The following is a 144,179-nucleotide window of genomic DNA, read 5'->3' as shown; positions in this document are numbered from 1 at the left end:
GAAATGTAAGTCTTCCACAACTCTGTAATAAATCTTTCTAGATACAGATTTACGAGCCTGCAACATAGTATTAATCACTGAGTCAGAGAACCTCTATGACTAAACACTAAGCGTTCAATCTCCATACCTTCAAATTTAATGATTTGAGATCCTGATGGAAAAATGGCCTTAACGGAAGTGGCCAAGGTTGGCAACTGGACATCCGAACAAGATTCGCATACCAAAACCTGTGAGGCCATGGTGGAGCCACCAGCAGTACAAATGAACACTCCATTATGATTTTGGAAATCACTCTTGGAAGAAGAACTAGAGGCGGAAAGATATAAGCAGGTTGAAAACTCCAAGGAAGTGTCAATGCATCCACTGCTTCCGCCTGAGGATGCCTGGACCTGGACAGATACCTGGGAAGTTTCCTGTTTAGATGAGAAGCCATCAGATCTATTTCTGGAAGTCCCCACATCTGAACAATCTGAAAAAACACATCTGGGTGAAGAGACCACTCTCCCGGATGTAAAGTCTGGCGACTGAGATAATCCACTTCCCAATTGTCTATACCTGGGATATGGACCACAGAAATTAGACAGGAACTGGATTCCGCCCATGCAAGTATCCGAGATACTTCTTTCATAGCTTGAGGACTGTGAGTCTCACCTTGATGATTGACATATGCCACGGTTGTGACATTGTCTGTTTGAAAACAAATAAACGGTTATTTCTTCAGAAGAGGCCAAAGCTGAAGAGCTCTGAGAATCGCACGGAGTTCCAAAATATTGATTGGTAATCTCGCCTCTTGAGACTTCCAAACCCGCTGTGCTGTCAGAGATCCCCAGACAGCTCCCCAACCTGAAAGACTCGCATCTGTTGTGATCACAGTCCAAGCTGGACGAACAAAAGAAGCCCCTTGAACTAAACAATGGTGATCTAACCACCAAGTCAGAGATAGTCGAACATTGGGATTTAAGGATATTAATTGTGATATCTCCCTGCACCATTGGCTCAGCATACAAAGCTGAAGAGGTCTCATGTGAAAACGAGCAAAGTGGATCGCGTCCGATGCTGCAGTCATGAGACCTAAAACCTTCATACACATAGCTACTGAAGTGAATGATTGAAACTGAAGGTTTCGACAATCTGAAATCAATTTCAGACGTCTTTTGTCTGTTAGAGACAAAGTTGTGGATACTGAATCTATTTGGAATCCTAAAAAGGTTACCTTGTCTGAGGAATCAAGGAACTTTTTAGTAAATTCATCCTCCAACCATGTCTTTGAAGAAACAACACTAGTTGATTCGTGTTGAGATTTCTGCAGAATGTGAAAGACTGAGCAAGTACCAAGATATCGTCCAAATAAACGACCGCAATACCCTGTTCTCGATTACAGAGAGTAGGGCACAGAGAACCTTTGAAAAGATCCTTGGAGCTGTTGCAAGGCCAAAAGGAAGAGCAACAAATTGGTAATGCTTGTCTAGAAAAGAGAATCTCAGGAACTGAAAGTGATCTGGATGAATCGGAATATGAAGATATGCATCCTGTAAGTCTATTGTGGACATATAATGCCCTTGCTGAACAAAAGGCAGAATAGTCCTTATAGTCACCATCTTGAATGTTGGTATTCTTACATAACGATTCAAAATTTTTAGATACCAGAACTGGTCTGAAAGAATTCTCCTTCTTGGAACAATGAAAAGATTTGAATAAAACCCCAGACCCAATCCTGAAAAGGAACTGGCACAATTACCACCAGATACCTCTAGGTCTGAAACACGCGTCAGGAAAGCCTGAGCCTTTACTGGGTTCACTGGAATGCGTGGAGGAGAGAAAAAAAAATTCTTACAGGCGGTCTTACTTTGAAACCTATTCTGTACCCTTGAGAAATAATGTTCTGAATCCAATGAATTTTGGATTGAATTGATCCAAACATCCTTGTAAAATCTTAGTCTGCCCCCCTACCAGCTGTGCTGGAATGAGGGCCGCACCTTCATGCGGACATGGGGCTGATTTTGATTTTTTAAATGGCTTGGATTTATTCCAGGACTGGAGAAGCTTCCAACTGGAATACCGTTCCCTTAGGGGAAGGGTCAGTTTCTGGAACGAACGAAATGGTTAGCTGCCCTAAATTTACCATCCTGAGGCAAAAAAAGCTCCCTCCCCCCCACCCCCCCCCGTGACAGTTGAAATAATAGAATCCAACTGAGAACCAAATAATTTATTACCTTGGAAAGAGAGAGATAGCAACATTGATTTAGAAGTCATATCAGCATTCCAAGATTTAAGCCATAAAGTTCTTCTAGCTAATATAGCTAAATACATATATCTTACATCAATTCTAATGATATCAAAAATGGCATCACAAATGAAATTATTAGCATGTTGAATTAACTTAACAATGCTATACACATTATGATCTGGTACTTGTTGTGCTAAAGTTTCCAACCAAAAGGTTGAAGCAGCAGCAACATCAGCCAAAGAAATAGCAGGCCTAAGAAGATGACCTGAACATAAATAAGCCTTCCTTAGAAAAGATTCAAGTTTCCTATCTAAAGGATCATTAAAAGAAGTACTATCTGCCATAGGAATAGTAGTACATTTAGCAAGAGTAGAGATGGCCCCATCAACTTTGGGGATCTTTTCCCAAAACTCCAATCTATCAGTTGGCAAAGGATACAGTTTCTTAAACCTTGAAGAAGGAGTAAAAGAAGTACCCAGTCTATTCCATTCCCTAGAAATTACATCTAAAATAGCATCAGGAAATGGAAAAACCTCTGGAATAACTACATGAGGTTTAAAAACCGAATTTAAACGTTTATTGGTTTTACTATCAAGAGGACTAGTCTCCTCCATATCTAATGCAATCAACACCTCTTTTAATAAGGAACGAATATACTCCATTTTAAATAAATATGAGGATTTGTCAGTGTCAATATCTGAGGTAGAATCTTCTGAACCAGATAGATCCTCATCAGAGATAGATAAATCAGAATGCTGTTGATCATTTAAAAATTCATCAAATTTATGAGAAGTTTTAAAAGACCTTTTACGTTTATTAGAAAGTAGTATGACAGACAAAACCTTTTGAATGGCATTAGAAACAAATTCTCTGACATTAACAGGAATATCCTGAACATTAGATGTTGAAGGAACAACAACAACAGGTAATGGATTATTACTAATGGAAATATTGTCTGCTTTTGAAAGTTTATCATGACAACCAGCACAAACTACAGCCGGAGGAACAGTTACCACAAGTTTACAACAAATGCAGTTAGCTTTGGTAGAACCGACATCAGGCAGCAGGATCCAGTAGTAGATTCTGATACAGGGGTCAGCTTGAGACATCTTGCAATATGTAATAGAAAAAATAACATATAAAGCAAAATTATCATTTCCCTATATGACAGTTTCAGAATGGGAAAAAATGCAAACAAAATAAGCCTCTGGAAACCAGAAGTAAAATTAAATAAGGACTTAAATAATGTCAAAAATCTGGCGTCAAGTATGACGCACAACTGACAAAATATTTTTTGGCGCTAAGAACGTCTGCAACAAACACGAGCGTCATAGATGACGCACTACGTCACGCGTAAACGTGAGGAACACGCCCACCCTTGCTTGTTTAAAAGAATGCCGGTTATACAGTACTACACATCGCCTCTGACGAAGAAGTAGATGATACTTCGAAACGCGTAAGGCTCTCCAGGTGTGGCAGTACTGTTTCCTCACGTTTACCCTCAGTGTGAACCGGCGCTACTTTGTTTACCCACTCCCACGTTACATCGGTCAGCGGTGTTAGACCCGCTGGTACCTCAGCCTGGGTATTTGTATCTTTGACAATACTTCCGACCTGCTGCAGACGGTCGAGAGCTCTCCCAGCACATAGGTTCTAAACCAATATTGGATAATACCTGATACTTTTAGCTAGACTATTTGACTGCATATATAATTGTTAAAAACCATACCGGGCCTACAATTCATGCCCATGAGTTTTGGAGATACCCTCAGACCCATCATACATACTCTGACATAGTGGTATTATGGGGGTTATTGCTTGTACCTACCTTACAATAGGAAAGCTTTCTAACTAATGAAAGACAATTGAAGCATAACTTGCCTGTGTACTTCTATGATTTGATGTGCCTATACTTACCCTCATACCTGATTGAGGTACTGCATGACGAAAACTACCATACAGCCAAGAGATATCTAGACCCAAGCACAAGATCCAGGAAGTTCCAGATTAAGGACTACCATACACAAGGCTGCACTGAAGGAACAGGCAACAGCAGCGATTGACTACAGACCCACAACATTAACTACATGACCACACATTACCTCATATGATTGAGGTAATCTTCGGTAAGAGGACACCTATACTCTTTCCATTTTTGGATTTATTGTATTTGACCTAAGAACATATCTCATCCATTTTTCTATTTATTTTATTTATCAGTTGTTGTTAGACATCATGTAAAGACTATTTGGTACTTATCAGAGTACTTTGAAGTTTGCGCAGAAGCATTTACGATTTTGTTCGCTTTCACCATTATTTACCACAGTGTCAGGGGTACACTGAAAATCTATACTTCTTGCTGCACTTTCACTTATAATATTATTAACTTTGTAACATTCACCACCTTTTGGACCCACTGTTGTTGTGATTATTGACATTTATTTTTACATCACCAGTACAGAAGTGATTATATACATCTTTTTGGATACTATTTAGAGTGACATACACCCCTCTAACCCACACCCAGTATTCAGACTAATATACCTTCTTTTTGTGTTCCAACTTGAGCGCTGGTGTTTCTCCTTTACTTACCATTATATTTAGAACTTTACATATAAAGTGCCAAACCATAGCTGAGAGTGTCTTAAATAAAAGGAAAATATACTTCCCAAAAGACACTCATCTACATAAAGCAGATAGCCAAACCAGTACTGAAAAGAGAATCAGTAGAGGTAATGGTATATAAGAGTATATCGTCGATCTGAAAAGGGAGGTAGGAGATGAATCTCTACGACCGATAACAGAGAACCTATGAAATAGATCTCCGTTAGGATGACCATTGTATTCAATAGGTGATACTCCCTTCACATCCCTCTGTCATTCACTGCACTCTGAGAGGAACCGGGCTTCAGCATGCTGAGAAGCGCATATCAACGTAGAAATCTAGCACAAACTTACTTCACCACCTCCATAGGAGGCAAAGTTTTTAAAACTGAATTGTGGGTGTGGTGAGGGGTGTATTTATAGGCATTTTGAGGTTTGGGAAACTTTGCCCCTCCTGGTAGGAATGTATATCCCATACGTCACTAGCTCATGGACTCTTGCCAATTACATGAAAGAAATTTTCCTTTTTTACATAGAGATGGTCAGGTGATATTTTCTTGTCAGCTTTTTACAGTTATGCTGCATCAGTTTCAAGTGATTTAGTATATGGGTATTATGTCCTTTTAAGCACATAGTTATAGTTAGCCACAAAGCAGCAAAGCACTTCTGGGACTGGACTGAATCTATCTGGTGATCCAGTGACAAGAGATATGTTTGTAGCAACCAATCAGCTGCTCCTAAACCTACCAAGGTATGCTTTTAAACAAATACCAATAACCAAAAGTTAATTTGTGTCCTAAAAAAACAAAATGTATGCTTACCTGATAAATATATTATTTCTGATATGGGTAAAACCACAACATCATCAATTTCTGTTGGGACTATCACTCCTGGCCAGCAGGAGGAGGCAAAAAGGCACAGCAAAACTGTTAAGTGTCACTCCCCTTCCCACAAACCCCAGTCATTCGACCAAAGGGAAATGGAAAAAAGGAATAACACAAAGGTGTAGAAATGCCTGAGGTTAGTCAAATAACAATCGGCTAGATTACGAGTTTTGCGTTATGAGTGAAAAAGCAGTGTTAAGCTCATAACGCTGCTTTTTCACTACCGCTGGTATTACCCAGCAACAACCCCAGCAAAAGGCCCTTTTAAGGGCTATTGCTAGTTTAGTTTAAGCTAGGTTTTTTTTATTTGGGGGGGGGGGGCTTTTTTATTTTGATAGGGCTATTAGATTAGGTGTAATTAGTTTAAATATCCTGATAATTATTTTTTATTTTGTGTAATTTAGTGTTTTTTTGTAATTTAGGTAATTGTATTTAATTTAGGTAATGTATTTAATTGTAGTGTAAGGGTAGGTGTTATTTTACAGGTAAATTTGTACTTATTTTAGCTAGGTAGTTAGTAAATAGTTAATAACTATTACTAACTAGTCTACCTAGTTAAAATAAATACAAACTTGCCTGTAAAATAAAATTAAATCCTAAACTAGATACAATGTAACTATTAGTTATATTGTAGCTAGCTTAGGGTTTATTTTACAGGTAAGTGTTTAGTTTTAAATAGGAATTATTTCGTTATTAATAGTAGGTTTTATTTAGATTTATTTTAAATATATTTAAGTTAGGGGGTGTTAGGGTTAGACTTAGGTTTAGGGGTTAATAAATTTAGTATAGTGGCTGCAACGTTGGGGGCGGCAGAATAGGGGTTAATAAATGTAGGTAGGTGGCGGCGATGTTAGGGGCGGCAGATTAGGGGTTAATAATATTTAACTAGTGTTTGCAAGGCAGGAGTGCGGCAGTTTAGGGGTAATATGTTTATTATAGTGGCAGCGATGTCCGGAGCGGCAGATTAGGGGTTAATAAGTATAATGTAGGTATCAGCGATGTCGGGGCGGCAGATTAGGGGTTATAAGTGTAAGATTAGGGGTTGTTTAGACTCGGGGTTAATGTTAGGGTGTTAGGTGTAAACATAAATTTTGTTTTCCCATAGGAATCAATGGGACTGCATTACGGAGCTTTACGCTGCTTTTTTGCAGGTGTTAGGCTTTTTTTCAGCCGGCTCTCCCCATTGATGCCTATGGGGAAATCGTGCACGAGCACGTAAAACCAGCTCACCGCGGCTTTCAGCAGCGCTGGTATTGGAGTGCGGTATGGAGGCACAATTTTGCATCGACGCTCTACTTCTTGCCTAATGCCGGGTTTTAAAAACTTGTAATACCAGCTCTGTAGGGAAGTGAGAGGTGACAATAACATGCAAGTTAGCACCGCACCCCTCATACCGCAAAAACACAATTTATGCTTACCTGATAAATTTATTCTCTTGTGGTGTATCCAGTCCACGGATCATCCATTACTTGTGGGATATTCTCATTCCCAACAGGAAAGTTGCAAGAGGACACCCACAGCAGAGCTGTTATATAGCTCCTCCCCCTAACTGCCATATCCAGTCATTTCGACCGGAAAACACGCAGAGAAAGGAGAAACCATAGGGTGCAGTGGTGACTGTAGTTTAAATGAAAAAATTACCTGCCTTAAAATGACAGGGCGGGCCGTGGACTGGATACACCACAAGAGAAATAAATTTATCAGGTAAGCATAAATTGTGTTTTCTCTTGTAAGGTGTATCCAGTCCACGGATCATCCATTACTTGTAGGATACCAATATCAAAGCTAAAGTACACGGATGAAGGGAGGGACAAGGCAGGTACTTAAACGGAAGGTACCACTGCCTGTAAAACCTTTCTCCCAAAAATAGCCTCCGAAGAAGCAAAAGTATCAAATTTGTAGAATTTTGAAAAAGTATGAAGCGAAGACCAAGTCGCCGCCTTGCAAATCTGTTCAACAGAAGCCTCATTTTTAAAGGCCCAAGTGGAAGCCACAGCTCTAGTAGAATGAGCTGTAATCCTTTCAGGAGGCTGCTGGCCAGCAGTCTCATAGGCTAAGCGGATTATGCTTCTTAGCCAAAAAGAAAGAGAGGTTGCCGAAGCCTTTTGACCTCTCCTCTGTCCAGAGTAGACAACAAACAAAGCAGATTGTTTGACAAAAATCTTTAGTAGCTTGTAAGTAAAACTTTAAAGCACGAACCACGTCCAGATTGTGTAATAGACGTTCCTTCTTTGAAGAAGGATTAGGACACAAGGATGGAACAACAATCTCTTGATTGATATTCTTGTTAGATACCACCTTAGGTAAAAACCCAGGTTTGGTACGCAGGACTACCTTATCCGTATGGAAGATCAGATAAGGAGAATCACATTGTAAAGCAGATAACTTGGAGACTCTACGAGCCGAGGAAATAGCTACCAAAAACAGAACTTTCCAAGATAAAAGTTTGATATCTATGGAATGAAGAGGTTCAAACGGAACTCCTTGAAGAACCTTAAGAACCAAATTTAAGCTCCATGGGGGAGCAACAGGTTTAAACACAGGCTTGATTCTAACCAAAGCCTGACAAAATGCCTGAACGTCTGGAACATCTGCCAGATGCTTGTGCAAAAGAATAGACAGAGCAGAAATCTGTCCTTTTAAGGAACTAGCTGACAATCCTTTTTTCCAAACCATCTTGGAGAAAAGATAATATCCTGGGAATCCTAACCCTTGGATTCACACCAATAAAGATATGTACGCCATATTTTATGGTAAATTTTCCTGGTGACAGGCTTTCGTGCCTGTATTAAGGTATCAATGACTGACTCGGAGAAGCCACGCTTTGATAAAATCAAGCGTTCAATCTCCAGGCAGTCAGTCTCAGAGAATTAGATTTGGATGGCTGAAAGGACCCTAAAGTAGAAGGTCTGTCTCAGAGGCAGAGTCCATGGTGGAAAGGATGACATGTCCACCAGATCTGCATACCAGGTCCTGCGTGGCCACGCAGGCGCTATCAAAATCTCAGATGCTCTCTCCTGCTTGACCTTGGCAATCAGTCGAGGGAGCAGAGGAAACGGTGGAAACACATAAGCCAGGTTGAAGACCAGGGCGCTGCTAGAGCATCTATTAGCGTCGCCTTGGGATCCCTGGACCTGGATCTGTAACAAGGAAGCTTGGCGTTCTAGCGAGACGCCATGAGATCCAGTTCTGGTTTACCCCAACGATGAATCAATTGTGCAAACACCTCCGGATGGAGTTCCCACTCTCCCGGATGAAAAGTCTGACTTAAAAAATCCTTCTAACATTGCTAGGGAACTTCTTGTTCCCCCTTGATGGTTGATGTAAACCACAGTCGTGATGTTGTCCGACTGAAATCTGATGTACCTCAGAGTTGCTCTTCCAGAATATTTAATTGGAAGGAGTGTCTCCTCCTGAGTCCACGATCCCTGAGCCTTCAGGGAGTTCCAGACTGCACCCCAACCTAGAAGGCTGGCATCTGTTGTTACAATTGTCCAATCTGGCCTGCGAAAGGGTCATACCTTTGGACAGATGGACCCGAGATAGCACCCAGAGAGAGAATCCCTGGTCTCTTGATCCAGATTTGTAGAGGGGACAAATCTGTGTAATCCCCGTTCCCACCTGACTGAGCATGCATTGTTGCAGTGGTCTGAGATGTAGGCGTGCAAACGGCACTATGTCCATTGCCGCTACCATTAAGCCGATTACTTCCATGCACTGAGCCACTGAAGGGCGCGGAATGGAATGAAGAACACGGCAGGAATTTAGAAGCTTTGATAACCTGGACTCCGTCCGGTAAATTTTCATTTCTACAGAATCTATCAGAGTCCCTAGGAAGGAAACTCTTGTGAGTGGGGATAGAGAACTCTTTTCCTCGTTCACTTTCCACCCATGCAATCTCAGAAATGCCAGTACTACGGTCCATATGAGACTTGACAATTTGGGAAGTTTGACGCCTGTATCAGGATGTCGTCTAAATTAAGGGGCCACTGCTATGCCCCGCGGCCTTAGGACCGCCAGAAGCGACCCTAGAACCTTTGTAAAGTTTCTTGGGGCTGTAGCTAATCCAAAGGGAAGAGCTACAAACTGGTAATGCCTGTCTAGAAAGGCAAACCTGAGAAACCGATGATGATCTTTGTTATCGGAATGTGAAGATAAGCATCCTTTAAATCCAAAGTAGTCATATATTGACCCCTCCTGGATCATAGGTAGGATGGTACGAATAGTTTCCATCTTGAATGATGGAACTCTGAGGAATTTGTTTAAGATCTTTAGATCCAAAATTGGTCTGAAGGTTCCCTCTTTTTTGGGAACCACAAACAGATTTGAGTAAAAACCCTGTCCCTGATCCTCCTTTGGAACTGGATGGATCACTCCCATAACTAGGAGGTCTCGTACACAGTGTAAGAATGCCTCTCTCTTTATCTGGTTTGCAGATAATTGTGAAAGGTGAAATCTCCCTTTTGGGGGGGAAGCTTTGAAGTCCAGAAGATATCCCTGGGATATAATTTCCAACACCCAGGGATCCTGGACATCTCTTGCCCACGCCTGGGCGAAGAGCGAAAGTCTGCCCCCTACTAGATCCGTTACCGGATAGGGGGCCGTTCCTTCATGCTGTCTTAGAGGCAGCAGCAGGCTTTTTGGCCTGCTTACCTTTTGTCCCAGGTCTGGTTTGGTCTCCAGACCGTCTTGGACTGAGCAAAGTTCCCTCTTGTTTGCATTAGAGGAAGTTGATGCCGCACTTGCCTTGAAGTTTCGAAAGGCACGAAAATTAGACTGTTTGGCCCTTGATTTGGACCTGTCCTGAGGAAGGGCATGACCTTTTCCTCCAGTGATATCAGCAATAATCTCCTTCAAACCAGGCCCGAATAGGGTCTGCCCCTTGAAGGGAATGTTAAGCAGCTTAGATTTTGAAGTCACGTCAGCTGACCATGATTTAAGCCATAGCGCCCTGCGTGCCTGTATAGCAAAACCAGAATTCTTAGCCGTTAGTTTAGTCAAATGAACAATGGCATCAGAAAACAAAGGAATTGGCTAGCTTATGTGCTCTAAGCTTGCCAAGTATGTCATCCAATGGAGTCGCTACCTGTAAAGCCTCTTCCAGAGACTCAAAACAGAACGCTGCAGCAGCAGTGACAGGAGCAATGCATGCAAGGGGCTGTAGGATAAAACCTTATTGAATAAACATTTTCTTAAGGTAACCTAATTTTTTATCCATTGGATCTAAAAAAGCACAACTGTCCTCGACAGGGATAGTAGTACGCTTTGCTAGAGTAGAAACTGCTCCCTCCACCTTAGGAACTGTCTGCCATAAGTCCCGTGTGGTGGCGTCTATTGGAAACATTTTTCTAAAAATAGGAGGGGGAGAGAACGGCACACCTGGTCTATCCCATTCCTTATTAATAATTTCTGTAAACCTTTTAGGTATTGGAAAAACATCAGTACACACCGGCACTGCATAGTATTTATCCAGTCTACACAATTTCTCTGGCACTGCAATTGTATCACAGTCATTCAGAGCAGCTAAGAGAGCCTCCCTGAGAAACACGCGGAGGTGTTCAAGCTTAAATTTAAATGTAGAAATATCAGAATCAGGTTGCATCATCTTTCCTGAGTCAGAAACATCACCCACAGACTGAAGCTCTCCTTCCTCAGCTTCTGCATATTGTGAGGCAGTATCAGACATGGTTCTTAAAGCGTCAGTATGCTCTGCATTTCGTCTAACCCCAGAGCTATCTCGCTTACCTCTAAATTCAGGTAGTCTGGCTAATACCGCTGACAGTGTATTATCCATGACTGCCGCCATGTCTTGTAAAGTAATCGCTATGGGCGCCCTAGATGTACTTGGCGCCATTTGAGCGTGAGTCCCTTGAGCAGGAGTCAAAGGATCTGACACGTGGGGAGAGTTAGTCAGTAATAACTACCCCCTTGTCAGATTCCTCTGGTGATAAATTTTTTTAAAGACAGAATATGATCTTTATTGCTTAAAGGGAAATCAGTACATTTGGTACACATTCTAAGAGGGGGTTCCACCATGGCTTTTAAACATAATGAACAAGGAGTTTCCTCTATGTCAGACATGTTTGTAAAGACTAGCAATGAGACTAGCAAGCTTGGAAAACACTTTAAATCAAGTTAACAAGCAAATATAAAAAACGGTACTGTGCCTTTAAGAGAAACAAATTTTGTCAAAATTTGAAAAACAGTGAAAAAAAGGCAGTAAATCAAACAAAATTTTTACAGTGTATGTTATAAGTTAACAGAGCATTGCACCCACTTGCAAATGGATGATTAAGCCTTTAATTCAAAAAACGGATCAAAAAAACGATATAGACGTTTTTTAACAGACACAACAAACTGCAACAGCCTGCTGTGGCCCTACCTTCCCCAATAAATGACTTTAGAAAGCCTTTGAGCCCTTTAGAGATGTCCTATAGCATACAGGGGACTCCTGAGGGAAGCTGGATGTCACAGTTTGTAATTTTAACTGCAACAACTGTAACTTTTATACTACAACAGTGGAAAGCCTCAGGAAACTGTTTCTAGGCAAAATTTAAGCCAGCCATGTGGAAAAACTAGGCCCCAATAAAGTTTTATCACCAAAGCATATATAAAAACGATTAAACATGCCAGCAAACGTTTTATATTGCAATTTTATAAGGGTATTAACCCTGAGAGTAAGCATGATACCAGTCGCTATTAAATCACTGTATTCAGGCTTAACTTACATTAATCCGGTATCAGCAGCATTTTCTAGCATTTTCCATTTCTAGAAAAAATTGTAACTGCACATACCTCATAGCAGAGTAACCTGCACGCCATTCTCCCGCTGAAGTTACCTCTCTCCTCAGACATATGTGAGAACAGCAATGGATCTTAGTTACAACCTGCTAAGATCATAGAAAACTCAGGCAGATTCTTCTTCTATTTACTGCCTGGGATAAAATAGTACAACTCCGGTACCATTTAAAATAACAAACTTTTGATTGAAGATAAAAAACTAACTATATTTCACCACTCTCTCTTACTACCTCCATGCGTGTTGAGAGTTGCAAGAGAATGACTGGATATGGCAGTTAGGGGAGGAGCTATATAACAGCTCTGCTGTGGGTGTCCTCTTGCAACTTCCTGTTGGGAATGAGAATATCCCACAAGTAATGGATGATCCGTGGACTGGATACACCTTACAAGAGAAACTCGTAATCTAGCCGTAACTGTCTTAAAATAAAGGGTGGGGTCATGGACTCACCATATCCGGAAATAAATAAATTTATCAGGTAAGCATAAATTTTGTTTTCTTTCCTAAGATAAGGTGAGTCGACAACGTCATCAATTACTGTTGGGAACCAATACCCAAGCTAGAGGACACAGATGAATAGGGAGGGAGAACAAGACAGGCAGACCTAAACAGAAGGCACCACTGCTTGAGGAACCTTTCTCCCAAAAACGTTTCAGCCGAAGCAAAAGAATCAAATTTGAAAAAAAGTATGCAGAGAGGACCAAGTTGCAGCTTTGCAATCTGTTCCACAGAAGCTTCGTTTTTGACGGTCCAAAAAGAGGAAACAACCCTCGTGGAATGAGCTGAAATACTCTCAGAAGGCTGATGACCAGCAGTCTCATAAGCCAAACGAATAATACTTCTCAACCAGAGAGAAAGAGAAGTAGAAGTCGCTATCTGACCTATACGCTTTCCAGAGAAACAAACAAACAGGGCAGTAGACCGGCAAAAATCCTTAGTCATCTGAAGGTAGAACTTTAGAGCACGCATAACGTCCAAGTTGAGCAACAAACGTTCCTTATGAGAAGAATTAGGACATAAAGAAGGAAGGACAATATCCTGATTGATATTTCTATCTGAAACCACTTTAGTAAGAAAACCCAACTTAGTACGAAGAACCGCCTTATCAGCATAAAATATAAGATAAGACGAATCACACTGCAAAGCTGAGAGTTCTGAAACTCTCTGAGCATAAGAGATAGCAAAAAGAAGCAAAACCTTCCAAGAATAAATCTATGGAAAGCAATGGCCCCAAATGAGCCTGCTTCGAACTTAAAAAACAAGGATAGGGGGGTGGAGTTATCTTTCATACAGAGCAGTCGACATTATACAGAGCTCCTACATAAAAAACACCATAAAAACTTTTTAAACGAACTAAACATCACTATTTGGAATAGTCCTGAGACTTCTACTTTTATTCAGCTCTTCGGAAGCTAGATTACACCCAAACAGCGGTTGTTCAGCACACTTTTGTGAGTCAGATCAGACACAGGAGGTTTATCAGCCGCAACCTCTCATGGGCTCTCTCTCACAGAGCCGGCTCACACAAGCTGCACCCTGAGTCGCACCAACTAAACAACATACCTTCTCCTGCTCCGGAGGGTCGGGGATCTGCTCCGGAGCTCAGCCGTACTCATCGCACCTACGGAAGAAGAAACAGCAAGAGAAACACATTACATGGGGTACAGCAAAGATGATCTACACCGGATCAGACCGACAGTACAATAACTGTGAGTAGCGCCTGTCTACACGCTGACCAACTTCTTTATAGCCTCAAAAATAATTGCTTCTATACACCGCAATTCCAAGAGCATATAGCAGTTAAGGCAAATAGATATTACTGATACCGGGTGCTCTCCCTGTAGTGGCGCGAAACCGCCATTTTTTTTCTTTCTCCCCTTGTTCAGCTTCCCCTCTAGCACAAAGCAACACGCAGCGTTTCCAGCTGCAGTAAATAAAATTTCCATATACCCTGTTTCCCTAATTCAAGTTAGTTATCCTCAGGCTGGATGTTCAGCTATCACTTTACCCATACCTGTTAACCGGACTTGTAAGCCTTTACAGCCCTGCTTGCCACCTGGGATTCACATTTGTTATAGGCACTTTCCCACAGATATTCAGACACTGAGTTGGTAATTTAGGTGCTGAAGAGACATTTTAAGCTAAAAGACCCCCAGCTTTAAATCCAAATTCACAGCATAGACAACAGATACCATCCACTCTGCTGCAAGGAGTAAAAACAACAACTCTATCCCTTCTACCAGGTCAGGGTGAACTTCACATACTGATTTTCATACTTCAGCCTGAAATAAAGGCACTGCAGCAACACTTTACTATAGCAGCCTGCATCACTGGGGCTTGGACCTGGGCCTATACTTCCACACTGTTAACGTCAGATAAACCCATATATTAGTGAGGGCCAATAACTGTCCCAGCTCAAGCAGCCACCCAGAAGTTGAATATTGGCCTCTCACAAAACGCATAATCTAAAAATACTGGGACACACACGCTTATTTGGGTGTAGGTCTATTTGAAAGGCCTCCATTTAACTACGGACAACGCCTCAGCAGCAGGGTTGAACATTATAGACATTTAGAAGGTGGTGAGTGGAAGGTCGGCTATCTCCTTTTGTCTCAGGGGTTGGGAGGCCTCACAAAGGCCCTTCATTGCTGCTCCATAGGAACCCCTCTCCTCCCTTTCCCGCAGGCTCCTTGCTGTGCGGGTCATATCCATACTCCCTTTTCCGGACTCGCCCAGAGGTGGCACTGCCCCAGGAGAGGGGCCACGGCTATACTCTTGACTGCCTACGTAGCCCACACCTACACCATTAATTGAACCCTGATAGCCCTGATGTTTTTGTCGCTAATACCTGACGTAGTAATGGAGGGCTAGGGCACCATGATATAGAGACGCTGGCTTGATATCCCCCCAGTTTCAACTCTAACGAGGAGGCAATTGACTTTGTTATTTCTTGAAATTCTGTAGCTGATTCTGCTCACTATTGCGCAATCAGTGAAGAGAAAGCCAAAGCACCAGGATAACCCCAAAAGGACCCTGACAGACCACTTTCATAGCAAAAATCTGTCGGACCCAGACCTTTCAGGGGAAGACTCCAGGGACTCAACAGCGCTCAGCTCTGAACATACTAAATCTGACATCTCTCGCAAAGACAAAGCTACACTTTCACAAGCTACCTTTTTGGAATCCATCAAGCTGCTAACTGACAAGATGGATACCCACTATGCATCACTCAGACAAGATCTTCGCCAGTCAGTGAACTAAACCGAGATATATCCTCATTGGGAGAGAGGACGGAGATCTTGGAAAGAAAGCATGAAGATTTAGTAACTGACCACTCCAACCTCCTATCTTACTCCCAAAACCTCGCAGAGCAAATCTCAGATTTAGAGACCAAACTAGCGGATATAGAGGATAGAACTCGCCGAAACAATCTCAGGATCAGGGGTATCTCTGAAGATATCTCTTCACCTGAACTTCATAACTACCTGACCACCCTATTTAAGGATCTCCTAGGCACAACAACAGAACAAGATCTCCTGATAGACAGGGCTCACAGGGCTACCCGGCCTCGCAACTCCACTGCTGATACTCCCAGGGATGTCATTCTGCGCTTGCACTACTATACCACCAAAGAGAGATTTATGCGAGCCTCTTTTACTAACAAGCCACTCAAAGAACCCTATCAAAATCTGCAAATCTTTCCAGATTTGTCCCCTCACACACTGGCTAAAAGGAGAACTTTCCTTCAATTCACCTTGGCACTGAGACATCACAAGATCAAATATAGGTGGGGATTTCCTGTAAAGCTTTTTGTACAACATCAGGACCATTCCTATGTGATCTCATCCGTAGATCAAGGGATGAAACTTCTGAACACCTTAGGACTCCATGAGGTATCTGACCCCTCCTCTAGGAATCAAGGAAAAGCAAGCGGACTCAACATGACAGCCCCAGATTGGCGCCCGCGGAACCCTACCTCTTCACTTCAGGAGATAGAATAGTTGCCTGGGGTTTGCGGGTGTCTACTGACCTCACCACAGCCTGACCGGCTCTCCTTTCTACGTGCTCCCCTGAAAAGGAAAATATGGGGAACATTGTTGAAGAAAGAAAAGGGCAGTGAGGGGAAAAGTGATATGAAGAATAGAGTGTACAAACGGGTACTTATCTTACTCTCCTAACACTCTCTGATCCCCAGCCCTCTTAATGAAGGTTTCTTTGTTGGACATTCTCCCTACAGGTAAGCCTAGAGCTCACATACGGGTACTTATCTTACCTCCCTTTAGCTCATGGCTCTCCTTTTATTATTATTCCCCCCTCCTTTGCATGTTAGCTGATATACCATTTCTGTTTTATGTTATGACCCATCAAGTCTTGGTTCACCATGCTATTTCAGAGAAACATACCTGTTCTTCTAACCCAAAAGAGACCCTTTCATACTAAGATTGACATTAGCTAATCTAACTAAATGCTAATTTAGCTATGTTTCAGAATTTGATTTCGTTTTTATAGGACTATACTTATATATTCTAATATGTTATGTTCTAGTTAGAAAATTATTATACAATTGTTGAATTTCATTGTTTTATGCACATGTCCATTCTTCTTTTCTCCTTACTATTTCTAGAGGTAAATCCCCTTACTGCAGCCTCCACAAAACCCTTAACCCCACCATTCTTCCAATTTAATCCCTCATAGAACCCCCTTTAGACCCAGCTCACGGAACTTGTACGATCCAAAGGCTAGTTGCTCCTACCCATTTAATTCACCTTTCACCACTGGGGGGGGTGTCATGCTTAGCGCCTCCCCACCGCCCCAGATACTTACTATTTTCACTCCCCATCTCTTGTCCATACACTCCCACCATCTCTTTTTCTCCTAATCTCCTCAAACATCTTCCTTTAAGACTGCTCTCATATCTATTAAACTAACCCATTGCAGGGTATACATGCCCGTCTCCACCCCCCTCCCCCTCTACCTTGTTCATATTATCTTATACCTTGTCTTCTTACTATAGCAGATCGTTCACCCTACCCCCTACCCTTAATTTTTTTAACCAATGCGGCTCTGGACCGCTGTCCCCCCCCCCCTGAAAAACAAAAATAAAGCAAATATTTAGTTATATCTACACATATTTTGTAACTTTACCACACAAAATCTAGTTTAAGCAAACTTCCCCAAGATATTAACGACGGAAAACATTCCTGGGTCCCATTCATCCTCTCCCCCCCCCCCCCCTTTTTTTTTTCTTTTTTTTTTTTTTAATCTCTCCCTACTTCTACATCATCCCTCAACCCCACACTTTCATGGAGGGACTTCATCTACTTACACTAAATGTTCAGGGACTGAATTCCCCAACCAAACGTCTGTTATTTGCTTACTTACGCAAACACCACACGGATATTGCGTTCATACAGGAGACTCATTGGACTCCAGCACCGGGGATAACCCGTACTTCCAGACAATTTCCCACACTTATAGAAGCCACGTTTTCCTCCAAATCCAGAGGGGTAGCTATTTATATAGGTAAAAATGTCACTTATGACATGATCTATATTGAGTCTGACTCCCAGGCTAGTTTATCATTGTTGTCTGTAAATTAAATACTCATTTAGTGACTCTCCTCAATGTTTACGCTCCAAACATTAAACAGGTAAAATTCCTTAGAACACTTCTCACGTCAGTATCAGCAATAAAACAAGGGGATCTTATTTTTGGAGGAGACTGTAATCTGATTTGGGACACAAAACTCGATAGAACAGGAACCCCACTCTCCAGTAAAGACAGATCCACTCATTCTCTCTCCTTGGCCTTTTAAACATTAATGGCACAACATGAATTATGATACATGGCGAGCCCTTCACCCGCAAGACAGAGAATACACGTTCTATTCCTCACCACACAAGTCACATACACGTATTGACTACTTTTTCACTAGCACCAAATTCCTAGATAATATACACTCCATCAATATTACCCCCATCTCATGGTCAGATCATGACTCTCTACACCTACACTTAGGCCCATATTTGAAGTCCCTCTCTCCCCCTATGTGGCGCATGCAAGATTGGACTATAACAGACCCCCTTCTTAAGGCAACCCTCCAGAATAAGATTACTGACTTCCTTGACCTTAATGACGACAACCAGACGACGACACAAAATTTATGGGCCACACTGAAAGCAGTGATGAGGGGACACCTCATGCAGATTGAAGCAGAAACCCACTCAAAGAGCAAAGCCACCTTATCTTCCTTGGTTATTCAACTACGAAAACTAAGGACTGAACTATCCCATACCTATCCCTCAGCTCTAAATAACGAAATAGCCAAAATATTGAAACAAATTCAAGCCTTAGAAATCAAGAAGGTACATAATATGTTCGAAAAATTCAAAAAGATCTATTATCACCAAGGTAATAAAGCTTCCACCCTCCTAGCTTCTAAACTCAAACATCGAACGGCCCAAGCTAGAATAATGTCCATACAAAATGCAACAGGGATGAATGTTTTTGCTCCTGCAGAGATAGGGGACACCTTTAGACAATACTACCGTGCTTTATACAATATAGAAAATAGCTTAGAATCCCCTCCATATACCTTAGAGGAAATTTCTGCTTTTCTTGTCTCTCTCCCCTCACTGACCCCAGAAGACACTACCTCCCTAACAGCCCCGGTAACAACGGATGAAATCACAAAGATTATTCGGAACATGAAGATAGGAAAGGCACCTGGCCCGGATGGTTTCACAGCCAGGTTCTACAAAGCCTTCCATCCCCTCATAGCTCCCATCCTTTGCAGATTCTTCCAGGAGATAATCTCAGGAAAATCTTTTAATCCAGAATTTCTGGAAGCGGTGATAATCACAATCCTAAAACCAGGCAAACCTCCAGACCTTTGTAGTAGCTACTGCCCCATTTCATTGATTAATCTTGATACTAAGATCTATGCCAAACTCCTAGCCAATAGAACATCAAAAGTCATTTCTCCCCTTATAGGGAACGACCAGGTAGGCTTTATTCCAAATAGGGAAGGCGCGGACGCGACCAGGCGAATACTTGATGTCCTTCATGTCGCATCTCACAGAGGTGCTCCTTTCCTGGCCCTGTCACTTGATGCCGAAAAAGCATTTGACAGGGTCAGGTGGGATTATTTATGGGAACCCATGAGAACTTTTCAATTCCCCAGCACTTTTATCTCTGCGGTGAAGGCCCTCTATGAACATCCCTAGGCCACTGTGAGAGTCGGATTCCAATCCTCCAAGTTTTCCGTGGCGAACGGCACCAGACAAGGCTGCCCCCTTATAACCCCTCTTATTCGCGCTGGCCATAGAACCCCTTGCCCAATCTATTAGGCAAGACCCCCATACTAAGGGCCTCACAGTTGGCTCCCACACTCACAAAATATCCCTCTATGCAGACGACATCACCCTGTTTCTGACGTCCCCCAGGGAATCCCTTCCTGCAGTATTCGCTATCCTGAAGCAGTTTGGTAGGCTGAGCTTCTACAAGCTCAATATTTCCAAAACCGAAGCCCTCCCTATAAATATCCCTCCTAAGGACCTTAACCCGCTGCAGAAATTACACCACTTTCAGTGGAAAATAACCTCTCTTAAAATCCTAGGAGTATACCTTAGCCCAGATCCCTCTATTACAATAGCTCAGAACTATACAGACCGGCTCCCAGAATTCGGGAGGATCCTTGAGTCTTGGGAGTTCCGGGAGATTTCGTGGACGGGACGTATCTCGGCGGTTAAGATGTCCTTTCTCCCCAAGATCACATATCTTCTTAGATCTATTCCTTACAATATCCCTAGGACGCTCCTTAATAGATTTCAGAGTCTGATCACCACCTATGTATGGAAGGATAGGAGACCCAGAACCTCGGGTCGGACCCTAGAAAAACCGGTCTCACAGGGAGGCCTTGCCTTACCAAATGTAATCTCATATTACAATGCAGCCAGGCTATCGCATATTCTACGATGGAATGATCCCAAAAGACAGCTAAACTGGTTTACCCTGGAGGCGTCACTGTTACCTCCAGGTATACACCTACCAGACCTCCCTTGGATTCCTATTCACCACAGACAGGACATAGATAGACTACACCCAATATTCAAACATGCACTACAATTCTGGGATCAGATAAGACATAATACATCCATTTCTCCTCACCCATCTCCTATGCTTACTATCTCTTGCGCGCTTTTTTGTCTCCCGGATTCCCATCCCGACTTATGGCCACAACTACAAACACTCCGAGTGACAGATGTCTATGAAAACGACATATGGCTTTCCCACCCTGATATATATATGCACTAAATTTCAACTCCCCCCCAGACTTGCCTTTGAGGGATTTTGTTTGAGCACCCGCCTATGCACATGGGGATACCCTAAACGGTCACTTCGACCTTTGATAACTTGGGAAACAGCATGGCAAGAGGCTCATAACATTAAACATCTCCTTTCATTTCACTACAGCCTTCTCACTAACTCGCACTCCCTTTACAAAGTACCACAACATCATGCCTGGGAGAGAGAAATCGGGTTTACCGTAGCTATATATGTATGGCAGGTTAGGATTATGACAACTAAAAAACTTCTTCACTGCGCCACCTTATGGGAACTTTATTACAAGGTTCTAGTGCGCTGGCACCTTGTCCCAATCATGCTACATAAGATTTTCCCATCACAATCTCCTGAATGCTGGAGAAACTGCAGAGCCATTGGCACAGCCCTACACATTTGGTGGGCCTGCCCAGTGGTTCAACAGTTATGGAGGAAAGTATATACACTCCTCCAATCAATCGGACTTACTCCTCCATTTACCCCAGAAGTAAATGAAGCCCTTATAAAATACGTCATCATGGCCACAAAACTTGCTCTCGCAAGAGCTTGGAAAGAAGAGAGACCGCCCCCTCTCTCACAAATAATCTACACTGTGCACTATATTGGACAAATGGAACAGTACTCTTATAGAGTTCTGGATAGGGTTGATGCCTTCTATGAGATCTGGTCCCCATGGCTCTCGAAATTCCCAAACTGGGATACTAACCCCAAACCTCCTGCTTAAATCTCCCTCCTCTCATCCTTCCCCTCCCCCCCCCCCCCCCCAGTAAGTATTCCGTCTCTCCTCACACCATTCACCCTCGGATACAACCAATTAAACTTTACTAACAGTAGATATAACTACTAGATATGTTTTGTCTCTAAATCACCCACATAAAAGAGACCCTTATTTTGGCATCATCCTATATCTCGTCTCCCCTCATGTGAGTAGATCTATCTATTCTTCTTCTCCTCTATCCAACAACCTCACATCTGCTCTTCTTATAATTATATGTATTTTGTCTTTTTCGTTTGACGAACTTCCTATGTAACATTTGATGGTGCAGTTTTTGTTCCCTTTATATTTGTCTCAATAAAAATTTTATTTAAAAAAAAAAACAAAACAAAAACAAGAATAAAGCTCCAAGGAGGAGCAACAGACTAAAACACAGGCTTGATTCTGGCCAGAGCCTGATAAAAAGATAGAACATCTGGCACATCCGCCAGACGCTTATGGAATAAAACAGACAATGCAGAAATCTGACCTATCAGAGTACTCACTGACAATCCCTTCTTTCAGGAGAAAAGACAAAACCCTAAGAATTCTGACCCAACTCCAAGAGTAGCCCTTGGATTCACACCAATAAAGGTATTTACGCCATACCTTATGGTAAATCTTTCTAGAAACAGGCTTCCGAGCTTGAATCGTGGCCACAATTACTGACTCAGAAAAACCACACTTAGATAGAACTAAGAGTTCAATCTCCAAACAGTCAACTTTAGAGAAACAAGCTTTGGATGAAGGAATGAACCCTGTGTTAGAAGGTTCTTCCACAGAGGCAACCTCCAAGGTGGAAGAGATGACATCTTCACTAGGACCACATACCAGATCCTATGAGGCCACGCAGGAGCTATTAGAATTACCAATGCTTTCTCCTAGATACGATCAATGACTTGTGGAAGGAGAGCAAACAGAGGAAACAGGTCTGCTAGACTGAACTCCCAAGGAACCGTCCGAGTATCTATCAGGCTGGCCTGCAGATCTCTAGACCTTGAACCATACCAGGATGAGAAATCTGTCTGCTCAGGAAGTCCGCTTCCCAGTTGTGCACTCCTGGAATGTGGATGGCAGATAAACAACAATTGTGAGCCTCCACCCACTGAACAATACGAGCCAACTCCTTCATGGCTAAGAAACTCAGAGTTCTTCCCTGAAGGTTAATGTATTGTCCGACTGGAGCCTGAAACCGGGCTAAGGACAACTGAGGCTAAGCCCTCAAAGCATTGTAAATTGCTCTCAACTCTGAATGATTATGGGGAGAGCAGAGTCCTCCCGAGTCCATAGTCCTTGCGCCTTGAACGAGTCCCAGACTGCTCCCCAGCCCAGTAGGCTAGCGTCCATGGTCACAATCGCCAAGGAAGGTTTCCAGAAGCATGAGCCCTGAGACAGGTGATCCTGAGAAAAACACCACGAGAGTCTCTCAACAACTGATCCAGATCTATACTCTGAGATAGATCTGAATGATCTCCATTCCATTGTCAGAGCATGCATAATTGCAGAGCTTTCAAATGGAATCTATCCAAAGGAAAGATGTCCATGGAAATGACCATCAGACCAATTACCTCCATACATAGAGTGTAATGACCCAAATAACACTTATGATTGAATGAACAAAAGTTATAGTAAAGTCTCCTTATTTCTTGAATTTCTGTAAATAAAGTTTGAACATTTAGCATTGCTGATATATATATATATATATATATATATATATATATATATGTGTGTTCCTTACGTATTACCCCTTATATTATGACTTAACATAAGGGGATGTGAGTAAGGGTTTAATATTGATACAAAGCTTATATATTGCCATTCCTTTAAGCAACAAAGTAAACTTTAGTACTCAGTACAAGTATAACAAGATATATATAAACTAGTTAACATAGATTTATATGACATTGGATGATTCGTGTGTTAATTGCGCAGTAAATGTATATACAAGTAAGACTCTGCAGATTATAGCAAAAATATATCACAATGCAGTCTCAGCACAAACGCTGTACTCACGAGGAGAATGGAGGATGCAGTCTGAGATCGGTTGAGACCGGAAGCAGCTGAAGGTGACGTCACCCGGTGTTCTGTGAGGCTGTCAGGTCTGGAGATAGAGCATAGTAGCAGAGGTAACTGCACAGGAAGCAGGGAGAGTGTTGTCAGAAAACACTGAGCAACCAGGTAGGCAGATACTGCAGGAGATATCCAGCTGAAGTTAATCCCTTAGTATAAGGGGGAAGGAAACAGCTGAGTTCAGTAGCAGTGTAAGACAGGCTGATACAAGGGTGTGACCAGAATACCAAGCAATGTATTCTGGGAGCACCTAGACTTTATAGGATTATGGGATAAATGTCTTAAAGGCACAGTACACATTACATAGAGTTACTGATTGCTGAACAGTAGACTGCAGAGAGAGGAAAGAGGAAAGAATTTTGGATTTCCTGACCTCTATCAGAAATTTTTTCATAGATATGGAATCTATTATGGTCCCTAAAAAGACTACCCTAGTAGCTGGAACAAGTAAACTCTTTTCCAGATTTACTTCCCAGCCGGGGGAACATAGAAAAGACAACAAGATCCAATAGCAGAATCTTAGCTTGCTGAGCTACAAGCAGTTAGTTTGCTTGTTGAAAAGATGGCGCCTGAACCAAAATGTCGTCCAGGAATGGAGCTACTGCAGTTCCCCAAGACCTGGTCACAGCCAGAGAGCCACAAACTGAAAGAGTTTGTCTCAAAAGGCTAATTTCAGGACCAGGAAATTATCACTGTGGAAGGGAAGATGCAAACACTCATCTTTCAGGTCTATGGCCACCAGGGACTGATCTTCTAGGACCAAAGGAAGAATGGAACGAAAGATATCCATTCAGAAGGATGGAACTCCTAGTCAATAGATGAGACACCTAAAGGCTATAAAGGGTTGAAAAAACATAATTTATGTAAGAACTTACCTGATAAATTAAATTCCTTCATATTGGCAAGAGTCCATGAGCTAGTGACGTATGGGATATACAATCCTACCAGGAGGGGCAAAGTTTCCCAAACCTCAAAATGCCTATAAATACACCCATCACCACACCCACAATTCAGTTTAACGAATAGCCAAGTAGTGGGGTGATAGAAAAAAGGAGTAAAAAGCATCAAAAAAGGAATTGGAAATATAATTGCGCTTTATACAAAAAAACATAACCACCATAAAAAGGGTGGGTCTTATGGACTCTTGCCAATATGAAAGAAATTAATTTATCAGGTAAGTTCTTACATAAATTATGTTTTCTTTCATGTAATTGGCAAGAGTCCATGAGCTAGTGACGTATGTGATAGAAATACCCAAGATGTGGAACTCCACACAAGAGTCACTAGAGAGGGAGGGATAAAATAAAAACAGCCATTTTCCGCTGAAAAAATAAATCCACAACCAAAAGAATAAGTTTTTCTTATAATTGAAAAGAAAAAAACTTAAAACATAAGCAGAAGAATCAAACTGAAACAGCTGCCTGAAGAACTTTTCTACCAAAAACTGCTTTCGAAGAGGCAAAAACATCAAAACGGTAGAATTTAGTAAATGTATGCAAAGAAGACCAAGTTGCTGCTTTGCAAATCTGATCAACTGAAGCTTCATTCTTAAAAGCCCACAAAGTGGAGACTGATCTAGTAGAATGAGCTGTGATTCTCTGAGGCGGGGCCTGACCCGACTCCAAATAAGCCTTATGATTTAAAAGCTTTAACCAAGATTCCAAGGAAATGGCACAAGCTTTCTGACCTTTCCTAGAACCAGAAAAGACAACAAATAGACTAGAAGTCTTCCTGAAATCTTTAGTAGCTTTGACACAATATTTCAAAGCTCTTGCAACATCCAGAGAATGTAAGGATCTTTCCAAAGAATTCTTAGGATTAGGACACACAGAGGGGACAACAATTTCACTATTAATGTTGTTCGAATTCACAACTTTAGGTAAAAATTTAAATGAAGTCCGCAAAACTGCCTTATCTTGATGAAAAATCAGAAAAGGCGACTCACAAGAAAGAGCAGATAATTCAGAAACTCTTCTAGTAGAAGAGATAGCCAAAAGGAACAACACTTTCCAAGAAAGTAGTTTAATATCCAAAGAATGTATAGGCTCAAAAGGAGGAGCCTGTAAAGCTTTCAATACCAAATTAAGACTCCAAGGAGGAGAGATTGATTTAATGACAGACTTGATACGGACCAAAGCCTGTACAAAACAGTGAATAACAGGAAGCTTAGCAATCTTTCTGTGAAATAAGACAGAAAGAGCAGAGCTTTGTCCCTTCAAGGAACTTGCAGATAAACCTTTATCCAAACCATCCTGAAGAAACTGTAGAATTCTAAAAGAATGCCAGGAGAATTTATGAGAAGAACACCACGAAATATGTCTTCCAAACTCGATAATAAATCTTCCTAGAAACAGATTTACAAGCCTGTAACATAGAATCAATCACTTAGAGAAACCTCTATGACTAAGCACTAAGCGTTCAATTTACATACCTTCAAATTTAGCAATTTGAGATCCTGATGGAAAAACGGTCCTTGAGACAGAAGGTCTGGTCTTAAAGGAAGTGGCCAAGGTTGACAACTGGACATCCGGACAAGGTCCGCATACCAGAACCTGTGAGGCCATGCTGGAGCTACCAGAAACACAAACAAATGTTCCATGATGATTTTGGAAATCACTCTTGGAAGAACTAAAGGTGGAAAGATATAAGCAGGTTGGTAAAACCAATGAACTGCTAACGCATCCATCAACTCTGACTGAGGATCCCTGGACCTAGATAGGTACCTGGGAAGTTTCTTGTTTATATGAAAAGCCATCAGATCTATTTCTGGAAGACCCCACATCTGAACAATCTGAAAAAACACATCTGGATGGAGAGATCACTCCCCAAGATGTAAAGTTTGACGCCTGAGATAATGCGCTTCCCAATTGTCTATACCTGGGATATGTACCACAGAAATTAGACAAGAGCTGGATTCCACCCAAGCAAGTATCCGAGATACTTCTTTCATAGCTAGGGGACTGCGAGGGGACTGCGAGTCCCGCCCTGATTATTGACATATGTCACAGTTGTGACATTGTCTGTCTGAAAACAAATGAATGGTTCTCTCTTCAACAGAGGCCAAACCTGAAGAGCCCTGAAAATAGCACGGAGTTCCAAAATATTGATTGGTAACCTCGCCTCTTGAGATTTCCAAACCTCTTGTGCTTCCCCGGATAGCTCCCTAACCTGAAAGACTTGCATCTGTTGTGATTACAGTCCAGGTTGGATGAACCCAGTGAAGGCTCAGGCTCCTTGAATTATACGGTGGTGGTCTAACCACCAAGTCAGAGAAAGTTGAACATTGGGATTTAAGGATATTAATTGTGATATCTTTGTATAATACCTGTATCATTGCTTCAGCATACAAAGCTGGAGAGGCCCCTTGAATTATACGGTGGTGGTCTAACCACCAAGTCAGAGAAAGTTGAACATTGGGATTTAAGGATATTAATTGGGATATCTTTGTATAATACCTGTACCATTGCTTCAGCATACAAAGCTGGAGAGGTCTCATATGAAAACGAGCAAAGGGGATCGCATCCGATGCTGCAGTCATGAGACCTAAAACTTCCATGCACATAGCCACTGAAGGGAACGATTGAGACTGAAGGTTCTGACAAGCTGAAACCAATTTTAATCGTCTCTTGTCTATTACAGACAGAGTCATGGACACTGAATCTATCTGGAAACCTAAAAAGGTGACCCTTGTCTGAGGAACTTTTTGGTAAATTGATCCTCCAACCATATCTTTGAAGAAACAATACTAGTTGATTTGTGTGAGATTCGGCAAAAATGTAAAAACTGAGCTAGTACCAAGATATCGTCCAAATAAGGAAACACCGCAATACCCTGTTCTCTGAATACAGAGAGTAGGGCACCGAGAACTTTTGAAAAAATTCATGGAGCTGTCGCTAGGCCAAATTGAAGAGCAACACATTGGTAATGCTTGTCTAGAAAAGAGAATCTCAGAAACTGATAGTGGTCTGGATGAATCGGAATATGAAGATGTGCATCCTGTAAGTCTATCGTGGACATATAATGACCTTGCTGAACAAAAGGCAGAATAGTCCTCTCACAAAACGGTTCAAAGTTTTCAGATCCAGAACTGGCCTGAATGAATTTTCTTTCTTTGGGACAATGAATATATTTGAATAAAACCCCAGACCCTGTTTCTGAAACGGAAGTGGTATAATTACCCCTGAAAGTTCTAGATCTGAAACACACTTCAGTAAGGCCTGAGCCTTCACTGGGTCTTCCTCTGAATCCTATTTGATACCCTTGAGAGACAATGCTCTGAATCCATTGATTTTGGCCAGAATCTGCCCAAATGTTTTGAAATGTTTTTTAATCTGCCCCCCACCAGCTGAGCTGGAATGAGGGCCGCACCTTCATGCAGACTTAGGGGCTGGCTTTAGTTTCTTAAAAGGCTTGGATTTATTCCAGAAAAGGGGAATGTACCAATGGCACTACAAAAATATATAAAGACTTCTGCCTAATATATGGATACTCCAGTAATATCACTGTGGGTTCAAAGGTTGGTGCTGTGTATAATAATAACTATTACAAAAAAGAGAAATGGAAAGTCGAGACCCCCGATATAACTTGGTTATATAAAAGGACAATATCTCAATATTGTATATGACAATTGGGTCAGATAGTATGATTAATTAAAATATAACTTTTATTAAGATAAAATTAAAAATGAAGAAAACACAAACAACATACAAGTTAAAAATACGTAGAGGGGGCAAATCAGCAGAATAAAAGAAATGGATGCTAATAGTATAGCATCTCAATGGGCTCACTAATAGAATAACCTGTGTAATATCTCCTAAGGAGAAAGTCACTAACATAAATGGCTAGGAATCAATACTATATACCTCGAATAGTAGAAAAATAAAAATAATATTTGAGAATAATGACTACTGCTCAATATGGTATATGTACCAGATCAAATAGAACGTAAAGATATTAGGGGTTAAACCCTGTATGTAACTAGGGCTTGAATATCACAAAATATCTATACTATATTGTATTGCAGTTTTGAGTTGACACAAAGATATAGGTCACTATGAGATTAAGCATCCATACTATAACACTAAAGATCAGAGTGTAACAATAATTAATTGATCCTATTGTCAGTATTAAACAATGTGATGCCTGGTAATCATATACACATACGTGCTTAGAAGTGTTAGAACAATGGTTACCGTTTGTGTGTGTATTGTAACCAAGTATAATGGATCTATAGCACACAATGAGTTCATGTAAGTTTACATTTGTACAGACTTGCAGTGTGCTTATTGCACTAAAGTGCTGTCGGTTGGGGATAAAATGAAACAAAATAACTAATTGTAAATTGAATCAGTTGGCTGTTAGTCTCCTAGTGGTATAATTATATAAAGTTGCAACTCGCAATGTAGATAAGGAAAGAAGCCAAATGTGTTTATACTGTTATATATATCTGAGTGTATACTTTGCACGATAAAAACGATCACGGCAAGGGTTAAATATAGATATCAGATACGAGGATGACAAATTAGACTTTCCTATCAGTCTTGAAAAACATCCTAGCTAGTAACGTTATGAATATTTGTTGCCTGTTATGTTAATATCACAGCCAGGGTTAACAGATATATATCAGCACTTCTTGAGTTAAATTGTCCATGAAAATTAGTTAACTCGATGTATGAATATTGTCAGTGCTGAGCTTTTAACATCTGTTTTGTGGTTACTCGAATTAGAAGTGTATTAACAAAAATACCGTTCTATGTATTATTGACAAGTAACATGTTTATAGAAAATCGTAAGTGTCAACACTGCTTGTGGTACTGCTATTGAGCAATGCTTTATGGGTTTGAGCTTGAAAGTTAATAAGTCTAAATCATAATAAAAACCAGAATAGTTATAGTATATTTACCTCTAAGCGTCCCCAATAGACTTAAGCTTAAAAGTAAAAACTATACCGGCTTATTAGTATCAGATTGACCAGTTAACTCCTAAACCCATATAAAGCTGAAATTATCGAGATAAATTTTTAATGTAACAAGGGTTAAACAACTGAGTCCATTAAATAAAGGGTCACGCTGATTGTGCCACCAGAACGCTGCCTAAAACACAGGAGTTCACTAGACTCCTCACCAGAGCCCTGACATGTTTCACCGCTTGTCGGCTTTTTCGAAGGGTGCGCGCGCGGCGCGCAATGATGAGTTTATATAGACTGTGTGTCAGTGAGTCCCTCCTCCTTAGTGACGTAAGGAAATAGATGAATTGCAGTATAACATCATGTGATGTATACTTAAAGAATAATATCTGAGGCTAAAGCAACATAAAATATGACAGAAATTCGTTACTAAAAAAATATAATAACTGTGATCCTATGTGATAAAGTTGTGAATGTTGAAATAATAAAGGTGATGTGAAACAGTGTGATGATTATTAACCAAGAAAAAATATAAGATACAAAACATAAACGGTAATGTAAAAACACAATGTATTGGATTTATACTAGATATAGGCCTCTATTTAACAAAGGTCTTGCGGACCTGATCTGACAGTGCGGATCAGGTCCGCAAGACCTCGCTGAATGCGGAGAGCAATACGCTCTCCGTATTCAGCATTGCACCAGCAGCTCACAAGAGCTGCTGGTGCAACGCCGCCCCCTGTAAATTCGTGGCCAATCGGCCGCTAGCAGGGAGGTTTCAATCAACCCGATCATACTCTATTGGGTTGAATTGTGGCGATTCCTGTCCACCTGCTCAGAGCCAGAAACACGGGCCGTCAAGCTCCTTTCGGAGCTTGATAGATAGGCCCCATAGAGTATATGTGATAATCTCTTATAGTTCAATTATCAAAGTGTGACATGTTTGTAAAGTGCTAATTGAATGATTGTGAATGTGTAAAAATAGTGATAAAGGGGAAACATAAAGTATATAATGATAAAATTGTTCTGTGAAATACAAATTATTTTATTTTATATAGAAAATTAATTTTATGTACAAATTAAATTATAAATTAATACTAGTGAGAACATTAATATATTATAGCATTGATAAAATGTGCATACAGTGTACAAGGTGGTGGTGTGTGGAAAATTCACAAATTTTACTTAAACTATACTAATGGGTGAATTTATTTGCAATGTTATTTTCCATATTGTAGAAATAAAAAATTTATTTCCAAAGATATTTTTTATATATATATATATTGAATAAAACCCCAGACCCTGTTCCTGAAACGGAAGTGGTATAATTACCCCTGAAAGCTCTAGATCTGAAACACACTTCAGTAAGGCCTGAGCCTTCACTGGGTCTTACTCTGAATCCTATTTGATACCCTTGAGAGACAATGCTCTGAATCCATTGATTTTGGACAGAATCTGCCCAAATGTTTTAAAAAAAATTTAATCTGCCCCCCACCAGCTGAGCTGGAATGAGGGCCACACCATGCAGACTTAGGGGCTGGCTTTCGTTTCTTAAAAGGCTTGGATTTATTCCAACTTGAAGAGGGTTTCCAATTAGAACCAGATTCTTTGGGGGAAGGATTGGCTTTCTGTTCCTTATTCTGTCAAAAAGAACAAAGCACTATCTTCCATAGGGATAGTAGTACATCTGGCAAGAGTAGAGATAGCCCCATCAACTTTGGGGAATTTTTCCCAAAACGCCAAGGCAAGGGATACAACTTTTTAAATCTAGCAGAAGGAATAAAAGAAGTACCAGGCCTATTCCATTCCTTTGAAATCATATCAGAAATAGCATCAGGAAGTGGAAAAACCTCTGGAGTAACCACAGGAGGTTTATAAACAGAATTTAAATGTTTACTAGTTTTAATATCAAGAGGACTAGTTTCCTCAATATCCAAAGTAATCAACACCTCTTTTAACAAGGAACGAATATACTCCATCTTAAAGAGATAAGAAGATTTGTCAGTGTCATTCTCTGAGGTAGGATCTTCTGAATTAGATAGATCCTCATCAGAGGAGGATAAATTAGTATGTTGTCGGTCATTTGAAATTTCATCAACTGTATGAGTTTTAAAAGACCTTTTACGTTTATTAGAAGGTGGAATAGCAGGCAAAGCCTTTTGAATCGCATCAGCAATAAAATCTTTTATATTCAAAGGGATATCATGTACATTAGATGTTGAAGGAACAACAGGCATTGTACTATTACTGATGGATACATTCTCTGCATGTAAAAGCTTATAATGACAACTGTTACATACTACCGCTGGAGATATAAGCTCTACTAATTTACAACAGATACACTTATCTTTGGTAGAACTGTTAACAGGCAGCAGGAATCCAACAGTGGTTTCTGAGACATTCGGAATTGACGCAACTTGCGTCATAGCAGACGCGACCTTGTGCAAGGAACCTGGCATCAACTAAGACGCCGGAAATGACCAACTTGCATCAATGAACGTACCTTTGCACGAAAATAAATTTCGCGCCAAGAATGACGCAATAAATAATAGCATTTTGCGGCCCCGCGAGCGTAATTTTGCCCGCTAAATTAAAGAAAACAGTCAATTTTGAAGAAAAGACTATTCCCCATGTAAGAAAAAATTACTTCCTAAATACATTTTCCCAATATTGAAACTGATAGTCTGCAAAAGGAAAAATACATAAACCTGACTCATGGCAAATATAAGTACAATACATATATTTAGAACTTTAAATTAATACATAAAGTGCCAAACCATAGCTGAGAGTGTCTTAAGTAATGAAAACATACTTACCAAAAGACACCCATCCACATTTAGCAGATAGCCAAACCAGTACTGAAACAGTTATCAGTAGAGGTAATGGAATATAAGAGTATATTGTCGATCTGAAAAGGGAGGTAGGAGATGAATCTCTACGACCAAAAACAGAGAACCTATGAAAAGATTTCCCGCAAGGAAAACCATAGAATTCAATAGGTGATACTCCCATCACATCCCTCTGACATTCACTGTACTCTGAGAGGAATCAGGCTTCAAAATGCTGAGAAGCGCATATCACCGAAGAAAATCAAGCACAAACTTACTTCACCACCTCCATAGGAGGCAAAGTTTGTAAAACTGAATTATGGGTGTGGTGAGGGGTGTATTTATAGGCATTTTGAGGTTTGGGAATCTTTGCCCCTCCTGGTAGGATTGTATATCCCATATGTCACTAGCTCATGGACTCTTGCCAATTACATGAAAGAAATCCCCTCTCAATAGGTAACCCAGACCAAAATTGAATAGAACCCTAAGTCTTTTTCCCTTATAGGAACTAGAACTATTACTCCCAGAAAGGAAAATCCTAAACACAGTTCAAAAATGCCTCTCTATTATCTGAGCTCAGGTAAACATGAGGGGAGAAATCTACCTCTGGGTGGAAAATTTAAAATTAAATTCTGTTACCCTGAGATACTATGTCTACAGCCCATCTGGGACATCTCACATTCCAAACTGAATGAGTCATCAAGAAGAGAGTGTCCTTCAAAGATAAAAAAGGGACAAAAAACCCTCTGCCTTTCTTAAGGACCGAATTCTTGTTTAGTGGTAGAAAAGTTTCGGGTTTTCCATCCGAAACATCAGAAGCTATTTCAGCCAGAGCAGACCCACACAAGGTCTTACCCTTTGAGGAAGTACCAGAAGTTTGGACTTGGAGGTAACCAAGATATTAGCCACACCGTCCTGCGGGCTAGCACAGCAAAGTCAGATAACTTGGCTCTTAGTCTCTTTAGACAAGGCGTTGCATCCAAAAAAACGCCGCGCTATACACCAAGACAATGCAAACTGCAGGATTCCACTGGGAACTGAGAAAACAAATAAGCCTCCAGCTTCTTGTCTGTCTATGTAAGGCACCACCATGATTTGTAATGCGACAGGGAACATCTTTTAAAGACGGGAGACAGGAATAAAAATATCCTTTACTTCTCCTATTCCTGTTAAAATCTCCATAGCGCAGCTAGAAACATTTTCACATAGAAAGGAACATCATACAGACGTGGTCCATAACCTGTTAGACCGAGTAGAGGACCTAGGCAACCACAGTAGGAGAAATAATTTACGCATCAGTGGCATCCCTGAGTCGATAAACCCTACTGCACTACAGGGTTACTTGCAGAATTTATTCAAGGTAATCAAAGGTACGTCAATGATACCCAATGTTATAATTGAAAGGGCACACAGAGCCCTTTGCCTGAAACCTTCAACCAAGGCTGCCGCCAAGAGACGTCATTCTCAGACTTCTTAATTACAAAGACAAGGAGGAAATCCTGAGACATAGCAGGAATAAACACCCTGTACAGCATGCCGGCATCACCCTGCAGGTCTTTTTGGACCTTAGTCAAACTACGCTACAAAAGCGAAGATAATAAAATTCCTCACAGCTATTCTACAGGACAAGAAGATCCCGTACAGGTGGGGTTTCCCCACTTGTATTGTCACCTCCAAGGGAGATTAAACAGCCTTCTACAGAACAATGGATGACCTTGAACATTTTTTCACCACACTGGAAATTGCCACACCAAACCCAGACAAGTCACAATACCCAGAAAGAGCTGAAACGACCCCGTTACAGCAGCCCAGAGACCATCAGCTGGACCAGTGACTCTGCTATACCCTAACGGAAGACACAACGACATAATCTATCGACCACTTCACACGAGATAAGTGCAATGGATGTGAACATACAGGTCTGTAGATTGCTTCTTTAATAGGTATTGTCTTCCATCATGGTTGCTGGACAGAAACCTTTGATAGACCATGATATTCATAGCTTAATCCCAAATCCCCTCAGTACTCGCACCAAAATGTTTTTAATTATTGAACACATTTCTGTTGTAAATTGCATATGTGTTAGCATTATGTCAATCATATCACCTGGGCCCTCATAAGGCACATACCCTCTAGAAACTTTTCTCAGTTTAAAATTATTACTTATTGAGAATTGTTAGCATAATTGCTGTTCCTATTTATAAGCCTAATCTGTTAGGAACGTCAACTGTGTAAATTATTGTTGAGACTGTTATTTCAGTTCAAGGCAGGAACCCAACTGATTTCCTAATACTTACCCTCTTCTAAAACCTCTACCCCCCTCCTTGCCCCGCCTCCCCCTCTTTTTTTCCCCCCAGACAGCACTTTAGTCTGCCCAAACACATAATGACTAAGCAACTGACCAGAACCAAAACACACCCAATCAAACTTATCACGATCAACGCAAAGGGCTTAAACAATCCGGGGAAAAGGTCTATAGTAACTTGAGAACTACACAAATTAAAAGGAGACATAGTTTTTCTTTAGGAAACACACTTTATCAAGCATAAAAAGCCCAAATGGCATAATCATAGATATTCAAAGGCTTTCTTCAAATCAGGCCCACGAAAGCAAAACGGGGTAGGCATACTTCTCCGACACAATGTCCCTTTCCAGCTTCAGCAGATGGACAGAGACATTGAAGGTAGATACCTCATTTTAGTTGGATTATTATATGGCATTTATACTTGTTAATGTTTACACTCCCAACACAGCACAACACACATTTCTCAAAATTCTCTCAGGCAAATTATTGGAAATTGCTAGGGGGGTGGTGATTTTGGGAGGAGATCTCAATGCACCTCTTAATCCCAGGATAGACACTTCTAACGGAGTTTCCAGCGTCTCACATCACATACTCAAAAATATAAATAACATGCTTAAAAACCCCTTGCAACACAATGTTTTGCGTACACTCCATCCAACTGACTTGGACTTTACTTTTTACTCTAGTCCGCATAAAAAATACTCCCATATTGATTATTTTTTCACGGACTCTCTGGGAATTGCTTATGTTACCCGTAGTGATATCTCACCCATCACATGGTCTGACTACTCTTCAGTCATTAGCGAAATTATGTGGCCTGACACACCAGGATAGTGAGCTAGAAACCTCCCTGACACAGGCGCGATTAGACTTTAAACAGCTCCTACAGGAGGAGAATCATCGCAAAGCTATCTTCTAAAATCAAAAGTTCTATGAAGGAGGCGACAAGGCCGGTAAATTGTTAGCCTGTGCGATTAGACGTAAACAATTGAAAACACATGTATTCACCATCAAAGATAATAAAGACAAGGGCCTCTAGTTATGAAAGTCTGGCGGACCTGATCCGACAGTGCGGATCAGGTCCGCCAGACCTCGCTGAATTCATCATTGCCCCCTGCAGACTCGCGGCCAATAGGCCGCCAGCAGGGGGGTGTCAATAAACCCGATCGTACTCGATCGAGTTGTATTGAGGCGATGTCTGTCCGCCTGCTCAGAGCAGGCGGACAGGTTATGGAACAGCGGTCTTTGTGACCGCTGCTTCATAACTGCTGTTTCTGGCGAGTCTGATGACTCGCCAGAAACACGGGGCATCAAGCTCCATTCGGAGCTTGATACATATGCCCCATTGTCTTCAAAGACAGCCTTTATCTTTAATCTTTACAACCTCAAGTCAACCCCCACAGAAACACCTCCTGAGAAGGCCACCAACTCACTCATGGCACAGGAGTATCTCGCTCGTACATCATTGCCTTCATTAGAGCAGGATGCAATAGACTACTTAGAATCCCCTTTAACGACAGACAAAATCCAAACAGCACTTAGAGACCTCCCTAACGGTAAGAGCCCAGGCCCTGACGGGCTAGGAGCCAAATACTATAAAACATTCTCTACCATTCTCTTACCACATATGCAAAATCTTTTCGACACAATACCAGACTTGGAAACATTACCCCCCAATATGCTGAAAGCGTATGTTACGGTCATGGCAAAACCAGGGAAACCACCAGATAAACCAGAGAGCTATAGGCCGAATTTCCACAGACCAGCTAGGATTTGTCCCGGGAAGAGAGGTCCGAGACAATACCCTGAAAGTAACCCAAATGATCGCTTTTTCTGAGGTAAGCGGGATACCCTTTGCTCTGTTGTCCACAGATGCCGAAAAGGCATTTGATAGGGTGAATTGGCAGTTCGTTAGGAAAACTATGGAAAAAATTTAATTCGGAGATAGGTTTCTTAAAACTGTCTTTCCTTTTTACTCCACACCGAATGCACAAATCAAAGTTAATAGCATCCTATCAGATACGTTTAACATAACAAATATAACCAGGCAGGGCTGCCCATTACCGCCCCTACTTTTTGCAATCTCTGTCGAAGCGTTGGCAAGTAACATCAGGGCCAATAATTTTATAAAAGGGGTACAGATAGGGACAACAGAATACAAACTCTCAATGTATGCTGACAACCTTCTACTCACCCTGATATAGAGACATCCATCCCCGCTCTACTAGAAGAATTTACCAAGTACGGAGAGGTCTTGCATTTTCTCCTCAACTACTCCAAATCCGAGCTGCTGGGAATAGCATTGTCCTAAGACACAAAGACATGGCTTATTAATCACTGCTCTTTCAAATTAAACCCTAGATGTTTAAAATACTTAGGCCTAGATTTAGAGTTTGGCGGTAGCCGTGAAAACCAGCGTTAGAGGCTCCTAACGCTGGTTTTAGGCTACCGCCGGTAGCAGTCAGTCAGGAAAGGGTCTAACGCTCACTTTGCAGCCGCGACTTTTCCATACCGCAGATCCCCTTACGTCAATTGCGTATCCTATCTTTTCAATGGGATCTTTCTAACTCCGGTATTTAGAGTTGTGGCTGAAGTGAGCGTTAGAAATCTAACGACAAAACTCCAGCCGCAGAAAAAAGTCAGTAGTTAAGAGCTTTCTGGGCTAACGCCGGTTTATAAAGCTCTTAACTACTGTTCTCTAAAGTACACTAACACCCATAAACTACCTATGCACCCCTAAACCGAGGTCCTCCCACATCGCCGCCACTTGATTACATTTTTTTAACCCCTAATCTGCCGACCGCCACCTACGTTATACTTATGTACCCCTAATCTGCTGCCCCTAACACCGCCGACCCCTATATTATATTTATTAACCCCTAACCTGCCCCCCACAACGTCGCCGCCAGCTACCTACACTAATAACCCCTAATCTGCCGACCGCCACCTACGTTATACTTATGTACCCCTAATCTGCTGCCCCTAACACTGCCGACCCCTATATTATATTTATTAACCCCTAATCTGCCCCCCTCAACGTCGCCTCCACCTGCCTACACTTATTAAACCCTAATCTGCCGAGCGGACCGCACCGCTACTATAATAAAGTTATTAACCCCTAATCCGCCTCACTCCCGCCTCAATAACCCTATAATAAATAGTATTAACCCCTAATCTGCCCTCCCTAACATCGCCGACACCTAACTTCAAACATTAACCCCTAATCTGCCGACTGGAGCTCACCGCTATTCTAATAAATGTATTAACCCCTAAAGCTAAGTCTAACCCTAACACTAACACCCCCCTAAGTTAAATATAATTTAAATCTAACGAAATTAATTAACTCTTATTAAATAAATTATTCCTATTTAAAGCTAAATACTTACCTGTAAAATAAATCCTAATATAGCTACAATATAAATTATAATTATATTATAGCTATTTTAGGATTTATATTTATTTTACAGGTAACTTTGTATTTATTTTAACCAGGTACAATAGCTATTAAATAGTTAAGAACTATTTAATAGCTAAAATAGTTAAAATAATTACAAATTTACCTGTAAAATAAATCCTAACCTAAGTTACAATTAAACCTAACACTACACTATCAATAAATGAATTAAATACAATATCTACAAATAAATACAATTAAATAAACTAACTAAAGTACAAAAAATAAAAAAGAACTAAGTTACAAAAAATAAAAAAATATTTACAAACATTAGAAAAATATTACAACAATTTTAAACTAATTACACCTACTCTAAGCCCCCTAATAAAATAACAAAGCCCCCCAAAATAAAAAAATGCCCTACCCTATTCTAAATTACAAAAGTTCAAAGCTCTTTTACCTTACCAGCCCTGAACAGGGCCCTTTGCGGGGCATGCCCCAAGAAATTCAGCTCTTTTGCCTGTAAAAAAACACATACAATACCCCCCCCAACATTACAACCCACCACCCACATACCCCTAATCTAACCCAAACCCCCCTTAAATAAACCTAACACTAAGCCCCTGAAGATCTTCCTACCTTATCTTCACCTCACCGGGTTTCACCGAACCGTCCTGGCTCCAAAATCTTCATCCAAGCCCAAGCGGGGGCTAGACATCCATCATCCGACGGCTGAAGAAGTCCAGAAGAGGGTCCAAAGTCTTCATCCTATCCGGGAAGAAGAGTAGATCCGGACCGGCAACCGTCTTCTTCCAAGCGGCATCTTCTATCTTCATCCGATGAGGACCGGCTCCATCGTGAAGACCTCCAGCGCGGATCAATCTTCTTCCGACGACGTCCAACTGAAGATTGACGGTTCCTTTAAGGGACGTCATCCAAGATGGCGTCCCTCGAATTCCGATTGGCTGATAGGATTCTATCAGCCAATCGGAATTAAGGTAGGAAAATTCTGATTGGCTGATGGAATCAGCCAATCAGAATCAAGTTCAATCCGATTGGCTGATCCGATCAGCCAATCAGATTGAGCTCGCATTCTATTGGCTGTTCCGATCAGCCAATCGGATTCTGATTGGCTGATTCCATCAGCCAATCAGAATTTTCCTACCTTAATTCCGATTGGCTGATAGAATCCTATCAGCCAATCGGAATTCAAATGAACGGCATCATGGATGACGTCCCTTAAAGGAACCGTCATTCTTCAGTTGGACGTCGTCGGAAGAAGATTGATCCGCGCTGGAGGTCTTCACGATGGAGCCGGTCCTCATCGGATGAAGATAGAAGATGCCGCTTGGAAGAAGATGGTTGCCGGTCCGGATCTACTCTTCTTCCCGGATAGGATGAAGACTTTGGACCCTCTTCTGGACTTCTTCAGCCGTCGGATGATGGATGTCTAGCCCCCGCTTGGGCTTGGATGAAGATTTTGGAGCCAGGACGGATCGGTGATACCCGGTGAGGTGAAGATAAGGTAGGAAGATCTTCAGGGGCTTAGTGTTTTAGGTTTATTTAAGGGGGGTTTGGGTTAGATTAGGGGTATGTGGGTGGTGGGTTGTAATGTTGGGGGGGGGTATTGTATGTGTTTTTTTACAGGCAAAAGAGCTGAATTTCTTGGGGCATGCCCCGCAAAGGGCCCTAGGGCCCTGTTCAGAGCTGGTAAGGTAAAAGAGCTTTGAACTTTTGTAATTTAGAATAGGGTATGGCATTTTTTTATTTTGGGGGGCTTTGTTATTTTATTAGGGGGCTTAGAGTAGGTGTAATTAGTTATTATTATTTTTCTAATGTTTGTAAATATTTTTTTATTTTTTGTAACTTAGTTCTTTTTTATTTTTTGTACTTTAGTTAGTTTATTTAATTGTATTTATTTGTAGATATTGTATTTAATTCATTTATTGATAGTGTAGTGTTAGGTTTAATTGTAGGTAATTGTAGGTATTTTATTTTATTTATTTATTGATAGTGTAGTGTTAGGTTTAATTGTAACTTAGGTTAGGATTTATTTTACAGGTAAATTTGTAATTATTTTAACTATTTTAGCTATTAAATAGTTCTTAACTATTTAATAGCTATTGTACCTGGTTAAAATAAATACAAAGTTACCTGTAAAATAAATATAAATCCTAAAATAGCTATAATATAATTATAATTTATATTGTAGCTATATTAGGATTTATTTTACAGGTAAGTATTTAGCTTTAAATAGGAATAATTTATTTAATAAGAGTTAATTAATTTCGTTAGATTTAAATTATATTTAACTTAGGGGGGTGTTAGTGTTAGGGTTAGACTTAGCTTTAGGGGTTAATACATTTATTAGAATAGCGGTGAGCTCCAGTCGGCAGATTAGGGGTTAATGTTTGAAGTTAGGTGTCGGCGATGTTAGGGAGGGCAGATTAGGGGTTAATACTATTTATTATAGGGTTAGTGAGGCGGATTAGGGGTTAATAACTTTATTATAATAGCGGTGCGGTCCGTAAGCATCTCTGGTATCGAGAGTTGCAGTGGCGGTAAATTTGCCTGCTTGCTCCCTTTTTGGAGCCTAACGCAGCCATTCTGTGAACTCTCAATACCAGAGGTATTTAAAAGGTGCGGCCAGAAAAAAGCCAGCGTTAGCTACGCGGGTCGTTACCGACAAAACTCTAAATCAAGGCGTTAGGAATTAATATTTCAGCTTCTATAACAGAAATGTTTGAGGCAAACTATGCACCCCTCAAACTGGAGATAGCTAGGGATCTTTCGACCTAGAAACACAAAACGATTTCCACACTGGCACAAAGAGTTAGGCTCCGAATTCACAACGCAAGAGTGGCAACGGATGTTCTGAGCTGCTAAAAGCGTCTCGGTGTCAGCACACACACAAGAGGCCCAATATAAACTATTAAGCAGATGGTACCTTACTCCATCGTGGCTTAAAACTATATATCCTGCTACCTCAGGCTCCTGTTGGAGAGGCTGCGGACTGATGGGCACTGCCACTCACATCTGCTGGGACTGCCCGCTAGTGAATGAGTTCTGGAGTTTGGTTTGGTAGGAGATGCAAGGGCTTCTGGAGATAGACATCCCAATGATGCCTGACATCTTACTGTTTCACTTTTCATTTAAAATCCAGAACCCAATCAAAAAATCACTACTACTATTGATGCTGACAGGGGCAAAAGGCTTGATACCAAAAAATAAGGACAAAAGCAACAATCCCCACGATCACAGATTGGAAACAAAAGTTACAGCGTATTTTACAACTAGAAAAATTCCATTACATGAAAACTGACAGTACGGACACCCATGAAGCGCTGCTCCAGATGTGGAGTAAGTGTAACATGGAAAACTGAACTAACAGAACAGACCCAGATACAACATCCTGAATGGGAGGGAGTTGGTGACGGTATGCCAGTGCACTGAAAAGCCCACTGGATGGATTACCTGCCCTCTCATTGTCTCACAGCCCCCTAAACCCCTATTTTTTTTTTTCTTCCCTTGCAGCCGCTTTCCCTTTACATTCCTTCCTGAGCGTGCATGAGCACTTCTACTATCCACCGCTAGGACACAGAGGAGAACGATTTACACTAGTTTATTGTTAAATGTTAAAATGTACAGCTTCTCACCATGTAGAAAATGTTCTTATAATTTGGTCAGAGTTAATACTAATGTTTATTACAAGATTCTTTCTTTAATCTGAAGAGACAGACTGGCATTGACGAGTCTGAAACTCTTTACTCTAAGGTTAGAAGACAACAGAAAAATTTAAAATGTTGAGCTTTAATTAACGGACAATTATATCTAGTACATACAAGCAGCAGAATACAACTACATCAATGCTTATCTTTAAAGGGACAGTATACACTAATTTTCATATAACTGCATGTAATAGACACTACTATAAAGAATAAGATGCACAGATACTGATATAAAAATCCAGTATAAAACCGTTTAAAAACGTACTTAGCTTTCAGTTTAGCTCTGTTGAAAAGGCAGTTGGAAAGCCCACTGCAAGTGGGAAATAAGACACTCCCCCCTCCCCCTTCTTTTGCATATGAAAAGACCCTTTACACAAACAGGAGCAAGCTGGAGAAGGTAGCTGACGGTATTCTCATAAAACTTTGGGGCTTGGTTAGGGGTCTGAAAATTATACGTTTTTAAAAAAAACAAACTTTATGGGCTTTATAAATAGATCATCTACAAAACATTTATGCAAAGAAAAAATTAGTGTATAATGGCCCTTTAAGGATGGACTTTTCATAAAGGTAGTTGATTGTGCCCACAATTCATCTTTACGGGTAAATATTGTACACCCAACTTTATACTGCTGTATGTCATATCATTTATTTATTTATTTTCAATAAAGCTCTTTAAAAAAAAAAAAAAAAAAAAAATATCATAGAATGATAACATTTACTAAACTTCCTAGGGTTGACAACGGTGCCGTCCAAGTAGCCAAAACCTCCTATAACAATACACAAGGTATTCAAGCATGAATCTGAAGGATACCACTTCAGCATCAGATAAAGGAATTATACTGTCTAAATCTGAGATTTTACCCTCAGAAACTACCTACATAGCCTCCTCATGAGAATAATGAGAGAGGGCAACCTAGATAATCTGAATTATGCGTTTCCCCTTTAGCATAGGAAAGCAGGAAATGCTACAGATACCTCATAAGATACCTGAGCAGCAACTTGTGCTGGCAAATAAACTCCTCCAGGAGATTGAGAGAAACTGCATGGCACTGCATGTGACACCATTGAGGCTGGGATGCTTAAGAAGAAAACTGTTGTCTGAACAGCATCAACCTGAGAGACATTGGGTTCAGTGGGCAACAATCTAACTCAACATGAGAAAAATTCAAGCAGCACAGAATTGTGAAAGTGGACAATGTGTTGCTCAATATATGTCAAGGTATAAGTAAAGATTATATGTATATATCTATACATTATATATTAATCCTATGATTGGCTAGTCAGTAGCAAATGATTCACTCATTCAGAAAAATTGACTTCACTCATGCTTACATCTTCAGCTCTCCCCCCACTTAGTATGCAAAGCTATTCTAAACACACAAGTGAGGGCAATAGAACATTTGGTGTACTTAATTTAAACAACCATTCCAGAGAAAAAACAGATTACCTCAAAGATAATCATCTGTATATTCTATATATTTCACATCTGTTTCCAAAGGATGTCACACCGAGGCGTGAATTTAAAATCCCTATCAGATGATCGCTGACCCCTAGTTCTGCTCTGAAGCCATCTATATTGCGTCTCATTTTGGAGACATCAGTTCTATCCTAATATAAAACAAACCCCCCTTGCCAAATAGTTTTAGCTGGGTGAAAACATGTTTGTCCTGATTAAAAGATAGCATAGTTTTTGAAGCCAGCAGCACTGCAGGAGGGTAAGGGCCAAGTTGACAAGCAGGGACCATTGAGACATTTTAGGAGACATTTTAGGAGGCCATGTGTGAATTGTCCCCTGTGGAGTTTTTTTCCATGTACAGAGAGTAGACAAATTAGCATTTACAAGTCCCTGTATGACACAAATAAAAATAAATACATATTTTTTTTTTTTGGCAAAAGGAACAATGACAGTTTTCCATGTATGTTTGAAATAATTTCAATAACCCATATATGTATATATATGTTGAACTGGAACATATTATATTAAATAAATAATTGCTGCATTGAATATATATATATAGGAGATAAATTCAGAATTATTATAGATTAAATAACAATTTTAATAATCCCATGGTTAAAATATATATATAACATGCTTTCCTGTTTTTCCAGATGGAGCCAAAAGATGACACATACAGGATGGATACATGGGATGAAATAAGTCATATCATATGATTGTGCACTAAATGTTTATACAATTTTATATACATCTCTTGAAATATAGTGAGATGGATATATGGAAGTCATTTTGATGTGATATGACTATAAAATATTGACATCTGATATCAAATTATAAATTTTATGTTAGGCTAAATGAAATATGAATGCTAACAAGAGAAATTTACTAATGCAATAAATTATAATATGCTTAATAGGGAGAATTGAATTAACAATGTACTTATTTTAATATAATATAATGTTAGACACATGATGTTTCATATCAAAATGATCAGAGAGGTGATGTGATACTGCCCCATCTGTGATTGATATGGTGAGGGATTAATGCAAGAAATTATGGCAGTTATTACATATTTTAAAGAAATATTCTCTTTCACTGTTAGAAATGTTCAGGCATCTGCTGCCACCCGAGGGCCAGAATCCAGTATGACAGTTAAGGGATTTAACTGTTAAAAGATGCGTTTCCATGGTGACTGAGGGCCAATCCAAATAGACATCCCATCTAACCAATGGGATGGTCAGATCCCGTAGGGCCACCCCCATGGTTTCATAAATGAATGAAAACTTATATAAGTATAAGCAGGAGAGGGAAAGGGACACAGGTTGCTGACTTGAATGATAACTACTGCTGGGCATTTGAAATACGCTCTCCGCATTTAACATTGCACCAGCAGCTCACAATAGCTGCTGGTGCAACGCCGCCCCCTGCTGACTGCAGGGAGGTGTCAATCAACCCGATCATATTCGATCGGGTTGATTTCCGGCGATTCCTGTCCGACTGCTCAGAGCAGGCGGACAGGGTTATGGAGCAGCGGTCTTTAGACACGAAACATGGCCCTTCAAGCTCCGGTGCAATGATAAATGCTGACAGCGTATACTGTCGGCATTTGTCAATGTGCAGCGGACACACATCGTATCATGTCCACTCGCACATTAATAAATTGACCCCTTAACCTGCTGTAAGACCTTCTAACACTCAAAGTGTCTCTGTGAGGTTCCTTCCCGCCACCACATCTGTAATGGCGGAAGACCGTAAGCCCCATTCCTAAAGGGCTAACATTAGTTAGTCTAGCAGGACATATAAACAGCTCCACTGGTTATACCAAGTAACGTGTTGTGCTTCACTATCTAAGCACGTTAGTCACACAGAGTATAAGTGAGAATCTCCACAATGTATAGCGCCCCTGCTTGTGTGAGACTAAACTGCTTCCAAAAAAACTGCGTATCAGAAGAGCAGTTACAAAAGACATAAGTACAAAGTGTGTCTAACAAATAGCTTGCCCCCAATAAGTAAGAGGAGTATACTTAAAATCCCAATAAAATTAAAAAACCATTGTCTCAAGTCTAGTCACATCTAAGTGCCATCTCCCTGCCTGTCAGTATCCTAATAAGGAATACGTAAGACCCATATAATGCTGCAGCTGCACCTTAATAAGTGCACAGTCTCCCTATCTAGAAGACAAAGGCACTTACCTTCAGTCTGACCGTCCGGCACAAGGACAGTTTACACGGTGTGACAGGACACATACTCCTCACAGAGACCTGTAAAAAGAGAAAGAACAGAGTAAACCTACTCTGGCTTTCAGTACCATGGGCAGCAAATATGTTAGGAAAACGCAGTGAGGCCCACCTCACAAGTTCCTAACAGCTTTAAAGCCACCCCTATCCTACTGAAGAGATTAACGTGGACTACGGCTACAACCGAAAGAAAGAAATCCAATTTTCTTCAGATACCAGAACTTCACCTCCTCCTTGCACTGAAGGCAAAGAGAACGACTGTGTTTTGTGGGAAGGGGAGTGATACGTAACAGCTTTGCTGTAGTGCTCTTTGCGTCCTCCTGCTGGCCAAGAGTGATATTCCCAACAGTAATTGATGACGTTGTGGACTCAGCATATCTTAGGAAAGAAATACATGATACATCTGAATTAAGTTTAATTTTGCCTTATATGTCCCTTTAAGATATATTATTATCAGTTATTTATAAAGCTCCAGCAGATTACGCAGCGCTATACAAAGAATAAAACCATTACAGGGATACAGTAATACACAAACAAGTACAGTAGGGGTAAATAATGCTTGTAGGTGCAATCATTTAGTTATACAGAAGGAGAGGAATGCCCTGCCCTTGAGCACAATCAGTAGTAGTTCACTTAAATACAAAATGGCCTACAGGTAGAGAGGCTTTCAAGCTTAGAATCTAAAGGAGAGGAAATGGACACAGAAGCTAAGGGAGAAGGGAAATACGTCTGATATAAGGCAGAGTGAACTGAGACGTAGTGATGACGTAGGGAAATAAAATATTACCACAGTCCTCTGTGACCACACGGAAACTTTACACTTGAAAACTGGCAGAATATTTAGCTAATATACAGGTGTGCTTTTTTTACTAGGAAAAAAACAACTAATTGGAGTTTGTTTTTTAATGAAATCCACAGCCATCTATTCTGTATCTGGTACCTGCTACTGTTTAGTGCTGGTCAGCCAAATAGAGCATTGTGTGTGTGTATAATTGTATTTTAATTATTTGTTTCAATTTGTATCCTGAAAGAACATTAGGGCACGTTCTATGTCATACATATTTGTCTATATAACTCATAGGAGAATATTTAAGGTCAGTGAGTAACACGTGCATTGCTATAAACATATAAAATATGGGTTAAAATGGGAATATGTAAACCAGTGCATTCTTGGGGTTGGTCTAATCGTTTCAGTGCTGGCACATGTCAGGGTATGAGCCATATAAATAAGATGCTGAGTACGGTTTAGAAATTCTTTATCTGCTCAGTATTATATTTCATGTGGAATTCATGAATTTGACATTTTAACAATAAAATCTGACCTAACCGTGTCTCAAAACAAGATGAAAATATTCATATTATTTGTCTTGATACATATCATTCTTGCAAAATTTCATTTTTGTTATATATTTTCTTTAATATGTTATTTAAAAAAAAAAAAAAGTTTGCAGTTTTTTTTTTAATTGGTGGCTTTTCCAACTTATTTTTTTTAATTAATTTTTTTTTTAAAGTTTTTGGTTTACTTTACATTAACCCCTTAATGACCACAGCACTTTTCCATTTTCTGTCCGTTTGGGACCAAGGCTATTTTTACATTTTTGCGGTGTTTGTGTTTAGCTGTAATTTTCTTCTTACTCATTTACTGTACCCACACATATTATATACCGTTTTTCTCGCCATTAAATGGACTTTCTAAAGATACCATTATTTTTATCATATCTTATAATTTACTATAAAAAAAATGATAAAATATGAGGAAAAATGGAAAAAAACACACTTTTTCTAACTTTGACCCCCAAAATCTGTTACATATCTAAAACCACCAAAAAACACCCATGCTAAATAGTTTCTAAATTTTGTCCTGAGTTTAGAAATACCCAATGTTTACATGTTCTTTGCTTTTTTTGCAAGTTATAGGGCCATAAATACAAGAAGCACTTTGCTATTTCCAAACCATTTTTTTCCAAAATTAGCGCTAGTTACATTGGGACACTGATATCTTTCAGGAATCCCTGAATATCCCTTGACATGTATATATTTTTTTTTAGTAGACATCCCAAAGTATTGATCTAGGCCAATTTTGGTATATTTCATGCCACCATTTCACCGCCAAATGCGATCAAATACAAAAAATTGTTCACTTTTTCACAAATTTTTTCACAAACTTTCGATTTCTCACTGAAATTATTTACAAACAGCTTGTGCAATTATGGCATAAATGGTTGTAAATTCTTCTCTGGGATCCCCTTTGTTCAGAAATAGCAGACATATATGGCTTTGGCGTTGCTTTTTGGTAATTAGAAGGCCGCTAAATGCCACTGCGCACCACAGGTGTATTATGCCCAGCAGTTAAGGGGTTAATTAGGGAGCTTTTAGGGAGCTTGTAGGGTTAATTTTAGCTTTAGTGTAGTGTAGTAGACAACCCCAAGTATTGATCTAGGCACATTTTGGTATATTTCATGCCACCATTTCACCGCCAAATGCGATCAAATTAAAAAAAAAACGTAACATTTTTCACAATTTTAGGTTTCTCACTGAAATAATTTACAAACAGCTTGTGCAATTATGGCACAAATGGTTGTAAATGCTTGTCTGGGATCCCCTTTGTTCAGAAATAGCAGACATATATGACTTTGGCGTTGCTTTCTGGTAATTAGAAGGCTGCTAAATCCTGCTGCGCCTCACACGTGTATTATGGCTAGCAGTGAAGGGGTTAATTAGGGAGTTTGTAGGGAGCTTGCAGGGTTAATTTTAGCTTTAGTGTAGAGATCAGCCTCCCATCTGACACATCCCACCCCCTGATCCCTCCCAAACAGCTCCCTTCCCTCCCCCACCCCACAATTGTCCCCGCCATCTTAAGTACTGGCAGAAAGTCTGCCAGTTTGTTAGTTTTTTTCTGTAGTGTAGCTTCCCCCCCCCCACACACAGACAAACCCCCACCACCTTGCTGATCGTTTTTTTTTTACATTTTTTAAATTTTTTTTAACATTTTTTTATTTGAGCATTTTCTGTAGTGTAGCGGTTCCCACCCGGTCCCTCCCCGTGCACGCGCCCGCCCCCACCCTCCCGTGCACGCGTGCGCGCCCGTGCGTGCCCCCAGCCACCCCCGCCCACGATCCCGCCCCCCTTCACATCACCAGGGCCATCGATGGCCGCCACCCGCCTCCCGGTCCGGCTCCCACCCACCCATACCTCCCAACATTTCAAAATTCAAAAGAGGGACACCCCCCCCCCCCGCGGCAAAAAATTTACATGTGGTGGGCGGGGCTTAAAAAATCATAAGACCAAAGTAATATAAATAAAATTCTAAATAAGTCATATTTTAATACACTTAGGCAGCAAATCAAACACAAGCTCAAACCACTGGTATGGCTATGTGAGCGCTGTATTTAATTATCCTTTGCAAAGACATTGCTAAATATTTTTATCTTAATTGGACATTTAATAATAAATTCTTTAAAACTGCTCTCTGCATTCCCCATTTATATTCTAGATTCTGGCCTTTAAAGTCAGCAAAAATGCACAGTAGCACACTACATAGCATACACTTACACATGCAGATACACACACACTACATAGCATACACTTATACATGCAGATACACACACACACTACATAGCATACACTTACACATGCAGATACACACACACTACATAGCATACACTTATACATGCAGATACACAGACACACTACATAGCATACACTTATACATGCAGATACACACACATTACATAGCATACACTTATACATGCAGATACACACACACTACATAGCATACACTTACACATGCAGATACACACTTACACATGCAGATACACACACACTACATAGCATACACTTATACATGCAGATACACAGACACACTACATAGCATACACTTATACATGCAGATACACACACATTACATAGCATACACTTATACATGCAGATACACACACACTACATAGCATACACTTATACATGAAGATACACACACTACATAGCATACACTTACACAGGAAGATACACACACACTACATAGCATACACTTATACATGCAGATGCACACACACATTACATAGCATACACTTATACGGGCAGCATACACTTATACATGCAGATACACAGACACTACATAGTATACACTTATACATGCAGACACACACACACTACATAGCATAAACTTATACACACAGTTATGGATACAGATAGATGGGGTAAAAAACAAGTGAGGGGAGCTGTGAGTATTTCAATACATAAATAATATGTGTTACCGTGACCTTTAAATGAGCTTCTCGTATTGGTTTCAAAATTCAATCATAATATATATTGCGCTGCGATAAGGTAAACAAATAGGTGAAAATTGGGTGAAAAATAGTGATAATATGACTACAAGAGGTTAAAAAACAAAATATTTAATTGTTGCCATACAAAACAATATTGGACTAGATAATATATTCTGATAGGATAATAAGTGGTAAAGAGCTCTATTACCTTGCGTATATTATATATTAAAATTTCTTAATCACAAGTTAAAATTGACAATAAATTCACAATAAATTCATGCTATAGTGTTCAAAGCATATGATAAAAACAGATTAAGTTAAAATAATTAACGTAGGAGGTGGAAATAAATGTTCATCTGATGAATTGCAAGTATCTTTTGATGTGACTTTAAATGTGACTTTTAGTTGGAAATGAAATTACTCACAGTTTGCTTGAAATAATTTTTCCAGGTGTCTGATTGGTTGAAACAGACAAGCCTTTATGTGAATAAAAAAAATAAAAAAATTTTTTTCGCTGTAGTTAAAACTTGTAGATCGAAATTGTAGATGAAGATAAAAACTACTGGATGGTAAAGATGCTGAAACTGTTTACCTAAACTGGGTTTGCAGGAGTTTCAGTTGTTGATAAAACTTGGTTCTATATGTAACGTAGGAGGTGGAAATAAATGTTCATCTGATGAATTGCAAGTATCTTTTGAAGTCACATCAAAAGATACTTGCAATTCATCAGATGAACATTTATTTCCACCTCCTACGTTAATTATTTTAACTTAATCTGTTTTTATCATATGCTTTGAACACTATAGCATGAATTTATTGTGAATTTATTGTCAATTTTAACTTGTGATTAAGGAATTTTAATATATAATATATACGCAAGGTAATAGAGCTCTTTACCACTTATTATCCTATCAGAATATATTATCTAGTCCAATATTGTTTTGTATGGCAACAATTAAATATTTTGTTTTTCAACCTCTTGTAGTCATATTTTCACTATTTTTCACCCAATTTTCACCTATTTGTTTACCTTATCACAGCGCAATATATATTATGATTGAATTTTGAAACCAATACGAGAAGCTCATTTAAAGGTCACGGTAACACATATTATTTATGTATTGAAATACACACAGCTCCCCTCACTTGTTTTTTACCCCATCGATCCCTCACAGTTGTTTGAAGGAACAGCTGTTTATCAGGGTTGAGCTGTCTCAATCCAATAGGTGCACTCACTCTTAACTGTTTTTCACTATTAATCTTTAACCTTCTTTAGAGTTAGAGACACACCTTTACAAAATTCCATATTTTTCACCACCTATTCACTCATTGATACACTACGATTATTAATATATATTCATCTAATTATAAACTATTCCTAATATGGACATTTTTGCTCAAAGAGAGGAAATCCTTCAAGGAATCTCCTCTGATAATATTAGCACAGAGTTTAACACCTTTGACAATACCCCCAAAAATCTCACCGATCTATGCGAGAATTTAGAAAACCTATTAATAAAAGAACTAAAGAACACCATTGAAATTAAATACACAGAAAAATATATAGCCAATAATATGGTCCCTAGAGGACTCCGTTTAAAGAAAAACTGTACCTTCGCCCTAAATAATGATCTCTCAAATGAATGGTTTGACGTACTCGAAACAGCCTCTTTAGGACTCATGAAAATTATAGTGAAATCAAGAAACATTTCATTAAATGAAACCAAAACTGAAATAGACAAACATAAAATCACTATGAAAACATTTGAAAATAATACCGAATTCATAAATTATCAAATAGAAATCTTTAAAAAATATTTCATTGTTCAAAGAAAACATTTTAGCAAATAAAATATCTAAATACAACAGAGATTTAGAAGATTATTCAGACAATGACATCACAGATATTCCTGTAGAAATAAACCCTATTGTAGAAAACAATGACAATCTGACACCCTCCTATGCTCATAAAAAAGAAAGATCTTTCATATTTGGTAAAAGTAATCATCAAAACACCAAACAAACCTTAGCCTCCACATCCAATAACACAGTACAAAGAAATCAAACAAATCACCATGTATCATACAGACACAAAAACGAATTACCATATAAACAGCAAAATCATACATACAGGAATAGAAACCCAGAAAACAGTTATCATCAGGAGAATTATTATACTGACCCCAAAACACAAGATGAACATTCTTTCAACCACAAGAGAAAAGAATTAAGATCACAAAGAAATTACTCCTCAAATTACACCTATTACAATAATAGAGACCATACTCAAAACAGAGAATATCCTCATAGGAGGAATTACAATGATTCCCATCCACAAACCAGTAACTACTCCTCGTATAGAGACAGATATGACCAAGATCAAAAACGAAATTATATAAAGAATTACCAATACAGACAGTACAATTCACACACAGACAAAGGCCCATATCAAGGCTATTCCAGAAGCAACTACAATAACCAAAGTGACTACCAATCCAATTGGAGAATACCAACTAGAAATAGATTTCAAGCTCTAGAACATGAAAATAATAGGTCACCTGCACCCCATCACACACAACAGGAAGTTTTTTTAGAGAATGCCCCTCAGGGGGAAGGTACATCAAAAAACATCACACATCATATCCTCCCACAAAGAATCATAAGAAGCAAAAGAGGATTAGAGGCAGGAGGAATAGAAGACCATCTAGACAACACCCCAAAGAGACAAAAATAACTAACACTGGAATATTCAACATTAGCAAATACCCTTTAAATCCACTACAAGAATCAGTACTCAATAAAGGCCTATCCTTTGCACCCTCGTGTAAATTAAATAAATTTGATACTCTAATAAACATAAACCAATATATTCGAAAGCTCACTTTAAAAAGATATTTTATCAAAAATCCTGTAGAAAACAAAATCCTCAAAGAAAATGAATCTAGATATAAACATACAAATCTAAAAGCTACTTCCACCTTTTATCCAACAAATGAAAAAAGCGAATCTATTAAACTCTTTGAAAAAATGGTAAAACAAGATATTGACAAAATTGATGAAAATAAATACATAAATTGGAACTTGACTCAAAAAGAACTCAAAATTATGAAAGACCTAAAAAACAACCCTGACGTCACCATTAAGCAGGCTGACAAGGGTGGAGGGATTGTGCTTATGGACACAACTTATTATTTAGAAGAGTCCTATAGACTCTTAGAAGACAAAGAGACATATAAAAAACTCAGATCAAACCCCATAAAAAATCAGATTCAAAAATTGGAGTCACTTCTAAAAGAAGCATCAGAAATAGGATTACTCACTAAAAATGAATTTGACTTTCTGAATATTAAAAACCCCATCACCCCAACTTTTTATATACTTCCCAAAATTCACAAAGACCTCAAAAGACCCCCAGGACGCCCTATTATATCTGGCATAGGATTTCTCACTTCCAATCTCTCTCAGTACGTCGATTTCTTTCTACAAACATATGTCACACACCTACCCTCATACCTCAAAGATTCTACACAACTATTGAATATTCTAAAAACAATTTCTTGGAAAAATAATTACCTCCTGGTAACATGCAATGTTAATTCGCTATATACAAATATTGATCATAAAAAAGGTTTAGAAGCTACAAATTTTTTTCTGGATAGAGACACAGACCTCAATATAGAACAAAATAAATTTATTTTAAACTGTATACATTTCATACTTCACAATAATTCTTTTTTCTTTAATAAAGATATTTTCTTACAACTAAAAGGGACTGCAATGGGCACAAGGTTCGCCCCCAGCTATGCTAATTTATTTATGGGATACTTTGAAAACAAATACATTAATTCCAGTCCCTGGGGGGCGAACCTTGTGCAATATTACAGATATATAGACGACCTGTTCCTTATTTGGAAAGGGGAACCAGAATTACTCGAACTATTCATAGAAGATATAAATAGCAATTCATTAGGCCTTAGTTTCACACACGAATCAAGCACTAATAATATCCACTTCCTTGACATAGAAATACAAATAGTAAACAATGAAATCACCACGAAAACTTTTTTCAAAAAAACTGATGCCAATAATTACATTCATAATGACAGTTGTCATCTACCGAAATGGAAAACAAATATTCCAAAAAATCAATACATTAGAATCAGAAAAAACTGCTCAGATATAAATCATTTTACAACACAATCAGAAATACTAACAAAAATATTTCAAGAAAAGAAATACGACCCACAATTTCTAGAAAAAACCAAATTGGGAGTCCTTGAAATGAACAGAGATCAAATTTTAAAACCAAAAATAAAAAAAGATTATGTCAAAAGAGAGGAAGATCCCCTCTTCATACCCTTCATAACACAATACAATTCCCAACATCAAGAGATTAGAAAAATCTTAAATAAACACTGGCACTACATAAAACAAGACCAGATTATTGGACACAAACTAAAAAACAGACCAGATATCATTTTTAAAAAAGCTAAAAAATGTAAAAATATTCTTTCCCCCAGCAAATTTAAAAATAAAGAAAGAAACATCCAAGGTACCAAAAACATCTTGAATAAAAAAGTAGAAGGCTTCTTCCCCTGCCCAACTTGCAAATCATGCAAACACAGTACAAAAACTAAATCTTTACAATCAAACACGAAACAATATATTAACATTAAAGAAATTATCCGCTGCTCAGACAAAAATGTAATTTATTGCATACAATGCTTATGTGGCCATCAATATTTTGGCCAAACTAGTCGAATGCTAAGAGATCACATTAGAGAACACTTACATCACATTGAGCATAAAGCTACTAATACAATTCTATACAAACACTTTACAGAATGCCATAATGGCAATACTAGACATATGAAATTTTGGGGTGTTCAGAAAATCATTTTAAACCCTAGAGGGGGAAACATAGAAAATTTACTTCTGAGAAAAGAAGCAGAATATATCCACTCTTTTAAAACTCTACACCCCCACGGACTAAATATGGAATTTGATCTTAATTTTCTCATTTAAAAAAACAGCCAATAACGTCATACTAATCTGTACTATAAATTACAAATTTACACCTATAAATTTTAGGTGAAATAAATTGATCCTCACATATAGAATAAGTTAAAATTCCTCTTTAAATTAATACCTTTCTATACTTGAATATAAGAACCTCCCACATTAGCACTCAAAGATATAAATTTAAAGGGAGACCAATATAAGTCCATAAAATCCAAATAAAATTAAAGCAATGGTACATTTACCAAACTGTCCAAAATAATGCATCAAAGAAAAGAATATAACAATAAAAATATTGTATCAATGAAATTAGACACGCACAATTAATTTTAAAATATGTTTTTTGCAAAAAAAAAAAAAAAAAAAACTCTTTAACTCCCAACTATAAGAGGCAACAAATATTTAATTGTTCTAATATCTACAAGTTTTAAAAAGTTTTTTAAACATTTTTACATTTCAAAAAAATGTCCATTAAAATTATCAAAATATTTTATTATTGTTTCTTATTTTATAAATGTCATATTTTATTTATCAATTTTCCTATGTTCAAGGTAAAACTAAGGTCCTTTTTTCAACATAATAAAACTAATTGCTACAAACCTATGTAGTTACCAATCAATTTGCTGATTGGCTGATCCAGATTTCAAATTGCTCCAATGAAATCACGCCTACACCTTTAAAAACTCAAGACCAGCACACCTTGGGCATCTTGATAAAGGCTGAAGCCGAAACGCGTAGATTTGCCCCTAGTGTGCACTCCAACAACTCAAGTCTGCATCTGAGACTACCCAGGATTGAACACGAAAAAATCCGTTACCGGTGATTGCTATACACCGAGCACCACAAGACTTAAAGTGGACACTCACCAGACCTGAAGCTCCAGCAAACCTTGAAAAAGGTATACAGCTCCAGCAACTCTTAAGAAAAGATTTTTATAACCAACAGGTGGTCTGAAACTCCTGCAAACCTTTCCTAGGTAAACAGTTTCACTACAGATCAACCATCAATCACTGAAACTCCAGCAAACCCTGGGAGGGTATATAGTTTCAGCTACAAACAGACACCTACAAAGAGAAGCGTTCAAACACCTCACGCAACCAGAAAAATAGAAACTCCAGCAAATAAATACAAGGTAAACAGTTTCTATAATTAAGTCATACCAACAACTGAAACTCCTGCAAACCAAGTCTTAGATAACAGTTTAAATATACAGAACCAAGTTTTATCAACAACTGAAACTCCTGCAAACCCAGTTTAGGTAAACAGTTTCAGCATCTTTACCATCCAGTAGTTGTTATCTTCATCTACAATTTCTATCTACAAGTTTCAACTACAGCGGAAAAATTATTTTATTCACATAAAGGCTTGTCTGTTTCAACCAATCAGACACCTGGAAAACCTATTTCCTGCAAACTGTGAGTAATTTCATTTCCAACTAAAAGTCACATCTAAAGTCACATCAAAAGATACTTGCAATTCATCAGATGAACATTTATTTCCACATCCTACGTTACATATAGAACCAAGTTTTATCAACAACTGAAACTCCTGCAAACCCAGTTTAGGTAAACAGTTTCAGCATCTTTACCATCCAGTAGTTGTTATCTTCATCTACAATTTCGATCTACAAGTTTTAACTACAGCGAAAAAAATTTTTTTATTTTTTTTATTCACATAAAGGCTTGTCTGTTTAAACCAATCAGACACCTGGAAAAATTATTTCATGCAAACTGTGAGTAATTTAATTTCCAACTAAAAGTCACATTTAAAGTCACATCAAAAGATACTTGCAATTCATCAGATGAAGATTTATTTCCACCTCCTACGTTAATTATTTTAACTTAATCTGTTTTTATCATATGCTTTGAACACTATAGCATGAATTTATTGTGAATTTATTGTCAATTTTAACTTGTGATTAAGGAATTTTAATATATAATATACGCAAGGTAATAGAGCTCTTTACCACTTATTATCCTATCAGAATATATTATCTAGTCCAATATTGTTTTGTATGGCAACAATTAAATATTTTGTTTTTTAACCTCTTGTAGTCATATTTTCACTATTTTTCACCCAATTTTCACCTATTTGTTTACCTTATCACAGCGCAATATATATTATGATTGAATATATTGGTAACACATATTATTTATGTATTGAAATACTCACAGCTCCCCTCACTTGTTTTTTACCCCATCGATCCCTCACAGTTGTTTGAAGGAACAGCTGTTTATCAGGGTTGAGCTGTCTCAATCCAATAGGTGCACTCACTCTTAACTGTTTTTCACTATGGATACAGATAGACACACGCACTACATTCATTGTATGGGGTCCTGGGGTTGGCAAGCACATTAGCTGGCAGTCTGCGGCTGCCACTGTTTGTTACCCTGGTATTAGCACTGCTCATTGTATAAAACTGAAGGCATGCTAGTATTATCACCAGGGGTTAGAAATCATCACTACCAGAGGTAGGTTAGAGAGGTCACCATTACCCGTGGTCAGAGTGTATACAGCCTTCTTACTCCTGCTTAACCCACACACCATTCATTTTCCACAGGGAAACAGGTATCTAACCCTGTGAAAGCAAAGCCAGCTGCTTCTTAGTATGGGCCCAACAGAATTAAAAAAAAAAAAAAAATTTTTTTTTTTTTTAATAATGCCTGGGGCAAATCGGGACAGATGGCTAGCAACTCGGGACAGAGGGACAGACCCCTAAAATCGGGACTGTCCCGCGAAAATCGGGACAGTTGGGGGGTATGCCCACCAACGCATTAAGCCACAGATCTCCGGTGCAGAGAGGGCCACAGAGTGGCTCTCTCTGCACCAGATGGCTTAAAAAGGTTATTGCAGGATGCCTCCATATCGAGGCATCACTGCAATAACCGGAAAGCAGCTGGAAGCGAGCAGGATCGCTTCCAGCTGCTTTCCACACTGAGGACGTGCAGGGTACGTTCTCAGGCGTTAACTGCCTTTTTTCTGAGGACGTACCCTGCACGTCCTCAGTCGTTAAGGGGTTAAAGGGACATGCCACCCACATTTTTTCTTTTATGATTTAGAAAGAGAATGCAATTTTAAACATCTTTCTAATTTAATTATATTATCTAATTTGTTTTATTCTCTTGATATTCGTTGATGAAAAGCATATCTAGATATGCTCATTAGCTGCTGATTGGTTGCTGCACATAGAAGCATCATGTGATTGGCTCACCATGTGCATTGCTTTTTCTTCAAATAAAGATATTTTAAAAATGAAGCAAAATAAATTATGGAAGTAAATTGTAATGTTGTTTAAATTTCTATTCTCTATCTGAATCATGAAAGAAAGATTTTGGGTTTAGTTGCCCTATTTTGAGGCAGAGGGTAATAAGTGTTTGCAATGTTTTATTTTTTTTATTTATTAAATTGCAACTTAAAAAGAAGCTAAACTTAAAGTCCAATTACTCATGCTATTAACATTCTAATGTAACTTCATATTTTGCTTGCATTTTTTAAATTCCAGAGTACTCCCCTTCAACATCCTACATAGTGGTTGCTTAAAAATTGTAGCAGCTCATTTATATCTAAAACTAACTGTCCACAACAGAAGGGATAAGACACTTACACTTTGTTCTGATAAAGCAATGCATATATGTTTAACTGCTTATAGAATATTTACTGAGTATGTAGAACTTTTATTTTTCACTGCTTTGTTATATATATATATATATATATATATATATATATATATATATTAATCCTCTGTAGGGCTCTGCACACGCTTTTGGTATCCACAACTGCACAGGGTGCATTTAAATCCAATCTCTAGTTCACAAACAGAAAGCACTACCCGGGTCTTCAGATAAAAAATGAAATCTAATAAAAAGAAAAAAAAAAATATTTGAAGACCCGATGAGTGCTTTCTGTTTGTGAGCTATATATATATATATAAATAAATAATTATAGTTAATTATTTTTCTTGATAATTTCATCTTTTTACAAGCATATTTGCATTGTATACACATTTACTAGTTAATCGGCATACAATACGAAGGTTTGGTAAAAATCTTGTAATTGTAAGACATTTCTGCTGATGTTAGTTTAAAATGCATTGTTTTGCATTTAATATTATCAGCTAAAGCCAATTATAGATATGCAGCAGAGTTAGTCTTGAGAAGTCAGCATTTTAAGATCTGAGAATTAGAAAATCAGTCATTTTTAGAGTAAAATTAAATAAAAAGGGGGCAAAAGGAATAATAAAAGTATATAGCAAAGTTGTTTCATTAAACATAACTAAATATTTTTATACAAAAACCTCAAGGTGTTTACTGTTCCTTTAAGTAAAACTTGGGCAAACAAAGTAAGTCTATGAATAAGTTTGTTTTGTCCTGGTCACACCTTTCTGTAGCTTAAGAAATTATGTGGGGCGGATCAGATGTGCCCCTATTATGTAACGATAGAATAGATACCCAGTGTATCAGGAAGCTTAGGCAAGAAAAACACAGGCTGACACAACTCAGCATAAAGACGCCAGCACGAGAAGGGAAGGGGGGGGGGGAGTTTTTCTCACAAACAAAAGTCTTATTTTACCCTGAAAAGTTAAAGGGACATTAATCACTAAATAAATGCTATATAGAATTATGCATTCAAAGATTAGTCTGTGAATAACATGTAGATGTATTTTTTTAAAAGTTTTATTAGTTGTTTAAATAGTGACAAAATAAGTGTAAAGTTTTAGGCCCCAATTTATCAAAGGGCTTGCGGACCTGATCCGACACTGCGGATCAGGTCCGCAAGACCTCGCTAAATGCGGAGAGCAATACGCTCTCCGCATTTAACATTGCACCAGCAGCTCACAAGAGCTGCTGGTGCATCGCCGCCCCCTGCTGACTCGCGGTCAATCGGCCGCCAGCAGGGAGGTGTCAATCAACCCGATCGTATTCGATCGGGTTGATTTCCAGCGATTCCTGTCCGCCTGTTCAGAGCAGGCAGACAGGGTTATGGAGCAGCGGTCTTTAGACCGCTCCTTCATAACTTGTGCTTCTGGCGAGTCTGAAGACTCGCCAGAAACACGACCCTTCAAGCTCGGAGCTTGATAAATCGGCCTGTTAGTGTCTATAAAACAATGGAAGCTGCCATGTTGTGACTTAGGTTACCGTCTCTGCTGTGGCCAATTAGGGACAGTTATAAATATATCACTAGAGTGTGCAGCCAATGGCTGTGTGGAATATAACAGTGTTCTGCACTTCCATTTATAACAGGAACTGAAAATCACACAATTATCAGAATGGAATTACAGGAAAAGGGGACAAAATAAATAATGAAAGTATATTGTAGAGTATTTATATATATATATACTAGTCCTAAAGCCCGTTCACACGGCCATTTTTTGCAGTACAGCGGTCCCACCCCTTGCTCTCTCTCTCCCCCCCTCTCTTTTGCGTTCTCTCTCCCAATCTTTTGCTCTCACTCCCCCCTCTCTTTTGCACTCTCTCCCCCTCTCTTTTGCTCTCTCCCCCTCTCTTTTGCTCTCTCTCTCCCTCATCTATTTTGCTTTCTCACCCCCTCTCTTTTGCACTCTCTCCCCCTCTCTTTTGTGCTCTCTTTCCCCTCTCTTGCGCTCTCTCTCTCCCCCCTCTCTTTTGCACTCTCTCCCCCCCCTCTCTTTTGCACTCTCTCCCCCCTCTCCTTTACGCTCTCTCTCTCTCTCAATCCTCTCTTTTGCACTCTCTCTCCCCCCTCTCTTTTGTGCTCTCTCTCCCCCTCTCTTTTGCACGCTCTCTCCCCCTCTTTTGCGCTCTCTCTCCCCCCTCTCCTTTTACGCTCTCTCTCCCCCTCTCTTTTGCTCTCTCTCCCCCCTCTCTTTTGCTCTCTCCCCCCCCCCCTCTTTTGCTCTCTCTCTCTCACTCTCTTTTGCTCTCCCTCCCCCTCTTTTGCTCTCTTTCCCCCCTGTCTTTTACTCTCTCTCCCCCTCTCTTTTGCTCTCTCTCTTTTCCCCCTCTATTTTTCTCTCTCCCCCTCTCTTTTGCTCTCTCTCTCCCCATTCTCTTTTGCTCTCTCTTCCCTCTCTTTTGCTCTCTCCCCTCAATTTTGCTCTCTTACCTCTCTTTTGCTCTTTCCCCTCTCTTTTGCTCTCCCCCCTCTCTTTTGCTCTCTCTCTCTCTCGCCCCCTCTCTCTCACCTCTCTTTTGCTGTCTCTCCCCCTTTCTTTTGCCCTCTCTCCCCCCTCTCTTTTGCTCTCTCTCCCCCTCTCTTTTGCTCTCTCTCTTTCCCCCTTCTATGTTTCTCTCTCTCTCCCTCTCTTTTGCTCTGTCTCTGCCCCCTCTCTTTTGCTCTCTCTTCCCTCTCTTTTGCTCTTTTCCCTCTATTTTGTGCTCTCTCTCCCATCTATTTTGCTCACTTCCCTCTCTTTTGCTCTTTCCCCTCTCTTTTGCTCTTTCCCATCTCTTTTGCTCTCTCCCCCTCTCTTTCTCTCTCCCCCCTCTCTTTCTCTCTCCCCCCTCTCTTTTGATCTGTCTGTCTGTCGCTCTTGCACGCGCACGGCCAGGACTCTAAGGCCAGGTGTGTTTGTCCTTGCGCTGTCTCTACTGCGCATGACAGCTTCGGACAAACAAACGTGGCCTTTATATTATAGGATATGATTTACCATTTTAAATTATCATCTAAAAGTGTTTAATGTCCCTTTAAGCAAAAAACATTCCTTGCAGAGACAGGGTCTTCCATATTCTTTTATAAAACGTGTAACACCTGCTAAAAGGATGCCCTGGCCTGGCAATTCTCTCTGGTTTTTATTATTACCCTTACCATAATCTCTCTGTGCAGTTGGTTGTTTATCCATTAAATTAGGTAACTGACATTCCTTTAGATGATGAGATTTTGCAAATTATTGGCAGGTATTTTATATTGCTCATGTGAAGATGTGGTTGTGCTTTTTTTTAGTTACTTATTGTATTTAGCCTACAAATATAAATTAACAAGGGTGCACATTACCTAAAAGCCTCACTGCAAGTTACAGCAAATTATGTGTCCTCTCTGATAAATTTAGATTAATATCTGTTTAAATTGGACATTTTGTGTTTTCTAACTTTTTATGATGGTATGTGTACACAAACAGTACTCTGTAACATCTGTGTACTTTGCAGGGACATTAAAATAGGCCAATAATGCCCAGAAAAGTGTATGTTTCAAAACGTCTTAAAATCTTGTGTTTTATACATCTCATTCTAATAATCACAGCTAATTCATATATTTGATTTTATGTGCAGGAACAACACAATTATTATTTCATTTGATTTCAGTGTCAGCAAGCAATACAACAACACAACAGAAAAAGCCAATAGGAAAGTGTCTTATAAAATAATTATTATTTGTATGAGATAAAAAAGGCAGTAAAGCACTTCACACTTTATAGAGGAACTACTACTAATCTTTATTCTGTTCGTGCAGAATAAAATTAAACGATTAACTGTTCAAAGACGAAAACCACTAAAGAAGAGCATTGTTTTAATTACTAATTTCTCTGGGTAGAATGATTACATTAAAATAAAAAAGAAAACAGAGGAATACTAAAACACGAGGTGATAGATTTAAAGGGACACTGAACCCAAAAATTGTTCACCAAAAATGGGCCGGCATCTAAACTAACATTCTTGCATTTCAAATAAAGATACCAAGATAATAAAGAACATTTGATAATAGGAGTAAATTAGAAAGATGCTTAAAATTTCATGCTCTATCTGAATCATGAAAGAAAAAAATTTGGGTTCAGTGTCCCTTTAAAGGAAAAAAATAAGACCATTTTCCGCAAGTCGTTGTATCAAGGACAAGAGATACCAGATATTTTAAATTTGCTAGTCCACCACTTTTGCTGGGAAGCTATTCCATGCATCTACTACTTTGTATTGGTAAATTCAGAATCTCTTACCCTGGCACTAAATAATTTAAAGGAACACTGAACCCAAATTTTTTCTTTCATGATTCAGATAGAGCATGCAATTTTAAGCAACTTTTTAATTTACTCCTATTATCACTTTTTCTTTGTTCTCTTGCTATCTTTATTTGAAAAAGAAGGCATCTAAGCTTTTTTCTTGGTTCAGACCTCTGGACAGCACTTTCTTATTGGTGGATGAATTTATCCACCAATCACCAAGGACAACCCAGGTTGTTCACCAAAAATGGGCCGGTATCTAAACTAACATTCTTGCATTTCAAATAAAGATACCAAGGGGGGCGGAGCAAGCTCTGGAACTGAACGGTCGCATGGCAGCATAGCTCCGGCTATATATTATCTACAAATATATCTTGGACCGCTCAGCCCAGCTCAATTTGCAAAATTTGTATGTCTGAAGACCAGTGATATTTGCCTGTGAAGCACAGGAAACCTTCGGCTCAGATTTTTGATATACTTTATACCGCCCTATGCCGGGGCCTCTGAGAAGCAGCCTTTTCTCAGTTTATGTAACGGCCTAACCGCAGATACTATTAATTTCCTCGTACAAGAAGCTGGTGTGCCGATGGAGACGATGGAGAAGTTAAGTACCAATAATATTGATCTTTCAAGCCACACTGTAATCGCATTACTGGATCGCCTATTAGGCAACCACTTCTCACGGCTTGGGGCGAGCGTGATGGCGGCCTGGAAAGGTACCAAGCACGTTGACATGCAACGTGATGTTTCACAAGCTCCAGAAAGTGCCTCAGCCTCACTACCGGAGGATGGATCAAGTAGATGTGAGCCCTTCACAACTAACCGACCAAACCTGGAGCGGGACCTTGAATCACTCTTGGGAGTCCTAGAACAGCACAGAAACAGCGGCGCTACCAGTACTACTCCCGCACATAGGAACGATCCGAAATTGCTATTTCAGGCACTGTTTTCATCCCCTACTAAGGTGAGAGCCGAACTTAGATCTAAAGTCTCCTACCTATGTTTAAGTCGCTCTACACACCACAGACGTGTTCACCAGGTGCAACACTTTCACCTCCAGGGCCTCGCAGTTTTTAAAGTAGGGGTCTGCTGATTCCCGTATGAATGTATAGCGGGTTACTATGCTTCTGCAACCAAGATCTTTTTGTGTCGCTGCATATTCACCCGAAGCCTCTACAGTTTGATAATCAGGCCCTGATGAAGGCATACAAGTTTGAACAAGAGGGACTTCGATCACGAACTGGATATACTGTATGTCACTCTTGGCAACTTTTCATAAGGGGGTACTCTGCTTTTCTCCTCTGAGAAAATGAACAGGGGGACTTAAGTTATAAAAAGTCAGCTTTGATACTACACTCTGTTTGCCGTTTTCTATAGTGTATTTGTTGTCTATGTGCCCACTCTGTTTCATAAGAAATTCTTCAGTCAGGGTTTAGAGAATCACATCTTTCAATATACCAAGTTGATTGTTTCATGTGCTGTTTATTTTGCTTTAAATGTAGGAGTAGGTTTAATATTATATTGATGAATAGTTCAGGTTCTATGTCAGAATTGCCCCTTATGTTTGTACGGTGGCAAGATGAATATCCACACTGAATATGCTGATGATGTTATATAATATTTGCTAATACAGGAAATACGTGCCTGCTTGGAGTCCTCCAAATCCACTACACTCTCATGTGTCACTTTACACTAAATCTTAGTTGGCACTTTTTTCAAAGTTCCCATTTATACCAATAATACGCATGATAGGGCTGATATCTATATGTGGAAATATGGCTGATAGATGATTGGAGTGTACCCTCATGATGATTATTTAAATATACCTTAACATGTTATATATCTAGTGCTTAGACTGCATTGGCAGCATTAGTGGTCTCTTTTAAAATTATATCTATTATTTTTTGCCTATCACTGCTTGAGGAATGCTAATAGTTACATATGCATACTTGTCTACTATGGATTCCATGTAATAGTTGATTAAGGTTTTACAGCATTGTGGTATGCATATGTTAATTATCACTTCATCTAAAGGTTAGCTCCAAAGGTTGGTCACTTATTTCTATACTGCGCTTCTTTCCATGCCTGTCCACCTCCATTTGCCTTTGTAATTTTAGCAATATTATCATAAATGGTACTTACCCATTGATAAAAACACTACTTTAGTAAGCCCATTTACTGTATATATCCAATTAGTACTACCAAATGCCTTATACCCTTTCTTTAGCTTTGTGTTTGGTATGGCAGTTAATCTCAGTATAGTTGTGTTATTTCTACAATCTTTATTCCCCCATATTAGCAATTTTATTGGAATTATAGAGATGTTAGTCGGTTGTTTATGCCTTTTTTAAGTGTGAGATGCCTACCTTGTACGTTGATGTAAGTAAAATAGCCTTGTTGCGTGTAGGTATAATACTATATTGATATAACCTACAAACGCTCACATTTCTCTCAGTCCCAGGATAGAGGTCATATTTCTAATAGTTATCCCTGTTAAATGAGCTTATTTGGAGCAATTTGGACTTTGCTGTAACCTTTATGTCTACTTATTGTGCAGCGTCTATGTCCATTGTGAATAAAGCATATAACTAATATTAAATTAAGCCTCTGCAGCACCACCTTGATATTATCGGCTACAGATATACTAACTATATTTCATTATCCTGGATATGCTAAGGTGGTTTCCTTGGGTTGGTCTTAGTGCATGCAAATGAGCCCATGGATGCTACTTTCACCCCACTATGCTCATCTCTCCCATACCTGAGTATCATTTGTACCACACTAATTTATACCTCTGGTTGTGTGCTAGCCCCACAGAGTTTCCTCTGCTATTCCCCCTTTAGGGTACAGACTCTTGTTTACTTGTAGCGTCTTCCTGCTGATGGGTGTAGGGCCCGCACCCATATGAAAGGATTTGCATGTAATACAGATGTCTTTGTGTTTGATTTGGGACCACCGTCAGCTATTTCACACTGTTGCTATGAGGGCTAATGCAGCTGTATGTTGGGGTTACATCCATTTAGAATGTATACATTTAAAACTGCGTGAGTAATATCTTGTGTGGTGCTTTTTCAGATGTTTATCAACGGTCTTTTTGAAATGATTTGCTCAAAAATTAATAACATTTGTATGTGTGGTCAGCTTGGTATACTTTTAGCGGTAATTGATTAGATGAGGGCTGATGTTTTTATAGTCCCAATAACTCATATTAGCTATACCATTATGATACTTCACGAGGTTGGCTTTTATATTTCCAATAGTTTTAGATAGATGGATCTTAGATATATCATGCACCCGAGGGTCCTCATAAATATATCTCTAAACATGCCATAATAAATGAGTTATAATCTCTTATGTCTCCTGACACTATAAGCTCCACATCCTCTTGTCCAATTAGCCTCCGCCCCCCCTTCCCTTCCCGCCTTTCCCCCTCCCCCCTTATAAAAATCCTAAAGTATTCTGGTATTTTCCAGTAGTTACTTCTGCGGTTTCCCTTGTACTATACTGCACTTTTCCCCCTTTTTTTATATTAAGATATTACATATGCTTCAAAAATATTTCTTTAGATATTTTATATATTGGTACATTAAGAGCTCAATTTGATGGTAGATAACTTTTGCATCTTACTCAATATTCTTTTATACCTTGACATTGGAGCTTTTTATCAGTATGCTAAACAATTATGTATTTTTTTGTATATTTTATATGTCAATGTTTATGCTTGATGTTTCTGTATTATTTGAAAAATCTAATAAAAAATATTTTTTAAAAATAAAGATACCAAGAGAATAAAGAACATTTGATAATAGGAGTAAATTAGAAAGCTGCTTAGAATTTCATGATCTATCTGAATCCCAAAAGAAAAAATTTGGGTTCAGTGTCCCTTTATATTATTTAGTGCCAGGGTAAGAGATTCTGAATTTACCAATACAAAGTAGTAGATGCATGGAATAGCTTCCCAGCAAAAGTGGTGGACTAGCAAATTTAAAATATCTGGGGCGCGATCCGATATACGGCGTAGTTTGCGGTGCAAGCGAGGGAACCCGCGCCGCCCGTAATTTCACCTCGCAACTCGACCTATCCAATATACAGCGCCGTCAGATGCTAAACTGGCGTAAGTAGGAAAAAACGGCGATCAGCTAAAATGTGCGCAAATACACATTTTAGTCGTCGCAAGTACTTACGCCAGTATTTTGTTCACGTAAAGTCTTAATAAAGTGTAGTTTTATGCAAATTAGCCTACGAATCGTAAAAAATAACGGCCAGTTCTAAGAGATGCGCCACGTAATTACGAGATTCAAAATTCATACTTAAACCCCTGCGCAGCCGCCATTTTCTTTAGTGTGTTTGGTCGGTTCTTGGAGCTACAGCACACTACAGTGAGTAGGAGAAAGTCGTTAGAGTAGAGAGAGAGGCGCATTGCATAATATTTAGTTAGGTCGGATTTGGTGGATTTGTTAAGCTTGTACATTACTGTCACTTTTTTACATATTGCACACATTTTGCATACACACATATACAAAATACACAACACTTTTTTTTAATAACACTTTACACATTTTATTTATCTTTTACAGTGTGAAAGGCTGAGTGTTTGGTTGTGATTGTGTGTGATTGAAGTGGGAGTGAGTGTGAGTGTGTGAGTGTGTGTAGTGTGAGGATGTCAGGGAGAGCTAGGGCGGGGGGGAGGAGAGAAGGGGAGTTGCAGGGAGAGGATTATGGACAGGAGGAGCAGCAGGGTCCCCGTCAGGGAGTGAGCGGAGTGGGGAGAGGGAGAGCTAGAAGGGAGGATGGGAGTGGGGTTGCCCCAAGGCCAGGCACACTCAGAAGAGGGATAGAGGGTGCACATGGGGATAGAAGGGGGGAGGAGGGAGAGGATAGGGAGGAACCCACACCAGGGACATCCCAGGGAGGGAGTAAGACAGCCCAGGACGATGAACGTATGAGGTGCCCCAACTTCACATTCGCTGAAAACCTCGCTCTAGTCCAGGCTGTCCTGGAGAACCATACCGCCCTCTTTGGCCAAGAGAAGGGCAAAGGAGTTGCCCGTAGGCGTAAAGATGCCTGGCTGAAGGTGGAGGAGGCCGTTAATGGTGTGTCCCAACAGAGGAGGAGTGTGGATGGCCTAAATAAGAGGTGGAATGACTGTAAGAGGAGAGTTAAGGAGAAGATGGGACAAGAAGCAATGTCCCAGAGGGCAACAGGAGGTGGGCCTCACCATGAGGCGGAATATAACAAGTGGCAGGAGCTGATTCGTAGGTCCCTGAGCGTCACAGCAGTCCGTGGACTTCCAGGGGCTCGTGACTCAGGGATTGCAACATCAGCGCAGCATGCTGGTGAGTAACATCCCACACACCAGTATTACATGTATTTGAGTTATAACATCCTATATTGTCACACATTCATGTACACAATGAGGAGCATGGTATTTGGTCTACTAACAAAAACATCTACAATGAGATTTAACATTAAAGGGACATGAAACCAAATCTTTTTATTTCATTATTCAGATAGAGAATACAGTTTTCAACAACATCCCAATTTACTTCTATTATCTAATTTGCTTCATTATTTTCTTATTCTTTGTTTATTAAATATCAATGCACATGAGTGAGGCAATCACACGAGGCATTGATGTGCAGCCACCAATCAGCAGCTTCTGAGCCTATCTAGATATGCTTTCAACTAAGAATATCAAGAGAATGAAGCAAATTAGGTAATGGAAGTAAATTACAAAGTTGTTTACAATTGCATGCTCTAGCTGAATCATGAAAGAATCAAAATGGGTTTAATGTCCATTTAATGCTACTTAACACATTGAAATTCATGATATGAGGTGGAATAGTGAAATACTAACATATCTCAGAGTAACACAGGCCTCAAGCCACATGTAGAGTTTTCAGTAAATGGACACTATAGTCATCACAACCATAGTGTCACTTAAAGAACACATTTTCTCCATCACTGACATGTACACAGAACTATTGTATGAAACACATACATGTATACTTTGCATATTAAAAACCCTCATATCACAAATCTCAATGTGCACATGCATGTTATAGAGTTTGACATGAGAATGTGTATAGACCCTAGCATGTACATTGTATGCCCACATGGATATATATCTGACTGTACTAATCCCTCTCATCATTTGACTCCTCCACAGAACCTCCAGGCACCAGGGTGCCAACGCCCATGCATCCCCCTCCACCACCGCCACAAAGTATTTCTCCACCTCGACCACCGGTCCGGAGAGTCCAGCAGGAGTATGCCAGGCATGACCTGGGTTGGACTGCCTCAATTGACAATCCGGATGTCATGCCGCCAGCATTACATGAGGATACCTGGCAGGAGCCCTGGCTGGAGGACTATTCCTTTGGCTTGGAGGGGGAGCCAAGCCCTCAGTCCATCCGGACATCTCCACCATCTGCTGCACTTGGAAGAGCTCCACCAGCTGAGATCATCCCACAGGCAGCACCAGCAGCTGTGATTCCACAGGCAGCACCAGCAGTTATGATTCCACAGGCAGCACCAGCAGCTGTGATTCCACAGGCAGCACCAGCAGCTGAGATCATCCCACAGGCAGCACCAGCAGCTGAGGATATTGAAATTGAACCGGTGCCTAGAGTCCCTGCTGGGGAAGAGCCCATAGATCCGCTGACTTCCGCCATGGGCGATGAATCAACCTCACATCAACCTGCGAGAGAATGCAGAGGGACCAACGCAGGTTTTACAGGAGTCAACAGACTTTACAACAGCGTTCCATTGAGCTGTAACAGGACATGGCAGCATCTGTAAGTTCTATGGTCCAGAATCAATCTCAGATGCTGAGAGTACTGTCTGACATGCAGATTCAGTGACAACAGATGGAGGTAACAGAACCAACTGTTGGGTGTGTTGGTGGAGCATTTCACCCACCAACAGGACATTGCCTCCAGCATCTCATCTGTGGCCAGCACTCCTGCAGGATCCTCTGAATCCACACAACCCAGGAGAGGCAGGAGACTCACTCCAGGCCCCTCAGCCCCCTCATCTAAGAAGCCTAAAAGAAAATAAATCTTGTTATATTTCATCCTAAATCTTGTCCTCTGTTATTTACCATATAATTGTCATCCACATCCATGTGAGGGGTGTTTTAGTACACTAATATCTTTGAAAAATATAATAAAGCCTGTGTGGAAATGGCCCAGAAAAGGTAATATCATCATGTTTATGACATATTCATGTTCTCTAAACCACATCACATAGTTGTGTATGAAGGGTATATATAGTGATATTCAGGGCCGCCACTAGAAATTTTGGGGCCCCTGACTTAACCATTGATCAGGGCCCCCCCCCCCCCCTCCTTTGACATGTGCAATTTTTGACCAAGTGACTAAAACGTATATGCACTTTATTCTTAAGTGTCTATTTAAACTTGGAAATGTTGTAAAGGTAGTGACATACACTAAAACACACACACACTCACACATAAGGATTCACATATAGACACTCTAGCAAAGACGCAAAGAAACTCAGACACAGACACCCAAACAGACACTTAGCACTGGTTTACATTTACCTGACAAGTAATGAGGTAAACTACAGTTTTGTAAAAAAAAGGAGATTTAGAAAACAAAATATGGAGTTCTGATTATCTTTTTGTAAAGGAAAATACCAAGTAAATGATGACAACAGCATGCAGTGGCTGAAAGGAAGGGCCCTGAACTGCCTAAAAAATAATTTAAAGGTTAAATGGTGGATTGGTGACTTCCGGAAAGGTCTCATTAGTCTCAAAGTCTGTAGAAAGATGTGAATAATCAGTAGTAAGATCAAAATGTCCTAAAAATGAACAGACAATGGACACACACAAACTCAAACTTGCACATACACCCAAGGAAACACCAACAGAGACAGCCTCAGAAAACACACAAAGACATACACACACACACACACAGAGACACCCACAAAAAACACAGAACGACATACATACACACCCTCACTGAGACATCAACAGAAAACACACAAAGACATACACACACCCTCACAGAGACACCCACAGAAACTACACACCCTCACAGAGACATCCTCAGAAAACACAGACATACATACATACACACACACACACACACCCCCTCACAGAGACATCCACAGAAAACACAGACATACACACCCACCCTCACAGAGGCATCCAGAGAAAATACACAGACAAATACACGCTCACCCTCACAGAGACACCCATAGAAAAAGCTCAAAGACATATGCACACACCCTCACAGACATCCACAGAAAATGCACAAAGACATACACACCCACCCTCACAGAGATACCAACAGAAAAAAATACATACACACTCATAGAGACACAAACAAAAGCACAAAGACATAAACACAGACACCCACAGAAACACTCACAGTAGGAAACATTTATGCACCTTGCATCCCCTAAATCAACAGTGTGTGACATGCATGATAAAAAAATGCAGAAATTAAGAAATCACTTTTTAAAGAATCATATTTGTAAATGTGCAAACAAAAATAATTCTGTGAATTCAAAATTGTACATTAATGATCTGGGTAGATGGCTAGATGAAGAAAAGTATTTTTAAAAGGTTGACATATGTTTGTTTAATATTTTCTCCATTTTCCCCAACCAAGAGCACCACTTCAAATATAGTGTACAAATGTTCCCATCTGTCAGCTGTACTTGTGGATTTTGAAAATGCTGTACTCTATATGGTCTTGGTGGAACCATAAGCTGTGGTACTCATGCCATTAGATCTGGTTAAATGCAGGATTTAAGATTGTTGGTATGCATTTCAAAATTAAGTCAGCTGTAGAGTAAACTGAACAGTTTTAAGTTAACCTGTCTCATTTCCAACACTGAGCAATCTTAGTCTGAGAGTATAACATGTTATGCAGATGTAAAAATCTTAGATAAAATGCCTCCTTGTATCTGGAAAGTCCTTGCATAAAGGGGCAGTAAACTGGAATGTAATATATATCATTTGTGTATTGAGGAGGAAACATTTCTGCATGGTTTTAAATATAGAATTTCTACAGCATTGTCAAATAATCATAAATACACTGCTGCTAAAAAATGTGTTTTTATGGACCCCTGGCCCCACCATACAACTACTACCACACTGAAGTTACAATCTTAAATTGCACAAAGAAATAAAAAACATTTGCTAAGTAATTCCTACCTCCTCTGCAAATGAAAGCGATCAGCCGTCTGACTCAGGCACACACTCTACAAACAAAGTGCCAAGTCTGTCTCACACTGTGCATAGTGGTTTAGTGCACACTCAGAAATCCTCTCAAATGCTAATACTTTACTCATTGTAATAACATTTCCCATGCTCAATTAGCACTCTGCTGTAGTACCCACTGGTGGCTGCCAAAATTTAAAAAAAAAAAAAAAAAAAATTTTTTTTTTTTTTTTTTTTTTTTTTTAGTTCTTGCCTCATGGGGCCCCCCTAGCCCATTGGGCCCCTGACAGGAGTCACCCCTGTCACCCCCTGATGGCGGCCCTGGTGATATTCACTTTTAAGATGTAAATCAAGGTTTCTCACATCCAATAGAAATTGAGCCATGTGCATGGATAGGCACGAGCCAAGGCTGTTGCTGACATTTTCTAAGGTAAAGAGTTTTAGTGAAGGACACCTTGCCTATCCCTGCACATGGGTATATATATCTAAATAATATTGTTTTTACAGAAGGTGTGAACATAAGGTATAAACATCCATTTTCATTCCTCTAAATGATAGTCAATAAATCATAGTGACCAAAACATGAATTGAACTAATTATATTTTTCAGTAATTAGGTTGGTTAAGGGAATGGGGGTGGGATGTAGTAGTTTCACTTACATGCAGTGGAACTCCACAGTATGTAATTCGATGACCAGCTGCAGCAGGGGCAGCACCATCACCATGGACCTCAGCAGCAACTATAGAATCAGCATGTGTAGACAGAACAACAGGGGATTGTAGGGCTTCCAGCACCCCTTGTGCCCCATGATGTCCCCCTGGGCCCCATGATGTCCCCCTGGGCCCCATGATGCACCCCTTTGTGATTGGTTTGACAAACTTGCAGGGACAGGAATAATAAATGCTTTTAAAAGGTTAACTATTGTGATCAAGCTGCTGATATGTATGTTGTTAAGCATGCACTTGTTAGGCCTTCCGAGAGTTACGTTGGTTTCTAAGTCAGTGCAAGGGTTCCTGCGGCTGAAATTTGTGGCGAGATGAGATTGGAGTAGATTTTCTGAAATCTGTGCGCGTAAGTACTTACGCCGTATATTGGATACCAAACTGCGCGTGTTTTGTATGTCAGTCTATGGGCCAAAAAACTACGGGCGAAGGCAGAAATCTATGCGCGTAACTTCTAAGTTACGCCGTATATAGGATACCAAACCCGCGCAAATATTGGCGTCGCCAGCTTTTGCGGGCGACAATTTATATCGGATCGGGCCCCTGGTATCTCTTGTCCTTGATACAACAACTTGCGGAAAATGGTCTTATTTTTTTTCCTTTAAAGGGACACTGAACCCAAAATTTTTTCTTTCATGATTCAGATAGAGCATGAAATTTTAATCAACTTTCTAATTTACTCATATTATTAAATGTTCTTTATTCTCTTGGTATTTTTATTTGAAATGCAAGAATGTTAGTTTAGATGCCGGCCCATTTTTGATGAACAACCTGGGTTGTCCTTGGTGATTGGTGGATAAATTCATCCACCAATAAGAAAGTGCTGTCCAGAGTTTTAAACCAAGAAAAAAAGCTTAGATGCCTTCTTTTTCAAATAAAGATAGCAAGAGAACAAAGAAAAAATGATAATAGGAGTAAATTAGAAAGTTGCTTAAAAGTGCATTCTCTATCTGAATCACAAAAGAAAAGATTTGAGTTCAGTGTCCCTTTAAAATTATTTTCTTCTTCTAGAAAACTTTTTTAATTTTAAGTTTCTTGTTGAACCTAAAATAATCTCATCAAAAAGCTATTTTTTTTTAGTCTGAAAATAATCAGGAACATATCAGTACATTGTAGCCACCAATAAGCAAGCACTATCACAATCCCCATTAAATGGATCTGTTAACCCACCACAAGTTGTTTCCATGTAAGCTACTTTTAATTTTTACAGCCAAAATTGAAAAACCAAAAATCACCTTGGTTCATGATTAATGCAGTCAACACTAGTAGCTTTTGGATATGGGCTTTGGACATTGTGATTTAAAGAATGGTATTTTTTTGTTTATTGGATGAAATAAAACGATACAGATTAATGCATTGAAATCACATTGATCACAGTAATTGAAAATAGCATTACAATCCTTATACAATGTGGAAACACACCATCCGGCATTTTGTTTTTATAACTATGTAAACATCCTTAATCTGAACATATCAAGAAAACATTAGAACATTAAAATATTGGTTGGTCACTTTGTTATTTTAAAACTAAGCTCTGTCTTGCTCACAGTTAACTGCAAATTTCCCAATTTTAATTTGGTATCACAGAGGACTACATTGTCATCTCTCCCTCCCATATACCTTAACCTGTCTAATTGCTCTTAGGGCACTCAATGGGTATGCATTTGTGTTTCCCAGTAAAATTGTATATTGTGAAACGTTTCCATGTCTTTTCTTAAGAAATAGCCATATTCCTCTAAGTGAATTGTATGTTCCATTAGTGATTGCCACGCTTCATATGTAGGAACTATTTGTGATTTCCAATTCGCTGCTATCAGGGAATTTGCTGTATTTAATGCTAACTGTACCAATTTCAGTCGTATTTTACATTTGCACCGTGGAAGTAAATTTAATAGTGCTGTGGTAGGTTGAATTTGATAGTCATTTTTTGGGTTGCTGATAGTTTTAATATATTCTCCTATTTTTAACCAGAAGGGTTGTATTTTATTGCATGACCACCAAATGTGAGTCATAGAGCCTTTACTGCCACAACCTCTCCAACACGTGTCAGAGGCCGTCGGGTATATTGCCTTAATCCTAACCTGGGTGAGATACCACCTTGCCAGAACTTTGAAATTTAATTCTAGTGACTTAGCAGAAACCAGAGATTTTTTAGTGTTATGAATGATGTTTTTCCATTCATTCTCAGTTGGTTCTCTGCCCAGTTCCTTGTGCCATCTAGCCACATAGCTAGGGAAATCAGTTGTTTCCTTAACCATTAACGCCTTTTTTGCCCAAGCTAGTGTATGACGCAAAGGTTGGTCAGAGGCATTGTTGTTCAAATAAAGTGGGTTGTCTAGTCATCTGATCCCTAACAGGTGAAGTGGCTAAAAAGTGTTGAAGTTGGTAATACTTCAACCACTTCGTAAAGGCTCCTCCCAGTATCTCGTCCAAATCAGTTCTCTGCTTGAGTTTACCTCCGATTAGAAATTTAAATATAGGGGTCGTATATCCTATCTCCCAATCATGTTGTGTATTAAATTTTTGTTCTATCCCCCCATGTAGCTCCGCATTAGGTGAAACTGGTGACATAGGTGACCTAAGAGAAGAGATTCCACGATCACATGTTATTAGAGCTCTCAAAGACATGTTGGTATAGTGGGAAAGACTTGATCCAAGGTGGACGACTTTTTCTATCTACCCAACACAACACACCTGGTGAAGGAGTTTTCAAGACATGTGAGTCCAGTGCTACCCACGCTTTAGTGCCCACATTGCGATGCCAGTCTAAGATTTTTTGTAAACATATTGCTTTGTAATATAACTCTATATTTGGTAGACCCAGTCCTCCTCTTTGTGTGGAACGGTATAGTGTGTTTTTAATGATTCTAGGCTTAGTTTTACCCCAAATATATGTGTTAATCAATTTTTGAAGCATGTTAGGGAAGGAGTTAGGTAAAGAGATTGGCACAGTTTGAAGGACGCAAAGAATTCTGGGCAGCACCGTCATTTTGACAGATTGAATGCGTCCCCACCACGAAATTGATTTACCACTCCACCGATTTAACTCATTGCATAGTTCTTTATATAGGTTCTGGTAATTCCATTCAAACAATATATTAGGTTTAGGGGTTAGATAAATACCCAAATATTTAATGGCCTTTTTTTGTGGACTAAATGGGCACTTTTTTTAACAGCTTTTGATAGTCAGCGTTTGGGACAGAAATATTTAAAATCTCGGAGTTCTGGTCATTCGCCAAAAAGTTGGAGAAACACCCAAACTCCTTGAATTCCCTCAATACCTCCGCTATCGATTCAGTAGGCCTAGTTAATGTAAGCAACACATCATCAGCATAAAGTGATAATTTGTAATCGTCTTGACCTATTTTGATACCTGATATCTGATTATTTTGTATGAAAAATGCATCTGATAGTATATGGTTTGCCTTAACTTTAGCCGAGGGACTTTGATATAGACTAAAGATTCTGTTTATGATGGTTTCACCAAATCCCATCTTTCTCAAGACAGCCTGCAGAAATCTCCAATCTAAGCAATCAAACGCTTTTTCAGCGTCAGCTGAGACAATCACCATCCCTATTTTGTGTACTTTAGCATAGTCAATTAGTTGTAAGGTTCTGATGGTGTACAATTTGGGGTAGTATTTTATTTATGCGTTCTGCCAAAATTTTTGCAAATAGCTTAAGATCCGTATTGTGCAGTGAAATGGGTCTGTAGTTGCCAGGGATATTAACGGGTTTATGTGGTTTAGGTAGTACAGATATATAAACCTCCAAACATTCTGCAGGGAAATAACCTATTTTATCGATATGCTGAAAGAATGGTATTTCTTTTTAAAGACACAATGAGTCCATGGTCTGCAGGAGGAGGCAAAGAGCACCACAGCAGAGCTGTATATATAGCTCCTCCCTTCCCTCCCACTCCAGTCATTCTCTTTGCCTGTGTTAGTGATAGGAAGAGGTAAAGTGAGGTGATAGTTTAGATTCTTCAATCAAGAGTTTGTTATTTTTAAAAACCAGTGAGTGCTATTTTACTATAAGGGTGTAGCCGTATTCCTTGTCAGCCTCTAGAGTAGAGCTACAGGTGGCTTTAAATCAATGGGAACTGGTGGGACTTAACTCTCACTGCACCTCCCATATTAGTGCTACCCTTCTGATGATAATGGTCTTAGCAGATATTTACTAAGGCCCTTTCTGTGTCCACAGAACTACAGGAGGGAGAAGACCTCTTGATCCTGTGAGACTTGTCATGCTGTCGCTCAACATAGAGGTAAGTGCAGTCTTTATTTTTCTGGGCCACTTGATATCTCAGAAATGACTGTACTCTTATAATCTGTTGGGAAAAATGGGCTCTCTGGGAAGGGCTTTCCTTTTGAACAGCGTGTGGGGTTCTCATGTGGCCATTCAACCGGCACTGTAATTTTATGTATCACTGTACTTTATTAGGAGCATGGGCTCTTGCAGTGAGGGCTTCCCTATAGGTCACTGTCTATGTGTACTGGGGGCAGACGCTGGGGATATGTTACCGGAGCCTTGCAAGAAGACTCCGGTTCATGGCTGTGTGATTTTGAGTAACTGACCGGCTTTTACGGCTTACCTTCGGCAATCTTAGTCGGATGGCTTATGTGATGCCCACGAAGGGTGGGGCTTACTTTGACGCGCTGGGAGTTAGTAGCCGCACAGTGTACATTTACTTCCGGAAGTCCCGACTGTCTGTAGGAACCATCGCAAGTGACACCACGACTGCATGGTTGCGAACTAAGCAGGCGGTCTTGGGCGTTGTGGGATATGATCCGGACTTGTGCCTAAGAGTGGTTGTGGACCGTGGGGGCAGGTAGGCGCCTCAGCAGAACTGTTGAGGCGAGGTGCTGCTTTTTTCCTTGTTACAATCACTTTATACTGATATCGTCTAACTGATTTGCAGTAACAAAGTAAAATTGTTAGACGTTTATTTCTTAAAGGCACAGCATCTTGTCAGGATCAAATGTATTGACAAGTATATTGTTAGTGCTTATATTCATTGTACAATATGGCCATAAATTGAGAGACTTTTTAATTTAAAGGAGCCAAGACCAATATTTCCTTGCTTTCTGCTATAATGGATTCAGATGATATCCAGACTGTAACATGTTCCATGTGTTTGGATGCCACTGTGGAACCTCCTGTTCCTTTTTGTCCCTCATGCATTGAGAGGGCTTTGCACTATAGAGAACAATTTTTTTTTATAAAACTTTGCCCAAGGCGGATGCTTCTCAAGAGTCTACAGATGAGATGCAGAGTATGCTGCAGCTTTCGCCCCAAGCGTCACAGCCCTTAACGCCTGCGCAAATGGTGCCATGTGTTTCACCAGTTTCTGCAGCAATCACGTTAAAAGACATAGCTGCAGTGATGTCCTCTACCACTGATTCTGAAGTGGTTTTGTTCAGGTTTAAGCTTGAGCACCTCCGTTTATTACTGAGGGAGGTGTTGGTGACTTTGGATGATTGTGACTCAATCGTGGTTCCTCCAGAGAAATTGAGTTGGACAGATACTTGGAAGTTCCTTCTTACTCGGATGTTTTTCCAGTTCCAAAGAGGACTTCAGAGATTATTGCGAAGGAATGGGAGAGACCAGGCATTCCCTTCTCTCCTTCTCCCGTTTTTAAGAAGATGTACCCTATAGCCGATGCTAGGCAGATGGTCCCTAAAGTAGAGGGAGCTATTTCTACCCTGGCCAAATGGACTACTATTCCTATCGAGGATAGTTGTGCTTTTAAGGACCCTATGGATAAGAAGTTATAGGGTCTTCTTAAGAAGATTTACGTTCACCAGGGTTTTCTATTGCAACCAGCGGCTTGCATTGTTACAGTTACCAGTGCGGCTGCTTATTGGCTTGATGCTCTGGAAGAGTCAATTAAGACTGAGACTCCTTTGGAAGAGATCCAGGATCAGATTAAAGCTCTTAAATTAGCTAATTTGTTTATTACGGATGCTTCTCTGCAGATTACTAAATTGGCGGCTAAGAGTTCAGGCTTTTCCATCTTAGCACGCAAGTCTTGGTCTGCGGATGTGTCATCCAAGTCTAAACTTTTGGCTATTCCTAACAAGGGGAAGACCCTGTTCGGACATGACTTGATGGAAATTATTTCTGACATCACAGGAGGCAAGGGTCATCTCCTCCCTCAGGATAAGAAATCCAAACAGAGAGGGCGACAGAGTAATTTTCGTTCCTTTCTAAATTTTAAGGGAATCCCCCCTTTCTCTTCCTCTAAACAGGAAGGGAACTATTCTCAAACCAAGTCCACTTGGAGACCCAATCAATCTTGGAACAAGGGTAAACAATCCAAGAAACCTGCTGCCGCTTCCAAGTCAGCATGAAGGGTCGGCCCCCGATTCGGGGCCGGATCTAGTAGGGGGCAGACTTTCTCTCTTCATCCAGGCCTGGATAAGAGATGTTCAGGATCCCTGGACAGTAGAAATTGTGTATCAGGGCTACAAATTGGAGTTCAGAAATTCTTCCCCCAGAGGAAGGTTTCTTCTTTCACGATTATCTGCAGACCAGATAAAAAGAGAGGCGTTCTTACGTTGTGTAGGAGACCTCTCCTCCATGGGAGTAATCTGTCCCATTCCAATACAGGAACGGGGACAGGGGTTTTATTCAAATTTGTTTGTAGTTCCAAAAAAACTAAACAAGTTTCTCAGAGTTCCATCCTTCAAGATGGAAACTATTCATATCATTCTTCCATTGATCCAGGAGGGTCAATTTATAATAACAGTGGATCTAATTGATGCATATCTTCATGTTCCTATACACGCAGATCATCACAAGTTTCTGAAGTTTGCCTTTCTGGACAAACATTTTCAGTTTGTGGCTCTTCCTTTTGGTCTGGCCATGGCGCCCAGAATTTTCACAAAGGTTCTGGGGTCTCTGCTGGAAGTTCTAAGACCGCGGGGCATTGTGGTGGCACCTTATCTGGACAATATTCTGATCCAGGCGTCATCTTATCAAATAGCAAAGTCCCATACCGACATTGTTCTATCCTTCCTGAGAACTCATGGGTGGAAGTTAAATCTGGGAAAGAGTTTGTTAATCCCGCAGACCATGGGAACTCTTCACGACTCTATAGCAATGAAAATTTTTCTGATGGAGGTCAGAAGGTTAAAGATCCTGAATACCTGTCGAGCTCTTCAGTCCAATACTCGGCCATCAGTGGCTCAGTGCATGGAGGTCAATTGGATTGATGGTAGCGGCAATGGACATCATTCCTTTTGCTTGGTTTCACCTCAGGCTCCTGCAACTGAGCATGCTCAGGCAGTGGAATGGAGATTATACAGATTTGTCTTCTCGAATAATCCTAGATCAGGAGATGAGGGACTCTATTCTATGGTAGTTGTCTCCGGATTATCTATCCCAGGGGACATGCTTTTGCAGACCGTCATGGGTGATTGTGACAACGGATGCCAGCCTTTTGGGGTGGGGAGCAGTCTGGGGCTCTTTAAGGGCTCAGGGAGTATGGACTCAGGCAGAGTCTCTCCTTCCCATCAACATTCTAGAGCTGAGGGTGATCTTTAATGCGCTTCTGGCCTGGCCTCAGTTGGCCTCGGCCCAATTCATCAGATTCCAATCGGACAACATAACAGTGACTTACATCAATCATCAGGGAGGAACCAGGAGTTCCTTGGTAATGACAGAGGTAGCCAGGATAATTCGGTGGGCAGAGACTCACTCTTGCCATCTGTCGGCGAACCACATCCCAGGGATGGACAACTGGGAAGCGGATTTTCTGAGCAGACAGTCTTTTCATCCAGGAGAGTGGGAGCTTCATCCGGAAGTATTTTCCACCCTGATCCTCAGATGGGGTCGGCCGGATTTAGACCTTATGGCGTCTAGTCAGAATGCCAAGCTTCCGAGATACGGGTCCAGGTCCAGGGATCCCCAGGCCGAGCTGATAGACGTGTTGGCAGTTCCTTGGACTTTCAGCCTAGCATATGTATTTCCCCCGTTTGCTCTCCTTCCCTGGGTGATTGCTCGAATCAAGCAGGAGAGGGCATCTGTGATCCTCATTGCTCCTGCGTGGCCTCACAGGATTTGGTATGCCCATCTGGTGGACATGTCATCTCTGCCACCTTGGAAGCTTCCATTGAGGAAAGACCTTCTCATTCAGGGTCCCTTCCATCACCCGAATCTAATTTTTCTGCAGCTGACTGCTTGGAGATTGAACGCTTAATTTTAGCCAAGCGAGGTTTTTCTGATTCAGTCATAGATACTTTGATTCAGGTACGTAAGCCTGTCACTAGGAAAATTTACCATAAGATATGGTGCAAATATCTTTATTGGTGTGAGTCCAAGGGCTACTCATGGAGTAGGGTTAGGATTCCTAGGATTTTGTCTTTTCTCCAAGGATTGGAGAAGGGTTTATCAGTGAGTTCCCTAAAAGGGCAGATCTCTGCTTTATCTATTTTGTTGCATAAGCGTCTGGCAGATGTTCAATCTTTTTTTTAAATTTTTTTTAAAGTATTTTTTTATTGAGGATACAAACTTAATATACAGCTTTCTCAGTACGAATAATAACAAACATCAATGCTGAATATTGCATATAAATTACAGAGATAGAAATAAAGCTTTATGGAAAGGAATGAAAACTTTCCCTATACAGAGATCCTCGTTTTTACAGAGGCCACCCTTTGCATATATGGTAATTTTCCAAGGTCATATAATCATGTAACAGAAGTCTACAAAGGTGCAACCTTCAATACAGTGGTCTAGTCTATGAAGGCAATTCAGCGGTATAATACTATGTGTTACAAACTCCTGTCGATATGGGGGGGAGGTCCAGACCCCTCTTAGCTGGCAATCTATTAACTCATACCTCAGTCCCATTTCCCCCACACCTGGCTCACGTCATAGGGGAAGGGTTAGGAGGGGTATATAGGCAACAGTTCAGTATTTAGGGGAGTGAAAAGGTAGAAGAATTAAGGAACTAGGGGGGTGTTAGCTACCAGTCATCCCTCCGGTCCTGTACACTAGGCAAGAGTTGGGCGAGCCGTACATTGACTCCCAAGGTTCCCATGTGACGCAGTAATCATTCAGTCGCCCACGCTCCCTGGCGACATAGTTTTACATGTTTTTTATGTAGTTCACACAGTCTAACACACCCTGTAGTCTAAGGGGTTGGCTCTTTTTCCAATTCCTGGCAATAAGTAGTTTGGCGGAGATAAGGATATATATCAGAAGATTTTGTTTATTTTTGGGGAGTTTATCTATTTCTAGATGTAAAATGGTGAGGGCCGGAGTTAGGACTGTCAAAAGATCTACAGGGAGTGCAGAATTATTAGGCAAATGAGTATTTTGACCACATCATCCTCTTTATGCATGTTGTCTTACTCCAAGCTGTATAGGCTCGAAAGCCTACTACCAATTAAGCATATTAGGTGATGTGCATCTCTGTAATGAGAAGGGGTGTGGTCTAATGACATCAACACCCTATATCAGGTGTGCATAATTATTAGGCAACTTCCTTTACTTTGGCAAAATGGGTCAAAAGAAGGACTTGACAGGCTCAGAAAAGTCAAAAATAGTGAGATATCTTGCAGAGGGATGTAGCACTCTTAAAATGGCAAAGCTTCTGAAGCGTGATCATCGAACAATCAAGCGTTTCATTCAAAATAGTCAACAGGGTCGCAAGAAGCGTGTGGAAAAACCAAGGCGCAAATTAACTGCCCATGAACTGAGAAAAGTCAAGCGTGCAGCTGCCAAGATGCCACTTGCCACCAGTTTGGCCATATTTCAGAGCTGCAACATCACTGGAGTGCCCAAAAGCACAAGGTGTGCAATACTCAGAGACATGGCCAAGGTAAGAAAGGCTGAAAGACGACCACCACTGAACAAGACACACAAGCTGAAACGTCAAGACTGGGCCAAGAAATATCTCAAGACTGATTTTTCTAAGGTTTTATGGACTGATGAAATGAGAGTGAGTCTTGATGGGCCCGTGGCTGGATTGGTAAAGGGCAGAGAGCTCCAGTCCAACTCAGACGCCAGCAAGGTGGAGGTGGAGTACTGGTTTGGGCTGGTATCATCAAAGATGAGCTTGTGGGGCCTTTTCGGGTTGAGGATGGAGTCAAGCTCAACTCCCAGTCCTACTGCCAGTTTCTGGAAGACACCTTCTTCAAGCAGTAGTACAGGAAGAAGTCTGCATCCTTCAAGAAAAACATGATTTTCATGCAGGACAATGCTCCATCACACGCGTCCAAGTACTCCACAGCGTGGCTGGCAAGAAAGGGTATAAAAGAAGAAAATCTAATGACATGGCCTCCTTGTTCACCTGATCTGAACCCCATTGAGAACCTGTGGTCCATCATCAAATGTGAGATTTACAAGGAGGGAAAACAGTACACCTCTCTGAACAGTGTCTGGGAGGCTGTGGTTGCTGCTGCACGCAATGTTGATGGTGAACAGATCAAAACACTGACAGAATCCATGGATGGCAGGCTTTTGAGTGTCCTTGCAAAGAAAGGTGGCTATATTGGTCACTGATTTGTTTTTGTTTTGTTTTTGTATATTTGTGAATGTTGAGATGTTATATTGGTTTCACTGGTAAAAATAAATAATTGAAATGGGTATATATTTGTTTTTTGTTAAGTTGCCTAATAATTATGCACAGTAATAGTCACCTGCACACACAGATATCCCCCTAAAATAGCTATAACTAAAAACAAACTAAAAACTACTTCCAAAACTATTCAGCTTTGATATTAACTAGTTTGGGTTCATTGAGAACATGGTTGTTGTTCAATAATAAAATTAATCCTCAAAAATACAACTTGCCTAATAATTCTGCACTCCCTGTAGGTCTTTACAGATCTTTTCTATTTTGCGCCAGTAGTCTGTCAGTTTTGGACAGGTCCACCAAACATGGATTGGGGATCCTGGCTCTCCGCACTCTCTCCAACACAGCTGTGAGTGGTTAGGGAAGAGTTTCTGCAGTTTTGTGGGTACTAAGTGCCATCTGGTGATTATTTTGAAGTATAGTTCATAGAGGGTGACGCAATGGGTAGCCTTTTTTGTTAGACTAATGGCTTTGCTCCATGTGTCTGGTGTGAATGTTAATTGTAAGTCTCTCTCCCAGGCGTCCATGTGTGTTGTTTTTGGGAAGGACACTTCCTCATTGAGGCATTTGTAGTATGTTGAGAGGGGTTTAAACTGCTGGAGATTGATAACCCATCATGTTTCCCAAGGAGTCAGGTTTCTTAATGAATCCTCTAGGAAACCCCAGTATTTCATCAACGTTCGCAGTCTCAATAGATCAAACCGAAGTCTGGGGGGTCAAAGTAGGAAGCTTCAACATGTCTGAGTGTGGTCGTAGTTGTTCGTTGCAGTAAAAGTCTTTTAAATTATTTATGTCCGTATGAGGCCACGCACTAAGATGTATGTTGGGTAGGCCTAACAGGAGACCTCTTATTGAGTGTACGGGCGAGGGATGCGGGGCCACAAATTTATTATGTTGCAGCTTAAGCCAGGTCTCTTGGCATCCCCTTACTATGCTATTGGCAACATGGACTTTAGTCTGCCAATGTGGGGGTAACCAGAGCAAATCCTCCAAGTAAGTATATGCTGGTAACGAGGCCTGCTCTAGGTCTCTCCATCTTGTTGGAGGGAGGTCCTTTCCCCAAGCAGTAGTATGAGTTATCATTGCTGCTTCATAGTATTTTCTTATGTTGGGGAGACCAAGGCCTCCTTTTTCCACCTGGGCTTGTCGGATATGCGCTGCCACTCGAGGTCTTTTTTCATGCCAAGTATATGAGTTAAATAGAGTCTGAAATTTCCTTATTAGGGAGGTAGGGATTGGTATTGGAATACATCGAAATAGATAGGTAAGATTAGGAAGAATCATTTTGAGCACCGCTATTCTGCCCATCCAGGATATTTCACTATATCTCTTAGAGTTAAGTTCAGAAGTGATTGCTGTAAGCAGGGTTTCAAAATTCTCTTTGATAGTTACAGACTTTATATGGGAAAGAAAGACTCCCAAGTGGCGGACTCCCCTAGAGGACCACTTAAAGGAGTAGAGAAGCTGAATAGCTTCCTTTTCAGTCTGTGGTATATTAATGGAGTACGCCTCTGTTTTGGAAACATTGAGCTTGTAGTAAGAGAGTGCACCAAATTGCTTAAAGAGGGCCATTAACGGGGGAAGAGAGTCCATAGGGTCAGTGAGGAAAATTGTAAGGTCATCCACAAATAATGCCAGTTTCTGGAGAGTATCATGCATCTGTATACCCTGAACCGCCATCGACCCTCTGATGGCTATCGCCAAGGGCTCAATTGCCAGGACAAACAGAAGGGGGGAAAGGGGGCAGCCCTGCCTAGTTCCATTTCGGATGACTATTTTGGGCGAACAGAACCCCAATACCCTCACAACCGCCGTGGGAGTAGAGTATAGTGCTTTAACAACTGTAATAAAGGATTCCAGCATACCAAATGCTGAGAGAGTTTGGAACAAGTAGTCCCATCTCACCCTGTCAAACGCCTTCTCGGCGTCAAGTGACAGGTTGAGTACAGGGAGTCCCAAGTCTGCGGCCTCAGAGAATATATTTAAGAGACGTTGGGTGTTGTCAGTGCCCTGTCTGTCCTGGATAAAGCCCACCTGATCTAAATGTATAAGTGTCTGTAAGTGCTTTCCTAATCTATTCGTTAATACTTTGGCATAAATCTTGGCATCCACATTGATGAGGGAAATGGGTCTGTAGCTTGAATAGAGCAATGGATCTTTGCCATATTTGTGAATTGTGGTAATGTTTGCCTCCAAAAACTCTGTCAGGAAGCTACCCTTACTTGCTGCTTCTCTGAACAGTCGGAGCAGGATCGGGGCTATGATCGTGCTGAGGGCCCGATAGAATGACACCGTAAACCCGTCTGGTCCTGGGGCCCTGTGAGGTGTAAGGTTGTCTATGGCTACTTTAACCTCCGTCAGAGTAAGTTGTTGCCCTAACTCTGTCTTAGATTCCTCAGACAGGGTGGGTATATCGAGTCTCTCTAGAAATCTATTGATGTCACTATGGTTAGTTTTAGCAGTCTCTTCTGTGATCTCAATGTTGTATAAGGAGGAGTAATAGGTTGCAAAGGCTACACCTATTTCCTTGGGTGAATGCACCACCCCGTTATGTGTTGTAAGTTGGGGTATCCTTTTCTGTTGTGTGCGTTTGCGGAGTTTGCTAGCTAGGAGCTTGTCTGCCCTGTTCCCTTTATAGTAATATATTTGTTTGAGCTTATGTAAATTTTCTTGAACTATCAGTAAGTATCTTTTAGAGATTTCCTCTCTAATGATTCCTATTTGGTGAGCTATCTGGGGGTTAGGATTTAGTTTGTTAGTTTGTTCCAAAGTGCGGAGGTCTCCGTATAGTTTCGCCAGAGATTGACAACCTTTTCCACGGAGCTGCGCCGTTTTTTTAATAAAGTGTCCGCGTAGGTATGCTTTAAGAGCTGCCCATACCATATCTACACTGGTGACTCCTGTGTCATTATGTAACAAGAATTCCCTTATGGTCTCTGTTAGTTCAGGGAGCTCTATATCAGACAGCCATTGTTCCGGGAGTCTCCATGGGGGCCTACCAGTCAGGGATTGTAATTTGGTGAAGTCTAGATAGACCATGTCGTGGTCAGACCACGTACACGGTCTGATATTCGGGTTAATAAATTGATCTAGGGACCAGGAGTCACAAAATATATAATCAAGTCTGGAATATGAGTTATGAGCTTTGGAGTGATGAGTGAAGTCTTTTTCTAGGGGCGCTAGGCATCTCCATGCATCATATAAATTATGTTGGTATATGAGTTTGCGGAAGGCATTGGAGGCAGAAGAGAGATTTCTGTCGGAGTGTGTCGTGAGAGTGGATTGCTTATCTTTGGAGGGGTCCCAAACCATATTGAAGTCTCCCCCAATTATTAGGCGTCCTCTCTTAATCTGAGCAATACGAGATAAAAGTTTTCATAGAAAGGGTATTTGTTTAGCATTCGGTGAATAAACTGACACCAAAGTAAACAGAGCGTCATTGAGGGAGCAGATAAGTATTAGGAACCTACCCTCACTATCTCTTTCCGCGTATTCCAATTTGAAAGACAAGTCTTTACTGACTAAGATGGCAACACCCCTTGTCTTTCCCTCTGTGTTGGAGGCAACCTCACATACCGGGTAATGTTGGGAGATCCCAGAAGTTCGGGGCTCCCCCATCCAATGAGTTTCCTGTAAGAACAGGATAGGTATCTTATGTGCTAGTACATAACGCTGTAAGAGTTTCCTTTTAGTGGGGTAGTTTAGACCCTGTGCATTCAGTGTGGCCATACGTATGGGAGCCATTATTTTAATGAGAAGGGGACCGTCCAAGATATTAAAGGCAAAGGGGAAATCTAAAGGGTAGATATCAGGATACTGTTTGCCAGGTGTGGGGGGCCAGGAAGTTAAATGCTTCTTCGAGCAGGAGGTGCTACAAAGGCCTCGATGACTAGATAAAAGTGAAAAATATACACTTTCGCAATGAGTGTTCCCTCTGGACTATACCAGAGGAGAACAACAAAATTGTTGGGGGTGGAGCTATGCGGAGAGGGGTCAAGGTCCCCACCGGCCCAGAGTGTAGGCCAAAAGCCTGTGGAAAAAAAAACCATATATATATTGCATACTTGATAGAATAATTGATGCTGTAAACAGTAAGCAAAAGTCAATCATCTCAACAGGAGAAACAATAAACAGTATGTGGTATTGTGGTGGAGAGCAAATGAGGGAGAGAAGTCTGTCGATTCCTCGCTAAGTGTTAATGGTCCGTATTTCTTTAAGTTGAGCTCTATGTGTTGCACTGTAATCTAAAGCTTAGGGTTGTTGTGTACGGTCTGTTAGGGCCGTGGTGTCTAATAGAGGGGGCTAAAGGCACAGTAGAGTCCTATCAGTTTTAATGTCTGCCTATAGACTATGATGAGATCCTACCTTAGAAATTGGGGATTAGATGGTTGGCAAGTGTTGAACCTGACTAGTATACTGCAATCCTGGATAGGGTATCTACAGTGCTGAGCCCTGTGCCTCATAGTGGTGTTGTAGTCGCCTGACCCCATATTAGTCAGGGGTATGTCGTTATCATCTAGTGTAAATCTAAGGGTTTTAGTCTTAAGGAGGTGCGGGCTTTACTTTTCTATGGGCATGGATCCTAGGCACCTCGGAAGGGGCAGGTGATAGACCGCTGGGTCTAAGTAAGGGTAGGCTGGTAAATGTGTGAACCATCATTAGCTAGAGCAGACTCTCCAGTATAACTACTTTAGTCTAAGGCGTAGTGTGGAACAATATAGCATAATATTTGAACAGTAAACAACCATAAATATGATATTAAACGATGGAGTAGTGATAAAAGTGCTATCAACAAAAACAATTAGACATGTCCATAGTCTATAAGTGGTGTCCTTAGTAAGGATAAACAAGTTATAGTATATTAACTAAATTGATCTCACCCATCTTCTCTCGCTCAATCTGGTTAGTCGTCCTGGAACAATGTGGGATGTTCCCACTTTGAAAGTCTCAAGTCTCTTGCTAAAAGACACAGCCAAGATGTGAGCAGGTTCTCTATGTGTCCTCAGTCTGGCATGGGCCAGCAGATTCCCAGAGTTTCTTTGAAGCCTCGGCAGGCTTCTCAGCGGCCGAGGTAGATCTTTGTGGAAGCGGTTTCCATGATGGTGCTGAAGCTCTCAATTTGGTGTCTATATCCGAGCTAGTGGGGCAATCTTCTCCATCTGATGGGAGTAGGTTCCATTTTTGAAGTAATTTGCGTGTCTGTTGATGGCTAGAGGCTATAAACTGGTGACTGTCCTTAGTAATAAAGAGTCTCACTGGAAAACCCCATCTGTATTTAAGGCATTTCTCTCTCAGTATTTTGGTAAATGGCTGAAAGTGCCTGCGAAGCTGGAGTGTGTGGGGCGAAAGGTCAGGGTAAATTTGTAAGCCAGTATATTCTTCCGGGAGGGTTATATCTCTGGCCAGCACTCTGAGGATCTTTTCTCTGAACGTGTAGTAATGGAGTCTCGCTATTACATCTCTTGGTTGGCCGCCTTCTATTGGTCTTGTTCTGAGTGCCCTATGGACTCTGTCTATGAGGTTTTCATTGCTTGTCATAGGACCCATTACAGCTTCAAATAAACCCTGCAGGTATTTCTCTAGGTCTTGTGGTAGAACTGACTGTGGTATGCCCTTAATACGGATATTGTTGCGGCGCGACCTATCCTCTAGGTCCGCTAATTTCAGTTCTAAATCTGAGATTTGGCAGGCTAGGCTCTGGGAGTAACTGAGGAGATTGGAATGGTCTATTGCAAGATCCTCTTGCTTACGCTCTAATGCGTCAGTTTGTTCTCCTATGATACCGATGTCTCTCTTTATTTTGAAAAAAGTTTTATTAGGTTTTTCATAACAGGTTATGCATAACAAATTTCGGCAAGTACAATCAGATTAATTGGACATAAAGCAAGCATTCAACAGGATATTAATGGTGTCAATCTCTTACCCATGTTGGTTTGAGACCACTTTATAGCATGTTATACCAATATATATCATCTTATTTCGTAAAAGGATCTGAAATTTTTAAGCAAATGTTAAGTATTAACAGGATCAACAGAATCGAAGTCTACCCATAAAATGGTATAGAAAAGTCGTCCGTCACCACCTGGTCGATTGGTCCGATGGGCGGCTGGCCCCGGCTCTCTCTAAAGTGTGATACATTGCATTGATAGAAATGATTGAATCTCTGTGTTTCTTTGTATTCTAGCTTCGTGGTACATAATGAATGGCTCCCACTGTATGATAAATTTATCTTTGGTGTGTAGGTTCTCAGCAGCTAAGCTAGCCATTTCATAATGATGTATTATTTTTTTAACAATGAAAGTGAAGTTAGGTGGAGTGGATTTCCAATATTGTGCTATGCAAACTCTAACCACCGTGCAAATGGTCATAACTAGTTTTTGGTGTTGTCTTAAGATATTGGGAATCGGGAAGTGTAATAGGGCCTGTTCCGGAGTCAGTTGTATATGTTTATGGAAGAGATCGCTAAGAAATGTTGAGGTGTGTTCCCAAATTTCTTTCGCTCTATCACACTCCCACCACATATGTATGTACGTCCCCCTTACATTACATCCTCTGTAGCAGAGATTCAGGGAAGGTCCTTCTGATCCACCGAATCTAGTCGGATATATATACCATTTAAATGCTACCTTGAGATAATTCTCTTTCAACATAGCATTGTATGAGAAGGAGAGGCCTCTGTCTAAATTAGTTAGCCAAGTTTCCAAGGACCAAGTCCTATTAAGGTCTTGTTCCCATTTCAGAATATGCGAGGGTTTCGCCTCTCTAGATTTACCATTGAATATAAGATATAGTGTCGAGATTGTTCTGTGCACCGGGTCTTTAGCTAGGCATAGAGATTCAAAAGTTGTACTCAATGGTAGTTTGGAAAGCTCAGTTACTGCTTGAGTTCTTGATTTTAAGGTGATGGTACCAAATATTTTTGTCATTTGGGTCAATATCTCTATATTGTTCAAAAGAAAGAAAACCTCCCTCAACATAAACGTCTGCAATTCTATACAGTCCTTTGTTAGCCCATTTGGTCTGTATGTGGGAATCTATTGTGGTTTGTGGCAATACTAGAGGTGTAAGTTTTGATTTGTCCTGTAACAAGGGGAATTTGGCGGTTAGTTTGTTCCAAAGGAAAATAGTATGGGACAACGCTACATATTTATTTAGTAAAGGGTGGCTATTTTTTTTGGGAGACCATAGTAGTCTATATATCTGGTCAGTGTTAGCTATCTGTGATTCTATCTGTTTCCACAGGGGTTGTTTTGTATTGCTAAACCAATGTATGGTTTGGGCCATCCGAGCTGAGTAATAGTAAGATACTAAATGCGGGAGGCCCAACCCACCATCCTTCCTGTGTGTACTCATAATTTTTTTGTTTATCCTAGGGCGTTTTCCCTGCCAAACAAAGCGCAAAATATCTCTTTGAAGTGCATTGAGCTCAGCTATGGGGATGGAAATCGGTAGGGACCGGAATAGATATAGGAGCTTTGGTAGCAAAGTCATTTTTGTGGATATGATTCTGCCATAAAAGGAAATTTTAAGCTTCAACCATTTCGATATTAAATGTCTTATATGGGCAAACATTGGAAGATAGTTTGCTTGGTATAGCAAAAAAATGTCAGTTGTAAGATTGATAACTAGATATTTAAGCTTTCTATGGGCCCAAGTGAAGGAGAAGTTAATTTCTAATAGTTTTTTAGTGTGTTGGGGTAGATTTATTCCGAGAGCTTCGCATTTATCCCTATTTATTTTATAACCAGATAAAATACCATATTGTTGGAGCATCGAGTATAGGGGGGGGGGAGAGATAGGAGGGGTTTAGTCAGTGATAGTATGATATCATCCGCAAATAATGAAATCTTATATTCATTGCCCCCTATTTGAAGTCCAGAGATATTAGGGTCATTTCTAATTTGAATGGCTAATGGTTCAATACAAAGGGCAAATAATAAAGGGGACAAGGGGCACCCTTGTCTCGTTCCGTTCCTAATTGGTATTGTTTTGGATTGATATCCTGACAGTTTTACAAAAGCTGACGGGTGAGAGTAGAGTGTGGTAAGGGCATCGAGGAAAGCACCCGAAATGCCTGTTTTCTCTAATACTGCGAACATATACTCCCAGTTAATTCTGTCAAACGCCTTCTCTGCATCCAAAGAGAGGAACAGAGAAGGCGTCTTTTCAGTAGTGGCAAAGTTGATCAAGTCAATTATTTTACGTGTGTTGTCCGGGGCTTCCCTGCCTCTGATAAAACCTACTTGGTCCGGATGGATTATTCTCTCAAGGATAGGGTTTAGTCTGTTTGCCAGAATTTTTGTAAATATCTTCAAATCTTGATTTATCAGTGATATAGGTCTATAATTCTGGCAATGAAGCTTATTTTTACCCGGCTTTGGGATAACTGCTATTCTAGCCGTTAGCATCTCATTGGGAATTTCCTTTTTTTGCATTATGGAATTAAATACCTGGGCTAACAGAGGGGCTAGTTCGTCTGAAAATAATTTGTAAAAAACTCCGGAGTAACCATCCGGACCAGGTGTTTTGGAAGTCTTTAAGTTTTTGATGGTATGTTTTATCTCTATCTCAGAGATCGGGGCGTTTAGTCTAGATTTCTCTTCCTCAGTGATTGTTGGGAGGGAGTTTGCATTTAAAAAAGTATCTAATTTCGCGGATCTGTCAACCCGACCTTGATGTGTAGGGAGATTGTAGAGATTGTGATAAAAGTCAGCAAAGGTGTTCGCAATTTGGAGGGGGTCATTGGTATTCTTATGATCTGATAATTGTATTTGGGGGACTGTAGTGCATCTAGTTATTTCCTTGAGTTTGTTGGCTAGCATTCTGTCGGGCTTATTTCCATATATGTAGTAGTGTGAATCGATCTGTTTAATAGATCTAGCTGCTTCTTTGTTTAGTAATTTGTTTATTTCTTCATTTATGGTTTTCAGTTCTAGTCTCTTTTGTTTAGTGGTATTAGCTGTAAATTGGGATCTTAACTCATTAGCCCTAGCTTGTAGTTCATTTTGTTTTTATGTATTCTGTTTCTGTGATTAGATTCAGTGATCAGGTTGCCTCTTACATAGGCTTTGAGCGCTCCCCAGACAAAAATGGGGTTAGGCGTGCTATCTATATTTAGCCTAATGAATTCTATAATGTGTTCCCTTATTTTCTGAGAGACTAAAGCGTCCTGTAATAGGTTGGCGTTAAGGGTCCAGGATTTGGTCCTGGCGGGATTGATAATTCCTGCTAACGTGGTTTCCACGATAGAATGGTCTGACCAAGGGCAGTTGTTTATTTTAGCGCTTGTTAGTAGAGGGACCAGGATTTGGCTGAGAAAAATATAATCTAGTCTGGATTGGGTAAGGTGCATTGGGGAGAAATAGGTGTAGTCCCTAGCCTTATTATGTAGAGCCCTCCAACTGTCTATCAGATTGTGATCTAAGGTAAAATCTTTCAGGATGTTTATGGTTGAGCTAGGGGGTCTGGCCTTTAAAGATTTGGTAGTCGTTCTGTCCAGATCTTGGTCCAGAGCTAAGTTAAAGTCGCCCCCCATGATAATCTTATGTTTTTTCCATTGGGTCAATAATTTGCTTAATTTAGTAATAAAGGGGCCCTGGCGCTCATTTGGGGCATAGACATTGACGATCAGGATAGGGGTATTTTGAATTAAGCCTCTAACCAGCAAAAAACGTCCTTCTTTATCTCTAATAATTTCTTCCTCTTTGAAATTTAGGGAGGAATGAATTAAAACGGTGACCCCGCATTTCTTTTTCCCACTTATTCCGTGATATTGTGTTGGGAAGACTTTATCCCAATACTTGGGAGTGAAATCTTTGGTAAAGTGAGTCTCCTGTAATAATACTATGTGGGCGTGTAGTGCTTTATATGTAGTAATAGCTTTCTTTCTTTTCATGTCGGAGTTAAGCCCTCTGACATTATGGGAGAGGATTTTTATAGACATATTGGGGTAAAAGGTGTATTAGTATCTATTGAATCCCTACAAAGGATTTGCAAGTGAGTAAAAAACTGCGAGCTGTTTAAGGTTTTGGATGTGACCCAACATATTGAGAAGTTCTGAGAGTGAGAGAGCCGGGACCTACCTGAAGGCCAAACCACGGAGAGACACCGATTTCGATTCCACATCGTGGGAAGCACAATTGTAAATGAGGTAATATATTTGAAGAGATCAAAATCATCTGATGACATGCCTGAACGGACAAAACACATATTATAATGAGCAAAATTAAACTTAAACTTTACAATGGTTTCCCTTGTCAGGGAATAACATTTTAATGAGGCGGGTGAAGGGCACTTTAGCAGGTGCCTAGGACAAACCTTCCTATGGGAGGATTGGTGAGGAGTAGGGGAGGGTGGGAGGGAAGAGTGACTGTTGGATGTCAGTGGTAGTATGGTATGGCTGTAAATACAAGTTTTGTGTCTTGTGTCATGTCCAGAAGTGTTAAGAAAGAGTGTAAGAGGGGGGGGGAAGAGGAGTAGGGTAAAGAGGAGGGTCAATAAGAGGGGGTTAGGGATGCATTAGTGTGAAGTGTGCGAGAGAGAAAGAGGGCAAGAGAGATAATGCGTAGGGAGAGTGGCATATGTCTGAGTTTAATGATGGGAAGGAGAAGGAAAGGAGGGAAGGAGAAAAGAAATAGTGCAAACAAACTTATAAATGATACTAGTGACAATTATGGCATACATAACACTCTATAGCTGTAAAATGAATTATAACGACAGTATTAACATCATTAACTTCAACAACAATAACTATAACGACCCCTGAGTGAGGCCAAAAAATAGCCAAGTCTGCAAAATAAAAAAAAACAACAAAAAAAAAAAAAACAGGATGTGCAGACTTGACTGATACAAAGTTCTCGGACCTGCAGGCCATTTTAACTGTTGTTTTATGTAATTAAGGCCTGTTAGCCTCAGGGCCACTATCAATAAACCAAAGCTTTAGAAACTTAAGAATTAAGATTCTTCTGGACCTTCAGTTTTGTCAGGTCGGGGAGGATTCTTCTTCAGAGGGTGACTCATCTTCTGAATGGGTATTTGAGACAGTCTTATTTTTCCTATGCTTTTTCGTTTGGCCCACTGGGGTCCACTCCCTTTGAATGTGTTTTTTCTGGGGGTTCTTGTTGAGGGGTGTTTGAGGGGGATCAAAGGGGATCTCCAATCTTCGAAGAATCGATAGTCCCTCATTCAAGTCCGAGCAAGCATAAGAGACATTACTATATGAAAAGGCCAATTTGAAAGGAAACAGCCATCGATATTTAACTTGGGCCCTCGAGAGGGCTTGCGTAATGGGTTTAAGATCCCTTCTCTTCCGTAATGTGATTGGTGCTACGTCTGCATAAATTTGGATGGAGTGGCCCTCAAAATTTATTGTTGGCAATTGTCTGGCCGCTTTGAGGATTAGTTCCTTCACATGGAAGTAGTGGAGTTTGAGGACAATGTCTCTTGCGGAGGACTGTTGGGGTTTGGTAAGAGCTCTGTGTACTCTGTCCGTTAAGAGCTTATCTGGTTCTACATCTGGGACCAGTTGATGAAATAGAGAGGTCACGGTCTCATCTAGATTTTTATATGTTTCAGGTAGATTTCTGATTCTTAGGTTGGATCTGCGGGATCTATTCTCAAGGTCTTCTATTTGATCCTCTAGTTTATTTATATATTCTGCATGTTCTGAAATAGATTTTTGTATTTGAGGTATTTCTTCTGCTATTGCATCTGTTTTTTCCTCCAATTCAGCAGTGCGGGTACCAATTTCCTTGATATCTTGTCTGAGATCCGACAAAGCTGATTTAAGCTCTTCCTGGAACACGGATTTAATTTGAGAGAGCAGCTCTTTATTTTGAATTTCTGATGGGAGAGGTGCTGTCATTTCTACTAGGCTGGTGTTCAAAGAGTCTCCTTGGGTAGGGGAGCTTTTATTCCCCTGTTTGTGTTTCAGTTGGGACTTTGATAGGCATTCTTTAACTGTTTGTGTTTTATTCTTCATCATGTGATGCAATAGGGGTCCAGAGGAAGAGAAAACAAAAAGAGCATGTAAGTAAGTAGTAACACTTTGGTTTAGTATTCAACTCAGGGGTTAAATGATGTGGGAGAGGTTACTGTGTCAAAGTTTAAAGCATGACTCTAGCTCTATGCTGCAAAAGGAAGGAAAGAGCAAGTTGAACCCCTTCACCCTCACCTCATTTCAATCACTGTGTATGCATTGTAACAGTTATGGGTGGATCATAAAACTTGTGAGGCAGGGTGTGTATGATCTATTAGTAATAGGCCAGTTATAGTTCCTCAGTCTGGCGACTACTTGTCCGTCCCTGAAAACACTCCTAAAGTGGATCCCAAAGTGCAGTCTCTAGTTCTGCCCCCTTAGGCTTAGGAGGTATTTGTGTTGTTTCTTGCAGGGATAATGTGGAAAGGAACTGACCGGCTCAGTGGGTGCCTCAGCACATTGATATAGTTCTAAATGGTGTACATAGCAGTCAGCGACCGAAAAGAAAAAGACACCTCTTGTGTAGTTAGAAAGTCTGTAGGGTGATTAATCTTTTCTCTGCTGGGGTATGTAGGGTATGTAGGAAACAACTGTCCCCCTTGCTGTTCAGCCGTTAGCCGTTTTAGTGGATGGGGGTCTGACCAGCCACGTGGTAGTAGAGGCCCAGTCAGTATAGCAATGAGTCCGGTAATTCTCTCTAAGGGTCTGGCCTAGATATCACCCATCGGAGGCCCAGAATGGTAAACATGAAACTTATGTACATTGCTTACCCTATTTTCCTCGGTTGTTAGTCTCTTAGGTGTGCAGGATCTGGGAGGCCCGTAGGCCTAAGAGTGTTGCGGCCAAGATGGCGGAGTTTCGCGCCACTGCACTTAGCTTGTTCTCTATGAGAATCGATCTGCCCCTGTTGCTTGGGGTGTCCACTCTGGTATTCGGCGTGGTCGGGTCCTCTGAAAGCCTCCGGACAAAGGGTTGTGGTATGGGGTTTCCCCCGATGACAGCGAGCAGGTCTGTGCAGCTCAATACCTCCGGGTGCGTGCAGTGGGCTGAGTCGCTTGCCTCCTCTTTCCTTCTATCTGTAGCCGGCCTATGTAACCCTCCGGAGCGGAGCCCCGACCCTCCGGAGTGGTGTGGCTGTGATGCTGGAAGGGAGTATGTGATCCGTTTTAGGGCTTGCCAAAACCTCCTCTAGTCGCAAGCCGCTGTGACAGTGCTTGTAAACGGAGCCGTTAGCTTTAATGAAAAGTTCAGGAGAAGCTGCTCCCGTGTTTATTCAGCTTTTAGCCAACTACTTAAATTGCTCTTTGTGGTAAAAAAATAAAAATAAACTAAAGTATTTACAAGAAATATCTGCTTAAGTTCGGGAGCTCTGCACACACACGTCCTCACAGCTCAGCAGTCCCGATGTCTCTCTTTAAATCAGCATGTGGCCTGTCAAATCTTTTCGACAAAGAGTCAAGGTGTGAAGCTAACATTGACTTAATAGAGTCCATCATGTTATTAGAGTAATTGTCTGCAACTGGCAGTTGTGAGGCTCGTTGCACTAAAATTGAGCCTGCCTGGGTATCTGAGGTGCTTCCAGTATCCGAACATTCATCTTCTGATCTTGTCTGGGCCATTCCAGAACGGTGTTGGAAGTGGTCTGCAACAGTTCTTTTAGGTGTGACCTGGGGTTTCTGTTTACGTTTATGGGCCTGCAACATTTTATGGTAGTTGTAGGCGAGACGCCTATCAGGTAATTATTTACTATCTGAGAGAACCTGCTTATTTCAAGTATGCTAGTAGCGGGACATAGGCCGGCGGGGGTACAGACACTTAAGGGTCGTTTACATGTCGCCGCGGTCTGGTTACCCCAGAGAGAGAAAAAAGGTTATAGTGAGTATTATTTGACCTGAACTCCTCCAAGCAGAATGTCTTATATTGGGGTCAGTTGTCTGTGAGGATAGCTGATAAAAGATATCTGTTTAGCTGGGCAGGTACTTTCTCAGTGTAGTTATAGTTCCTTTTTTTGCTAAGTGGAACATATGGAGCTGCGGTTCAAGATTCAGTCCCCACTCCCCAAGGGATATGTCTCCTTTTGACGAAGCTGGGAAAGAGGATGGGGATATGACCCACCTGTAGCAGCAGGTGGGAAATGGTGGGGAGAGGGGCCAGAGCTAGAGTGTCGTGCTGTAGTGGTACCCCTAGGGCGTCTGAATGTGTATCTCTGCCAGCGTTGTGCAGTGGAGTTTTTAGTTCTAGCGTATAGGCAAAGTTCTGGTAGAAATGTTAGTTCTGTACCTATGAGGTATGAAGTACAAGTTATGATAGCAGTATAGGGCGAGGCCTCAGAGGATGACAATTGTGGCCCAAATAATCAGCTACACACGTGATAACAGGACCTTCTGGGTTAAGCCAGCAGGAAAAACAAGCATATATTGTTGCAGGCCCAGTCCGGTGCCTAAATTGCCCAGGAGTATGACAATATATTTAGATTTGGGCCGTGGCCACGTCTGAGGAGTTAAATCAGGGGAGTTGCTAGGTTTGCCCCAGTGGTGTATATATTGAGCACTATACCCCGAGTATCATCCAAATAAATCAGGCAGATATGTGGGGCAGTAAGCCTTATGAAGGCGATGTGAAGCTTAAGTGCTAGGGCCTGCAACGGGGAAGAAGTGTTACTCAGCCGCCGTTCACTCTGCCTATACTGTTGCTCTGTAAAATGTTGATCGGACTCACCCGGTTTCTCCTTATGGTTTGCTTCCTCTGCTGAGACACCAGGTCCCGGGATCTAGAGCGGACAGCTGCGTAGCCGCAAGGACTGCAAGACGCTGGGCCCAATATGGCGTCCGTTCGCGCCAAAGTGAGGGCAGGCTCTCACCGGATCCCTTGATGGTAGCTTTCTGCGGGCAGGTAGACACTCAGGGGAGATTACTGACCTAGTAAGGGCTCTTATTGGTATTGCTGCGGGTGGGTCCGGCTCGATCACAGCTCCGATCCTGTTCCTCCGGGTCCCAGACAGCAGCGACTGCAATTTGGCGGTGTGGATGGTGAGGGAGATCTCTTTAGGTCCCTAGGCAAAAAGAGCAGGTATGCCTGTATTAGCAGGGACTCCGGAGCAGAGCCCCGACCCTCCGGAGTCGCGTGTAACTGATGAGCTATGCAGATTAGTCGGTTACCTCCGGCTGGGGATATATAAGTTTATGATATCAATTTGATCCCTATGCGATGCTTTATCTTTCTGAGATCAAGTTAGAGTAGTGCTCGTGAGTTTTTAACTCTTATTAGGATGTTATTAAATTTTTCTCTGATGGAGCTCTGAGGTTATGCTGCCGCTCAACTCTGCGGTTAGCTCCACCCCCAGATATTCAATCTTTTTGTCAGGCTTTGACTAGGCTCAGGCCTGTGTTCCGACCAATTCCTCTTTGTAGTTTGAATTTAGTTCTTAAGGTTCTTCAAGGGGTTCCGTTTGAACGTAGGCATTCCATAGATATTTAGTTATTGTCTTGGAAAGTTTTATTTCTTGTTGCTATCTCTTCTGCTCTAGTATCTGAGCTTTCGGCATTGCAATATAATTCCCCTTACCTTATTTTTCATGCTGATAAAGTGGTGTTGCGTACTAAACTAGGTTTTCTTCCTAAAGTTGTTTCAGACAGGAACATTAATCAGGAGATTGTTGTTCCTTCCTTGTGTCCTAATCCTTCTTCTCAGAAGGAACGGCTGCTACACAATTTGGACGTAGTCCGTGCATTGAAATTCTACTTACAAGCGACTAAAGATTTTCGTCAATCATCTTCTTTATTTGTTGTTTTTTTCGGGGAAACGTAGGGGTCAGAAAGCTACCGCTACCTCTCTTTTCTTTTGGCTGAAGAGTATCATCCGCTTTGCATATGAGACTGCTGGACAGCGGCCTCCTGAAAAGATTACGGCTCATTCCACTAGGGCTGTTGCTTCCTCATGGGCATTCAAAAATGATGCATCTGTTGAGCAGATTTGCAAGGCTGCAACTTGGTCTTCTCTTCACACTTTTTCTAAATTTTACAAATTTGATACTTTTGCCTCGGCTGAGGCTGTTTTGGGGAGAAAGGTTCTTCAAGCAGTGGTGCCTTCCGTTTAGGTTCCCTGTCTTGTCCCTCCCGTTTCATCCGTGTACTATAGCTTTGGTACTGTATCTCTCAAGTAAGGATGAAATCCGTGGACTCATCGTGTCTTTACAAAGAAAAGAAAATTTATGTTTACCTGATAAATTTGTTTCTTTTTAGGCACAATGAGTCCACGGCCCACCCTGTCGTTTGAGACAGGTTTTTATTTTTTGGTTAAACTTCAGTCACCTCTGCACCTTGACTTTTCCTTTCTCTTCCTAACTTCGGTCGAATGATATATATGAGATATATATACAGCTCTGCTGTGGTGCTCTTTGCCTCCTCCTGCTGACCAGGAGGCGTAATCCCACAAGTAAGGATGAAATCCGTGGACTCATCGTGTCTAAAAAGAAACAAATTTATCAGGTAAGCATACATTTTCTTTTTATTCAAATTTTAATCCATAAATGAATAAGAAAAAGGAAAGGGACGAGATTTAAAACAAAAATTGTAATACATATCTTTAATTCCTTTGGCATTTTAAAATGAGTACAAAATTATATATTTTACATTTTAGCACTGTACTTTAATGAATTGCTTTCTATCAGATTTAATTAACCACTTTAGCTGCACAATGCTTGGCGTGAATCACCAGGAACTAAATTGGCTCTACCAATCTGTTAATTGTTTTAATTCCTGTAATTTTCTATACAAATTTATTTTCTAGAAACTGTGATCTTATACCAAGAAATACATACGTATATATATATATATATATATATATATATATATATATATATATATATATATAATGTATCCTATCAGTGTAAAGATAATCACATACTATGATCACTTGCAAATTATTTTCCTTGTAAATGGTTTTATTTAATTTCACCCTTAAAGGGATGTTTAAAAGACAGAAATATTAATAAAATTAAACAATAAAAGCCGAAAACAAATGCTTTAAACATGTCAGTGCGTGTCTGTTATTTCTGGCTCTTTATTTAAATGCAAATTAAGAAACTTGACTGGAAACTGATGAATTATTTTTACATTTTAGTTAAACACGTAAATAAGGATATACAAAATACATATTAAGGAAAGAACTACAACATAGTATGCCCATAATTATAAGCAGATTAAGTTAAATATATAGTTATAATACATTTAATTGACACCTATAATAATACACTATTCTTAACAACACTTCTGTTGCCAAAAAACTACATTTATGCCATCAGATCTTATGATCACTGAAACACAAATATGTACATAACATTTCTAATGAATAGCTTTTTTCTTATCTCCCTGTCACCATAGCTCACATGTTTGCATTTTTTTAACAGGTTTATTTTGATTTGCTATCACAGCTAAAATCTTTTTAAAATGACCGTTGGCATATACAGTCATTGAATTTCTGCCAAAGCTTTATTGTCTTTAAAAGTATGTTAAAGGGACAGTGTACACCAAAATTGTTATTGTTTAAAAAGATAGACAACACCTTAACTATTCATTCCCCAGTTTTGCATAACTAACACTGTTATATTAACCTTTTAAAGCCGTTATTCCGTTCCATTCCGTCATAATTAGACTGGGCTTTAAAGCCGTTATGACGGAATGGAACGTCATAACTAACGGCTGTCCTGAAGCCTTCTGTGCTTCAGGGATTTAATCGCGGTCTGGAGGGCGTTCCTAGGATTGTAGGGACGCCCCCCAGATGCGATCCAATAATTGAAATCTCGCGATCGTATGCACGATCGCGTAGTTTCAATTTGTCTACATCGGAACAGTTGTTCCGATGTAGGCACTTTAACCCTGTCACGAAAGGGTTAATACGCTTTATAACATTGAAGCCTCCAAATTTCTGCCTGTTTCTAAGCCACTACAGACAGCCTCTTATCACGTTTTTTTATTAGCTTTTCACAACTGCTAATTTTTGCCCCTAACACCTCTAAAGTTAGACAGACACTGAGAGAGAACTGGCACATCATGCTTTCAGACCCGAAACTGAAGTTTGTACATAATGCACGTCCGCTGGTTGGGTACAGACGAAACACGAATCTAAGGGATCTTTTCGTCATTTCGGATCCGATAAAAAGCTACACTGACAGAGATCGGTTTTACACCAATAAGGGTTGTTACCGATGCCCAAATTGCACCACATGTAGTGCTATAATAGCAACCAAGAAATTCAACCATCCACATGGAAATAAAGTATACACAATTAACTTCCCTATAACTTGTACCACAACGTTCGTGGTTTACTTGATCATCTGCCCCTGTGGACTACATTATGTGGGAAAGACCCAAGGAACCATACGGGAGAGGATGGCAAACCATCGCTCAGTCATCAGAGCAGCTCTAAAGAAAGGAGAAGCGGATCAACCGGTGGCACACCACTGGGTAACAGCGAAACATTCAATAGCTGCATTAAGATTGATCTTGATCGATCACATCCCCAAACCAACGAGAGGGGGGGACAGAAACAAATTACTGCTGAGACGGGAGGCTCAATGAATGTTCTGATTGGGGACTTTACATCCGAAAGGACTGAACTCTCCACCAGACAATGGTGCTCTGATATAATATGATGGTGTTTGTGGGAGTGAGAGGGCTGATGCTCTCTGTGTTGGTGATTGCTGTCACCTGTAGGTTGTGGACGGGGACCACTGTGTGCACTCTCCCACCGGAGGGTGGGGTAGTGTGCTAGAGTGGATTGAGGGACGAGTGGGGGACGACAGGGATCACATTGTGGCTCATGCCGTTCCCCTCTGTCTTTCTGCCTGAGACCTGCATGTAGGGTGGCGGTTAAATGGGGACAGCCTGGGTATTCTCATCTCTAGCAACAGTGCATTACAGTGGTATTAAGGTATAATGACATTCAGTTGTATAGAAACAAAGTAAATATGAAACATATGGTTATCAAATATATGTCTGGTAAACACATGTAGCTACAGGTGTAAACCAATACTTAAGTGCATTATGTAGACTAAGGTAGATAAATATATACACAGTGTATCAGTGGAACACAGGTAGATGGGTAATAGCTCATAGTGTATATCTAATTCACATGGTATGGGGTTGACTATGGTTCCTATGTATAAATTAGCTTTTTATGTATCACCATGGTTGCAGTTAAACACCCTGTTTGTATAAATGAAAGGTACCTGTTCAGGCTATGATATATCTAATTAACACTACATGACATGCTTAACATTGCAACATGAGCAAAATGTAATGACCGGAACTGGAAGTGATGTAACTTCCGGTAGCGGTCACAGGACACGTAAGCGTAGGAGAACACGGAGGTAGGCATTAACGATGCAATCGTGGTCTATTACGAGGATCGTGACCCTATTGACACATAGATTAGATCACAGTAAGGCACCACATTTGATTAACATGTTAATTAGAAGGCACAGAGAATGTTAGTCACGGCATACTGTAAGTGGATGTGTAACTTCCGGGTGTGGATAAACACACATCGTTATGTTGTACACTATGGTTTGCAATGTTTATATGTGATGAGAATGTTACAATATGTTAAGGACACAATGAAGAGACACAGAATGTACACAAAGTGTGTGGTCATTTATTTTTATCATTTTCATGGCACTATTGGTCCTATGATATGTACACTGGAATAATTTGATTAAGCACTTCCAGGTCATGCATGTTAAACCGGAAGTAGTGTGTTTTTGGCACTCTTTCTGAACAGGAAGTGGGAGGTGTGTTTGTATTTGTTTGCTTATTTAAAGTGCCGTTTACTCCCCGAAACGTCAATAAATTTTGACCCCTGTTTTTCAGAAAATCCTGGCTGGTTTCCTGTTTTATTGAAGATTGTTTACTACACAGAACCTTCAGGTGGTTGGCTCATGGAGGGCGGATTCGCATTGTGTGTTATGTATATATATATATATATATATATATATAAGCATTAAAGAATGGTAAAGCACTCCAGGTATCCCTTTTCTTATGTCTCCATGCCCAGGGTGCTCAAAAATTGTATCAATATTCATCAAAAGAAGACGGCACTCACTGGGTCTTAATCCAAAACAATTTTATATATATAACGTTTCGGGGTCTCCCCCTTTCTCAAATAAACAGACAGATGATCCCGAAACGTTATATATATAAAATTGTTTTGGATTAAGACCCAGTGAGTGCCGTCTTCTTTTGATGAATATATATATATATATATATATATATATATATATATATATATATATATATATATATATTATATATAATGTATCCTATCAGTGTAAAGATAATCACATACTATGATCACTTGCAAATTATTTTCCTTGTAAATGGTTTTATTTAATTTCACCCTTAAAGGGATGTTTAAAAGACAGAAATATTAATAAAATTAAACAATAAAAGCTGAAAACAAATGCTTTAAACATGTCAGTGCGTGTCTGTTATTTCTGGCTCTATATTTAAATGCAAATTAAGAAACTTGACTTGGAAACTGATGAATTATTTTTACATTTTAGTTAAACACGTAAATAAGGATATACAAAATACATATTAAGGAAAGAACTACAACATAGTATGCCCATAATTATAAGCAGATTAAGTTAAATATATAGTTATAATACATTTAATTGACACCTATAATAATACACTATTCTTAACAACACTTCTGTTGCCAAAAAACTACATTTATGCCATCAGATCTTATGATCACTGAAACACAAATATGTACATACCATTTCTAATGAATAGCTTTTTTCTTATCTCCCTGTCACCATAGCTCACGTTTGCATTTTTTAACAGGTTTATTTTGATTTGCTATCACAGCTAAAATCTTTTTAAAATGACCGTTGGCATATACAGTCATTGAATTTCTGCCAAAACTTTATTGTCTTTAAAAGTATGTTAAAGGGACAGTGTACACCAAAATGTTTATTGTTTAAAAAGATAGACAACACCTTAACTATTCATTCCCCAGCTTTGCACAACTAACACTGTTATATTAATACGCTTTATAACATTTAAGCCTCCAAATTTCTGCCTGTTTCTAAGCCACTACAGACAGCCTCTTATCACGTTTTTTTATTAGCTTTTCACAACTGCTAATCCATGTGGGCCATATAGATAACATTGTGCTAAAATGCAAGTCAATAGATAATAGATAAAAAGTCATGCGGTCAGGGGGCTTTCAAAAGACGCTTAGATACAAGGTAATCACAGAGGTAAAAAGTATATTAATATAACTGAGATAAGGGGCAGTCGGCAGAGGGTTAGATACAATGTAATCACAGAGGTAAAAAGTATATTAATATAACTGAGATAAGAAGCAGTCTACAGAGGCTTAGATACAAGGTAATCACAGAGGTAAAAAGTATATTAATATAACTGAGATAAGGGGCAGTCTGCAGAGGCTTAGATACAAGGTAATCACAGAGGTAAAAAGTATATTATTATAACTGAGATAAGGGGCAGTCTGCAGAGGCTTAGATACAAGGTAATCACAGAGGTAAAAAGTATATTAATATAACTGAGCTAAGGGGCAGTCTGCAGAGGCTTAGATACAAGGTAATCACAGAGGTAAAAAGTGGGATGAGACCAATCTCGCCACTGTGGATTGGAGGAGCCTGGTTGTCCGCCTGCTGCCTTTAGACTATGGCCCCATGTTGAAATGCTTACTTTTCCCCTGCAAAGACACGAAAGCCGGGTCATTCAGTACTTGCCCTATTTGGACAGTGATACCCCAGATAGCTATGCCATGTAGCTCATTTGTATAACGAAATACTTTGGCTCCATGGCAATTGAACTGTATGTGTGTGACCTGAGCGCCATTCAGCAATAATGTGCGCTCAGATCTAGGGATTTGTTGAATGTACCTGTTTTATGCAATAGCTGCATAGTTATATATTTTATGTATATTATTGTCTTTTGCTACCATGTGTTTGTAGCAGATAGGCAGTAGGATCTGCAATATCTTTTGGGTAGGCAGAGACAAGCAAGTAACTACTCTTGGTAATTGTAGCAGAGAGGCAGTAGGATCTGTAATATATTTTGGGTAGGCAGAGACAAGCAAGTAACTACTCTTGATAATTGTAGCAGAGAGGCAGTAGGATCTGTAATATATTTTGGGTAGGCAGAGACAAGCAAGTAACTACTCTTGGTAATTGTAGCAGAGAGGCAGTAGGATCTGTAATATCTTTTTGGTAAGCAGAGACAAGCAAATAACTACTCTTGGTAATTGTAATAATAATCCCTTTCCACCAAGAACTAGACGACACATAGCTTGGGAGTCAACAACGACTTTTTCTTCAACCGGAAAAACAAACACTTTTTAAAAACAGTCTCCCCTACAAGGGGTTTCCCAACTGAAACAGCAGGGAGTTTAAATAGTAACATACAGTTTAACATACATTTTAACCATTAGCCTAAATAACAATTCCTGCATAGTTCATAAGTGGCGAGGTTTGCCACAATGCTCCCCCAGAACCAAGCCGGCATACCCAGTCTGATCCCAACGGATTGGCTTGGGGAGGTCCGGAGGAGTGTTCACAGATCAAGGTTCAAGTTCAGTTTGTCTGGACAACCCGTCGGCATTGCCGTTTTGCTTCCCAGGTCGGTAATGGATTGTTAAGTGAAACGGATGCAGTGCCAAACTCCAGTGCAACAGCCGGGCATTGTCTCCGGATATCCTGTTCAGCCACACCAACGGGTTGTGATCTGTGAGCAGGGAAAATTGTTGTCCATATAGATATGGCTGAAGTTTCTTGAGGGCCCACACACGGCCAGGCATTCCTTTTCGATAGTGGCAAAGCTCACTTCTCGGGGTAACAGCTTCCTGCTTAGGTAGGCCACAGGATGCTCGCCGCCATCAGCCCCGACTTGGCTCAGCACAGCTCCCAATCCAAACATAGAAGCGTCTGTATGGACGAGAAAGCATTTAGTTGGATCCGGGGCAGCAAGGATAGGGGCATTTACGAGAGCGTTTTTCAGTTCTTGGAATGCTTGTTCACACTCTGGGCTCCAGGTAACAATCTTAGGAAGGTTTCTACGGGTGAGGTCGGTGAGGGGTTTGGCTAAGGTACTATAATTAGGTACGAACTTCCTATAATAGCCTGTGGTACCTAGAAAGGCTAGCACTTGGGTCTTAGTACGGGGAGTGGGCCACTTGGCTAAGGCCTCTACCTTGGCCGGTTTGGGCTTCTGCTGCCCGCTACCTACTCGGTGCCCTAGGTACTGGACCTCCACCATCCCTATATGACATTTGCTAGGCTTAAGGGTTAATCCTGCCTCCCTAATGTGATCTAGGATCACCCCTATATGGTTCAAATGCTCGTCCCAGGAGCTGCTAAATATAGCTATGTCGTCTAAATAGGCGAATGCGTACTCTTGGGACCCATCCAGTAGCCGATCTACCATTCGCTGGAAAGTAGCCGGAGCGTTCATCCCGAATGGCATGACCTTGAATTGGTACAGGCCAAACGGGGTGACGAACGCTGATTTGGGGATGGCATCCTCGGCTAGTGGGATCTGCCAGTACCCCTTACACAGATCTATGGTGGCGAGGTACTGGCCTCGAGCCATTTTATCCAGGAGCTCATCTATCTGGGGCATAGGGTAAGCATCAGAGATGGTTTTATCATTAAGTTTCCGGTAGTCTGCGCAGAAGCGGGTCGTGCCGTCCCGCTTCGGTACTAGAACTACCGGCGAGGCCCAGGGGCTGTCCGAGTGCTCAATCACTCCTAACTGTAGCATCTCTTCAATCTCCTTCCGCATATGTTCTCTCACTGATTCTGGTATGCGGTAAGGAGGTTGACGCATGGGGAGGTGACCTGGGGTTTCTACCCTATGGGTGGCCAGTCGGGTATATCCAGGCACGTTGGAGAACGTGTCTCTCTTTTCCTGCAGTAGCTCTGCTATTTGAGCTCGTTCCCGAGGACTTAACCGCTCACCCAATTGTACCTCTCCCAGACCTTCGTTCCGGTTCTTCATTCCTAGGAGGTCGGGAAGAGGTAAAATGTCTGCGTCATCCGCGGCAGGGGCGCAAATAGCATTCTCCTCCTCTGCGCGTTCATGGTACGGCTTCAACATATTTATATGGAGCATGCGTCTACCGCCTGCTCCAGTACATGGGCCGATCACATAGGTGGTGTCACAGATTTGTTCCACTACCTTGTATAGGACCTGCCAGGAGGCCTGCAGTTTATCATTTTTGACCGGTTTTAAGATTAGTCGGAAAACTGCGGTCCCTGGCACCCTTATCATACCAATAGCGCTGACGGGTTTGAGCCACCTGAAGGTTGGAGCGGACGGTCCGAGTCAGGGCCTCCAGGCACTTCCCTAAAATCCAGCACGTATGGTACTGTCAGGACTACTCTTAGAGATTGGTTAATACCATCATCAGACCGTCCCTTTAAGGATTTCAATACATCAATTACTCCACCCTATATAAACACCACATTGGCCCTTCCCTCATTGCTTAGTATTGAAGTGAATTCCTCATTCTTATCCTGAGCCAATCTATGTGAACGCTGTTCACACCTAAGTCTCTCTGCTGCTGCAGAATCACCTGTGAAAGCTGTTCACACTCAAGTCTCTTTGTTGCAGCTGTTTCCTTGTGAACGCTGTTCACACTAGAGCCGTAGTAATCCGCAAACCTGCTACAAACTTAATCTGTGACAGTACTCTCTACCAACGATCTACAGTGTCCTTCCGGACTTGTTCCTATCCTACCTGCAACTCGGATCTCCGGTCTTACTAACAGCACCGCTCCACTTCCAATTCCAGCTCCCCTCTCAAGTTCTACGCTAACCGCTTCCCTTGCGGTGACGTCACACGCCTGCTGCTCACTCTCTCCGGATCTCCCGCTTCCAGCCTGTGTACTCTCATACCGCTCCAGACTCAGTAAGTGTGCAGACTTGTCCTAGTTGTCTCCACATAAATAATTCTGTATTTTCTATTTGCCTCAATATTATTTTATTACCGGATATTTCAGATTAACTATTACTCAGGTTTTCCCACATAACAATTGTGCTGGCATATCCTCATTCTCCAATTGACTTTTGTTGTTCATTCCATTTTATGTTTTTCACCCCGGCTTCTCCCTCCTATCTCAAGGGGTCATATTTTTGTTATTTTTATATGTTTGTGCACATACTGTTCCCTTGTAATTATCTTGCATTTCTTGGGAAAACTACAGTACATTTCTCCCTGCTGCAATTGTTAGTGCTAATTAGCACAGGTGGCAGCAATAGGGTTAACGTACTTGAGTACCCCTATAACAATTACAGCCTGGTGATACAAGGTAACCACTATTGTTACTACACTGACTAGTGTGGTTCCCTGTATCTTTTTGCTACACATAATTATAACTATCTTCCTGGCTCAGCAGTTGTGGTCCAGCAATTCATTTGCTATTGTCTGTATTTTCCTAGATACAAGACTGAGCATTGTGACAGGTACGATAGGAATACCGTCACTATTGACTTCCCCCTCCCAATGCTCTCGGATTAAGTCTAGGGGACCCCGTACCCTCCTTCCGAATAATAATTCAAAGGGAGAGAACCCCGTGGACTCCTGAGGTACCTCCCGGTAGGCAAAAAGTAAATGGGGTAGAAACCGTTCCCAGTTCTTCTGGGTATCTATGAATGTGCAAAGCATCTGTTTCAGTGTTCCGTTAAACCGTTCACAGAGCCCATTAGACTGGGGGTGATAAGCGGAATTTACAATGGGTTTCACCCCACATGCTCTCCACAACTGGTGGGTAATCTCGGCCATAAACTGGGTGCCCCGTTCCGAAATAATCTCCCGGGGAAATCCCATGTGGGAGATGAGGGCATCCGCCACGGTCTCGGCATGAATATTAGCCAGAGCCACCGCCTCGGGATATTGGGTGGCATAATCCACGACCGTGAGTATATACCTCTTCCCCGAGGGGCTAAGCTTGGTTAGGGGGCCAATGAGGTCCACCGCCACTTGACTAAAAGGCTCTTCTATTATGGGGAGGGAGTGTAGCTTTGCCTTATATCGGGGTCTCCTCTTTTCCCTACTCGTTGGCAGGTGTCACACATCTGGCAATACTGCCTAATATCTTTGGTGATCCCTGGCCAAAAGAAATTCTGAGTTAGGCGGTGCTTCGTCTGACTAACTCCTAGGTGGCCTGATAGCGGAATATCGTGGGCAACCCGTAGCAGTTCTCGTCTATACCTCTGAGGTACTATTAACTGCTGAACGGACAGGGGAATAGATCCAGCCACTATCTTCTCTGCATACCTGTACAGTAACCCCTTTTACCAACCGTACCTCTCTCCTTCCAACCCCGCCTGATTCTGGTCTACCTTATCCCTATATACTTGCAATGAGGGGTCAGTGGCCACTTCGCTACCAAACTCTAGTGGAGGGGCCCAAGAGACATTAGGGGGGTGATTGCTTATCTGAGCCTCAGAGTGATCAGCCAGTGCGTTGGTGCGGGCCTGTTGTCGGGTAACCACGGGCAGTGCTGCTTGTGGGGAGGTTCGGGGGGCAAACACTGAAGTCAGCTCCCCTAAGTCGTTGCCCAAAATAACGTCTGCGGGCAAATTTTGCATAAGGCCCACTTCTATGTTCCCCGACCCTGCTCCCCAATCCAAGTGTACTTTGGCCGTGGGAATCTTGTAAATGGCTACCCCGGCCACCCGGACAGCTACACAGTCTCCGGTGAGTTGATTGGTGGAAACTAAATGTTGCCGGAGCAAGGTTATGGTGGCCCTAGAGTCACGCAGCCCGTGGACACGTCGGCCCTCTATATAGACCACCTGGTGGTGGCTTTGTAGGTTGTCCGAAGCGGCCTGTACTGGGTTTACCTCGTGTAAGATGCCCAAGGGTTCCTCGTGGAAGACTGAGGGTTGGGTCTGTAGTCGGTGCTCGTTCTGGTAGCAGTGTACAGCTGCCCGGTTGTTTGACAAGTTGTTCTGGTTGTTCCAGGTGGATCGGTTCTTGTTCCTGGGACAGTCTCTCTGAATGTGCCCTTGTTGGTTACAAAGATGGCAATGGATAGCTGATAGAGTCTGGTATCGGGGAGGGGGTGGGTGGATTCCCCCTCCAGGACGGGGTAGCAGAGGTGTGCGAGCTGCAGTGGGGGTTGGGGTGACCCCAATACTGGAGCGTTGCTGTGTTCATTGAGCTCTCCGAACGTCTTGGTATTCGTCGGCCAAGGTCGCTGCGGTATGTACCGTGCACGATTTTCGAACTCTCAACCAGTTTTGCAATTCGGTGGACACCCCTTGGAAGAATTGCTCCATCAACAGGAGTTGTAAAAGGTCTTCCAACTGGGTGACTTGGGCTGCCTGCAACCAGCCTTTAGCTGCCCTGGTTAGCCGATGCGCCCACTCAGTGTGGGTATCTTTCTCCAGCTTCTTCAGGTCTCGGAACCGCTGTCGGTATGCCTCCGGGGTAATAGCATACCTAGTCAGGATGGCCTGTTTTACCTTCTTGTAGTCCCTGCTGTCCTCATCTGGTATGGTGCGGTAGGCTTCAGAGGCCCACCCGGATAACTTGCCAGCCAGTAGGGGAACTTGGTCAGCGGTACTAATATTATGCAGTTGGCATAATTGCTCAAAGTCCTGTAGGTACCCATCGATATCCTCTGTGTCGGTATGATCCTTGAATGCGTGGTAGGGAATCTTAGTTTTCCCTGTACCAGCATTGGAGTGTACTGGTAGCCCCTCTCCGGGTCTCTGTCGGGTCACCATCAAGTACTCCTGTACATTTGCTGATGTCCGTGTCAGGAGCTCCTCCGAATGGGGTAGCGGAAAAAAAGCCAACCGGGTCCGTATCTCTTTTTGGAATTCGGTTTCGTTGTTCGCCATGGGTACAGCCGTACCCGCTACCCGGTCTCCCTCCATGAGCTCCGCAATCAGCCTTGCTTTGGTTTTATTGCTGGCAATAATTCCTCTCACCTCCAGTAATTCTTTCAATGCAGTTCTCTTTAGTCTGGTATAATCTGTCCCCATTCACCGTCCGTTCATATACATCACATGTCCTACGACTTGCTGTGCAGTTTGAATCCCGTCGCTTGCCACCAATTTTAGCAGAGAGGCAGTAGGATCTGTAATATCTTTTGGGTAGGCAGAGACAAGGAAGTAACTACTCTTGGTAATTGTAGCAGAGAGGCAGTAGGATCTGTAATATATTTTAGGTAGGCAGAGACAAGCAAGTAACTACTCTTGGTAATTGTAGCAGAGAGGCAGTAGGATCTGTAATATCTTTTTGGTAAGCAGAGACAAGCAAATAACTACTCTTGGTAATTGTAATAATAACCCCTTTCCACCAAGAACTAGACGACACATAGCTTGGGAGTCAACAACGACTTTTTCTTCAACTGGAAAAACAAACCCCTACAAGGGGTTTCCCAACTGAAACAGCAGGGAGTTTAAACAGTAACATACAGTTTAACATACATTTTAACCATTAGCCTAAATAACAATTCCTGCATAGTTCATAAGTGGCGAGGTTTGCCACAGTGTTCAATGGAGCTTTGCCTCTGTCCTTGGAGATAATTGTATTACTTCCCAATTATCTTCAGGATAGAAGACTCTGTGGAACTGGTTTAAGGTAATTGTATCAACCATTGTGTAAGGTAACTGCATCAACCATTGTGTAAGGTAACTGCATCAACCATTGTGTAAGGTAATTGTATCAACCATTGTGTAAGGTAACTGCATCAACCATTGTGTAAGGTAATTGCATCAAGCAGAGGGGAGGATTTTGTGTGGGAGTGTCTGAGAGTATTGTATGTGTTTATTGGTTGTTTTACAAAACCCTGTGGGTGGTACTAATGTGTAAAATGTGTATATAAGAACAATAAACCCACAGCTCTTGCTGATATCTGTTTGACCCTCACCATGGAGCTTTGACTCATTCTTGGGGGGAGGGACTGTATGCTGTGCCTCTGAAAGGGAAGATCTACTAAACAGCGGCTTAACCCTTTTATGCTTGGGGTTGCCGTTACAATTGGTGGCAAGCGGCGGGATCGTTCCCACAGCCAGAAGGACAGCTACAGGGGACACCATTCCGTGGATTTACAAGTTGGGGCAACGCATGTCCCAGTACAGCGACCCTAAAAGCAACAGAATGGAACCAGCAGTGTTATATGAGGAGGAGGACCTGGATGGCTGGGATGCATTAAGGAAAGGCATCTGGTACCAGGCCCTGGATAATGTACAATACCAGCAGGGTAAGAGTCTCCCCAGTGAAGAGCAGCGGTTGCAGAAGCAAGTGGCCCTGCAGATGCCCTTCCTGGGAGAGCAGCCCAAGGAGGAATGGGTGAAGGAACTAGAGCACCGGGTATGGCAGGAGCTATGGCTGGAGGATGCCTACCAGGCGCTCTGGTGGTATATGGCACAGTATATACCCTGGACAGCCGAGCATAACAAACCAGAGGGAGAGGAGTTTGATGGTCCTGGCTTGTTATGGGAGTCCTTTGCAGAGCCTGACTTTGGGAGCCCTGCGCAGACCAGACTTCAGGACATTTTCTATAAGAGGGAAGCTAGGCATGACTGGGCTGACCCCCATGAGGTAGAGCAAGACCTGGCTCACTTAGCAGCCCTGGAGTGGGAACTGGAGCAGGACTACTGAGATCTCTTCCACTCCATTGGGAAGGCTCAGCAGGACAGCAAGGTGAAAGACCCAGACCCGTTCAGCTGGGAAGATATTGTGGAGATTTACTGGGAAGGACCCCAGGTGGCCGGTAGAGATGGGACCGAGGTCTCTCCACCGGTCCTGCAGGGAATTGGGAGCCCAGACTTCATTCCCCAGCAGCAGGCTGAGTTACAGGGGGCAGAGACAGTTGGTCCTGTCCCCCAGCAGCAGAGTGATATGCAGGGAATTGGGAGCCCAGACTCCATTTCCCAGCGGCAGGCTGAATTACAGGGGCAGAGACAGTTGATTCTGCCCCCCATCAGCAGAGTGAGATGCAGGGGATTGGGAGCCCAGTCCCCATTCCCCAGTGGCTGGAAGTATGTATGGGAGAGGAGCTTGTTACCCCCTCTCCCCAGCGTCAGCTTAACGCACCAGGGGGAGACAGTAAGCCCCACAACCGTGCAGATGGGACTGTGGTCTCTGCACTTATAGCACAGGGGGTAGGGACAGTCGGTCCTGTCCCCCAGCAACAGGGCTGTTTAGCCAAAGGGGAGACAGTCGGTCTCCCCCCCACAGCAGCATGGTGCTTTGTCCAAAGGGGAGATGATCGGTCTCCCCCTCCAGCAGCACAGCTATGTATCCAAAGGGGAGACAGTCAGTCTCCCCCTCCAGCAACCAGGCTCCCACCAGGCTACTTCTGTGGTAGTACTGGCACCAGGGCAGAGTACAGCTGGTCTCTGCCCACCTCGCAACCCACCAATTCAGCGTACCAGTCCCCCACACAGCTGTAGTGAGGCACCTGGACATGGACAAGTTTCTCCTCTACCCAGGTGTAGTGACCATTTATTGTGGGTGGGCTGTACTGCTGATTGTGTTTTGTGGGTGGGTTGCTGGACTAACCAGGACACTGACCGGCAGGAGGTCAGATACCCTGTTAGTCTGTTTGGAAAAGGGGAGATATGTGACGAGACCAATCTTGCCACTGTGCATTGGAGGAGCCTGGTTGCCCGCCTGCTGCCTTTAGACTATGGCCCCATGTTGAAATGCTTACTTTTCCCCTGCAAAGACACATAGCCGGGTCATTCAGTACCTGCCTTATTTGGACAGTGATACCCCAGATAGCTATGCCATGTAGCCCATTTGTATAACGAAAGACTTTGGCTCCATGGCAATTGAACTGTATGTGTGAGACCAGAGCACCATTCAGTAATAATGTGCGCTCAGATCTAGGCTATCTGGGGATTTGTTGAATGTACCTGTTTATGCAATAGCTGCACAGTTATATATTTTTATGTATATTATTGTATTTTGCTACCATGTGTTCAATGGAGTTTTGCCTCTGTCCTTGGAGATAATTTTTATTACTTCCCAATTATCTCCAGGATAGAACACTCTGTGGAACTGGTTTAAGGTAATTGTATCAACCATTGTGTAAGGTAATTGTATCAACCATTGTGTAAGGTAACTGCATCAACCATTGTGTAAGGTAATTGTATCAGGCAGAGGGGAGGATTTTGTGTGGGAGTGTCTGAGAGTATTGTATGTGTTTATTGGTTGTTTTACAAAACCCTGTGGGTGGTACTAATGTGTAAAAATGTGTATATAAGAACAATAAACCCACAGCTCTTGCTGATATCTGTTTGACCCTCACCATGGAGCTTTGACTCATGCTTGGGGGGAGGGAGAGGGGAAATTTACTGTATGCTGTGACTCTGAAAGGGAAGATCTACTAAACGGCGGTTTAACCCTTTAATGCTTGGAGGTGCCGTTACAAAAAGTATATTAATATAACTGAGATAAGGAGCAGTCTGCAGAGGCTTAGATACAGGGTAATCACAGAGGTAAAAAGTATATTAATAAAACTGAGTTAAGGAGCAGTCTACAGGGGCTTAGATACAGGGTAATCACAGAGGTAAAAAGTATATTAATATAACTGAGATAAGGAGTAGTCTGCAGAGGCTTAGATACAAGGTAAATACAGAGGTAAAAAGTATATTAATATAACAGATAAGGAGCAGTCTGCAGAGGCTTAGATACAAGGTAATCACAGAGGTAAAATGTATATTAAAGGGACAGTCAACACCAGAATTGTTGTTGTTTAAAAAGATAGATAATCCCTTTATTACCCATTCCCCAGTTTTTTGCAAAACCAACACTGTTATATTAATACACTTTTTACTTCTGTGACTAACTTGTATCTAAGCATCTTCTGACCGCCCCTAATCACATGACTTTTAGTTATTTTGCATATAGTTGCATTTTAGCCAATTAGTGCAGTGTCTGCCACTAGCCACGGGCATGATCACAAGGCTATCTATATGGCCTACATGAGCTTGCTCTCCCCTGCTGTGAAAAGTAAATAAAATAGAGGCGGCCTTCAAGGACTTAGAAATTATCATATGTGCCTCCCTAGGTTTGCTTTCAACTAGAATACCAAGAGAACAAAGCAAAATTGTTGATAAAAGTAAATTGGAAAGTTGTTTAAAATTACATGCCCTATTTGAATAATGAAAGTTTTTTTGGACTTGACTGTCCCTTTAATATAACTGAGATAAGGGGCAGTCTGCAGAGGCTTAGATACAAGGTAATCACAGAGGTAAAAAGTATATTAATATAACTGTTGATTATGTAAAACTGTGGAATGGGTAATAATAAAGGGATTATCTATCTTTTTAAACAATATCAATTTTGGAGGAGACTATCCTTTTAACTGAAATATCACCATTGTGAAAGGTCACGGGTGTCATTGCAACATAATAATGAATAAGGTTGTATGTTTATACATTTTGACAGCATAAAATTGGTGTCTTAGAAACTATTTACCTAACTCTTTGGCTGCTCGAGATTTTGTTTTATCTTTCTGGGACAATACTGATATTTCAACTTTATTATATTTTACTTGTTTCTGTACCATTTCAAATATAATGTCAATATAATGATGATAACCTAAACAAACTAATTAATTCCTAATATCAAGGACATTTCTTCTACTACCTATAGCTTTTTTAAACCACTTAGCTTTTTAAAACTCCCCTTGTACGTCTCTCATGACTTTGCTCAGAGCGCTGGGCATGTAAATAAGGCATTAGGATGAAAATCTAGGGCAGCTGACACCTGTAAGATTTGGAGGTGGTACAGTAATTAATTAGGGTACACAGAAGTGCTACATACACTCTACAAGACAGACTGTAGGACCGCCCACTAGGAGTTCTACCATGCATCAGGTGATCAGAATAAATTTCAGTCTATACTAGTTCAGCCACAGCTGATGCAGCAGATCATAATTTGTTTTTGTCTGGATTATAGTTCTACAAACAAAAAAACAAAATTTATGCTTACCTGATAAATTCCTTTCTCCTGTAGTGTAGTCAGTCCACGGGTCATCCATTACTTATGGGATTATAACTCCTCCCTAACAGGAAGTGCAAGAGGATCACCCAAGCAGAGCTGCTATATAGCTCCTCCCCTCTACGTCATACCCAGTCATTCGACCGAAACCAAACGAGAAAGGAGAAACTATAGGGTGCAGTGGTGACTGGAGTTTAATTTAAAATTTAGACCTGCCATAAAAAACAGGGCGGGCCGTGGACTGACTACACTACAGGAGAAAGGAATTTATCAGGTAAGCATAAATTTTGTTTTCTCCTGTTAAGTGTAGTCAGTCCACGGGTCATCCATTACTTATGGGATACCAATACCAAAGCTAAAAGTACACGGATGACGGGAGGGACAGGCAGGATCTTTACACGGAAGGAACCACTGCCTGAAGAACCTTTCTCCCAAAAACAGCCTCCGAAGAAGCAAAAGTGTAAAATTTGTAAAATTTGGAAAAAGTATGAAGTGAAGACCAAGTTGCAGCCTTGCAAATCTGTTCAACAGAGGCCTCATTCTTAAAGGCCCAAGTGGAAGCCACAGCTCTCGTAGAATGAGCTGTAATTCTTTCAGGAGGCTGCTGTCCAGCAGTCTCATAGGCTAAACGTATTATGCTACGAAGCCAGAAAGAGAGAGAGGTAGCAGAAGCTTTTTGACCTCTCCTCTGTCCAGAATAAACGACAAACAGGGAAGAAGTTTGGTGAAAATCTTTAGTTGCCTGTAAATAAAATTTCAGGGCACGGACTACGTCTAGATTGTGTAGAAGTCGTTCCTTCTTTGAAGAAGGGTTAGGGCACAATGATGGAACAACAATCTCTTGATTGATATTCCTGTTAGTGACTACCTTAGGTAAGAACCCAGGTTTAGTACGCAGAACTACCTTGTCTGAATGAAAAATCAGATAAGGAGAATCACAATGTAAGGCCGATAACTCAGAGACTCTTCGAGCCGAGGAAATAGCCATTAAAAACAGAACTTTCCAAGATAACAGCTTGATATCAATGGAATGAAGGGGTTCAAACGGAACACCCTGTAAAACGTTAAGAACTAAGTTTAAGCTCCACAGTGGAGCAACAGTCTTAAACACAGGCTTAATCCTGGCCAAAGCCTGACAAAAAGCCTGAACGTCTGGAACTTCTGACAGACGTTTGTGTAAAAGGATGGACAGAGCTGAGATATGTCCCTTTAAAGAACTTGCAGATAAACCCTTTTCTAAACCTTCTTGTAGAAAAGACAATATCCTAGGAATCCTAACCTTACTCCATGAGTAACTCTTGGATTCGCACCAATGTAAGTATTTACGCCATATTTTATGGTAAATTTTCCTGGTAACAGGTTTCCTAGCCTGTATTAAGGTATCAATTACTGACTCCGAAAATCCACGCTTTGATAAAATCAAGCGTTCAATCTCCATGCAGTCAGCCTCAGAGAAATTAGATTTTGATGTTTGAAAGGACCCTGAATTAGAAGGTCCTGTCTCAGAGGCAGAGACCAAGGTGGACAGGATGACATGTCCACTAGATCTGCATACCAGGTCCTGCGTGGCCACGCAGGCGCTATTAGAATCACCGATGCTCTCTCCTGTTTGATCCTGGCAATCAATCGAGGAAGCATCGGGAAGGGTGGAAACACATAAGCCATCTTGAAGGCCCAAGGTGCTGTCAAAGCATCTATCAGAACCGCTCCCGGGTCCCTGGACCTGGACCCGTAACAAGGAAGCTTGGCGTTCTGGCGAGACACCATGAGATCCAGATCTGGTTTGCCCCAACGCCGAAGTATTTGGGCAAAGACCTCCGGATGAAGTTCCCACTCCCCCGGATGAAAAGTCTGGCGACTTAGGAAATCCGCCTCCCAGTTCTCCACGCCTGGGATGTGGATCGCTGATAGGTGGCAAGAGTGAGACTCTGCCCAGTGAATTATCTTTGAGACTTCCATCATCGCTAGGGAACTCCTTGTCCCTCCTTGATGGTTGATGTAAGCCACAGTCGTGATGTTGTCCGACTGAAACCTGATGAACCTCAGAGTTGCTAGCTGAGGCCAAGCTAGAAGGGCATTGAAAACTGCTCTTAATTCCAGAATGTTTATGGGAAGGAGACTCTCCTCCTGAGTCCATGATCCCTGAGTCTTCAGGGAATTCCAGACAGCGCCCCAACCTAGCAGGCTGGTGTCTGTTGTTACAATCGTCCAATCTGGTCTGCTGAAGGGCATCCCCTTGGACAGATGTGGCCGAGAGAGCCACCATAGAAGAGAATTTCTGGTCTCTTGATCCAGATTCAGCATAGGGGACAAATCTGAGTAATCCCCATTCCACTGACTTAGCATGCACAATTGCAGTGGTCTGAGATGCAGGCGTGCAAAGGGAACTATGTCCATTGCCGCTACCATTAAACCGATTACCTCCATGCATTGAGCCACTGACGGGTGTGGAATGGAATGAAGGACATGGCAAGCATTTAGGAGTTTTGTTAACCTGTCCTCTGTCAGGTAAATTTTCATTTCTACCGAATCTATAAGAGTCCCTAAGAAGGGAACTCTTGTGAGTGGCAATAGAGAACTCTTTTCTTCGTTCACCTTCCACCCATGTGACCTTAGAAATGCCAGTACTAACTCTGTATGAGACTTGGCAGCTTGGAAACTTGACGCTTGTATCAGAATGTCGTCTAGGTACGGAGCTACCGATATTCCTCGCGGTCTTAGTACCGCCAGAAGAGAACCCAGAACCTTTGTGAAGATTCTTGGAGCAGTAGCTAACCCGAAGGGAAGAGCTACAAACTGGTAATGCCTGTCTAGGAAGGCAAACCTTAGGTACCGGTAATGATCCTTGTGAATCGGTATGTGAAGGTAGGCATCCTTTAAATCCACTGTGGTCATGTACTGACCCTTTTGGATCATGGGTAAGATTGCCCGAATAGTTTCCATTTTGAATGATGGAACTCTTAGGAATTTGTTTAGGATCTTTAAATCCAAGATTGGTCTGAAGGTTCCTTCTTTCTTGGGAACCACAAACAGATTTGAGTAAAACCCTTGTCCGTGTTCCGACCGCGGAACCGGGTGGATCACTCCCATTAGTAAAAGATCTTGTACACAGCGTAGAAACGCCTCTTTCTTTATCTGGTTTGTTGACAACCTTGAAAGATGAAATCTCCCTTTTGGAGGAGAAGCTTTGAAGTCCAGAAGATATCCCTGAGATATGATCTCTAACGCCCAGGGATCCTGGACATCTCTTGCCCAAGCCTGGGCGAAGAGAGAAAGTCTGCCCCCCACTAGATCCGTTTCCGGATTGGGGGCCCTCACTTCATGCTGTCTTAGGGGCAGCAGCAGGTTTTCTGGCCTGCTTGCCCTTGTTCCAGGTCTGGTTAGGTTTCCAGCCCTGTCTGTAGCGAGCAACAGTTCCTTCCTGTTTTGGAGCGGAGGAAGTTGATGCTGCTCCTGCCTTGAAGTTACGAAAGGCACAAAAATTAGACTGTCTAGCCCTTGGTTTGGCTCTGTCTTGAGGCAGGGCATGGCCCTTACCTCCAGTAATGTCAGCGATAATTTCTTTCAAACCGGGCCCGAATAATGTCTGCCCCTTGAAAGGTATGTTAAGCAATTTAGATTTAGAAGTCACATCAGCTGACCAGGATTTAAGCCACAGCGCTCTGCGCGCCTGAATGGCGAATCCGGAGTTCTTAGCCGTAAGCTTAGTTAAATGTACTACGGCATCAGAAATAAATGAATTAGCTAGCTTAAGGACTCTAAGCTTGTCTGTAATCTCATCCAACGTAGCTGAGCTAATGGTCTCTTCCAGAGACTCAAACCAGAATGCCGCCGCAGCCGTGACAGGCGCAATGCATGCAAGGGGTTGCAATATAAAACCTTGTTGAACAAACATTTTCTTAAGGTAACCCTCTAACTTTTTATCCATTGGATCTGAAAAAGCACAGCTATCCTCCACCGGGATAGTGGTACGCTTAGCTAAAGTAGAAACTGCTCCCTCCACCTTAGGGACCGTCTGCCATAAGTCCCGTGTGGTGGCGTCTATTGGAAACAGTTTTCTAAATATAGGAGGGGGTGAGAAAGGCACACCGGGTCTATCCCACTCCTTGTTAACAATTTCTGTAAGCCTTTTAGGTATAGGAAAAACGTCAGTACACGTCGGTACCGCAAAATATTTATCCAGCCTACATATTTTCTCTGGGATTGCAACCGTGTTACAATCATTCAGAGCCGCTAATACCTCCCCTAGTAACACACGGAGGTTCTCAAGCTTAAATTTAAAATTTGAAATGTCTGAATCCAGTTTATTTGGATCAGATCCGTCACCCACAGAATGAAGCTCTCCGTCTTTATGTTCTGCAAATTGTGATGCAGTATCAGACATGGCCCTAGTATTTTCAGCGCACTCTGTTCTCACCCCAGAGTGGTCGCGTTTACCCCTAAGTTCTGGCAATTTAGATAAAACTTCAGTCATAACATTAGCCATGTCTTGCAAAGTGATTTGTAAGGGCCGCCCTGATGTACTTGGCGTCACATTATCACGCACCTCCTGAGCGGGAGATGCAGGTACTGACACGTGAGGAGAGTTAGTCGGCATAACTTCCCCCTCGTTGTCTGGTGAAATTTTCTTGACATGTACAGATTGACTTTTACTTAAAGTAGCATCAATGCAATTAGTACACAAATTTCTATTGGGCTCCACATTGGCCTTTGAACATATTGCACAAAGAGATTCCTCTATGTCAGACATGTTTAAACAAACTAGCAATTAGACTAGCAAGCTTGGAAAATACTTTTCAAATAAATTTACAAGCAATATAAAAAACGTTACTGTGCCTTTAAGAAGCACACAAAACTGTCACAGTTGAAATAACAATGAACCGGATTAGTTATAGTAACCAAATTTTCACATTAAATTCATTAATTTAGCAAAGGATTGCACCCACTAGCAAATGGATGATTAACCCCTTAATACCAAAAAACGGATAACAAATAAAAATATATACGTTTTTATCACAGTCAAAGCACAGTCTCACAGGTCTGCTGTGAGTGATTACCTCCCTCAAAACTAGTTTTGGAGACCCCTGAGCTCTGTAGAGACGTCCTGGATCATGCAGGGAGAACAAGGAAGACTTGTGACTGAATTTCTACTGCGCAGTAAAGCGCCAAAATAGGCCCCTCCCTCTCATAATACAACAGTGGGGAAGCTCAGTAAACTGATTTTATTCAAAACAAACGACAGCCATGTGGAAAAATAATGCCCATAAAAATTTTTCACCAAGTACCTCAGAGAAAAAACGATTAACATGCCAGTAAACGTTTTAAATATAAATATATGAAATGTTAATAAAAAGCCTGTTGCTAGTCGCTTTCACTGCAGAAAAGGCTATAAGTTATATGTATACAGTATTTTCTTAGTGAAGTGCCATTCCCCAGAAATACTTCAGTGTAAACATACATACATATCAGCCTGATACCAGTTTCTACTACTGCATTTAAGGCTGTACTTACATTACATCGGTATTAGCAGTATTTTCTCAGTCAATTCCATTCCTTAGAAAATAATATACTGCAACATACCTCCTTGCAGGTGAACCCTGCCCGCTGTCCCCTGTTCTGAAGTTACCTCGCTCCTCAGAATGGCCGAGAACAGCAAATGGATCTTAGTTACGTCCGCTAAGATCATACACAACTCAGGTAGATTCTTCTTCTAATGCTGCCTGAGAAAAAACAACACACTCCGGTGCTGTTTAAAATAACAAACTTTTGATTGAAGAAATAAAAACTAAGTTTAACAACCACAGTCCTCTCACACGTCCTATCTATTAGTTAGGTGCAAGAGAATGACTGGGTATGACGTAGAGGGGAGGAGCTATATAGCAGCTCTGCTTGGGTGATCCTCTTGCACTTCCTGTTAGGGAGGAGTTATAATCCCATAAGTAATGGATGACCCGTGGACTGACTACATTTAACAGGAGAAATATGGGCTAACCCCCTGATGACTAAGTTCTTAGTTATTGAAATATTATTTATCATGAATCAGATGACAAAACCCTGACTAATGATTACCACTGGTACACAACCTGTTTATTGTCACCGACCCAACAACCTCAGGGTGTGAAGTGTCAGAAAAACAGCAGAGAGGGGTAAGGGGCATGCCTTAAATTTTGTCTTAGAGGCAAGTGGGTTCTAGTTATGCCCCTCGTGTTTATCTATTTTTTTCTTAGTATAAAATGTTGATTGTTTGCAAACATTTTATTTTTCTATTTTAGGGTCTTATTATGCCAATATTAAAAATTTACTTCATAGTTGTTGTAGTAAGCTGTTTTCAATTTCCAATAGCAGTTAAGTAGTGTAAAATTAACCAGCACTTTTTACCCGCCCTCACTACACACTCCAGTGAGTGTAGAGTCTTTTATTTTTCTCAGATTAGTTGCAAAATTAGATAAGATAAAAAATAATCACACATTATAACCCTGACCTTTAACCTCAGACCACTTCATGATCCCCAGTCTTCCTCTCCTCTCACTGAATAAATTTCTATCCTTTTAAGCAATCTGTGCTCCAAAATATCATCTGTAAATTCCACAGAATGATCAGTATTGCTTGAGACCCGAAGAAGACACAAAAGTCTTAAAAGGGACTGGGCATCACCACTATGCTGGAGACACTGCGGGGAAAGAGAGACCATGTCACATATTTGGTGGTCATGCCCCAAAATGGGAACGAATCTCTGAATAATACTTTAGGTACTAACATTGTACTAGATCCATCCACAGTTCTTCTTAACCAAATACCCCAAATTAGTTGTTCATATAGGAGGAAATAATTTTTCTGTATTACAACTTGTGCAAAGAGACTAGAAAAAAAACATAATTTATGCTTACCTGATAAATTTATTTCTCTTGTAGTGTATCCAGTCCACGGATCATCCATTACTTGTGGGATATTCTCCTTCCCAATAGGAAGTTGCAAGAGGATCACCCACAGCAGAGCTGCTATATAGCTCCTCCCCTCACTGCCATATCCAGTCATTCGACCGAAACAAGCCGAGAAAGGAGAAACCATAGGGTGCAGTGGTGACTGTAGTTTAATTAAAATTTAGACCTGCCTTAAAAGGACAGGGCGGTCCGTGGACTAGATACACTACAAGAGAAATAAATTTATCAGGTAAGCAGAAATTATGTTTTCTCTTGTTAAGTGTATCCAGTCCACGGATCATCCATTACTTGTGGGATACCAATACCAAAGCTAAAGTACATGGATGATGGGAGGGACAAGGCAGGAACTTAAACGGAAGGAACCACTGCCTGTAGAACCTTTCTCCCAAAAACAGCCTCCGAAGAAGCAAAAGTATCAAATTTGTAAAATTTGGAAAAGGTATGAAGCAAAGACCAAGTCGCAGCCTTGCAAATCTGTTCAACAGAAGCCTAATTTTTAAAGGCCCAGGTGGAAGCCACAGCTCTAGTAGAATGAGCTGTAATCCTTTCAGGGGGCTGCTGTCCAGCAGTCTCATAGGCTAAACGGATTATACTCCGAAGCCAAAAAGAAAGAGAGGTTGCCGAGGCCTTTTGACCTCTCCTCTGTCCAGAGTAAACAACAAACAGGTTAGATGTTTGACGAAAATCTTTAGTAGCCTGTAAGTAAAACTTCAAGGCACGGACTACGTCTAGATTATGCAAAAGACGTTCCTTCTTTGAAGAAGGATTAGGACAAAATGATGGAACAACAATCTCTTGATTGATATTCTTGTTAGAAACCACCTTAGGTAAAAACCCAGGTTTTGTACGCAGGACTACTTTATCTGAATGAAAGATCAGATAAGGAGAATCACAATGTAAGGCAGATAACTCCGAGACTCTTCGAGCCGAGGAAATAGCCATTAGAAAAAGAACTTTCCATGATAGAAGTTTGATATCAATAGAATGAAGGGGTTCAAACGGAACCCCTTGAAGAACTTTAAGAACCAAGTTTAAGCTCCATGGAGGAGCAACAGGTTTAAACACAGGCTTAATTCTAACTAAAGCCTGACAAAATGCCTGAACGTCTGGAACTTCTGCCAGACACTTGTGTAAAAGAATCGACAGAGCAGAAATCTGTCCCTTTAAAGAACTAGCTGATAATCCTTTGTCCAAGCCCTCTTAGAGGAAGGACAATATCCTAGGAATCCTAACCCTACTCCATGAGTAATTCTTGGATTCACACCAATGAAGATATTTACGCCATATCTTGTGGTAAATTTTCCTGGTGACAGGCTTTCGTGCCTGTATTAAGGTATCAATTACTGACTCGGAGAAGCCACGCTTTGATAGGATCAAGCGTTCAATCTCCATGCAGTCAGTCTCAGAGAAAGTAGATTTGGATAATTGAAAGGACCTTGTATTAGAAGGTCTTGTCTCAGAGGCAGAGTCCATGGTGGAAAGGATGACATGTCCACTAGGTCTGCATACCAGGTCCTGCGTGGCCACGCAGGCGCTATCAATATCACCAATGCTCTCTCCTGTTTGATTTTGGCAATCAGACAAGGGAGCAGAGGAAACGGTGGAAACACATAAGCCAGGTTGAAGAACCAAGGCGCTGCTAGAGCATCTATCAGTGCCGCTTCTGGGTCCCTGGACCTGGATCCGTAACAAGAAAGCTTGGCGTTCTGGCGAGACGCCATGAGATCCCGTTCTGGTTTGCCCCAACGGAGAACCAATTGAGCAAACACCTCCGGATGGAGTTCCCACTCCCCTGGATGAAAAGTCTGACGACTTAGAAAATCTGCCTCCCAGTTCTCTACCCCTGGGATATGGATCGCTGACAGGTGGCAAGAGTGAGTCTCTGCCCAGCGAATTATCTTGGAGACTTCTGAAATCGCTAGGGAACTCCTTCTTCCCCCTTGATGGTTGATGTAAGCCACAGTCGTGATGTTGTCCGACTGAAATCTGATGAACCTCAGTGTTGCTAACTGAGGCCAAGCTAGAAGAGCATTGAATATTGCTCTTAACTCCAGAATATTTATTGGGAGGAGTTTCTCCTCCTGAGTCCATGAACCCTGAGCCTTCAGGGAGTTCCAGACTGCACCCCAACCTAGAAGGCTGGCATCTGTTGTTACAATGGTCCAATCTGGTCTGCGAAAGGTCATACCTTTGGACAGATGGACACGCCGCTACCATTAAGCCGATTACTTCCATGCACTGAGCCACCGTGGGGCGTGGAATGGAGTGAAGAACACGGCAAGCATTTAGAAGTTTTGATAACCTGGACTCTGTCAGGTAAATTTTCAATTCTATAGAATCTATTAGAGTCCCTAGGAAGGAAACCCTTGTGAGAGGAGATAGAGAACTCTTTTCTTCGTTCACTTTCCACCAATGCGACTTCAGAAATGCCAGAACTATCTCTGTATGAGACTTGGCAATTTGAAAGCTTGACGCCTGTATCAGGATGTCGTCTAGGTAAGGAGCCACCGCTATGCCTCGCGGTCTTAGAACCGCCAGAAGTGAGCCCAGAACCTTTGTAAAAATTCTTGGGGCTGTAGCTAACCCGAATGGAAGAGCTACAAACTGGTAATGCCTGTCTAGAAAGGCAAACCTCAGGAACTGATGGTGATTCTTGTGAATCGGAATGTGAAGGTAGGCATCTTTTAAGTCCACTGTGGTCATGTACTGACCCTCTTGGATCATGGGTAAAATGGTTCGAATAGTTTCCATCTTGAATGATGGAACTCTGAGGAATTTGTTTAGGATCTTTAGATCCAAAATTGGTCTGAAGGTTCCCTCTTTTTTGGGAACCACAAACAGATTTGAATAAAACCCCTGTCCTTGTTCCGTCCGCGGAACTGGATGGATCACTCACATTACAAGGAGGTCTTGCACGCAGCTTAGGAATGCCTCTTTCTTTATCTGGTTTGCAGATAATCTTGAAAGGTGAAATCTCCCTTGTGGAGGAGAAGCTTTGAAGTCCAGAAGATATCCCTGAGATATGATCTCCAAAGCCCAGGGATCCTGAACATCTCTTGCCCACGCCTGGGTGAAGAGAGAGAGTCTGCCCCCTACTAGATCCGTTGTCAGATAGGGGGCTGCTCCTTCAGGCTGTCTTGGAGGCAGCAGCAGGCTTTCTGGCCTGCTTGCCCTTGTTCCAGGACTGGTTAGGTTTCCAGGCCTGCTTGGATTGAGCAAAAGTTCCCTCTTGTTTTGAAGCAGAGGGAGTTGATGCTGCACGTGCCTTGAAATTTCAAAAGGCACGAAAATTAGACTGTTTGGCCCTTGATTTGGCCCTGTCCTGAGGAAGGGTATGACCCTTACCTCCAGTAATGTCAGCAATAATTTCTTTCAAACCAGGCCCGAATAAGGTCTGCCCCTTGAAAGAAATGTTGAGTAATTTAGACTTTGAAGTCACATCAGCTGACCAGGATTTAAGCCATAGCGCCCTATGCGCCTGGATGGCGAATCCGGAATTCTTAGCCGTTAGTTTAGTCAAATGAACAATGGCATCAGAAACAAATGAGTTAGCTAACAAGTGTTCTAAGCTTGTCAATAATTTCAGTCAATGGAGCTGTATGGATGGCCTCTTCCAGGGCCTCAAACCAGAACGCCGCCGCAGCAGTGACAGGCGCAATGCATGCAAGGGGCTGTAAAATAAAACCTTGTTGAATAAACATTTTCTTAAGGTAACCCTCTAATTTTTTATCCATTGGATCTGAAAAAGCACAACTGTCCTCAACCGGGATAGTGGTACGCTTTGCTAAAATAGAAACTGCTCCCTCCACCTTAGGGACTGTCTGCCATAAGTCTAAAGCGCCAGTACAGGCAAAATATACCCAAGAAAAAGAGAGCATGCAATTTAGTGTTTAAATAAAAAAATAATTTATTCTTCAACAAATGTCACAAAAAGAACCTAAAAAAATTAAAAAAAAATATGTATAACATGAGATGAAAATCTCCTAGGTATAAATTAAACCTTATACAAGAATTCAGACAATAAAATATGTGATTGGCCAATCTCTATTAAAATGTGAGTAATCTATAAAAGCATTTACACAAGGAAAATTACACATATATTGTAGGTTACTAATGTAAGCAACTAGAACTGTATGTATCAGAATATCAAGCAATTTGTAACACAAAATCTATCATCAAATTATCTACTGATAATCTAAGAGTATGTGCGCTAAGTGCATAAACCAAATAGCTTCCGTTAAATATGGCTAAGTCAGCATATCAGTAAAATGTCCACAAAGGTGCAGATGAATATGAGTGATTTACTGGTATCCGTGATTCCTTTAGTGTAGCACAGTGTTTTTTAGTGCTCAAATGGATCCACTAGAAACTACAGGTACCTGTTTAAGTGATCCTTTTAAGTTCAGCTCTTAGAATGGAATGAGCTGTCTTCTTTGTCCGATGTCACCTTTTAGAAGAAAATGCCTCCAAAATAAGACAAGCAGTGTAACTGTTTTTGCTGCTCTTGAAGCCGCGCTGTAATCCCCAGCTACAAACACTTCTGTCTCTTGCTCAGTTATCACCTATACCGGTTAGGGCACTGATTAGCTTAGTATTATGGGAGTGTCTGGTTTGAGCTGTGGGGTGCCGGCTCTACAGCTGATCCTTTCTTTTCTTCCTCTTGATGCAAAGTTTGTTTATTTTGGAGGCATTTTCTTCTAAAAGGTGACATCGGACAAAGAAGACAGCTCATTCCATTCTAAGAGCTGAACTTAAAAGGATCACTTAAACAGGTACCTGTAGTTTCTAGTGGATCCATTTGAGCACTAAAAAACACTGTGTACACTAAAGGAATCACGGATACCAGTAAATCACTCATATTCATCTGCACCTTTGTGGACATTTTACTGATATGCTGACTTAGCCATATTTAACGGAAGCTATTTGGTTTATGCACTTAGCGCACATACTCTTAGATTATCAGTAGATAATTTGATGATAGATATTGTGTTACAAATTGCTTGATATTCTGATACATACAGTTCTAGTTGCTTACATTAGTAACCTACAATATATGTGTAATTTTCCTTGTGTAAATGCTTTTATAGATTACTCACATTTTAATAGAGATTGGCCAATCACATATTTTATTGTCTGAATTCTTGTATAAGGTTTAATTTATACCTAGGAGATTTTCATCTCATGTTATACATATTTTTTTTTTTTTTTAGGTTCTTTTTGTGACATTTGTTGAAGAATAAATTATTTTTTTATTTAAACACTAAATTGCATGCTCTCTTTTTCTTGGGTATATTTTGCCTGTACTGGCGCTTTAGATTTTAATTGTTCTCTGTTGTCCTTTCCCCTGGGGATTTAGGAGAAATATCCCCTTAAATCTTAAAGCATATATACCCTAACCTTTGCGCAGTCTGTATAACCTTTTGTAGATTATCTGTCTGCCATAAGTCCCGTGTAGTGGCATCTATTGGAAACATTTTTCTAAATATAGGAGGTGGGGAAAAGGGCACACCGGGTCTATCCCACTCCTTACTAATAATTTCTGTAAGCCTTTTAGGTATTGGAAAAACATCAGTACTCACCGGCACTGCATAGTATTTATCCAGTCTACACAATTTCTCTGGCACTGCAATTGTGTCACAGTCATTCAGAGCAGCTAATACCTCCCCAAGCAATACACGGAGGTTCTCAAGCTTAAATTTAAAATTAGAAATCTCTGAATCAGGTCTCCCCGATTCAGAGACGTCACCCACAGACTGAAGCTCTCCGTCCTCAGGTTCTGCATATTGTGACGCAGTATCAGACATGGCTCTTACAGCATCTACGCACTCTGTATCTCGTCTAACCCCAGAGCTATCGCGCTTGCCTCTCAATTCAGGCAATCTGGCTAATACCTCTGACAGGGTATTATTCATGATTGCAGCCATGTCCTGCAAAGTAATCGCTATGGGTGTCCCTGATGTACTTGGCGCCATATTAGCGTGCGTCCCTTGAGCGGGAGGCGAAGGGTCCGACACGTGGGGAGAGTTAGTCGGCATAACTTCCCCCTCAACAGACCCCTCTGGTGACAATTCTTTTATAGATAAAGACTGATCTCTACTGTTTAAGGTGAAATCAATACATTTAGTACACATTCTCCTATGGGGCTCCACCATGGCTTTTAAACATAATGAACAAGTAGTTTCCTCTGTGTCAGACATGTTTATACAGACTAGCAATGAGACTAGCAAGCTTGGAAAACACTTTAAACCAAGTTAACAAGCAATATAAAAAAACGTTACTGTGCCTTTAAGAGAAACAAATTTTGACAAAATTTGAAATAACAGTGAAAAAAGGCAGTTACACTAACGAAATTTTTACAGTGTATATAATAAGTTAGCAGAGCATTGCACCCACTTGCAAATGGATGATTAACCCCGTAATACCAAAAACGGAATAATAAATGACAAAAACGTTTTTAAACACAGTCACAACTGCCACAGGTCTACTGTGGTTGTTACCCTCCTCAAACACGACTTTTGAAGCCTTTTGAGCCCTTCAGAGATGTCCTGTATCATGCAGAGGGAAGCTGAGTGTCTCTGTCTGTAATTTTAGCTGCACAGAAAAGCGCTAAAATTGGCCCCTCCCACTCATATTACAACAGTGGAAAGCCTCAGGAAGCTGTTTCTAGGCAAAAATCAAGCCAGCCATGTGGAAAAAAACTAGGCCCCAATAAGTTTTGTCACCAAACATATATAAAAACGATTAACATGCCAGCAAACGTTTTATATTACACTTTTATAAGAGTATGTATCTCTGTTAATAAGCCTGATACCAGTCGCTATTAAATCACTGCAATTAGGCTTAACTTAGATTAATCCGGTATCAGCAGCATTTTTCTAGCAAATTCCATCCCTAGAAATATGTTAACTGCACATACCTTATTGCAGGAAAACCTGCACGCCATTCCCCCTCTGAAGTTACCTCACTCCTCAGAATATGTGAGAACAGCAGTGGATCTTAGTTACTTCTGCTAAGATCATAGAAATCACAGGCAGATTCTTCTTCTAATGCTGCCTGTGATAAAACAGTACACTCCGGTACCATTTAAAAATAACAAACTTTTGATTGAAGTTAAAAAACTAACTATAATACACCACTCTCCTCTTACTACGTCCATCTTTGTTGAGAGTTGCAAGAGAATGACTGGATATGGCAGTGAGGGGAGGAGCTATATAGCAGCTCTGCTGTGGGTGATCCTCTTGCAACTTCCTGTTGGGAAGGAGAATATCCCACAAGTAATGGATGATCCGTGGACTGGATACACTTAACAAGAGAAACAGAAATACCAAGATTCTCTCAGTGGATATCTGAAGTAAATACAGTATTGAATCTAGAAAAAATATATTATAGTATAGGGAAACAAGACTTCATGTTGGATGTTATATTTAGTTGGGAACAGAATGCACACAAAACAAATAATAACAGATCTCACATCAGCCTTTATTCACGGGGCCTTACTCTAGCTCCTAAATTTATCTGCTGGTTCCACACATACAACATTGGGAGATGCATATCAATTCTCTTAAATTGTCATGTGTATTTTTAGTATCATTATAGGCCTCGGTACATCTAGTAAACTTTGGAGGCTAAATGAATAATAGGCCATTTTCTGTCAGAAATTCCTATGTAAGTACTTTTTACCTGAATTATTCTTATGTAATGTTCTTGAATTTGTAGTTGTGATTTTTCAAAATATTCAATAAAAACAATTAATAAAAAAAAAGGCTTAAAAGGGACTATGTACTATAAAACTGGTTTGTTATACCAGCTGCAGAGTAAAAACGTGTTTGGGAAATTGCCCCTTTAGTATTAGAGACTAATATTTCATCTCAGACAGAAATTATAGTGCAGACTTCACAGGGGCTGAACTCAATGACTTTATTCTGTGATAAACAGGGTGGAACCTGGAAGTACCTGAGAGATGAGAGCTGCCTCCCAGAGAAAGTAATGGGGCTCTCTGAGATACAGATCCCACAGGGGAGAGTTAAGTAAACAGAGGAGTTCTTGGCGCTGATCTAAAGTCTCAGTTTGCAGCAAAAACAAATTAAACTGAAATGTGTTCATTACAATTTAACTTGTATTTGCTTCTGGTCTAGTATACAATACTTTCCTGTCAGTTACATAAGTGTATAGTAAATTTTAAGCACACTTTTATCTGCATACAGCTGGTGAAATAAATCATTGAGCCCTGCAGGTGTAACATCATGAGAATTGTGAGCGAACTTAAGACAAATCCTGGAACGAGGTTATTCTATGTAGCTGATTCACTAAAGCTCCATCCAGCCTCACCAGTCCCTATGTTATGATATGCAGCTCATTCAGTAAAACTCCCTCCAGCCTCACCTGTCCCTATGTTGTTTTATGTACCTGATCCACTAAAGCTCCCTCCAGTCTCACCTGTCCCTATGTTATTCTATGTACCTGATTCACTAAGCTCCCTCCAGCCTCACCTGTCCCTATGTTATTCTATGCACCTGATTCACTAAAGCTCCCTCCAGCCTCACCTGTCCCTATGTTATTCTATGTAACTGATTCACTAAAGCTCCCTCCAGCCTCACCTGTCCCTTTGTTATTCTATGTACCTGATTCACTAAAGCCCCCTTCAGCCTCACCTGTATCTATGTTATTGTATGCACCTAATTCACTAAAGCTCCCTGCAGCCTCACCTGTCCCTATGTTAATCTATGTACCTGATTCACTAAAGCTCCCTCCAGCCTCACCTGTCCCTATGTTATTCTTTGTACCTGATTCACTAATGCTTCCTCCAGCCTCACCTGTCCCTATGTTATGCTATGCAGCTCATCCAGTAAAGCTCCTTCCAGCCTCACCTGTCCCTATGTTATTCTATGTAAATGATTCACTAAAGCTCCCTCCAGCCACACCTGTCCCTATGTTATTCTATGTACCTGATCCTCTAAAGCTCCCTCTAGCTTCACCAGTTTATTTGTTATTCTGTTTACCTGATTCACTTAAGCTCCCTCCAGCCTCACCAGTCCCTATGTTATGCTATGCAGCTCATTCAGTAAAGCTCCTTCCAGCCTCACCTGTCCCTATGTTATTCTATGTACCTGATTCACTAAAGCTCCCTCCAGCCTCACCTGTCCCTATGTTATTCTATGTAGCTGATTCACTAAAGCTCCCTCCAGCCTCACCTGTCCCTATGTTATTCTATGTACCTGATTCACTAAAGCTCTCTCCAGCCTTACCTGTCCCTATGTTATTCTATGTAGCTGATTCACTAAAGCTACCTCCAGCCTCACCTGTCCCTATGTTATTCTATATAGCTGATTCACTAAAGCTCCCTCCAGCCTCACCTGTCCCTGTGTTATTCTATGTACCTGATTCACTAAAGCTCCCTCCAGCCTCACCTGTCCCTATGTTATTCTATGTAGCTGATTCACTAAAGCATCCTCGAGCCTCACCAGTCCCTATGTTATTCTATGTACCTAATTTACTAAAGCTCCCTCCAGCCTCACCTGTCCCTATGTTATTGTATGTAGCTGATTCACTAAAGCCCCCTTCAGCCTCACCTGTTCCTATGTTATTCTATGTACCTGATTCACTAAAGCTCTCTCCAGACTCACCTGTCCCTATGTTATTCTATGTACCTGATTCACTAAAGCTCTCTCCAGCCTCACCTGTCCCTATGTTATTCTATGTACCTGATTCACTAAAGCTCTCTCCAGCCTCACCTGTCCCTATGTTATTCTATGTACATGATTCACTAAAGCTCCCTCCAGCCTCACCTGTCCCTATGTTAATCTATGTAGCTGATTCACTAAAGCTCCCTCCAGCCTCACCTGTCCCTATGTTATTCTATGTAACTGATTCACTAAAGCTCCCTCCAGCCTCACCTGTCTCTGTTATTATATGTACCTGATTCACTAAAGCTCCCTCCAGCCTTACCTGTCCCTATGTTATTCTATGTACCTGATTCACTAAAGCTCCCTGCAGCCTCACCTGTCCCTATGTTATTCTATGTAGCTGATTCACTAAAGCTCCCTCCAGCCTCACCAGTCCCTATGTTATTCTATGTACCCGATTCACTAAAGCTCCCTCCAGCCTCACCTGTCCCTATGTTATTGTATGTAGCTGATTCACTAAAGCCCCCTTCAGCCTCCCCTGTTCCTATGTTATTCTATACCTGATTCACTAAAGCTCTCTCCAAACTGTTCCTGAAATACAGAAAAAAGAGAGGCGCTCTTGGTGTAGTATGTCCTATACCGGTATCACCAGATGTAATATAGATGGAGATATACTCACAAGCGGCGTTGCACATGCAGTGCAATAACGAACAGGCCGAAGCTTCAGAGCCGTTCGGCTGACTCGCTTAGGCAATAGACACTTAGGATCAGATCGAGGCTCTCCGCACTGACCACTTCCGATGACAAACTAGATCCGGGATACCAAACAGCTGGCCGATGAAAGTGAACCCTTGATATGGAAACTCCAACCAGGCGGATATCCAAACCATAAGGGGTAAAAAAGTTCCAATATCCAGAGCAAGGATAAAACAGTAATTATTTAATTAAAACAAATAAAATTGTTGCTTAGCAACGCGTTTCTCGGCTGAGTGCCGTTTCTTCAGGCTATATTGTTACACTGATTCCTTGCTCTATTTCTACACCCCCTTAACTAATCAATTGCTGTAAAATACGCACACCCTTGGTTATGACGTTTGCATGAATTAAATGATTGACCTATCAAAACTTGACTTAGATAACAAACCCATATTATATCGACCTATTGGGAAGTTTCTGGGTAAAAAAAACAAAAAAAAACTGTAATTAAATAGCCAATGTCTGTTGTAATTATCTGTCTCCTTCTAGGACGACTTGAAAAAAGGCTGTGTTTACATGCTATAGTCCTATTATACATTCCTATAATGCTAGATGTATTTATATGCTTTATTCTGCTCTCGACAGCCTATGCGTTCCTTTAATCTTGCAGTTAGCACATAACCTTAGGGAAAAAAATATACATGCAAAAGTGCGTATTCAATACTAATGCTAATAAATATCTCCAAAATTGTAAAATAACATAATAAATATATATCTATATATATATATATATATAATCTCCCCTTACAATTTGGACAATTCTATACACATTAGTATTAACACTGAAAAAATTCCTTATAACTACAACACATTATTTGGTGGTCTAGCCCATAATACACATGCCCAAATGATCTCGGTGTATTATACCATAATACAATTGATAAAATTGATAAATTTGGCACTCCGATGCCTAATATACTGTTCATAATATTATAAATAGCTAATGTGGTTGTTGTGCGCTTGGCTACTATAACACAATGTGATGCCCCAAACAGTGATAATACATGATTGGGAACAGTGTAGACTCTCCGTATCTGGACAAATACATTTTTCAGATAAGGGGGTGTACCTACATAAGTCGACAAGTATTTAATAGTGATTGGTTCTATGATCTATTATAGATACTAGTAAGAGTGATTTGTGCTTTTCTATATTTGTTAACATGTCGGGGAGCTGGTGATGACTAGTTTGTTATTATAATAATCATCTAATGTAATATATTGAAGCATGATCGTAACTAAACTTTCTCTCCTAACTGGTGAATGTTACTGTTACCTAGTGTCATCTAAGTTACTTTGCGATTAAACTAAGTGTATCTAAATGTATATTCAGTGAATTGCTACTGCTAATAAGACATAGTATGAGTGTATGTGTGATTATATGACTAACTATGTCGTGTGAGTTAATAACGTGGAATAAATTAGGTGCGGTGAAAAACTGAATAAAAGGACATAAAACCTAGATATGTTCATATATAAGTGCAGTGTTGCTAGTGGCTATTTGGAAAATAATATTAATGTTAGTGCCAATATGAGTGAATGTGACATGTGATGGGATCCCTGTGTGAATACAAAATGATGTTGATGTCCTAGTATACCCTATATATCAGAAAGCTGCTAGATCCACATTCAAATTCAGTCCAAAAGGATGGATTGTTTTAAGCTTGTGGATCCAGTAGGTTTCCCTCTGCCTGAGCCTCATGAATCTGTTATATAAATGTGATGTGGGAATTTCTTCAATCGGTGTAATCCTATAGCAGTTAGGGTTACCTTCATGTTTGGTATGGCAATGTGTGATCACACTATGGGATTTTTTATTCCGAAGTATACTGCAATAATGTTCTGACCATCTGTGGCTAAGGCGTCTAATAGTGCGCCCTATATATTGAATCCCACAGACACAAGATAATAAATAAATGACATGACCTTTAAAGTCGTCAATCCCCGGCCTTAACCTTATAACCATTATAAGCTAACATAATAACTATAAATAAAGAGTTACACACAAATTTGGTATAAAATTTGGCCGCAGCCATTTTATTAACATCACAAGTTAAATATTGTGTAATAAATATTTTCAACATACCTGATGTTCATAAATAACATTCCAATCAAAACTGTCAAATAAAACTGTCAATTCCCCACAGCGGTGCTAGTTCCCAAACCCACAAAACAAGATGGCCGTTATTCAACAACTGGACTCAACTATATCCCTGTTGAGTCCGTCCAAGGACACCTACACTTTAATAGGGAACCCCTTGCCCCTATAAAACCAGTTGCCCATTCACCCCATGGAGAGGCAACTACTTAAAATCCTCCAAATCACTTGGCCATATTGCATACCATATTTGTCTGGGAACTAGCACCCCCGCCTTGCTGCGACGAACACAAAACAAGGAAGGAAAAACAAAATTAGGGAGGGAGGGAGCACTTTCAGAAAAGGTTTGATAAATAATCTGATGACAGATTCTCCCGCTCTTTCCTTAAATGCGTAACAGCGCGTGCTAAGCCCGCCCCCTTACAGGTACCAACCAATCACACCCAAGGCCTAATTCCTCCAACGGTCAAGTCCCCTTCCCGTTACTTCGAACTCCCAGGGGTTCCCTGACCTTTAAAGTCGTCAATCCCCGGCCTTAACCTTATAACCATTATAAGCTAACATAATAACTATAAATAAAGAGTTACACAAAAATTTGGTATAAAATTTGGCTGCAGCCATTTTATTAACATCACAAATTAAATATTGAAATATTGTGTAATAAATATTTTCAAACATTTTCTAACAGAACATACCTGATGTTCATAAATAACATTCCAATCAAAACTGTCAAATAAAACTGTCAATTCCCCACAGCGGTGCTAGTTCCCAAACCCACAAAACAAGATGGCCGTTATTCAACAACTGGACTCAACTATATCCCTGTTGAGTCCGTCCAAGGACACCTACACTTTAATAGGGAACCCCTTGCCCCTATAAAACCAGTTGCCCATTCACCCCATGGAGAGGCAACTACTTAAAATCCTCCAAATCACTTGGCCATATTGCATACCATATTTGTCTGGGAACTAGCACCCCCTCCACCGACTGGACTGACCAAACAGCCCAGTCCCGCCAAACCCAACATTTTCCCCAACGCTTCTTTTATATCAAAAAGAAATAGCTGCAGCCCAAATTGGTTAAAATGAACACCATCTTTTAAGTAAAATTCCTCAGCCCCATCTACTTCGAAATCTGGGTGGAAAACTACACTTCCCCCCAACCTTTTAACAAAAGAGCTAACTATTTTGTTAATTTTCTTGCGGCTCTTTTCTAGCCTATCGTAATCCCTCGCTGATCTCCAAACCAGCCTAGGAGTAATCTGTGACCAGACTATTTTTATTCCGGGATAAAGCTCCTTTATATTGCCCAGATCCCTTTTAATCCTTCTAACTAATTCTTTTTGAGGAATCATACCTAAATCATTTCCCCCCAAATGCACTATCAAAACATCAGGACGGGGAAAAAATCTGCCATAGTCTAGAAACAACGGAAACAAGAGATCCCAGCACATGCCCCTAATCCCAAACCATTTGACCTCCCATTGATCAACTGGACACCCAAGCTGAAGGCCGCCCATTTTCTTACTGGCCTCAGCATTGGCCCAGTATATAAACGAATGCCCCATCACCCATACGATCCTCACACCTAAAATAAAAGAAATAAAGAAAGTATTCAGGATGATTACAGCTCAAACATTCCAAAACATACTCTCTATTCAAAGGGTTTTTTTTTGTTTGTTTTTTATAACCTTAAATCAGGCCTAACAATAGATTTATAACGACTTGAACCCCATCTACCAATCTTTTTTACTATATCCTCTCTGAGACCTAACATAGCAGCTTCAGTAGCAGCTCCAATCCGGAAAGAGTGAGATCCGAACTCTAAAGGATTAAGACCCAATAAAACAATTGAACCTTTTAAAATGGCTCTAAATTGATACTGTGATAAAAAAGAACCATCTGAGTGAACCAACAAAGGGCCATCCTGCAAAGGCCGTATGGACCCATAAAGCATCATTACCTGACATGGACATATCTCTCCACCACTAGGGAACAGCACTATGTTCTTGCCTTTCCCATATATGTCCATTTTACTACTTCTCAGTAATATTTCTACCCTGCTATCGTTCCATATTACATCTTCTTTTTGTAAACCTCCTGAAACTTTTTTGCTAGGGCTTACCAATTCCGAAATTCTAAATGCCCCAAAAAAGGCCAATACAAAGGCCGTTCTGAACAATATTATTTCAAATCTTGATGCACAAATCTCTGCTAATACTACCCAAATTTTTTTAAGTAAAGAAAATGTAATAGGCCTTCTCTTATCTCTAACCTTTGCCTTTTTCTTCAAGCCTTTAAGAACTTGACGTACCCAAAAAACATTTGTAACATCAGACAAACCTAATAAACGAAATCTAAAAGCAAGGGCCGCCAATCTTCTTTCCATATTAGATGGTGACAAACCCAAATTTCCCCAATGCCACATCCATTCCAATAAGCAACCCGTGACATCATCAGACCCTTCTTTAATTTCAGATTGACATAACCACATTTCCCATTCCCTCCAAACTGATACATAGGACGACCAAGTACCTGGAGCCAAAGATTTTTTAATTAATTCAGCCAATCCTCTGTCCCAAGCTTCCAAAGTTGGACAGGAAACATCGCTCCAGCTACATCCGCCTGAGGAGCCAACTCTCGAAAGCGAGACCACTGTGAACGAGATAAAGAATCTGCAATCAAATTAAGCTTACCAGGGATATGTTTTGCCCTGACAAATACATTCATACTTAAACATTTCAGGACTAGTACTCTTAATAAACGCAAAACTGGTAATGATGATGCAGATAAAGAATTAATAGCAGAAACAACACCCATATTATCCGTATGGAACAATATGGATTTATTCATCAAATCAACTTCCCACACAAAGAAAGCCACCAGAATCGGAAATAGTTCAAGGAAAACTAGGTTCCTTGTTAAACCCAAATTGACCCACTCTTGAGGCCACACCTCTGCACACCAATGCCCCTGAAAATAAGCCCCAAAACCAACACCCCCAGCTGCATCAGTTATCAAATCCAAATCAACATTAGAGATCCTAGCTTCCATAAATATTGCAACACCGTTAAAGTTTTTAAGGAATTCCAACCAAACTTTCAAATCATCCTTGTGGCCTTTTTTAATCCTTACAAAATGGTGAGGCTTACTAACACCAGACGTAGCCAATGACAGTCTTCTAGAAAAAACTCTACCAATAGGAATGATTCTACAAGCAAAATTCAATTTTCCCAGCAAAGATTGCATTTTTCTCAAAGTCACCTTACGGACCACCAAAAATTGTTGAATCATTTCTGACAAATCCACAATCTTTTCCATAGGTAGCCTACATTCCATACTTTCAGAGTCGATTGTAATACCCAAAATTTAAGGGCCGTAACTGGACCCTCAGATTTTTCCATTGCAATAGGAACCCCAAAATCAGATGCCATTGAATAAAAACAGTCCCTTAACTTCAAACAAACGTCCGAATCAGGGGGACCAACAAAAAGAAAATCATCCAAATAATGAACTACTGACGAAACTCCAGACTTGAATTTAACGACCCATTCCAAAAAAGAACTAAAACACTCAAACAAAGAACAAGAAATAGAACAACCCATCGGGAGGCAGAGGTCGATGTAGAAAAAACCCTCAAAACAACAACCCAAAAGATAATGTGAAGAAGGATGAACTGGAAGTAACCGAAAAGCCGCCTCAATATCCACTTTAGCCATTAAAGCAAATTGACCAGCCTCTCTAACCAAATTAACTGCCATGTCAAATGATGTATAAGACACAGACGATAATTCATCCGGAATATCATCATTAACAGATCCACCTTTTGGAAAGGATAAGTGGTGAATTAGACGAAATTTACCAGGCTCTTTCTTAGGAACCACCCCTAAAGGAGAAATACGCAAATGTGGGATAGGAGAGATTTTAAAAGGACCTGCCATTCGACCCAAAGAAACCTCCTTCTCAAGCTTAATCCTGACAACCTCAGGCCATTCTCTAGCAGACTTAAGGTTACCCCTGTAATGAACAACACCCCCCGAAGATGGGATTCTGAAACCAAACTCAAAACCATGTAATAATAACAAGGCCTTATCACCACAGCCCTTCTGTTTAGCGTAGAGTACGAGCCACAGCTCCATCCCGCTTAGCCTCACCGGAGTTAATCCCTTTTTCAGGAATCTCCTGGGTTCCTCCCAATTTGTTCTTTTTGAAACACTTAATGGAAGGGTGGGATCCCCCACACCCTGAGCATTCGTGTCTGAATTTACAGGACGATCCCCATTTACAGAACTTTTCATTGAAAGCAAAACAGAAACCTTTTTTGACTGTTGCCGACGAACCGCTTTGAAGAGACCCGCCGGCACCCCCTCGAAAAGGCTGTGAAGACCTTAACGGGGTCATCACTTTTAACCATAGACCCATATCACGATCGTCCCATTTCATCTCAGGCTTAACCGACAAATGTTGTCTAAATTGTTCATCATAAAACCACCAAGCCATACCACCATATGTTCTCTGAGCAGCGGCAATTTCATCTAAATAGCAAAAGAGGGCCGCGCCTTGATCAGGGAACTTAACAGCAAATACACTAGCATAAATAACAAAAGCCTGAAACCAGTTAGTAAATGTTTTCGGTAATTTTCTGTAACGTCTTTTCCTTTCCTCTTCCTCCTTCTTGGCCGAATCCTTTTTTGAGTCTTCAGGTATCTCAAAAGACTGATCAAGAGGAAGGAGGGAAAATAATTCAATAAACTCTCTCTTGTATATCTTTTCCCTTAACTCGACCGTCAAATGCATACCCAAAGGCCCAATAGAACACAAACAAGACCTGGCCAAAGCCGTGTCAGCAATCTTCAGCTCGGGACCGCCAGACGCTTTATTATCGACATTAGCCACCTTTTGCTGGGATAAACCGACCATTTGAGATTGGGGTACCGACCCTGCATCTTTTGTTCCCTCACCAATAATCCCTAATACCCCATTTTGGGGAGCCAATTCAGGGGGAATCCATGAATTGGCAACTCCCCCAGGACTTTGGCTCCTTCTAATTTGGCTAACAAGTCCCTTAAACCCGCTACAACAGTTATAGATAAAGGATCAGCATGCACACCAACTGTATCAACCCCCACATTCAGATTCACCACCCCGGATCCCTCATTACCTGTACTCGGATCCTGAGTCGCTGTAGACTGAACCCCTTGAGATGCAGCCGTAACCTTCTCTATATTCTGGAAACCAGTAGTCCTGGGATCCGTATTAGCCATTAATTGCTGACCTTTTTCCGCCTGCAAAAAGGAAACATGTGACAAACCCCCAGAAGGTGCCCAAATTCCAATGCCCCTACTAGCTGTAGACATACCCAACCTACTATCCACTAAAACACCCTTACCCTTCTTAGCAGATGGAACCTCAAACCCTTCTCCCTTTAAATCCCCATATCTCTTGCGTTGTCTACCTCTACCTTGTATTCTCCCAATGCCAGACCTGTTTGGACGTTGAACAGAGTTAACCGAGCTATGAAACGTATTATTAATACTCTGACCTATCATGCCCTGAAGACCAAAATTAAGATTGTTGGCCGTACTCACCCTTGTTTCTTCTCCCCTTGCATTAAAACGTTCTGCCCCCGGAACGCCGTCCTCAATATCCAGCCTGATATTTTCCGTCCAGGATTCCTGCAGACCATAAGCATCCCCACTTAGGCCGTCATTTCCCACCATTAAAAGACCCGGGGAATTCTCAGGCCGTGACCCAGTCTCATTCCCTTCTAAAAGAAAAACATCATTAGAGACAGGTAAATTTTTAATTACGTCAACATTCCTATCCCTCAAATTTCTTAACTCACCCTTTAAAACCAAATCACTCGGGACCCTGACTGACGGTTTAAACTGGCGAATAGGGTTAACTGCACTGGGAGAAGGTGGAATAAAATTCTCCTCAGAAGAATCTAAATATAGAGCTAATTCTACAACACCGTTATCAACCTCGGTGTCATGCTGACTCTCACTGACTTCAGGCCCTTCCACCCTCTCGTCTAACACTCGATAAGCCTGTTCCTCAATATTACTACAAGGTCTTAAAATCTGTGCCGTTTTTTAAACATTATGTAACTGTTCTGAAACCGCCTGAGGTAGTTCAGTCAGCCCTGACACATTCAAACCCTCAACTTTCTTTTTCACTAAAGCACTTCCTAAACTACCTATACTCACTTGCTCCTTACCCCCACACGGCAAACTAGGCCACGGCGGGCCGTCACTTTTACTGGCTTGCCTTTTTCCCTTAAATGTTACTTTTTGGCCTAAATTGGCCATCTTACCCTTAGGCAAAGAATCACCCTTCATTACAGGCTCTACGAATTGTTCCGGAAGGGAACAAGTGCTCCCGGACAGCATCGCATTATCCGCAACCTCCGCTCCGGCCTGCCGACTTCCGGAACTAGAACTTGACTTCTTCCTCACAGCCGCCTTTAACCCCGGACTGGGGCTGGATTTTCTCCGACCGTTATTACCCCCTTCAGGATCCGGATCCGAACGAACTGGGGGCCTCGAACGCCTCACAGGTCTCGATGAAACATCCACGATATCCTCCCTGGTTTCGATATCCGGGCTAAACAATGGACGTAGCTTATCTTCGAGCCAGGTAGGGCCCATTTTGGCAGCTTCCAACTTAAGTTGGTCAAAAATCGCATCAAAATGCGCCATCACAAATTACCAATAAACAAGCACTTTCAGAAAAGGTTTGATAAATAATCTGATGACAGATTCTCCCGCTCTTTCCTTAAATGCGTAACAGCGCGTGCTAAGCCCGCCCCCTTACAGGTACCAACCAATCACACCCAAGGCCTAATTCCTCCAACGGTCAAGTCCCCTTCCTGTTACTTCGAACTCCCAGGGGTTCCCTAGTGTGAGGCACAAGACATTTTTTTTTTTTTTTGCATCAAATCTTTACTGATGATTCCAAAACAGCAGCAAAGAAAACTAAACAGAAAGAAAAATAACATAGTAACAATGCATAACCAATCAGAACACAGCAGCACAATAAACTGTACAGCACAATATTAGCACTTCCTCTTTTATTTGGTGAAAAAGCTAGATTAAACAAAAGAAACTATACAAAAGAGCATCCAACAGCAAAGAAACGATGGACATCGGAGAAAAGAACCAACAGGAATCGGTCCACAGAATGAGCGAAGGAGCAAAATCCACGGAATTATACTGCAGTCCAGCCTGCTTCCTTCAGGGCAGCTCCATCACATCCTTAGCAGTCTTGAAAAGAATACCTATGTAGGCCCAGGTTCAGCCATGTTCCACTGGGAACTCACTGGTGATTGGTGGCTTTACATATAAGCCTCTCTTGTCATATGTGTAATGCTGCCCCCTTCTCTCGTGTGACCAATCACACAAGAGAAGGGCCTCTTAATCACCCAGAACAAACGAGTTGGTGGAGAGGGTAAGAAGCAGTGATCTGGTTACTGGTGCTTCTTATATTCTGGAATGCAGGCTTCCCAAGGCAAACAGGACTACTTTAGAGACCATCCTAGAGTCATTTGATGATCATCAAACTACTTTAGAAGTCATTTGCACATCATTAGATGCACATCATCAGACATCTTTAGGCTTGTAGAGTCATCAGCTAAGGTAAAACATTCTGGGTGATGACTTCAGAATGATTAGCAGATTTCCTTACTGATTACTTCACAAGAATGAACAGCTAGTTAATGACTCTAGAGTCATCTCATTGTAATATTTTGGCCTGTGGGCGTACAGTTCAGGATCGCTTCCGATGACTAGTTTGGAGTCATTGATTACCTCAGAATGACCCCAGGAAGAACATCATTTTTGACTAGGGTTGCATACGTATAAGCTGCACTATATAAACCCCTGCAAGCAATAGTAAGAAATATAATGCTATATAATTATATATATTATATATATATAATTAGCTAGCATATGTCTTCAATTGGAATACGTTTCACATTGTTACATATACACATTTCATTATTTTAATTATTATTTACTTGTGATCACTTTACAAATGTATTTTACATATGTTACATTTGTTGCTTGTTTTTTACTTAAGACAACTTTTTTTTTTTCATATGAAATCTATGTTTATGGCGTTTTTTTTACAGTTTATTTATTTTGCTCACAGTAATATATTCATGCAGACATATTATATCCCATTCTCACGCAGTGGAATGATTTCTTCTTTTTGTGTATCATCAATAAGATAATGGTTTTCCATGTTTGTTTATATTGTTCTATCTATCCTAAGCTTTGACTTTTCAGAAGAGATTTGGCACAAGACATTTTACTTTTAATTTTATAAGATTTCTTATTAACAAAAGATTGAAAAACTACTTTTTGTCCTCGATGTGGTCACACATTTTGCAGTTTCTGGCCTTGCACTTGTATGCTCCTTTTTTGGCTATATAGTGAGATTTGTGGGGAATGTTGTTAATTTTTTAATTATTCTTATGTTTCACTATTTTGCTAGGTGCTAAAATATTCTTAAAATTAGGTGCTCTTTTATAAACTCTCGAGGGTTTATCTCCTATTAACTC

The sequence above is a fragment of the Bombina bombina genome, chromosome 7 (assembly GCF_027579735.1).
Source record: "Bombina bombina isolate aBomBom1 chromosome 7, aBomBom1.pri, whole genome shotgun sequence".
Taxonomy (NCBI): domain Eukaryota; kingdom Metazoa; phylum Chordata; class Amphibia; order Anura; family Bombinatoridae; genus Bombina; species Bombina bombina.
The sequence above is the reverse complement of the archived record's forward strand: the minus strand, read 5'-3'. Positions refer to the sequence as shown.